The sequence below is a fragment of the Taudactylus pleione genome, unplaced genomic scaffold (genome assembly GCF_031769625.1).
Source record: "Taudactylus pleione unplaced genomic scaffold, aTauple2 ptg001508l, whole genome shotgun sequence".
NCBI classification, from domain to species: Eukaryota; Metazoa; Chordata; class Amphibia; order Anura; family Myobatrachidae; genus Taudactylus; species Taudactylus pleione.
Genome location: NW_028285906.1, coordinates 439,017 through 560,912, shown reverse-complemented (window position 1 = coordinate 560,912; position 121,896 = coordinate 439,017). Strand labels below are relative to the sequence as shown.

Below are 121,896 nucleotides of genomic sequence, written 5' to 3'. Positions count from 1 at the left end.
ATGGAGTAATTTGTGCTACGAGAAAGAGGATTAATCTAAATTAAATAATTATGATATTAGAAAATAAGTCACAATGTAATACTTTGCACAAGTGCATTATGCAGGATGACAGGATGCAAAGTGTGCTGATAATAGTGCAGTCATCAGACTCATTCATCTCAAGGTGAGAACATTGTCATTGTTCACACTTCTGCATGCTAAAATGCAATGCACTGAGCAAACAGGACGCAGGCAGGGGTGCATGTGTATGGCCGGCCACCCCTCTATCCTCAGACACCCTGGTCACTAATAAAGTGAGAAAGTAGGGATAAGAGAGAAAGCATACTCTCCCCCCAAGCTGTCAGTCCCTGTACTGCGGTGATTGTCAGAGACTGGTGTCATCCTGCTGTAGTCTATTATTGTAGAAGGGCCAATGATTGCAACACTGGACGAGATGCAGGCTGGGAGCCAGGAAACAACAGTCTGCACCACCTGTAGGATTATGGCAGATATGTGAATAAACCCTATGGGTGGTAGCTTTCATTCAGCAGTATTTCCAGCCTAAGCGTTGCTGTTGCATTGTACAACTAGATAAGATAGAAAATCCATTAAAATTGTGTCTTTATCTCAAATGTGTTCCTGCTCTCTGTCAATCATTAATGCATAGTTACATAGATTACAAGCTTTAGCAGGGCTGTGACAGTGAATAGAAACCGCAGCGTGATCACCAAACCAGCCTCCTTCCCTATAAGTGATGGTTTCTGAGTACATCTAAGTCTGTAGAGTCAAAGTATAAAGAGTGAGGGCTACCTAGTTTGCCATACTATTTGTTAAGACTTATAAAACTGGAATACTTGTGGGTGTCACAGTTATTAGCATTACTGCCTCACTGGTATATACTACAGGTTGAGTCTCCCATATCCAAAATGTTTGGGACCAGGGTTATTTTGGAATACTTGCATACTTTAATGAAATATCTTGGGAATGGGACCCAAACCTAAGCACAGAATGTATTTATGTGTTATATACAGCTTATACACAGCCTGCAGGTCATTTTATACCATATATTCAGTAATTTTGTGGCTCAAACTAAGGCCCTCATTCAGAGCCACTCGCTAGCGGCAGTACGCTCGTTCCGAGCGATGTTCGCACATCTGCGCATGCGTACGGTTTTTAGTACGCATGCGCTAACCAGTCAGTGTGGGCGAAAATCGTTTGTACGCAATATAGCGAGTGCCTGTTATTTTGAGTGACAGAATGAGGCGTATGTGGGTGGTAACAGGGGAAGGTGCTTGAAAACGGGGAGTGGAGATCAGAACGCTGGCGTGCTTAAAGGTCAAAACGGGCGTTTTATGGGTGTGCATAATTAACATAGCAGCGTCATTGACCACGTCACTTGTTTTTTTTTAACTCAGAACTGCTCGCAAAATAGCGGTTGAAAAAACCAACCACAAGAATAGCGAGCAGTTCATATCCTGTTCGATGTACTCGATTAATCTAATAAATAGCGGACATGACGTATGGTGCGAGCGGCCAGGGGGCGTTTGTAACAAATAAACGAGCGTATGTTTTGCTCGCTCGTTCAGACTTAGAGGTGTGAACAGACTGCAATGTGCGAACGGATCATTTGAATAGCCACCCCTTGTTTTTGAACGAACGAACGCAAATAGCGAACGGCTCTGAATGAGGGCCTAAGTACATACATAAAATTCATTTATGTTTCATTTACACCTTAAATACATAGCCTGAAGGTCATTTTATACAATATTTTTAATAATTTTGTGCCTTAAACAAAGTTTGTGTACATGGAACCATCAGAAAGCAAAGGTTTCACTTTCTCAGTCATGCTAAAAATATTCTGTATTTTGGAATATTTGGATATGGGAGACTCAACCTGTATACATACACAAACAGTGTATGGGAGAAATTTGTATGGGCACTTTGGTTTCCACTCAGTCCAAAAACATACTTGTAGTTTGAGATGGACATCGGAAGCCCACCATGACGGCTGGGTGTCCGCCATCAAACCTTTTGGTGCACTGTACACTAATCATCGCATCAAAAGAATTTTGATGGAAAACAACATTGCGATGGTTCATGCTTTCACACAAAACCATATTTGCACATGGGCAATAGCAACCCACGGCCGTTCCTGATGCTAAACAGCTGAATTCAAGCTGTATTTTAACATTGTATGGCCATCGTTTACACACCATTTGATGGCGGCTACCATCGGAAAGCCATCACGTAATGGTGAAAACACTACCATAAAAAAATGTCCATTCCTACTGGAAGTTTAATTGGTTGCTGGCAACAGGGTATGGAGCCAGCATGGTGAAGTTTAATATGTCGACATGTACAAAATTTAGACATGGTGAAAATATTGACATAGTGATACATGAGAAAGGCATTGTTGGCAATTCATTAGGAATGTCTACATGGTTAACATCAACATAATACTGTATAGTGAACCTTGACAAAAGGCAGCTTATTGTGTGTGGTAGAGAATTTACACTGTAAGATAGAATGGGGCAAGGACTGATGTGAATAATTAAATATTCTCTGTAAATAATGCATATAAATAAAAATATATAGAAAATATTATTATGTCTCTATACATTGAGCTCCAAGCAATCAATACTTTGTAGGTGGGATGCAAATTACCCCTTCAAGTCTTTCGGTAATTTCATCCAATCTCTTCCTGCACTGATCCTGTAGTTTTTCATACTCTGCTTCCATCTTACCGATGGCGCCCTGTAGACATGTGATGGCCTCCGTGGCAGGAATGGCTGCCGCACTGTGCTCCTTCTGGGCAGCAGATTTTTTAAGCTTGCTTTCTTGAAATAGAATTCTGAATGAACCATGTAGATCTCCAGTTCGGGCGCTTTGATATTTAAGATGCTCCAGTTTCTTTTTCACTACTTGCTTAATTTTTGTAATTGTTAAACACAATTCCTTTTCACTGAGATCTCTTTCTAGATCTTGAATCTGTAAAATATAATGCAGAGCAAATGAAGAAACTAAGAATACAGATAACACAACATGACATTTCAAAATAACAATTTTGATAATCCATTACAGATATTTTGGAATGAAAGGCGAGAATTTTATATACTAAAGACAGTTTTATATAAAAGATGATTGGTGTGCTAGCAAATGTAATTCACCATATAGAAGCTTTTGCTACAGCCTGGTGCATGCACATAAGAAATATCAGCTTTCAGGTCATGTGGAATTGTTATATGTACTGGTACACATGTGTAAGGCGCTGTTAGACTCGCTCCAGATGTGTCTCAAGCAAATATAGAATTACAATAAAATGATTATAAAAATTAGAAATAATAATGATAATAATAATGTAAAAATCACACTCTGAAATTGCTGCCGTATACCAGAGTAGTCTCTCTGGGAATAGATATACACAAACAAAAGAATAGCATGTGCGATAATCTGTGAATTTATATAACTGGTATGTATATCATATATGTGCACAAATTTGGAGAGTCGTGTGGATATCCTAATAAATACACAATTTAATAAACTAAACAACAATAAAAATAGTATCTACAGCATGGAAAATACCAATGGTATAGAACTGCTAATTAGCATGTATACATGTAGATATAGGGTATACCGTGTTTTTCTTTCTCAGAGGTACAACTCCCACAATCTGGTTTCAATCGGTATATACGATAATGTTAGTGGAATAAAGGGCCTGATTCAGACCCGGTCGCAAGCGCTGAGCGCTCGCAACCGGGTCGATGGTGGCCCAGAGCGGATGCGCACGATGGAGCCGGCTCCGTCGTGCGCATGTGCGAGACCCGGATAGCTACGGGCAATCCGTCGCTCCGGGTCTTGCACCAAAGGGGGTGTGCTATCGATGTTGAGTGACAGCACGCCCCCTTTGGTGGGCGGGTTGGGGGGGGGAGGCTGCCCAGAGGGAGGCGTTTGGGGGCAGCCCCACTGACGTCACAAGCGATGTCATTGGGAGAGCTTTCAACTCTGTTAGAGCCGAAAGCTCTCTTGGGCTTGCGGCCACGAGACCCTACCACAAGGGTCTCGTCGCAAGCCCGATGGTCGTGATGGTCTTGACCATCGCGACCATCATCCTGGCCGCTCGCATTAGCTGTTGGTGGTAACCCACAGCAATGCGAGCGGCCGGAAGGCCGCTCCTTAAAAAAAAAAAAAAAGACGCCCTGATTCAGAGCGAGCGCTCTGTCAGAGTGTCCGGCACTGAATCAGGGCCAAAGTTCCATACATAAGTACCGGTGCCACTCTTTCATGTGCAGATGGAATATGAGATATGTCCATGGTGGGTTATTAATGTCCTGCAGCCTGTGCAGTCCCTTTGGTCCTTAGTCTCCAATGGCACAATGCATGAAACGGGTTCAGGGAAAATACACCTGTGATCTATGCAGTCTCTGTTATCCCGCAATCCCAGATGGCACAATGTGGTTTAAGTGGTTTCAGCATAAGATTCCGGTATCAGTGTATTTGTTGTGGAAATCCAAAAGGTGAAGTCCGGTATAAACTCCAGTGTGGGGAGACCTCTCAGCTCTCAGCCTGACGCGTTTCTCTGTCCCAGACAGCTTTATCAAAGGCAATGAATATACTGATACCGGAATCTTACGCTGAAACCACTTAAACCACATTGTGCCATCTGGGATTGCGGGATAACAGAGACTGCATAGATCGCAGGTGTATTTTCCCTGAACACGTTTCATGCATTGTGCCATTGGAGACTAAGGACCAAAGGGACTGCACAGGCTGCAGGATATTAATAACCCACCTTGGACATATCTCATATTCCATCTGCACATGAAAGAGTGGTACAGGTAATTATGTATGTAACTTTATTCCAATAACATTATCATATATAATGATTGAAACCAGATTGTGGGAGTTGTACCTCTGAGAAAGAAAAACATGTTATACCCTATATCTACATGTATTTATGCTAATTAGCAGTTCTATACCATTGGTATTTTCCATGCTGTAGATACTTTTATTGTTGTTTATTTTATTAAATTGTGTATTTATTAAGATATCCACACGACTCTCCAAATTTGTGCACATACAAGTTATATAAATTCACAGATTAATACACATGCGTCGTTTCTTCCTATTCTTTTATTGTTATATGTACTGTCATGCAAATCTCAAATAACAGAAAAAAAACAACAAATAAAAATATAAAAATTATGTATGTGCTCCCTGAACCAACCTAAGGTATTGCACATCCTACTGTCCTCCGTACAGGATCCCACCTGTATAACACACCATGGGGTACAGTGATGAAATCTGGCACACAGGTTAACAATTTATAAACATTACATATATAACCTTAGTGGATATCTTGCATCATGACAATATCATAACATGAACAACTACATCCCTGACATCACCTGTAACATTAACAATTACATCCCTGACAACACCTGTAACATTAACAACTATATCCCTGACATCACCTGTAACATGAACAACTACATCCCTGACATCACCTGTAACATTAACAACTATATCCCTGACATCACCTGTAACATTAACAACTATATCCCTGACATCACCTGTAACATTAACAACTATATCCCTGACATCACCTGCAACATTAACAACTATATCCCTGACATCACCTGTAACATTAACAACTATATCCCTGACATCACCTGCAACATTAACAACTATATCCCTGACATCACCTGTAACATTAACAACTATATCCCTGACATCACCTGTAACATTAACAACTATATCCCTGACATCACCTGTAACATGAACAACTACATCCCTGACATCACCTGCAACATTAACATCTATATCCCTGACATCACCTGTAACATTAACAACTACATCCCTGACATCACCTGTAACATTAACAACTATATCCTTGACATCACCTGTAACATTAACAACTACATCCCTGACATCACCTGTAACATTAACAACTATATCCCTGACATCACCTGTAACATTAACAACTATATCTCTGACATCACCTGTAACATTAACAACTATATCCCTGACATCACCTGTAATAACATTAATAACTACATCCCTGACATCACCTGTAACATTAACAACTATATCCCTGACATCACCTGTAACATTAACAACTATATCTCTGACATCACCTGTAACATTAACATCTATATCCCTGACATCACCTGTAACATTAACAACTACATCCCTGACATCACCTGTAACATTAACATCTATATCCCTGACATCACCTGTAACATTAACAACTACATCCCTGACATCACCTGTAACATTAACATCTATATCCCTGACATCACCTGTAACATTAACAGCTATATCCCTGACATCACCTCTAACACTAACAACTATATCCGACATCACCTGTAACATGAACAACTATGTCCCTGACATCACCTGTAACATTAACAATTACATCCCTGACATCACCTGTAACATGAACAACTATGTCCCTGACATCACCTATAACATGAACAACTATGTCCCTGACATCACCTGTACCATGAACAACTATATCCCTGACATCACCTGTAACATTAACAATTACATCCCTGACATCACCTGTAACATTAACAATTACATCCCTGACATCACCTGTAACATGAACAATCCCTGACATCACCTGTAACATGAACAATTACATCCCTGACATCACCTGTAACATTAACAATTACATCCCTGACATCACCTGTAACATTAACAATTACATCCCTGACATCACCTATAACATGAACAACTATGTCCCTGACATCACCTGTACCATGAACAACTATATCCCTGACAACACCTGTAACATTAACAATTACATCCCTGACATCACCTGTAACATGAACATTCCCTGACATCACCTGTAACATGAACAATTACATCCCTGACATCACCTGTAACATTAACAACTATATCCCTGACATCACCTGTAACATTAACAACTATATCCCTGACATCACCTGTAACATTAACAACTATGTCCCTGACATCACCTGTAACATTAACAGACAAATCTCAGGTGCACAACTCCAAATTATTAATAATATATATAAATGCAATAAAATTTTGCAACCAATAGAGGTTTTTAGCATAATCATTCCAGAACCAGACTTTTTCTAGCTGGGGGCTGATGCCGCAGCCAGGGGAGCCCTTTCACCGGGCCCCCCAGCCACAACACCAGCCCTGAATGCTAGTCAGCCCAGGTCGGGGATCCCTGGAGAGCTGGGGACCTCCCCCCAATAAAGGGGTACCCCTCTCCAGGGCACCCCAGGATGATAGTCCGGGGCTATCCCCGCCACCCCTTGTGGCGGGTTGATTGGGTGGTGTGGTGTAAATAAATAATAGCAAACATTGTCTTTACAAGTAGAACTACAGGTCCCAGCAAGCCTGCCCCGCATGCTGGTACTTGGAGAACCACAAGTACCAGCATGCAGGGCATTAAGGGCCCACTAGTACCTGTAGTTCACCTGTAAAAAAATGTTTAAAAAAACACAGGACACACACATCGTGACAGTATAAGTTTATTAAACATTTTTTTACAGGTGAACTACAGGTACTAGTGGGCCCTTAATGCCCTGCATGCTGGTACTTGTGGTTCTCCAAGTACCAGCATCCGGGCTATCAACCTGGGGTGCCCTGGAGAGGGGTACCCCTTTATTGGGGGGGGGGGTCCCCAGCTCTCCAGGGATCCCTGGCCTGGCCTAGGCCTACATATTTTAGGCTCTTTGCACTGGCTCTTAATATTAGTCAGAATATAGTTCAACTTTTTTGTTTCTTATCTTCGAAACTCTAAGAAATGCTACTCATGCAGATTTCTCACCTCTTGTCTCAAACCTCAATAACCATACCCTCCTGCCAAAAGCACCTTTTATAATTCCTAGTCAGGAGCCACTCCTTGTTTTATCACTGACCCTAATCTGCAATGCTTTAAGTGGTCCTTGGAAACTCACTTATTGAGGGAAACTCACTTATTGAGGACGCTAATCAGTGTCCTCAATGAGTGAGTTGACTTTTCAATGAATGCTTGTGCAGCAACTTTGGCTATAGACATCTCCAGATGGCAGAAAAGATGACGGCTTCTGGTGTAACAAATAGTTAGGTCAAGGGTCCCTGGGTACCTAGAGGGAGGGCTCAGCTCTGTATGTGCCCTTTATATATTGCTAGTCATTACTGCTTGCAAATGCCAGGTGTAAGCAGCCATACTCCTTTTTTGTTGTTGATGCATTGCTAAAAAAACTAAAACAAATTTACATTTATGCATTTATAATGTGTTTACAAATGTGTTATATTTTTTTTCTAAAAATGTCTATGACAAAATAGTACATCCTAGCGTCTCATCACTAGACCTGGGATCTTTATGCAAATACATATATCTTTTCCTGTCTATATAGTATTTTGGCTTATTACTATAAATCTTAGGCTTGTTTGATATTAAATATTTTTAGCTGCATATTTCACCAGATATGCTGTAGACTTATGCACATTTTTTGCAGCATCTTACTAGACCTACATAAAAATGCCAACCCTACTCAATGAGGTCATGGGTTCAATTCTCACGATGGCCCTAAGTGTGTGCAGTTTGTATATTCTCCCTGTGCATGCATGATGCTGGGTTTCCTCCTGTTTCCTCCCACACTCCAAAAATATACTGGTAGTTTAATTGGCTCCCATCAAAAACTAACCCTACTGTGTATGTGTGTGCATGTGATAGGGAATATAGAGTGTAAGCTCCACTGGGGCAGGGACTGATGTGAACGGCCAACTATTCTCTGTAAAGCGCTGCGGAATATGTGTGCGCTATATAAATAACTCATAATAATAATAACAATCACGGTTACCTAGGGCTCCCACTGAGAGGAATGTAAGTTTTCCAATTCAGTAACATGTGATGTCCTGAAAAGGACCAAAACATGAAGAAAAAAAACTAACCAAACCAAGCACTGCAGCACCACCAGTTACATGGAAAATGTGTACGGTGTCTTCTGGTATACTGTGTTACTGCATGTTACTAGTGTCATGTCCATCTACATGCACTAAAACACATCTAATATACTTAATATTAATACCACTGTGTATGTAGACAAAAGATGTGTTTTTAATGTACTTATTTATTTTAAATATACATTTGCAAGTTTATTTTATGCATATTCTTTTGTACCCAATTAGTATCTGGTGTGTCTTCTGAAGTAATCATTTTGAACTACGCAGAAGATTTTAACACTGAAATTCTAATGTACTGCATGTATTTTTTTTTGTTAATTGACTTTTAGCTTAAAATCACTAATAATTTACAACTTTTCCATTTAAATCCATATATCGGCTTTGCACTTATACCAATAAACTTGCGGAGCACCAAAATTTTACTGCAATGTTCCCCAACTCCAGTCCTCAGGAACCCCTAACAGTGCATGTTTTACAGATTTCCTAGTTGGTGCACAGGTTTATCCATTACTGGCTGACACATTTTAAAGGATCCACAGGTTGTGCTATTTCAATTGTGATAATGAAGAGATCTGTAAGACATGCACTGTTAGGGGTTCCCAAAGACTGGAGTTGGGAAACACTGTATAACTGCAGTGGTTCTCAACCTCAACCCTTATATGGTGCATACACACTGGGCGATTAAAGTGGACGACTGAACGATAACCATATAGTTATCGTTCAGTCGTCCACTTTATCGTCCATTTTTTACACAAAAACGATGAACGATAACGACGACGCGCGTTCATGCAGGTCGTTCGTCATCATCGTTCACCGGGATAACATGCAGGCCAACCTGACGATGTCGTCAGGTTGCTGCATGTTGGGGAATGGGGGAGAGAGCCCGGCGCTGAACGATATCGTTAATGATATCGTTCAGCGGGTGTGCTCAATGTCATGAACGACATTGAGCACACCCTGCCGGGGACACACTCAGGGAGCATATCGTCTAGTGTGTACGCACCATTAGAGTTCCCAACAGGTCATGCTTTGAGGATTTCTGTCTGTGGTAGTACATGGTATAATTACTGACCCAACAGACAGAATAACTCAGTGGTTCTCAAACTCGGTCCTCAGAAACCCAAACAGTTCACGTTTTCCAGGTCACCCAGCAAGTGCACAGGTGTATTCATTACTCACGGACACATTTTTAAAAGATCCACAGGTGGAGCTAATTATTTCACTTGTGAATCTGTGAAGAGACCTGAAAACATACACCGTTTGGGGTCCTGAGGACAGAGTTTGAGAACCTGTGGATTAACTGATCTGATAAAAACAAAATCCACAAAACATGACCTGTTGTTGGTACTTGAGGATTGCTCAAACTCAGTCCTCAGGATCCCAAACAGTGCATGTTTTCCAGGTCTCTTCATGGACTGCACCTACTTCGCCAGCGATGTGGTTGGTCTCGTGGCTCAATGATGCGATTAGCAATAAATTGTATCATCATGGTAAATCGCTACATCACCCCGTCCATCTTTCAATTATACCTACACTCTGGGCTCTCGCAGAGGAAGAATTAATTGTAGGCAAGTATCCTGTAAACATGTTGGAGCTGGTATAGAGATATGGAATCAGAACCTCAGCTATCACTTTTCTCTGTCCATCAACGTGTGTCTACAAATTATCTTTGAATATTAAGTTAAGAACAGAGAAATTTAAACTTCAAACTCAAACACTTTGGGTTTAAGGATAAAATTGATTAATAGGAGAGATGAAAGTTCATTTTATATGAATTACATATATTCTTCCAAAGTAATGGCATTCACCACATACAATATGCCACAATAGATACCACAGTATAATTATAAAAAATCTTAAATATGTTTATACAATTAAAAATAAAATTTTATAAAATGTTTTTCCTAATATCCATTAACAAGTTCATACCTGCTCATGCCATGCCATTTTCCTGTTTGAAGTTAGCACGTGGAGTTGATCATTCAGGTCACGTAAATTCAAGTTTAGCACCTGGATATCATTAAGATTATTCCTTGGGTGAAAAGCACTTGAGAAATGTGTGTACTTGTTTATATTTAGAGAAGAGATGCTCTGCTCATCTTCAGAAGTAGACTGCAAAACGGTTTCCTATTAATTGATAGCATTAAATTAATGTAAATTATGGCGTGGTAGTAGAATTACAATTGTAATATGTACACAGTTTTACACATAACATGTAAAATTACTCAAGGAACTTGAAGCTATGCACAATTTATGCTATTAAGCTCAATCTTCATGTAATCACCAAACAAGTCTATTCCTTAACGTCATGTCAGAACGTCCCCTGACGGTAGATCTAAAACGCGTTCTATAGAAAAAGGTATCCTACATCTCCTTAGGAACCTTTTCTAATTCAGTTTAAGTCCCATGCTTAGAATAGTTTACTGGGATTGTACCAATGATGTAAAAGTATTTATGGAATAATTCTCAAAAGTGTAATTTCTATTTTAAATGCCATAAGAAAATATTATATATAGTTATTTAATCTAATATGGTACTGAATTAAAGCCCTATCTGTTCTTAAAACAAACCAGCAATAATTGTGTTAGTTACATAGTTCAGTTGTCATTACCGTCCCTCCTCTGGTGATCTCAGCTGCCTCTGAATATGGCGAAAAAAAAGTGTCCTGACTGTTCCCAGCAGTGACATTGGTAGTTGAAAATGTGATTATCCCGTTGATTTTTTTATAGCTACAGTATACATTCTCCAGCACATTATGTTCAACAGCAACCTTCCCTCATTCTTTCTATAGCTGGGAACGGGAGTATGTCCAGGGACGAGCCTGGATATGTCACTCCCAATTGCTGAATTGCTGTGTGTCTAGTATGTAGCAGATACCAAGTGTATGGTATGAGAGGTAGAGGATCAGCAGCGTGTGCCTGTGAGCACACCCACTAAGATGTCAAAGTCAACCTGGTGTAAGTGTTTAGTCCAGGCTATGGCAGAGCTTACACAGCTTGCCACACGTCCAGAGCAGGGGTTAAAGAGGGCCGAAACGGGGCAGAACTGGGTTCTGTCACCTCTAAATGATAGACAGAAAGACACTGTCTGGCGGTGGCCACCTCCCCCTCTTTAGTTTCTGGCTCCACCCTCCTGTCACTCGTTTTGTGGGTCTGCGAGGTGGGGGGGGGGGGGAAGCTGCTGGTGGGAGCGGAGCTGCTGCTAAAGGGACACGGAGGATAAACTGCTGGTGGGAGAGGTGACACAAGGGTAGGAAGCTGCTGCTACAGGGATACGGAAGGGGGGATAAGCTGCTGGAAGCAGAAGAGACACAGGGACAGGGGGCTGCTGCTAGAGGGATACGGGAGGGGGGATAAACTGCTGGAGGGAGAGGTGACACAAGGGTAGGAAGCTGCTGCTACAGGGATATGGGAGGGGGGATAAGCTGCTGGAAGCAGAAGAGACACAGGGACAGGGGGATACGGGAGGGGGGATAAGCTGCTGGTGGGAGAGGAGACACAGGGACAGGGGGCTGCTGCTAGAGGGATACGGGGGGGATAAGCTGCTGGAGGCAGAAGAGACACAGGGACAGGGGGCTGCTGCTACAGGGATACGGGAGGATAAGCTGCTGGTGGGAGAGGAGACACAAGGGCAGGAAACTGCTGCTAGAGGGATACGGGAGGGGGGATAAGCTGCTGGTGGGAGAGGAGATACAAGGGTAGAAAGCTGCTGCTAGAGGGATACGGGAGGGGGGTTAAGCTGCTGGTGGGAGAGGAGATACAAGGGCAGGAAGCTGCTGCTAGAGGGATACGGGAGGGGGGATAAGCTGCTGGAGGCAGAAGAGACACAGGGACAGGGGGCTGCTGCTACAGTGATACGGGGGGGATAAGCTGCTGGAAGCAGAAGAGACACAGGGACAGAGGGCTGCTGCTAGAGGGATACGGGAGGGATAAGCTGATGGAGGCAGATGAGACACAGGGACAGGGGGCTGCTGCTACAGGGATATGGGAGGGGGGATAAGCTGCTGGTGGGAGAGGTGACACAAGGGCAGGAAGCTACTGCTAGAGGGATAAGGGAGGGGGGATAAGCTGCTGGTGGGAGAGGTGACACAAGGGCAGGAAGCTGCTGCTAGAGGGATACGGGAGGGGGGATAAGCTGCTGGTGGGAGAGGAGATACAAGGGCAGGAAGCTGCTGCTAGAGGGATACGGGAGGGGGGATAAGCTGCTGGAGGCAGAAGAGACACAGGGACAGGGGGCTGCTGCTACAGGGATACGGGGGGATAAGCTGCTGGTGGGAGAGGTGACACAAGGGCAGGAAGCTACTGCTAGATGGATACGGGAGGGGGGATAAGCTGCTGGTGGGAGAGGAGACACAGGGACAGGGGGCTGCTGCTAGAGGGATACGGGGGGATAAGCTGCTGGAGGCAGAAGAGACACAGGGACAGGGGGCTGCTGCTACAGGGATACGGGGGGATAAGCTGCTGGTGGGACAGGAGACACAAGGGCAGGAAGCTGCTGCTAGAGGGATACGGGAGGGGGGATAAGCTGCTGGTGGGAGAGGAGACACAAGGGTAGGAAGCTGCTGCTAGAGGGATATGGGAGGGGGGTTAAGCTGCTGGTGGGAGAGGAGATACAAGGGCAGGAAGCTGCTGCTAGAGGGATACGGGAGGGGGGATAAGCTGCTGAAGGCAGAAGAGACACAGGGACAGGGGGCTGCTGCTACAGTGATACGGGGGGGATAAGCTGCTGGAAGCAGAAGAGACACAGGGACAGAGGGCTTCTGCTAGAGGGATACGGGAGGGATAAGCTGCTGGAGGCAGATGAGACACAGGGACAGGGGGCTGCTGCTACAGGGATACGGGAGGGGGGATAAGCTGCTGGTGGGAGAGGTGACACAAGGGCAGGAAGCTACTGCTAGAGGGATAAGGGAGGGGGGATAAGCTGCTGGTGGGAGAGGAGACACAAGGGCAGGAAGCTGCTGCTAGAAGGATACGGGAGGGGGGATAAGCTGCTGGAGGGAGAGGAGACACAAGCTGCTGCTAGAGGGATACGGGGGGATAAGCTGCTGGTGGGAGAGGTGACACAAGGGCAGGAAGCTACTGCTAGATGGATACGGGAGGGGGGATAAGCTGCTGGTGGGAGAGGAGACACAGGGACAGGGGGCTGCTCCTACAGGGATACGGGAGGGATAAGCTGCTGGTGGGAGAGGAGACACAAGGGTAGGAAGCTGCTGCTAGAGGGATACGGGAGGGGATAAGCTGCTGGAAGCAGAAGAGACACAGGGACAGGGGCTGCTGCTACAGGGACACGGGGGATAAGCTGCTGGAAGCAGAAGAGACACAGGGACAGGGGGCTGCTGCTAGAGGGATACGGGAGGGATAAGCTGCTGGAGCAGAAGAGACACAGGGATAGGGGGCTGCTGCTACAGGGATACGGGGGGGATAAGCTGCTGGTGGGAGAGATGACACAAGGACAGGAAGCTGCTGCTAGAGGGATAAGGGAGGGGGGATAAGCTGCTGGTGGGAGAGGAGACACAGGGACAGGGTGCTGCTCCTACAGGGATACGGGAGGGATAAGCTGCTAGTGGGGGAGGAGACACAAGGGCAGGAAGCTGCTGCTAGAGGGATACGGGAGGGGGGATAAGCTGCTGGTGGGAGAGGTGACAAGGGTAGGAAGCTACTGCTAGATGGATACGGGAGGGGGGATAAGCTGCTGGTGGGAGAGGAGACACAGGGACAGGGGGCTGCTGCTAGAGGGATACGGGGGGATAAGCTGCTGGAGGCAGAAGAGACACAGGGACAGGGGGCTGCTGCTACAGGGATACGGGGGGATAAGCTGCTGGTGGGACAGGAGACACAAGGGCAGGAAGCTGCTGCTAGAGGGATACGGGAGGGGGGATAAGCTGCTGGTGGGAGAGAGACACAAGGGTAGGAAGCTGCTGCTAGAGGGATACGGAGGGGGGATAAGCTGCTGGTGGGAGAGGAGACACAAGGTTAGGAAGCTGCTGCTAGAGGGATACGGGAGGGGGGATAAGCTGCTGGTGGGAGAGGAGACACAAGGGTAGGAAGCTGCTGCTAGAGGGATACGGGAGGGGGGATAAGCTGCTGGTGGGAGAGGAGATACAAGGGCAGGAAGCTGCTGCTAGAGGATACGGGAGGGGGGATAAGCTGCTGGAGGCAGAAGAGACACAGGGACAGGGGCTGCTGCTACAGTGATACGGGGGGGATAAGCTGCTGGAAGCAGAAGAGACACAGGGACAGGGGGCTGCTGCTACAGTGATACGGGGGGGATAAGCTGCTGGAAGCAGAAGAGACACAGGGACAGAGGGCTTCTGCTAGAGGGATACGGGAGGGATAAGCTGCTGGAGGCAGATGAGACACAGGGACAGGGGGCTGCTGCTACAGGGATACGGGGGGATAAGCTGCTGGTGGGAGAGGTGACACAAGGGCAGGAAGCTACTGCTAGATGGATACGGGAGGGGGGATAAGCTGCTGGTGGGAGAGGAGACACAGGGACAGGGGGCTGCTGCTACAGGGATACGGGGGGATAAGCTGCTGGTGGGACAGGAGACACAAGGGCAGGAAGCTGCTGCTAGAGGGATACGGGAGGGGGGATAAGCTGCTGGTGGGAGAGGAGACACAAGGGTAGGAAGCTGCTGCTAGAGGGATATGGGAGGGGGGGTTAAGCTGCTGGTGGGAGAGGAGATACAAGGGCAGGAAGCTGCTGCTAGAGGGATACGGGAGGGGGGATAAGCTGCTGGAGGCAGAAGAGACACAGGGACAGGGGGCTGCTGCTACAGTGATACGGGGGGGATAAGCTGCTGGAAGCAGAAGAGACACAGGGACAGAGGGCTTCTGCTAGAGGGATACGGGAGGGATAAGCTGCTGGAGGCAGATGAGACACAGGGACAGGGGGCTGCTGCTACAGGGATACGGGAGGGGGGATAAGCTGCTGGTGGGAGAGGAGACACAAGGGCAGGAACCTGCTGCTAGAAGGATACGGGAGGGGGGATAAGCTGCTGGAGGGAGAGGTGACACAAGGGTAGGAAGCTGCTGCTAGAGGGATACGGGAGGGGGGATAAGCTGCTGGTGGGAGAGGAGACACAAGGGTAGGAAGCTGCTGCTAGAGGGATACGGGGGGATAAGCTGCTGGTGGGAGAGGTGACACAAGGGCAGGAAGCTACTGCTAGATGGATACGGGAGGGGGGATAAGCTGCTGGTGGGAGAGGAGACACAGGGACAGGGGGCTGCTCCTACAGGGATACGGGAGGGATAAGCTGCTGGTGGGAGAGGAGACACAAGGGTAGGAAGCTGCTGCTAGAGGGATACGGGAGGGGGATAAGCTGCTGGAAGCAGAAGAGACACAGGGACAGGGGGCTGCTGCTACAGGGACACGGGGGGATAAGCTGCTGGAAGCAGAAGAGACACAGGGACAGGGGGCTGCTGCTAGAGGGATACGGGAGGGATAAGCTGCTGGAGGCAGAAGAGACACAGGGATAGGGGGCTGCTGCTACAGGGATACGGGGGGGATAAGCTGCTGGTGGGAGAGGTGACACAAGGACAGGAAGCTGCTGCTAGAGGGATAAGGGAGGGGGGGGATAAGCTGCTGGTGGGAGAGGAGACACAGGGACAGGGTGCTGCTCCTACAGGGATACGGGAGGGATAAGCTGCTAGTGGGGGAGGAGACACAAGGGCAGGAAGCTGCTGCTAGAGGGATACGGGAGGGGGGATAAGCTGCTGGTGGGAGAGGTGACAAGGGTAGGAAGCTGCTGCTAGAGGGATACGGGAGGGGGGATAAGCTGCTGGTGGGAGAGGAGACACAAGGTTAGGAAGCTGCTGCTAGAGGGATACGGGAGGGGGGATAAGCTGCTGGTGGGAGAGGAGACACAAGGGTAGGAAGCTGCTGCTAGAGGGATACGGGACGGGGGATAAGCTGCTGGTGGGAGAGGAGATACAAGGGCAGGAAGCTGCTGCTAGAGGGATACGGGAGGGGGGATAAGCTGCTGGAGGCAGAAGAGACACAGGGACAGGGGGCTGCTGCTACAGTGATACGGGGGGGATAAGCTGCTGGAAGCAGAAGAGACACAGGGACAGGGAGCTGCTGCTAGAAGGATACGGGAGGGATAAGCTGCTGGAGGCAGATGAGACACAGGGACAGGGGGCTGCTGCTACAGGGATACGGGGGGATAAGCTGCTGGTGGGAGAGGTGACACAGGGACAGGGGGCTGCTGCTACAGGGATACGGGGGGATAAGCTGCTGGTGGGACAGGAGACACAAGGGCAGGAAGCTGCTGCTAGAGGGATACGGGAGGGGGGATAAGCTGCTGGTGGGAGAGGAGACACAAGGGTAGGAAGCTGCTGCTAGATGGATACGGGAGGGGGGTTAAGCTGCTGGTGGGAGAGGAGACACAAGGGCAGGAAGCTACTGCTAGATGGATACGGGAGGGGGGATAAGCTGCTGGTGGGAGAGGAGACACAGGGACAGGGGGCTGCTGCTAGAGGGATACGGGGGGATAAGCTGCTGGAGGCAGAAGAGACACAGGGACAGGGGGCTGCTGCTACAGGGATACGGGGGGATAAGCTGCTGGTGGGACAGGAGACACAAGGGCAGGAAGCTGCTGCTAGAGGGATACGGGAGGGGGGATAAGCTGCTGATGGGAGAGGAGACACAAGGGTAGGAAGCTGCTGCTAGATGGATACGGGAGGGGGGTTAAGCTGCTGGTGGGAGAGGAGATACAAGGGCAGGAAGCTGCTGCTAGAGGGATACGGGAGGGGGGATAAGCTGCTGGAGGCAGAAGAGACACAGGGACAGGGGGCTGCTGCTACAGTGACACGGGGGGGATAAGCTGCTGGAAGCAGAAGAGACACAGGGACAGAGGGCTTCTGCTAGAGGGATACGGGAGGGATAAGCTGCTGGAGGCAGATGAGACACAGGGACAGGGGGCTGCTGCTACAGGGATACGGGAGGGGGGAAAAGCTGCTGGTGGGAGAGGTGACACAAGGGCAGGAAGCTACTGCTAGAGGGATAAGGGAGGGGGGATAAGCTGCTGGTGGGAGAGGTGACACAAGGGCAGGAAGCTGCTGCTAGAGGGATACGGGAGGGGGGGATAAGCTGCTGGTGGGAGAGGAGACACAAGGGCAGGAAGCTGCTGCTAGAAGGATACGGGAGGGGGGATAAGCTGCTGGTGGGAGAGGAGACCCAAGGGTAGGAAGCTGCTGCTAGAGGGATACGGGAGGGGGGATAAGCTGCTGGTGGGAGAGGAGACACAAGGGTAGGAAGCTGCTGCTAGAGGGATACGGGGGGATAAGCTGCTGGTGGGAGAGGTGACACAAGGGCAGGAAGCTACTGCTAGATGGATACGGGAGGGGGGATAAGCTGCTGGTGGGAGAGGAGACACAGGGACAGGGGGCTGCTCCTACAGGGATACGGGAGGGATAAGCTGCTGGTGGGAGAGGAGACACAAGGGTAGGAAGCTGCTGCTAGAGGGATATGGGAGGGGGATAAGCTGCTGGAAGCAGAAGAGACACAGGGACAGGGGGCTGCTGCTACAGGGACACGGGGGGATAAGCTGCTGGAAGCAGAAGAGACACAGGGACAGGGGGCTGCTGCTAGAGGGATACGGGAGGGATAAGCTGCTGGAGCTGCTGGAGGCAGAAGAGACACAGGGATAGGGGGCTGCTGCTACAGGAGATACGGGGGGGATAAGCTGCTGGTGGGAGAGGTGACACAAGGACAGGAAGCTGCTGCTAGAGGGATAAGGGAGGGGGGATAAGCTGCTGGTGGGAGAGGAGACACAGGGACAGGTGCTGCTCCTACAGGGATACGGGGAGGGATAAGCTGCTAGTGGGTGAGGAGACACAAGGGCAGGAAGCTGCTGCTACAGGGATACGGGAGGGTTAAGCTGCTGGAGGCAGAAGAGACACAGGGACAGGGGGCTGCTGCTACAGGGACACGGGGGGATAAGCTGCTGGAAGCAGAAGAGACACAGGGACAGGGGGCTGCTGCTAGAGGGATACGGGAGGGATAAGCTGCTGGAGGCAGAAGAGACACAGGGACAGGGTGCTGCTCCTACAGGGATACAGGGGGGATAAGCTGCTGGTGGGAGAGGTGACACAAGGGCAGGAAGCTACTGCTAGATGGATACGGGAGGGGGGATAAGCTGCTGGTGGGAGAGGAGACACAGGGACAGGGGGCTGCTGCTAGAGGGATACGGGGGGATAAGCTGCTGGAGGCAGAAGAGACACAGGGACAGGGGGCTGCTGCTACAGGGATACGGGGGGATAAGCTGCTGGTGGGACAGGAGACACAAGGGCAGGAAGCTGCTGCTAGAGGGATACGGGAGGGGGGATAAGCTGCTGGTGGGGAGAGGAGACACAAGGGTAGGAAGCTGCTGCTAGAGGGATACGGGAGGGGGGTTAAGCTGCTGGTGGGAGAGGAGATACAAGGGCAGGAAGCTACTGCTAGAGGGATACGGGAGGGGGGATAAGCTGCTGGTGGGAGAGGAGACACAGGGACAGGGGGCTGCTCCTACAGGGATACGGGAGGGGATAAGCTGCTGGTGGGAGAGGAGACACAAGGGTAGGAAGCTGCTGCTAGAGGGATACGGGAGGGGGATAAGCCTGCTGGAAGCAGAAGAGACACAGGGACAGGGGGCTGCTGCTACAGGGACACGGGGGGATAAGCTGCTGGAAGCAGAAGAGACACAGGGACAGGGGGCTGCTGCTAGAGGGATACGGGAGGGATAAGCTGCTGGAGGCAGAAGAGACACAGGGACAGGGTGCTGCTCCTACAGGGATACGGGGGGGATAAGCTGCTGGTGGGAGAGGTGACACAAGGGCAGGAAGCTACTGCTAGATGGATACGGGAGGGGGGATAAGCTGCTGGTGGGAGAGGAGACACAGGGACAGGGGGCTGCTGCTATAGGGATACGGGGGGATAAGCTGCTGGAGGCAGAAGAGACACAGGGACAGGGGGCTGCTGCTACAGGGATACGGGGGGATAAGCTGCTGGTGGGACAGGAGACACAAGGGCAGGAAGCTGCTGCTAGAGGGATATGGGAGGGGGGATAAGCTGCTGGTGGGAGAGGAGACACAAGGGTAGGAAGCTGCTGCTAGAGGGATACGGGAGGGGGTTAAGCTGCTGGTGGGAGAGGAGATACAAGGGCAGGAAGCTGCTGCTAGAGGGATACGGGAGGGGGGATAAGCTGCTGGAGGCAGAAGAGACACAGGGACAGGGGGCTGCTGCTACAGTGATACGGGGGGGATAAGCTGCTGGAAGCAGAAGAGACACAGGGACAGAGGGCTTCTGCTAGAGGGATACGGGAGGGATAAGCTGCTGGAGGCAGATGAGACACAGGGATAGGGGGCTGCTGCTACAGGGATACGGGAGGGGGGATAAGCTGCTGGTGGGAGAGGTGACACAAGGGCAGGAAGCTACTGCTAGAGGGATAAGGGAGGGGGGATAAGCTGCTGGTGGGAGAGGTGACACAAGGGCAGGAAGCTGCTGCTAGAGGGATACGGGAGGGGGGATAAGCTGCTGGTGGGAGTGGAGACACAAGGGCAGGAAGCTGCTGCTAGGAGGATACGGGAGGGGGGGATAAGCTGCTGGTGGGAGAGGAGACCCAAGGGTAGGAAGCTGCTGCTAGAGGGATACGGGAGGGGGGATAAGCTGCTGGTGGGAGAGGAGACACAAGGGTAGGAAGCTGCTGCTAGAGGGATACGGGGGGATAAGCTGCTGGTGGGAGAAGTGACACAAGGGCAGGAAGCTACTGCTAGATGGATACGGGAGGGGGGATAAGCTGCTGGTGGGAGAGGAGACACAGGGGACAGGGGGCTGCTCCTACAGGGATACGGGAGGGATAAGCTGCTGGTGGGAGAGGAGACACAAGGGTAGGAAGCTGCTGCTAGAGGGATACGGGAGGGGGATAAGCTGCTGGAAGCAGAAGAGACACAGGGCCAGGGGGCTGCTGCTACAGGGACACGGGGGGATAAGCTGCTGGAAGCAGAAGAGACACAGGGACAGGGGGCTGCTGCTAGAGGGATACGGGAGGGATAAGCTGCTGGAGGCAGAAGAGACACAGGGATAGGGGGCTGCTGCTACAGGGATACGGGGGGGATAAGCTGCTGGAGGCAGAAGAGACACAGGGACAGGGGGCTGCTCCTACAGGGATACGGGAGGGGGGATAAGCTGCTGGAGGCAGAAGAGACACAGGGACAGGGGGCTGCTGCTACAGGGATACGGGGGGGATAAGCTGCTGGTGGGAGAGGTGACACAAGGACAGCAAGCTGCTGCTAGAGGGATAAGGGAGGGGGGATAAGCTGCTGGTGGGAGAGGAGACACAGGGACAGGGTGCTGCTCCTACAGGGATACGGGAGGATAAGCTGCTAGTGGGTGAGGAGACACAAGGGCAGGAAGCCTGCTGCTACAGGGATACAGGAGGGTTAAGCTGCTGGAGGCAGAAGAGACACAGGGACAGGGGGCTGCTCCTACAGGGATACGGGAGGGGGGATAAGCTGCTGGAGGCAGAAGAGACACAGGGAAAGGGGGGCTGCTGCTACAGGGATACGGGGGGGATAAGCTGCTGGTGGGAGAGGTGACAAGGGCAGGAAGCTACTGCTAGATGGATACGGGAGGGGGGATAAGCTGCTGGTGGGAGAGGAGACACAGGGACAGGGGGCTGCTGCTAGAGGGATACGGGGGGATAAGCTGCTGGAGGCAGAAGAGACACAGGGACAGGGGGCTGCTGCTACAGGGATACGGGAGGGGGGATAAGCTGCTGGTGGGACAGGAGACACAAGGGCAGGAAGCTGCTGCTAGAGGGATAGGGAGGGGGGATAAGCTGCTGGTGGGAGAGGAGACACAAGGGTAGGAAGCTGCTGCTAGAGGGATACGGGAGGGGGGTTAAGCTGCTGGTGGGAGAGGAGAAACAAGGGCAGGAAGCTACTGCTAGATGGATACGGGAGGGGGGATAAGCTGCTGGTGGGAGAGGAGACACAGGGACAGGGGGCTGCTCCTACAGGGATACGGGATGGATAAGCTGCTGGTGGGAGAGGAGATACAAGGGTAGGAAGCTGCTGCTAGAGGGATATGGGAGGGGGGATAAGCTGCTGGAGGCAGAAGAGACACAGGGACAGGGGGCTGCTGCTACAGTGATACGGGGGGGATAAGCTGCTGGAAGCAGAAGAGACACAGGGACAGAGGGCTTCTGCTAGAGGGATACGGGAGGGATAAGCTGCTGGAGGCAGATGAGACACAGGGACAGGGGGCTGCTGCTACAGGGATACGGGAGGGGGGATAAGCTGCTGGTGGGAGAGGTGACACAAGGGCAGGAAGCTACTGCTAGAGGGATAAGGGAGGGGGGATAAGCTGCTGGTGGGAGAGGTGACACAAGGGCAGAAAGCTGCTGCTAGAGGGATACGGGAGGGGGGATAAGCTGCTGGTGGGAGAGGAGACACAAGGGCAGGAAGCTGCTGCTAGAAGGATACGGGAGGGGGGATAAGCTGCTGGAGGGAGAGGAGACACAAGGGTAGGAAGCTGCTGCTAGAGGGATACGGGAGGGGGGATAAGCTGCTAGTGGGAGAGGAGACACAAGGGTAGGAAGCTGCTGCTAGAGGGATACGGGGGGATAAGCTGCTGGTGGGAGAGGTGACACAAGGGCAGGAAGCTACTGCTAGATGGATACGGGAGGGGGGATAAGCTGCTGGTGGGAGAGGAGACACAGGGACAGGGGGCTGCTCCTACAGGGATACGGGAGGGATAAGCTGCTGGTGGGAGAGGAGACACAAGGGTAGGAAGCTGCTGCTAGAGGGATACGGGAGGGGGATAAGCTGCTGGAAGCAGAAGAGACACAGGGACAGGGGGCTGCTGCTACAGGGACACGGGGGGATAAGCTGCTGGAAGCAGAAGAGACACAGGGACAGGGGGCTGCTGCTAGAGGGATACGGGAGGGATAAGCTGCTGGAGGCAGAAGAGACACAGGGATAGGGGGCTGCTGCTACAGGGATACGGGGGGGGATAAGCTGCTGGTGGGAGAGGTGACACAAGGACAGGAAGCTGCTGCTAGAGGGATAAGGGAGGGGGGATAAGCTGCTGGTGGGAGAGGAGACACAGGGACAGGGTGCTGCTCCTACAGGTATACGGGAGGGATAAGCTGCTAGTGGGTGAGGAGACACAAGGGCAGGAAGCTGCTGCTAGAGGGATACGGGAGGGGGGATAAGCTGCTGGTGGGAGAGGTGACAAGGGTAGAAAGCTGCTGCTAGAGGGATACGGGAGGGGGGATAAGCTGCTGGTGGGAGAGGAGACACAAGGTTAGGAAGCTGCTGCTAGAGGGATACGGGAGGGGGGATAAGCTGCTGGTGGGAGAGGAGACACAAGGGCAGGAAGCTACTGCTAGATGGATACGGGAGGGGGGATAAGCTGCTGGTGGGAGAGGAGACACAGGGACAGGGGGCTGCTGCTAGAGGGATACGGGGGGATAAGCTGCTGGAGGCAGAAGAGACACAGGGACAGGGGGCTGCTGCTACAGGGATACGGGGGGATAAGCTGCTGGTGGGATAGGAGACACAAGGGCAGGAAGCTGCTGCTAGAGGGATACGGGAGGGGGGATAAGCTGCTGGTGGGAGAGGAGACACAAGGGTAGGAAGCTGCTGCTAGATGGATACGGGAGGGGGGTTAAGCTGCTGGTGGGAGAGGAGATACAAGGGCAGGAAGCTGCTGCTAGAGGGATACGGGAGGGGGGATAAGCTGCTGGAGGCAGAAGAGACACAGGGACAGGGGGCTGCTGCTACAGTGATACGGGGGGGATAAGCTGCTGGAAGCAGAAGAGACACAGGGACAGAGGGCTTCTGCTAGAGGGATACGGGAGGGATAAGCTGCTGGAGGCAGATGAGACACAGGGACAGGGGGCTGCTGCTACAGGGATACGGGAGGGGGGATAAGCTGCTGGTGGGAGAGGTGACACAAGGGCAGGAAGCTACTGCTAGAGGGATAAGGGAGGGGGGATAAGCTGCTGGTGGGAGAGGTGACACAAGGGCAGGAAGCTGCTGCTAGAGGGATACGGGAGGGGGGGATAAGCTGCTGGTGGGAGAGGAGACACAAGGGCAGGAAGCTGCTGCTAGAAGGATACGGGAGGGGGGATAAGCTGCTGGTGGGAGAGGAGACCCAAGGGTAGGAAGCTGCTGCTAGAGGGATACGGGAGGGGGGATAAGCTGCTGGTGGGAGAGGAGACACAAGGGTAGGAAGCTGCTGCTAGAGGGATACGGGGGGATAAGCTGCTGGTGGGAGAGGTGACACAAGGGCAGGAAGCTACTGCTAGAGGGATAAGGGAGGGGGGATAAGCTGCTGGTGGGAGAGGTGACACAAGGGCAGAAAGCTGCTGCTAGAGGGATACGGGAGGGGGGATAAGCTGCTGGTGGGAGAGGAGACACAAGGGCAGGAAGCTGCTGCTAGAAGGATACGGGAGGGGGGATAAGCTGCTGGAGGGAGAGGAGACACAAGGGTAGGAAGCTGCTGCTAGAGGGATACGGGAGGGGGGATAAGCTGCTAGTGGGAGAGGAGACACAAGGGTAGGAAGCTGCTGCTAGAGGGATACGGGGGGATAAGCTGCTGGTGGGAGAGGTGACACAAGGGCAGGAAGCTACTGCTAGATGGATACGGGAGGGGGGATAAGCTGCTGGTGGGAGAGGAGACACAGGGACAGGGGGCTGCTCCTACAGGGATACGGGAGGATAAGCTGCTGGTGGGAGAGAGACACAAGGGTAGGAAGCTGCTGCTAGAGGGGATACGGGAGGGGGATAAGCTGCTGGAAGCAGAAGAGACACAGGGACAGGGGGCTGCTGCTACAGGACACGGGGGGATAAGCTGCTGGAAGCAGAAGAGACACAGGGACAGGGGGCTGCTGCTAGAGGGATACGGGAGGATAAGCTGCTGGAGGCAGAAGAGACACAGGGATAGGGGGCTGCTGCTACAGTGGATACGGGGGGGATAAGCTGCTGGTGGGAGAGGTGACACAAGGACAGGAAGCTGCTGCTAGAGGGATAAGGGGAGGGGGGATAAGCTGCTGGTGGGAGAGGAGACACAGGGACAGGGTGCTGCTCCTACAGGTATACGGGAGGGATAAGCTGCTAGTGGGTGAGGAGACACAAGGGCAGGAAGCTGCTGCTAGAGGGATACGGGAGGGGGGATAAGCTGCTGGTGGGAGAGGTGACAAGGGTAGAAAGCTGCTGCTAGAGGGATACGGGAGGGGGGATAAGCTGCTGGTGGGAGAGGAGACACAAGGTTAGGAAGCTGCTGCTAGAGGGATACGGGAGGGGGGATAAGCTGCTGGTGGGAGAGGAGACACAAGGGCAGGAAGCTACTGCTAGATGGATACGGGAGGGGGGATAAGCTGCTGGTGGGAGAGGAGACACAGGGACAGGGGGCTGCTGCTAGAGGGATACGGGGGGATAAGCTGCTGGAGGCAGAAGAGACACAGGGACAGGGGGCTGCTGCTACAGGGATACGGGGGGATAAGCTGCTGGTGGGATAGGAGACACAAGGGCAGGAAGCTGCTGCTAGAGGGATACGGGAGGGGGGATAAGCTGCTGGTGGGAGAGGAGACACAAGGGTAGGAAGCTGCTGCTAGATGGATACGGGAGGGGGGTTAAGCTGCTGGTGGGAGAGGAGATACAAGGGCAGGAAGCTGCTGCTAGAGGGATACGGGAGGGGGGATAAGCTGCTGGAGGCAGAAGAGACACAGGGACAGGGGGCTGCTGCTACAGTGATACGGGGGGGATAAGCTGCTGGAAGCAGAAGAGACACAGGGACAGAGGGCTTCTGCTAGAGGGATACGGGAGGGATAAGCTGCTGGAGGCAGATGAGACACAGGGACAGGGGGCTGCTGCTACAGGGATACGGGAGGGGGGATAAGCTGCTGGTGGGAGAGGTGACACAAGGGCAGGAAGCTACTGCTAGAGGGATAAGGGAGGGGGGATAAGCTGCTGGTGGGAGAGGTGACACAAGGGCAGGAAGCTGCTGCTAGAGGGATACGGGAGGGGGGGATAAGCTGCTGGTGGGAGAGGAGACACAAGGGCAGGAAGCTGCTGCTAGAAGGATACGGGAGGGGGGATAAGCTGCTGGTGGGAGAGGAGACCCAAGGGTAGGAAGCTGCTGCTAGAGGGATACGGGAGGGGGGATAAGCTGCTGGTGGGAGAGGAGACACAAGGGTAGGAAGCTGCTGCTAGAGGGATACGGGGGGATAAGCTGCTGGTGGGAGAGGTGACACAAGGGCAGGAAGCTACTGCTAGATGGATACGGGAGGGGGGATAAGCTGCTGGTGGGAGAGGAGACACAGGGACAGGGGGCTGCTCTTACAGGGATACGGGAGGGATAAGCTGCTGGTGGGAGAGGAGACACAAGGGTAGGAAGCTGCTGCTAGAGGGATACGGGAGGGGGATAAGCTGCTGGAAGCAGAAGAGACACAGGGACAGGGGGCTGCTGCTACAGGGACACGGGGGGATAAGCTGCTGGAAGCAGAAGAGACACAGGGACAGGGGGCTGCTGCTAGAGGGATACGGGAGGGATAAGCTGCTGGAGGCAGAAGAGACACAGGGATAGGGGGCTGCTGCTACAGGGATACGGGGGGGATAAGCTGCTGGTGGGAGAGGTGACACAAGGACAGGAAGCTGCTGCTAGAGGGATAAGGGAGGGGGGATAAGCTGCTGGTGGGAGAGGAGACACAGGGACAGGGTGCTGCTCCTACAGGGATACGGGAGGGATAAGCTGCTAGTGGGTGAGGAGACACAAGGGCAGGAAGCTGCTGCTACAGGGATACGGGAGGGTTAAGCTGCTGGAGGCAGAAGAGACACAGGGACAGGGGGCTGCTCCTACAGGGATACGGGAGGGGGGATAAGCTGCTGGAGGCAGAAGAGACACAGGGACAGGGGGCTGCTGCTACAGGGATACGGGGGGGATAAGCTACTGGTGGGAGAGGAGACACAAGGGCAGGAAGCTGCTGCTAGAGGGATACAGGAGGGGGGTTAAGCTGCTGGTGGGAGAGGTGACACAAGGGTAGGAAGCTGCTGCTAGAGGGATACGGGGGGATAAGCTGCTGGTGGGAGAGGTGACACAAGGGCAGGAAGCTACTGCTAGATGGATACGGGAGGGGGGATAAGCTGCTGGTGGGAGAGGAGACACAGGGACAGGGGGCTGCTCCTACAGGGATACGGGAGGGATAAGCTGCTGGTGGGAGAGGAGACACAAGGGTAGGAAGCTGCTGCTAGAGGGATACGGTAGGGGGATAAGCTGCTGGAAGCAGAAGAGACACAGGGACAGGGGGCTGCTGCTAGAGGGATAGGGGAGGGATAAGCTGCTGGAGGCAGAAGAGACACAGGGACAGGGTGCTGCTCCTACAGGGATACGGGGGGGATAAGCTGCTGGTGGGAGAGGTGACACAAGGGCAGGAAGCTACTGCTAGATGGATACGGGAGGGGGGATAAGCTGCTGGTGGGAGAGGAGACACAGGGACAGGGGGCTGCTGCTAGAGGGATACGGGGGGATAAGCTGCTGGAGGCAGAAGAGACACAGGGACAGGGGGCTGCTGCTACAGGGATACGGGGGGATAAGCTGCTGGTGGGACAGGAGACACAAGGGCAGGAAGCTGCTGCTAGAGGGATACGGGAGGGGGGATAAGCTGCTGGTGGGAGAGGAGACACAAGGGTAGGAAGCTGCTGCTAGAGGGATACGGGAGGGGGGTTAAGCTGCTGGTGGGAGAGGAGATACAAGGGCAGGAAGCTACTGCTAGATGGATACGGGAGGGGGGATAAGCTGCTGGTGGGAGACGAGACACAGGGACAGGGGGCTGCTCCTACAGGGATACGGGAGGGATAAGCTGCTGGTGGGAGAGGAGACACAAGGGTAGGAAGCTGCTGCTAGAGGGATACGGGAGGGGGATAAGCTGCTGGAAGCAGAAGAGACACAGGGACAGGGGGCTGCTGCTACAGGGACACGGGGGGATAAGCTGCTGGAAGCAGAAGAGACACAGGGACAGGGGGCTGCTGCTAGAGAGATACGGGAGGGATAAGCTGCTGGAGGCAGAAGAGACACAGGGACAGGGTGCTGCTCCTACAGGGATACGGGGGGGATAAGCTGCTGGTGGGAGAGGTGACACAAGGGCAGGAAGCTACTGCTAGATGGATACGGGAGGGGGGATAAGCTGCTGGTGGGAGAGGAGACACAGGGACAGGGGGCTGCTGCTAGAGGGATACGGGGGGATAAGCTGCTGGAGGCAGAAGAGACACAGGGACAGGGGGCTGCTGCTACAGGGATACGGGGGGATAAGCTGCTGGTGGGACAGGAGACACAAGGGCAGGAAGCTGCTGCTAGAGGGATATGGGAGGGGGGATAAGCTGCTGGTGGGAGAGGAGACACAAGGGTAGGAAGCTGCTGCTAGAGGGATACGGGAGGGGGGTTAAGCTGCTGGTGGGAGAGGAGATACAAGGGCAGGAAGCTGCTGCTAGAGGGATACGGGAGGGGGGATAAGCTGCTGGAGGCAGAAGAGACACAGGGACAGGGGGCTGCTGCTACAGTGATACGGGGGGGATAAGCTGCTGGAAGCAGAAGAGACACAGGGACAGAGGGCTTCTGCTAGAGGGATACGGGAGGGATAAGCTGCTGGAGGCAGATGAGACACAGGGACAGGGGGCTGCTGCTACAGGGATACGGGAGGGGGGATAAGCTGCTGGTGGGAGAGGTGACACAAGGGCAGGAAGCCACTGCTAGAGGGATAAGGGAGGGGGGATAAGCTGCTGGTGGGAGAGGTGACACAAGGGCAGGAAGCTGCTGCTAGAGGGATACGGGAGGGGGGATAAGCTGCTGGTGGGAGTGGAGACACAAGGGCAGGAAGCTGCTACTAGAAGGATACGGGAGGGGGGATAAGCTGCTGGTGGGAGAGGAGACCCAAGGGTAGGAAGCTGCTGCTAGAGGGATACGGGAGGGGGGATAAGCTGCTGGAGGCAGAAGAGACACAGGGACAGGGGGCTGTTGCTACAGGGATACGGGGGGATAAGCTGCTGGTGGGACAGGAGACACAAGGGCAGGAAGCTGCTGCTAGAGGGATACGGGAGGGGGGATAAGCTGCTGGTGGGAGAGGAGACACAAGGGTAGGAAGCTGCTGCTAGAGGGATACGGGGGGATAAGCTGCTGGTGGGAGAGGTGACACAAGGGCAGGAAGCTACTGCTAGATGGATACGGGAGGGGGGATAAGCTGCTGGTGGGAGAGGAGACACAGGGACAGGGGGCTGCTCCTACAGGGATACGGGAGGGATAAGCTGCTGGTGGGACAGGAGACACAAGGGCAGGAAGCTGCTGCTAGAGGGATACGGGAGGGGGGATAAGCTGCTGGTGGGAGAGGAGACACAAGGGTAGGAAGCTGCTGCTAGAGGGATACGGGATGGATAAGCTGCTGGTGGGAGAGGAGACACAAGGGTAGGAAGCTGCTGCTAGAGGGATACGGGAGGGGGATAAGCTGCTGGAAGCAGAAGAGACACAGGGACAGGGGGCTGCTGCTACAGGGACACGGGGGGATAAGCTGCTGGAAGCAGAAGAGACACAGGGACAGGGGGCTGCTGCTAGAGGGATACGGGAGGGATAAGCTGCTGGAGGCAGAAGAGACACAGGGACAGGGTGCTGCTCCTACAGGGATACGGGGGGGATAAGCTGCTGGTGGGAGAGGTGACACAAGGGCAGGAAGCTACTGCTAGATGGATACGGGAGGGGGGATAAGCTGCTGGTGGGAGAGGAGACACAGGGACAGGGGGCTGCTGCTAGAGGGATACGGGGGGATAAGCTGCTGGAGGCAGAAGAGACACAGGGACAGGGGGCTGCTGCTACAGGGATACGGGGGGATAAGCTGCTGGTGGGACAGGAGACACAAGGGCAGGAAGCTGCTGCTAGAGGGATACGGGAGGGGGGATAAGCTGCTGGTGGGAGAGGAGACACAAGGGTGGGAAGCTGCTGCTAGAGGGATACGGGGGGATAAGCTGCTGGTGGGAGAGGTGACACAAGGGCAGGAAGCTACTGCTAGATGGATACGGGAGGGGGGATAAGCTGCTGGTGGGAGAGGAGACACAGGGACAGGGGGCTGCTCCTACAGGGATACGGGAGGGATAAGCTGCTGGTGGGAGAGGAGACACAAGGGTAGGAAGCTGCTGCTAGAGGGATACGGGAGGGGGATAAGCTGCTGGAAGCAGAGGAGACACAGGGACAGGGGGCTGCTGCTACAGGGACACGGGGGAATAAGCTGCTGGAAGCAGAAGAGACACAGGGACAGGGGGCTGCTGCTAGAGGGATACGGGAGGGATAAGCTGCTGGAGGCAGAAGAGACACAGGGACAGGGTGCTGCTCCTACAGGGATACGGGGGGGATAAGCTGCTGGTGGGAGAGGTGACACAAGGGCAGGAAGCTACTGCTAGATGGATACGGATGGGGGGATAAGCTGCTGGTGGGAGAGGAGACACAGGGACAGGGGGCTGCTGCTAGAGGGATACGGGGGGATAAGCTGCTGGAGGCAGAAGAGACACAGGGACAGGGGGCTGCTGCTACAGGGATACGGGGGGATAAGCTGCTGGTGGGACAGGAGACACAAGGGCAGGAAGCTGCTGCTAGAGGGATACGGGAGGGGGGATAAGCTGCTGGTGGGAGAGGAGACACAAGGGTAGGAAGCTGCTGCTAGAGGGATACGGGAGGGGGGTTAAGCTGCTGGTGGGAGAGGAGATACAAGGGCAGGAAGCTACTGCTAGATGGATACGGGAGGGGGGATAAGCTGCTGGTGGGAGACGAGACACAGGGACAGGGGGCTGCTCCTACAGGGATACGGGAGGGATAAGCTGCTGGTGGGAGAGGAGACACAAGGGTAGGAAGCTGCTGCTAGAGGGATACGGGAGGGGGATAAGCTGCTGGAAGCAGAAGAGACACAGGGACAGGGGGCTGCTGCTACAGGGACACGGGGGGATAAGCTGCTGGAAGCAGAAGAGACACAGGGACAGGGGGCTGCTGCTAGAGGGATACGGGAGGGATAAGCTGCTGGAGGCAGAAGAGACACAGGGACAGGGTGCTGCTCCTACAGGGATACGGGGGGGATAAGCTGCTGGTGGGAGAGGTGACACAAGGGCAGGAAGCTACTGCTAGATGGATACGGAAGGGGGGATAAGCTGCTGGTGGGAGAGGAGACACAGGGACAGGGGGCTGCTGCTAGAGGGATACGGGGGGATAAGCTGCTGGTGGGAGAGGAGACACAAGGGTAGGAAGCTGCTGCTAGAGGGATACGGGAGGGGGGTTAAGCTGCTGGTGGGAGAGGAGATACAAGGGCAGGAAGCTGCTGCTAGAGGGATACGGGAGGGGGGATAAGCTGCTGGAGGCAGAAGAGACACAGGGACAGGGGGCTGCTGCTACAGTGATACGGGGGGATAAGCTGCTGGAAGCAGAAGAGACACAGGGACAGAGGGCTTCTGCTAGAGGGATACGGGAGGGATAAACTGCTGGAGGCAGATGAGACACAGGGACAGGGGGCTGCTGCTACAGGGATACGGGAGGGGGGATAAGCTGCTGGTGGGAGAGGTGACACAAGGGCAGGAAGCTACTGCTAGAGGGATAAGGGAGGGGGGATAAGCTGCTGGTGGGAGAGGTGACACAAGGGCAGGAAGCTGCTGCTAGAGGGATACGGGAGGGGGGATAAGCTGCTGGTGGGAGTGGAGACACAAGGGCAGGAAGCTGCTACTAGAAGGATACGGGAGGGGGGATAAGCTGCTGGTGGGAGAGGAGACCCAAGGGTAGGAAGCTGCTGCTAGAGGGATACGGGAGGGGGGATAAGCTGCTGGAGGCAGAAGAGACACAGGGACAGGGGGCTGTTGCTACAGGGATACGGGGGGATAAGCTGCTGGTGGGACAGGAGACACAAGGGCAGGAAGCTGCTGCTAGAGGGATACGGGAGGGGGGATAAGCTGCTGGTGGGAGAGGAGACACAAGGGTAGGAAGCTGCTGCTAGAGGGATACGGGGGGATAAGCTGCTGGTGGGAGAGGTGACACAAGGGCAGGAAGCTACTGCTAGATGGATACGGGAGGGGGGATAAGCTGCTGGTGGGAGAGGAGACACAGGGACAGGGGGCTGCTCCTACAGGGATACGGGAGGGATAAGCTGCTGGTGGGACAGGAGACACAAGGGCAGGAAGCTGCTGCTAGAGGGATACGGGAGGGGGGATAAGCTGCTGGTGGGAGAGGAGACACAAGGGTAGGAAGCTGCTGCTAGAGGGATACGGGGGGGGGGTTAAGCTGCTGGTGGGAGAGGAGATACAAGGGCAGGAAGCTACTGCTAGATGGATACGGGAGGGGGGATAAGCTGCTGGTGGGAGAGGAGACACAGGGACAGGGGGCTGCTCCTACAGGGATACGGGATGGATAAGCTGCTGGTGGGAGAGGAGACACAAGGGTAGGAAGCTGCTGCTAGAGGGATACGGGAGGGGGATAAGCTGCTGGAAGCAGAAGAGACACAGGGACAGGGGGCTGCTGCTACAGGGACACGGGGGGATAAGCTGCTGGAAGCAGAAGAGACACAGGGACAGGGGGCTGCTGCTAGAGGGATACGGGAGGGATAAGCTGCTGGAGGCAGAAGAGACACAGGGACAGGGTGCTGCTCCTACAGGGATACGGGGGGGATAAGCTGCTGGTGGGAGAGGTGACACAAGGGCAGGAAGCTACTGCTAGATGGATACGGGAGGGGGGATAAGCTGCTGGTGGGAGAGGAGACACAGGGACAGGGGGCTGCTGCTAGAGGGATACGGGGGGATAAGCTGCTGGAGGCAGAAGAGACACAGGGACAGGGGGCTGCTGCTACAGGGATACGGGGGGATAAGCTGCTGGTGGGACAGGAGACACAAGGGCAGGAAGCTGCTGCTAGAGGGATACGGGAGGGGGGATAAGCTGCTGGTGGGAGAGGAGACACAAGGGTAGGAAGCTGCTGCTAGAGGGATACGGGGGGATAAGCTGCTGGTGGGAGAGGTGACACAAGGGCAGGAAGCTACTGCTAGATGGATACGGGAGGGGGGATAAGCTGCTGGTGGGAGAGGAGACACAGGGACAGGGGGCTGCTCCTACAGGGATACGGGAGGGATAAGCTGCTGGTGGGAGAGGAGACACAAGGGTAGGAAGCTGCTGCTAGAGGGATACGGGAGGGGGATAAGCTGCTGGAAGCAGAAGAGACACAGGGACAGGGGGCTGCTGCTACAGGGACACGGGGGGATAAGCTGCTGGAAGCAGAAGAGACACAGGGACAGGGGGCTGCTGCTAGAGGGATACGGGGGGATAAGCTGCTGGAGGCAGAAGAGACACAGGGACAGGGGGCTGCTGCTACAGGGATACGGGGGGGATAAGCTGCTGGTGGGAGAGGTGACACAAGGACAGGAAGCTGCTGCTAGAGGGATAAGGGAGGGGGGATAAGCTGCTGGTGGGAGAGGAGACACAGGGACAGGGTGCTGCTCCTACAGGGATACGGGAGGGATAAGCTGCTAGTGGGTGAGGAGACACAAGGGCAGGAAGCTGCTGCTACAGGGATACGGGAGGGGGGATAAGCTGCTGATGGGAGAAGAGACACAGGGACAGAGGGCTGCTGCTACAGGGATATGGGGGGGGGATAAGCTGCTGGTGGGAGAGGTGACACAAGGGCAGGAAGCTGCTGCTAGAGGGATACGGGAGGGTTAAGCTGCTGGAGGCAGAAGAGACACAGGGACAGGGGGCTGCTCCTACAGGGATACGGGAGGGGGGATAAGCTGCTGGAGGCAGAAGAGACACAGGGACAGGGGGCTGCTGCTACAGGGATAAGGGAGGGGGGATAAGCTACTGGTGGGAGAGGAGACACAAGGGCAGGAAGCTGCTGCTAGAGGGATACAGGAGGGGGGTTAAGCTGCTGGTGGGAGAGGTGACACAAGGGTAGGAAGCTGCTGCTAGAGGGATACGGGAGGGGGGATAAGCTGCTGGTGGGAGAGGTGACACAAGGGCAGGGAGCTGCTGCTAGAGGGGGACGGGAGGAGGGATAAGTTGCTGGAGGCAGAGGTGACAAGGGCAGGAAGCTGCTGCTACAGGCATACGGGAGGGAGGATAAGCTGCTGGTGGGAGAGGGAGGTGACACATGGGCAGGAAGCTGCTGCTAGAGGGACACGGGAGGGTGGATAAGTTGCTGGAGGCAGAGGAGACACAGGGACAGGGGGCTGCTCCTACAGGGATACGAGGGGGGGGGGGTGGCTGCCGGTGGGGAAGCTTATCCCCCTGCCCTACTCCACAACATATATTACTATGTATTATTTGGTTGCACCTCTTGTATGAAGATGAAATATTATTCCTAGCCAGACAGGTGATTACTGTACCACGTCAACTCCTATATGCATACTGAATACTTGCTCAATACACTGTTTGCATAGGGAGGCTCAATTTCTTCAGAGGTCCCTCATTGCAGTGGAACCAGCATATAGGGAAGAAAAAACCTCAAGCGAAGGCAATACATAGGGGTTGTAAAACAAATATGGCGTATCCAAGTGACAGACTTGTGTATGGGGACCCCATAAAAAAAACTCAAAGGCCCGGTAGAAAAATATTTAAGAGTCACAATATCGATATAGAGAATTTTTGTTTTCCTTTTTAAGTGACCTAACATTGTAGTCTCAGATGATGACAGGAGTGCCCCCAGCCACTCACTTTAAAGTTTCCTATAAAGAAGAGTGTGTGTGTGGAAGTGTAAAGAACAGTTTTCACAGTTGCTCTGAGTAGTTCCACCAAGCCGCGGGGAAGGGGGGATAAGGCGGCAGGAAGGCGAGTTCCACAAGCTCTCCAGGACCACTTTAAGCCATGGTCCAAAGGACAGGAACAGTGACCCTCTCCTGCTTTGCCCTTACCGCGGAAGCCTTGGGCAGCATAACTTTCTCTGCTCTCTCAGGATCCTTCAAGTTTTGACCTGCCAAGCAGGCTTGGGATCATTGCCTGGCAAGGTCAGTACAGGGTCTGATTCAGGTATCTTCTTCCTAAGAGAGGATTCTGACAATCACCACTACATTTATATAAAAAGAGTCATCTTTGACGGGTTCTACCGACTCTGGATTAGTCTGGAGAAGGAATGTGAAGTGGTGGAAAGCTCTGACACTGAGAATTTCTTATATTCTAATGAATATTCCAGAAAAACATGGTGTGGACGATTTATCTGGCAGACATTAGATATTAAGGACAACATGAAATGAGACAACAGAGAGGATACTATTCACTATCTTAAGGGATAAAATGTATTGAAGCCACAATTAACACGGTTTACTGTGTGGCCGCTTAGCTTTGCTTGGGTCTATATGGCAGCGGAGAGGTGGTGGTAGAAATTGGCAGAAGATCTGGATTCTGACAAATCAAAATTGTTAACACTTTAAATATCTGGTGGACCCGCCATTGATATGGGGCTCATTGATGCTAGAATTTCAGTCTCAGCACATGGTGCCCTCTGACTTCGGATTTGGTAGTTGGGATGTGATGTATTTCGTAAACTGGAGGACGGGATGCCGGCGATGGAAGCCCGACCTGGGACTAAAGATTGGCGTATAAATCCCGACACCAGTCTATATTCTGATGCCGGAATCTCGACAGCCACCTTCCCTAACGAAGGTACACCGGGGCGTCTTACCATAGGGGGGAGGGTTAGGCACCAAGGTGTGAGGGTTAGGTTTAGGCATTAACAGGGAGGATTAGGATGCGGGGTAAGATACCAAGAATCGGGATGCCGCTGTCTGCATTTTGACAGCAGGCATCTCAACTGCCAGTATTTCATACCCAACCCGTTGAGACAGAGAATCCATACTTTGGAGAGGTACTGTTGGGTAACAAACTGAATAAAATAATTTCCCTGACCATAGGAATAAATAATTTCTGTAACTACATTCATTCCCTACACCGAAGGATCCTGGTTTCGCTCCTGTCATCTCTATGGGAAGGTGAGGAATTAGATCACCAGGAAACATTTCATTGCTCCTTATAGAGGGCTGCAGAGAAATAAACAGGCTTGGGCAACTAACAAGTCCTCCCATAAACAAGTGTGTTGGAAACTCATATGTTTCTCTTTCAATTCCACCACAGATGCCTGGGTGAGAGGCATCATAAGTCATCTCCTGACAATCCTGACCAGGTGCTCTTTCACATGGCCTTTCCCTACAGTGTTTTACCCTAAAAGGTAGCCATTCAGTCCCTAAATTCAGCAGGAGCAGACATTACAGTTCCAGAACAGAAAAGATTGTGTTCTTATTCAAATCTCTTACTGGTCAGGAACTGGACAGTTTCTTTCAAAATATTTTGAACCTGAAATATTCAGGTGCAAGTTGCAGTGATTGAAGTCAGACATAAACACTATGGATAGGACGAGCTGAATGTGTTCATTGATTTCAAGGACGTGTTCTTGCATGTTCTAATTTTGGAGGGACACCAGTGGCTCCTCAGATTAACTTCAGTCTCAGCAGTCTCAAGACTCTAAAGGTGCCTACACACTAGGCGATTTTTTACACAATCTGCCTGATTCCGACGCATTGGAACGACAGTTCGTGTAAAATATGTCCTAATTGTGAGTGTCCACTCACGATCATGATGCGCGTACACGCTGGTCGTACATCGCAACTTTAGAACTTGCCTGCTGCAGGCAAGATCTGAAAATCTCAGTAACGATGTACTGGAATAGTATAGGATGCACGATAGATTGTGGGTCAATTTGGATAGTTTTTAACACCAAATCGTGCCCACGACTGCCGGGAGAGAAATCTGACACGATAGGCACCTTAAGGGATAGATTTTAAAATAGATGAAAATTGATCAACATCGATGTTGTGTTTCTGGTGCTAATTCACACATTTACTAACAGACAATTTTTTATTTTTAAGTACATTAGTAAATGTGTGATTTCGCTCCAGAAACAACATCAATGTTGATCAATTTTACATAGATCAAAACTGATTAAAAAGCCCCCCAAATATAGCCCTAAGGCAGAGGTTCCCAAACTCGGTCCTTAAGGCACCCTAATAGGTCAGGTACTGTGGATAACCATTCTTGGGCACAGGTGACTTAATGAGTACCTCAGTCAATTTGATTTAACTATATGTGCTCAGCCATGGATAGCCTTAAAACCTGGACTGTTAGGGTGCCTTGAGGACAGAGTTTGGGAACCACTGCCATAAGGGTTAGATTACCATTTACACAAAATCCAACCTAGCACAACAGTTGATCTTGCTCGGGTTTCTGTTTGATACAAGTCAACAGGGTGTTTTTTTAGTGCTAAAAAAAAAAAAAAAAAAAGGGGCAAAATTCTCTCTCTACAGGGACTGGTGAAGTCCCTGCTAACTGCAAATCGAAGGGAAGATGGGTTACAGCTTACAGATGGTACAATTTGCATAGTTCAATTTGAGGGTTTTCCAGATCGAGTTATCTTTTTATAACCTAAAATAATATACAACACATTATAGCCAAGTTCAGAAAAATTACGAAGGCACAATAACATTATATTTTGGCTTCAGAGGCACTAGGGTAGATGGGGTAGAATGACCCTGTTATGGGGATAACTGGTAACTGAGCACGTTATGTGCAACAGTTACCATTTCTCCCCCATGTATGAATGTGTTCTTGTGTGCATAATGAAGGGGGCGCTACGTGCCCCCTTCATTATCACCGCTCCTATCATTAAGACAGTGCATCGATATGCAGGTAAATGAATGAACGGTCAGTGGCACTGACCATTCCGAAATTTACATTTAACGATTTTGCCAGCTCAGACTAGTGATGCTTCAGGCTCCTCACTGCTCTGTCCGAGTTGGCTGTATTTTATTTATTTTTTTAACAATAACGTAAAAAAAAAAAAAAAAATGCGGGGTAAAAAAAGTCGGCGCATGCACATTCACCCACAGCTGCCGATCAGTGACAGCTAGAAGAGGGAGAGCTCAATTCGCCGGACAGGTAAATTAGCACTCTCCCACTAATTTGCCTATGGATGAAGCAGGTACAGACCTTTTACCGCACGTTAGCCGTCCCCTTCATAGATCTCCCCCACTGTACTTCCCAAACTTACATAGATGTCAAAAAGAATAATGCTTCTGTAAAAAATATACAGAATTATGGTATAACATACCGTGGCTAATTATTTTTCTTCGAGGTCCATAGCTTCCACAGGATCTACCTTGGGGTATGTAGGTGGATCGCATTTAATGCACCAAGCAGCAAAGCTTTGGAGCTCCCAGCATGCACTGGTCCTCCTCCCTGTATACCCCGCCCCCAGCCACAGGCATTCAGTTTGTAACCAAGCCTAACGGCAAAAGATGGAGAGTGGAGCAAGGAAGAAAAATTGCACAAGAAACACTTAACATATGAAGAGGGAATCTGTGAAAAAAGATCCCAACTGAGGCCAGGTGAGTTAGGATGGGTGCCCTGTGGACCCTATGGACCTCGAAGAAAAAGAATTATCCAAGGTATGTTATACCATAATTATGTATTTCTTCTTTGGGTTCTATAGGGTCCACAGGATCTACCTTGGGAACGTCCTAAAGCAGTTCCCTTAAGGGTGGGGATGCTCCTGCGCAGAGAGGAGAATCTGCCACCCAAAGGAAGCATCCTGGGAGGCAAACGTATCAAAAGCATAGAATTTGATAAACGTATTAACGGAAGACCAAGTGGCTGCCTTGCAAAGCTGTTCAGCCAAGGCGCCATGTCTTAATGCCCACAATGGTCCAACAGACCGAGTGGAATGTGCTGTCACCTTGTTAGGAACAGCCTGTGTATAGATGTGAGAAATAGTCATACGAAGCCAGTGAGACAACATTTGTTTGTTTGCTGGCCAACCTCGTTTGTGAAATCCATATTACACAAAGAGAGACAAACTGATTTCCTGATGGAACTGGATCCATCTACGTAAAAATGAAGTGCTCGAACCACATCCAAGAAAGTTTCATCTGTAGACAGGTCTGAAGACTTTAAGGCCGGGACTACAATTTCCCATTTATATGGAAACGGGAAACAACTTTTGGTGAGATAGCCCGCCTTGGTACGGAGGACCGCTCTATTTTGATGAAAGATCAAATATGGAGAACAACATGATAATGCTGCCAAGTGAGAAACTCTGTGAGCTGAAGAGATGGCGAGAAGAAAAAGTGTCTTCGCAGTCAGCCATCTCAAGTCCACCTTATCCAAGGGTTCAAAGGGATGCGACTGCAGTGCCCTGACAACCAAAGACAAATCCCACGGTGCCACCGGTGTGAGAACTGGAGGTTGCAGCTGCAAAACCCCTTGTAAGAATGTTTTAACATCCGGCAGAGTAGGAATCTTTCGCTGGAACCAAACTGTCATAGCCGAAACTTGGACTCTCAAGGTAGCCAGGCGAAGACCTAAGTCTAATCCAGCCTGAAGAAAACCCAGTATTCTCGATACCTTGAAAACTTTAGGGTCGTATTTTCTGTGGGAACACCAAAGAAAAAAATGAACGCCATATTCTGAGATAGATGTGAGCAGAAGCAGGCTTCCTTGCTCTCAGCATCATCTGAATCACAGAAGCAGAGAAACCCCTGGCCTTTAAGACGGACGACTCAAGAGCCATGCTGTCAAAGCCAGCCGTGGTAAATCCTGGTAAAGACAGGGACCCTGCACTAGCAAATCCTGTCTTAGAGACAGTGGAAGTGGACTGTCTACAGATAGACGTGTCAGATCGGAGAACCAATGCCTCCTGGGCCAGGCAGGGGCTATTAGTATCATCCTGCCTCCCTCCTGCTTGAACTTTCTGATGACTCTTGAGAAGAGGGAGATTGGAGGAAACAGGTATGCCAACCTGAAGTTCCATCTCACCGCCAGAGCATCTACAAAGGCGGCTGAGGGGTCCCTTGTTCTGGACCCGTACCTGGGGACCTTGTGGTTGTGACGTGATGCCATGAGATCTATGTCCGGTAATGCCCACCTGTCCACCAGAAGTTGAAACACCTGCGATTAAAGTGCCCATTCTACGGTGTGTATGTCCTGGCAACTTAGGAAGTCTGCCTCCCAGTTGAGAACACCTGGGATGAATATTGCCGAGATTGCTCTCTGTCCACAGCAGAATCTTTGCCAGTTCCATCATGGCTACCGGACTTCGTGTGCCTCATTGATGATTCATGTAGGCCACTGCTGTCGCATTGTCAGACTGAACCTGGACAGGCCTGCCCTGAAGAAGGTCCTGCGCCAGATTGAGTGCTTTGTACACTGCTCAAAGCTCCAATATATTTATTGGTAGGTGACTTTCCTGGTCCATCCACTTTCCCTGAAGGGTGTGATGACCAGTCACTGCTCCCCATCCTCGCAGACTTGCGTCCGTGGTGAATACCCATTCCGGGATCCATAACGGATGACCCTTCTACAGCCACCAAGCTAGGGAGAGCCAAACCTCTGGTGAGATGCGAGTCATCTGATGCTTTATCCGATGATACTGACCATCCCACTGGGCCAGGATCCACAGCTGTAGGGACCTGAAGTGGAACTGGGCATAAGCCACCATGTCGATTGTGGCTACCATGGAGCCCAGTGCTACAATCTTGTCCTCTGGTAGAAGAATCTCCTGTCCCAGAGAGTACAGCAGCTCCCCAAGTGCACCATCTGCTGAGTTGGAGAAATACTTTTTCGAATTGATTACCCAGCCGTGCTGTCGGCGGATAATGGTTATCCATAGGTGACATTTTAACACCTCCTGAAATTGTGCTAATATCAGGATGTCGTCTAGAAATGGCAGTATCCTGACTCCTTGTTTTCTGAGATGAGCGTTCATGATTGCCATTATCTTTGTAAATACCCAAGGGGCTGTGGCCAGACCAAAGGGTAGAGCCTGAAATTGGTAATGTTGCTGATCTACCGCGAACCTGAGAAAGGCCTTATGGGATCTTGCAATCGGGACATGCAGATATACATCCTGTATGTCCAGTCTCCATCGCCATTATAATTGACCGTAGAGTTTCCATATGGAATTTGGGCACCTTGATGAATCTGTTGAGAGACTTCAGATTCAGGATAGGGCGATGTGACCCATTGGGTTTTTGAATCAAAAATAAATTTAAATAACCACCCCTACCCTGTTGCGTCACAGGAATGGGGACTATGACTCCTGACCTCAGGAGTGCCCCAATAGACTTCCTGTAGGCCGAATCTCTGACCGGGTCTGCAGGAAGGTTTGTAGCACAAATCTCTGAGAGCGATGCCTTAGGAATGTGATGGCATAACCATGAGAGACTAGCTCTCGCACCCAGGCATCTGTAATTGTTTGCTGCCAGGCCTGGAAGAACTGTAAAAGTCGGCCTCCAAACCTGACATGCTCCAGGGGGAGACCCACCCAATCAGGGAGTAGGCTTACCGTCTGGCTTGGAAGCTGGGCGTTTAGTTGACCAAGATTTTTTGGGCTGCGATTTCCTGTGGGACTGACCGTCTGGCTGAGGACTGTTTCTATTTTAGCAATGAACAATCTTCAATAGGAAATTGCAGCTGCGTCTTTGAAACTTACTGGATATTGGGCCTGATTCAGAGATGGATGAAATTGCAGACACACACACTGTGCTGTGCAATTCCGTCCATCTCAAATGCAAATGCAGCAGGAGGTGTCTTTAGGAAACATACACCTCCTTGCTGCATCTGTGTTATCCCAGTACTGCGACAGAGGTTGCAGCCTGGGTTCACCACCAGAACAATTGTGGCCATCGGTAACTATTGTTGCTCCTTTGGCCAGGCTGCGGTAGCTGAAGCTTAGCTTACCGCAGCCTGACCGAGCCCTGGCGGCTTGCTAGGCCAGGAAGTCTGTGTCCATGGATGTAGACCCTGGCCTCAGCACTCCCAGAAAATGGGGGTGACACGCTCCCTTTTTTTCCAGGGAAAGCAGGACGTCCCCGTACAGGGGAAACAGGTCCTGTGCACGCACAGAGAAGAAAACATTGGAGTTGTGCGCTAACAATCTTGTTAGCGTACATCTATGAATCAAGCCCATGGTCATGATGTGATGCTTCTATTTGCACTAACATTAAGCGAGTATTGGTTTATAGTATGCTATGGTGATTACCTAGTCTTTGACTCTGAAGACTTTCTTCTGATAAGGGAGACCCCTCCAACATGACACCTTTCACAGGTGTACAATGCTCAGTTCGTAAACCTTAAACTGGCCATACACGATGCAATATGCACCGTGCGATGCAATGGGGGATCCGACGTCCGACATATCGGGTGGTCCCCCACACACTGTGCGTTCAGATGGCTGACCGCCGAATATGCTGGCTCCCCCCTCCCCCACCCGCATATCGCTGCATGGGAACGCACATCACATTCCCAGATCAACTGAACCTGCAGTAAGATCTGGGGGTGCGATGTATGACCCCACTGGTGCGCGCACTGGCCGATATCATGCCCATACACCGTACGTTATAGCAGCCAAATCGTACCAATACATAGGATCGGCTGCTTCATCGCACCGTGTATGGGCACCTTTAAACTTATCTACTGTAGTTACAGATGTGTCCTTATACATCTTTGGTGTAGTCATGCTAAATAGATTCTCATGGCGCGCCAGGTCCCGTGAGACACTGCTAGTGCTGGGCATCTTTTTTGCAGATTAATCTGATATCAGACACGTCTATATCTGTGGGCAACAGGGTCTCTGAATCTGTATGTGAAGTGCTACAATATAGCGGCCGCAGCTTTTCTCATTCCTGTTGTGCTTCATATACAGACTCAGATGCACACAAATATACAGGTGTCACATCACATGAATCAGCACAGTCTGCTGGTGCGTCCTAGTCATATCACACTGCGACTTAGATGCATTTTTGGCAAAAAAAAGACGCCCCACTCTAGAAGAGTTTCACGGGACGTGGCAGCTCAGTCTCGCCAGGCAAGTCGTGCTGCGTGGCGTATTGAGGCTAGATGTATGAGGATAAATCTGTATTTTCAATTCAAATTATTTGAAGTTTAAAGACCCCCTTCTTCTGCAAGAATTCTGCCCAGGTATCTAAAACAGAAAAATAATTGAGAAGTTTGAGAACAAAGCATTTTCTAGTGGTTTGAAGTGTTTATATCTATACACTTTGGCAAACACAAAGCCTGAATGCTTACCATCCATTGCCAGTAAACAGATTCTAGATGCTTCCATTCCAAGTAGGCTTCTAAATAAGAATTCTCAGAGTCCATGGATTGCAGTAACTAGAGTGACAGAAAGATAATAGAAGGCAGATCTCAATAAATATATCTCTTTTTAAATGTAAAACTATTAGACATCACAATTTATTTAGAAGAACAAGTACTGGTACTTGCAATTGCACGCACCCTCTGGGGTAATTTGATACCAAGATATCTCTCCTTAATCCTCTCTCTTTATAGTCATATAAATTTTCTTTCTTATTATTTTTCCACTTTTCTCTTTCTTGATAGTGTTTATTACAAAATTCTTAGAAGAATTTTGGTATTTCCACCTTAACCTCACAAGAAAATGATATGACTCCAAGGGGACATAGACCCAATATATTCCCAGCTTTTGAACTTGATGAAACCCTTGGATCTGGATCTAGCAGAAATGCTTGGAAATGAAGTAGACATCAGCTGGTGTAAATCTCCAAATTTAAGGGATCGATTGGTCCATAGCCATTACAGACGAACTGCTGCATTAACCCGGTTTCATCCTGTAAACCTGTTCAGACTCTGCAACTGGGGGGTGATGAGGGGCTTACCTGAATGTCCCCCCTACCAATTGTTGCTGCATCTCAGACATGGGAGGGGGTGAGATGTGGGGACATTATCACGCCAGGGATATTTACAAGCCAGGATTTAGTGGCGATTACATTAAACATGCTCTTTCTCCAGTTTCCTGACACCCACAGACCCTCATTGGAAAGAGGAGAGTCCTCTCTTTCAAATGCTGTGATCACTGAGAAGTTGTCTGCTGATTATGTGGATTCCAAATTCTGGAAAAACTGTTTTCTGAATATCAGATGAGCAGTTTTTATTGTTTTATGATGTATGCAGATTACATATTGCCCTAGTTTTAGACTAAATACATTTGTGTGACAATATTATACTATTTGGTCAATTTATGGTCATTACTTTTATCTCTGGATATCTGATGATACATCTGAAAATTGTGAGGACATTCAGATGCACATAAAGGATTCACAGAGAAGATTAATTTCATTCACTTTTTGGTACAATACAAATTCTTATGCGCATAATTTCATGGTCTGCTAAATGAAGACAACGGGAAGATGCCCATCTTGTCAATCTTCAGATCTTTATTAACCAGATGTATAGCTGGCTTATTTGAACATAGGCTGCCAGCCAAAATCCATAGGAAGGGTTTTAAGCTTCACTCAGAAGATTTATTCACACGAGCATCTCTGGACAAAGTGCTTATTAGGATAGAAAGGGTCTGCTGCAGAGTAGGATGTACACACACTCGCGGAGCATATCTTATGTTAGCATACTTTGCATGATCCGGAAACAATTGTACGCGGCGATGCAGAGGTCTATGCATTTTAGTCACACCGCCACTAGCAACTGAAGGGACGTAACTGGGCTGTAATGGGTCGTTCTCACAAAGGCAATATTCATTGAGGGTGTGCTGACATACACACACATATATACACTCAGTGGAAATATTATTAGGCACACTTTTTTGTGATAGGTTAGGATGCCCTTTGACAACACAACAACCTGAATTATTCGTGTCATGGATTTAATTGCTGTAAATATACCTTAAGATATTTTGGTCCATAAACTAATCTAGTGTCCATGCTAAAATGATTTGGCAGGGTGCAGTCCTTTTAAACGATGTTCACATATGCCCTGCCCGTTTTGCAAGTACTGAGATGCGTCCTACTACAGCACCTCCACAAACCACGCCGGTGCCACCACACAGAGACAGAGAGTCACCATGGAACAGAAAATAGTCAGACCCCACCATAATCCAGCCCAACTGGGAAGTGCGCACCACTCAAAGAGGGAGGACTCCGACTCCCGCTCAATGTCACTGGCAGCCACACAGTCTGTGCCAGCCAGCCACTTACCCAGAAGCCACTCAGTTTGTGCCAGCCTGCCACCCACAGAAGCCAGTCTGTGCCAGCCTGCACTGTGATTATGTGACGTCACTGTCCCAGTGAGTATTGTACATTTCCCCTGTGTCTACTACATCTCACCCATCTTTCTTGTTCTAATCTGACACAGAGTTCTGTCACAGTCTCTACCTGTCCCACGTGATAGAAGAAATTACTGTCTCTGAATTGTCCACTTTCAGAGCTGTAAGTGTACAATTCTGGCTTTGTACCACGCACTGTCAAGCTTCATGTCCGGTGAGAAATATGAGGTTCTGGAAACATTTACAAGACATCTGGCTGCAGAACAGGGGATATAAAACCACCATTATTTAGCATAATAATTTACTTGTGTCCCTGGTATAATCTAAGGCAGAGGTTCCCAAAAGCGGTCCTCGAGGCACCCCAACAGTTCCGGTTTTAGAGATATCCATGGATGAGCACAGGTGGTTAAATCAAATTGGTTGAGGTACTAATCGAGTCATCTGTGGTCAAGTAGAGATGTTCTTAAAACCTGGACTGTTAGGATGCCTTGAGGACAGAGTTTGGGAACCTCTGGTCTAAGCCTATTTTCTCTGTTCAAAGTGTTCCTTTCTACTATTTACTGTATGTACTGTACCATGACATCATGTAAGCTCAGAGTGAGCATAATAGCACATAAAAAGGTAATGCTTTGAAATGCTTCTTATTTGTAAAACCAAGTGGACCACTTTTAATTAAAAGTACATTTTCCAAGAAATCGATTGTGATCATACGCCACAATTGCTGACACATGAATGCCTTCACAATGCAAATCTGACATGAGGCCAAGAACTTTTAAGTATGGAGAGGGGACAGAGTGGAGGCACGTCGTCACAATTCCTTATTCTACACAAGAGAGGTTTAGGGGGACATGTAACAAGCCTTCTAAAGAGTGGACAAGTGCAGAAGTTGACAATAGCAGCTTCTACCTATCATTCTATATATAACTGCTGTAGCACTTTGTAGCTGATTGGTTGCTATGAGCAACTCCTCCACTTGTCCTCTTCTCTATTCTGGCTTTATAAGTCTCCCCCTTTGCCCCTTTATGGCCAGACCAATTGTCCTGCTTTTGCAATACAATGGTACACATAGACAATGTAATAAAAAGTAACCCATGAAATAAAGATAGTCCCATTCACTCTCGAGATGAATTAAAAACAATAAATAGGGCTGAACAGGGTAGTATAAAAGCAAATGAAAGGGATGGTCCTAAAGTGTTAGTAGGCTAATCTGTACATATTATCATCTGTGTCTATGAAACCACAAGCCTGACATTCAGAGTTTGCACAGCTCAAAGTGATAACAGACAGTTATGCACCACTGAAAGTAGTTTATTAAAAAGAATGGTACTGTACTATTAGGGGGTGAATCAATTGTTTTTTGTGCGCCAAAACGCAATTGGTGCCCAACAAAGCAATTCAATTGTTGCACAGTTTGGGCACATGTGCGTATAGCAGCTAACCCAGTCTGAAGTCCTGTTTTGGGCATCTAAACAGCTGACTTATCGCACATTTCTGTCTGTCACCTCAGGAGTATCTATCTGAATCTATATGGCATTATCCAAACCTATCTGGGCAGCATGCTTAGTGTAATGGTTAGCCTCACAGCACTGAGGGCCTCATTCAGAGGTGGTCGTAGGATGCAAGCGGTCGCTCAGAAACAGGATGGCCGCTTGCATCTTGAACGGCCGCCTCCATGTCGGTCGTTAGGCTGTGGGTTAACACCCACAGCTCTAACGACCGCTAAGGGAGATGGTCGCGATGGTCAAGACCATCGCGACCATCGTGGCTTACGACGAGACCCTAGGGTAGGGTCTTGTCAACTTTAAGCCCCAGGTAGCTTCCTGCTGTGTTTCAGCAGGAAGCTCCCCACTGACATCACTGGTGATGTCAGTGGGGCCGCCCCCAAACGGCTAGCGTTCCGGCGGGAACGCCTCCGTTTGGGTAGGCACGCCCCCTGCCCACCCAGCAAACGGAGCGAGCTGTCAATCAACATCGACAGCTCGCTCCGTCTGCTTCGAGCCCGCTAACGACGGAGTCTCCGTCGTGCGCATGCCCTGTGGACCAACACTGAGTCGGTTGCGAGCGCTCAGCGCTTGCGACCGACTCTGAATAAGGTCCTGAGGTCTTGGGTTAGAGTCCCCCCAAGACTAACTGTGTGGAGTTTATATATTCTCCCTGTGCTTGCATGGGTTCTCTCTGGGTACTCCAGTTTCCTCCCACAATCCAAAAATAAACTGGTAGGTTAAATGGCTCCTGACAAAAATTAACCCTAGTGTATATGTGTGTGTACATATGGTAGGGAATATACACCCATCAGCCATTGTGTGGGTCCCCCTCGTGCCGCCAAAACAGCTTTGACCCATCGAGGTGAGGCCTCCATGGCACTGACTTATTTTTCCAGGACATCCCACAGATGCTCAATCGGGTTGAGAACTTGGGAATTTGGAGGCCTATTCAATACCTTACACTCTTTGTCCCTCAAACCATTCCTGAACACTTTTTGCAATGTGGCATTATTCTGCTAAAATAGGCCACTAGTATCAGGGACTACCAATACCATGAAGGGATATACTTGGTCTGCAACAATGTTTAGATAGGTGGTACGTGTCAAAGTAACATCCACATGAATGGCAGGACCAAAGGCTATCTAGCAGAACATTGCCCAAGCATCACACTGCCTCTGCAGCTCCATATACAGCAAGCTGTGATGCACTGTGTGTTCTGACACCTTTCTATCTTAGCCAACATTTACTTTTTCAGCAATTTGTGCTACAGTAGCTCTGCTGTGGGATCGGACGAGATGGGCTAGCCTTAGTTCCCCATGCGCATCATTGAGCCTTGGGCACCTATGACCCTGCCGCCAGTTCACCAGTTACTTCCTTGGACAACTTTTGGTAGGTACTAGCCGCTGCATCAGACCTGCCGTTTTTGCTCTGACCCAGTCATCTACCAATCACAATTTGGCCCTTGTCAAAGTCGCTCAGATCCTTACACCTGCCCATTTTTCCTGTTTCTGACACATAATAAACTTCAAGAACTGACTGCTGACTTACTGCCTAATACAGTATATGCAACTCGATGACAGCTGCCATTGTAATGATAACATCAATGTCATTCACTTCCAGTCAGTGGTTTTAATGTTATGGCTGTAGATTGTAAGCTCTGATGTATATGGCCAAATATTCTCTGTAAAGAGCTGTAGAATATGTACGTGCTATATAAATAACTTAATAAATACATTTATCCCCACATCAATCCATTCTAAATGCTGTGGGAACACTGATCTACCACATCAGTTACACTATTCTCTCAAAGTACTCTCACCTACAGAGCCCTCAACACCACCCCATCTCCTCTCAGAATAGGCTCCCTCCACCCTCATAGATCTGCCTCTGACTTAGGGCTCAGTGCCTCTCCAATATCCATTCATAAATCCACTTTTGTTGTTTTCTCATTCTAAAGGCGCCCATCCACATAGCGATATTTGCAAGCGATTGCACGATAACGACATCGTTATCGTGCAATCGGTTGCAAATCGCGCATGCTTCGTGCACAATTATTTCGGAAATGACCAGCGATACGCGCGCCCGCTGGTCGTTTCCGACATCTATCATCGTGCAAACAACCTGGTCAAAGTGACGATAACGTCAGGTTGAGCATGTTTGCAGATGATTGATGACCCTGCTCTGAACGACTGCTTGTTCAGTGCAGGCTCATCACAGACTGACAAACGACTTCACGATTACAATGTCATAATCGTGCAGTCATTTTCAGCTCGTCTAGTGGATAGGCAGCATAACTTCTCCTGGTTAAAATTCATCATAATTATCTATTCAGCAAAAGCATATAATATACTTTATATATTGTCATATATGATTCATCATGATTACCTATTCAGCAAAGTAAATTAGAATATACTTTATATATTAAAATTTATCAAGATCACCTATATGTAACACTAATAAAAACATTATTATGGAGATTGAAGTTCGTAATGAGTCTCCTGAATAAGAGATTAAGGGGCCTATTCATTAATACATAACTATCCTTGGAGATAATGAAGTTTAGAACTCACATGGAGTTCTACCTAATTACCGGAGGAATTCATAATTCCTCCTCTCCATAACTATCTATTCCGAAAAGCTGTCATTTTTGCGATGACAGCTTTTCTGAAAATAGATACTTTTCCCTGCCTGCTCTAACTTACCGCAGCTGTAATCAGTGCTGCACATGCAACGTTACATTCACAAAAGCGGCACATGCGCAGCACTGCTTACAGCTGCGGTAATTGAATATAAAATTCTATGTGCCCGCAACCCTCCCAAACTACCCGGCCAGGCTGTCCCTGACCTCCCGCCCAGCCTCAGCGGCTACAAGGGAACAGGACGGCCAGGCAGAGGGGGCTGCAGATTGTTTTTTTTAAACTTTATTATGTTTTCCCCGCCGCAATGCTGCTGCCGGGCAGCGTCTCCCCTCTGCTCCACGGTAGCACTTGAAAGTGCTTCTTTATTTTAACTGTTCATAGTAAATAAACAGTTAATTGAAGAAGTACTTACAAGTGCCATCGCGGAACAGAAGGGAGACGCTGCCCGGCTACAGCAGCACTGTGGCGGGGAGAACACACAGCCGGAGCCTGAAAAGGGACCAGGAGCGATGGAGGGAGCCGCAGGAGGACCTGCCCAGCTGACAGCAGGTAAGTATATCACGCTGTACGCCACCTGACAGTGGCGTACAGTAACACCATCAAATTCCGAAAATACATACATTTTCGGAATTTGATGAATAGCCTAATTTCTACATCCCCATACTAATGTACTAATGTATGGGGAGTATGGAAATGAAGGCATGCGGACTTCACCAGGAGATATCAGTGATATCTCCTGTGTTAATGAATACTAAAAACGGTAATTAAGGAAAAATTTCCTTAAAACCGTTATTTTAGTGTTGATGGATAGGCCCCTGACAACTGTAATAAACTTAATCTAGGTACAAATTACCTGGAAAGCATAAGGTGACGTTGGTTTTGTTTTATTTATTAGTTATATAAAAAGATAACGTATTGGCTTAATTATAAATTAAATATTAATAGGTTATTGCTTTATACATTCAGGTGCATAAATATTGGGACATTGACAGAATTTTCATATTTTGGCCTCTATTCACCACCATAATGGCTTTGAATTGACACAAACAAGATGTGCTTTAACTGCAGACTTTCAGATTTAATTTGAGGGTAATTACATCCAAATCAGGTGAACGGTGTAGGAATTACAACGGTTTCTATATGTGCCTCCCACTTTTTAAAGGGCCAAAAGTAATGGGACAAACTTAACAATCCTAAATCTAACTTTCACTTTTTAATACTTTGTTGCAAATCCTTTGCAGGCAATTACAGCCTGAAGTCTGGAACGCATAGACATCACCAGACGCTGGGTTTCATCCCTGGTGATGCTCTGCCAGGCCTCTACTGCAAATGTCTTCAGTTCCTGCTTGTTCTTGGGGCATTTTCCCTTCAGTTTTGTCTTCATCAAGTGAAATGCATGCTCAATCGGATTCAGGTCAGGGGATTGACTTGGCCATTGCATAACATTCCACTTTTTAGCCTTAAAAACGCTTTGGTTGCTATTGCAGTATGCTTCGGGTCATTGTTCATCTGCACTGTGAAGCGCCGTCCAATGAGTTCTGAAGCATTTGACTGAATATGAGCATATAATATTGCCCGAAACACTTCAGAATTCATTCTGCTGATTTTGTCAGCAGTTACATCATCAATAAATACAAGGGAACAAGTTCCATTGGCAGCCATACATGCCCACGCAATGACACTACCATCACCATGCTTCACTGATGAGGTGGTATTTTCTGGATCATGAGCAGTTCCTTTCCTTCTCCATACTCTTCTCATCACTCTGGTACAAGTTGATCTTTGTCTCATCTATCCATAGGATGTTGTTCCAGAACTGTAATGGCTTTTTTAGATGTTGTTTGGCAAACTCTAATCTGGTCTTCCTGTTTTTGTGGCTCACCAATGGTTTACATCTACATCTTGTGGTGAACCCTCTATATTCACTCTTGTGAAGTCTTCTCTTGTTTGTTGACTTTGACACATATACACCTAACTCCTGGAGAGTGTTCTTGATTTGGCCAACTGTTGTGAAAGGGTTTTTCTTCACCTGGGAAATAATTCTTCTGTCATCCATCACAGTTGTTTTCCGTGGTCTTCCGGGTCTTTTGGTGTTGCTGAGCTCTCCGGTGCGTTCTTTCTTTTTAAGAATGTTCCAAACAGTTGATTTGGCCACACCTAATGTTTTTGGAAACTCTCTGATGGGTTTGTTTTGATTTTTCAGCCTAAGGATGGCTTGCTTCACTGATAGTGACAGCTCTTTGGATCTCATATTGAGAGTCGACAGCAACTGATTCCAAATGCAAATGTCACACCTAGAATCAACTCCAGACCTTTTACCTGCTTAATTGATAATGAAATAACGAGGGAATAGCCCACACCTGTCCAAGAAATAGCTTTTGAGTTGATAGTCCCATTCAGGAACTGAAGACATTTGTAGTAGAGGCCTGGCAGAGCATCACCAGGGATGAAACCCAGTGTCTGGTGATGTCTATGCATTCCAGACTTCAGGCTGTAATTGCCTGCAAAGGATTTGCAACAAAGTATTAAAAAGTGAAAGTTAGATTTAGGATTGTTTAGTTTGTCCCATTATTTTTGGCCCTTTAAAAAGTGGGAGGCACATATAGAAACCGTTGTAATTCCTACACCGTTCGCCTGATTTGGATGTAATTATTACCCTCAAATTAAATCTGAAAGTCTGCAGTTAAAGCACATCTTGTTTGTGTCAATTCAAAGCCATTATGGTGGTGAATAGAGGCCAAAATATGAAAATTCTGTCAATGTCCCAATATTTATGCACCTGAGTGTAGATATAAATGTTTTTACATTTGAAACATATTTGTGCAGGATTGCCCTAATACAGTAGTTTACTAAGTGAATGACCGGGTATGCTCCAATTAGAATATAATGAGAACCTGTTAATACAGAAGGGTGTGGTATAAAAGATAGACAGTGTCTACAAAGACACTGAATAGGTCGACATCAGATGATAGACGGACAATAGGTCGACAGAGTGAAAATTCGACTGACAAATGGTCGACAGTGGAAAAGGTTGACAGGTACAAAAGGTCACATGGACAAATGGTCGACAGTGAAAAAGGTCAACACAAAAATGGTCAACTTTTTTTTTAAATTTAAGCCTAATCATCACCCTAACCCTCCCCTTGGTGCCTAACCCTAACTCTCCCCCTATTGCCTAACCGTCCCCTCCAGCAGACTGACCCTCCGCCAACTTCCTAACCTTAAAAATGGTGAAAAAACCTGTCTACTATTGTTGTTCCGACCTATTGACCTATTGCCTGAACATATGGTGTCGACCTACTGAGAGTCTATCTAGACACTATTGATCTTTTTTGATGTGAGGAGAGTAGAGGGGTAAGTAAGGACAGTACTAAAGACCATTCTTTAGAAAGACTGGAGCAATTCCTAATGCAAATAGTCATTTTTACAACCGCAAAACTCTCTCCAGTGGATGTATTATGGACAGAATGGTTAAGAGCAGTGCTCAAAGTGGGAATACTGAAGTGGGGGTATGGAAATTTTAGTTGAAACCCCCAAGATTTGGGGATTTTGACAATGAGATACAGCCTCTGCACCTCACACTACCTGCTGCCCTCTACTACACACCCTGTACCTCACACTGCCAGCTTCCCTCCACCTCACTCTACCTACTTCCCTCACCCACTGCCTGTACCTCGCAATACCTCTTCCCCCACCCACCCCTGCAGCTCACACTACCCACTTCCCCCACCCACCCCCTGCACCTCACACTACCCACTTCCTTCACCCACCCCCTGTACCTCACACTACCCACTTCCCTCACCTACCCCCTGCACCTCACACTACCCACTTCCCTCACCCACCTCTTGTACCTCACACTACCCACTTCCCTCACCTACCCCCTGCACCTCACCCACCCCCTATGCCTCACACTGCCTCTTCCCTCACCCACCCCCTGCTCCCCACACTACCTGCTTCCCTCCAACTCACACTACCTACTTCCCTTACCCATCCCCTCTGCATCACACTACTTCCTTCCCTCTCTCACCCCATGTACCTCTTTTTCCATGTCTGGCTTCTCCAGCTCCCTGGCTCCGCGAGCGGCTCGGCAACCTCCCTCCAGGCTTCAGACTTGGTTCCGGCTGTGAACCAATCAGAGCACGGACTGGCAACCAATCAGATACAGCCGCGTGGCTGCTTCTGATTGGCTAGCGGACGACACCGAATTTTAAAGACCACCCCACCACCAATGAGGATTCCTTTAGACTGGTGGCCACCGGTCTGTGATTGGTTCACGACCGGCGCCGGGTTTGTAGTGTAATTCTGTCCTGGCAACGGGACCCAGCCTCACCCGGTGCTTGTTCAAGCCAGTGCTGCTCAGAGATGTGTCCCCAGTGGTACACATCTCCACTTAATGCTGCTGCTGCTCCCAGCGCCGTCTGCACTGTATACTGGCTCTCTTCAAGCCCTGATGTATGGTGAGCTGATTTAGAGACAGCGGCGGCTGTGGTTGATTAGACCAGTCACCAGCGAGCACCGCTAGCGCTACTGAAAAGAAGGATGTCCAAAACATCCTTCATTTTTTAGTTTCATTGACTCAGTGCCGCCCTCCAGTTGTCGGCGCACTAATGGTGGCACAGGCCCTGATCCTGGATCCGCTGCGTGCAATAGGTGGGTGAGGGTCCTGAGGTAGGTTCTGTCCCCGGGCTCCTCGTACAGCTGCTTGCCTGATGATAGCTCAGACTGCTAGGGAGCTGCAAATACGGGAGCCTGGGGCTTCCAAAATGAATTTGAGAGAGAATAACCCTATTCAATATCTCAGTACCGCTTTAAAAATGCAGTTACTGAGGCAAGCCCGTCCACCACTCACAACACCCATCCGTGCTGTACTTTCACTCGGGAGGAGGGCTGCCTTATAGAGGGACCGCGGAGCCTCCCCAGTCACTCTGGCTTCTGCAGATGTGTGAAGTCAGAGAGAAGGCGGTGCCGCGTCTGCAGCTGCTCTGGGAGGAGGGAGGGACAATGCTGCTGCGGCGGTGCAGCTTCCGCCACCGCCTACCAGATAGACAAGGCAGCAGTCCACTGACTGCAGGGTTCAGACTGTGCTCTAAGACCGCCCTTCCTGCTGAACTCTGCAGCATTAACACAGCCAGCCGCACAAACACTCACTGCGGCTGACTTGTAAAAAAACAGTTTAATGCTTGAAGTGCCGGTATGCCATACCGTTGCATACCGACACACTTCGAGCACTGGTTAAGAGTGATATTGCTGGAGGCGTGCCTGGACGGGCAAGGAGTAGGAGCTTATCAGTGCCTGCTGCCATGTCCTGACTGGACCCTGGACTTTATATTCTGCAGCACTGATCCTGCATTGTGTGCTGCAGACTGCTGCCCGCCATCTTGGAGGCCCTCTACTGGTGTCACTTTGTCATCTCTGCAGCTGCTTTGGACGCCATTCCCTAGCGCTGGGATGGGAGGCGCAGATCTCCTGCTGTGGTTATTTTTCTTCTCTGGTCTGGGGGTTCTGCTTGGCTCCTTCAGCTGCCTTTGAAGCGGTGACTGCTTCTGCTTGAGCACTGTGCGTTACCCTGTGGATTTTTACTGCTATCCTCTGGACTGTTTCTCAGTTGCTGATACTAACCTATTATTATGGTCTGCTTCTGCTATGACTGTGTCCTCTGTCCATATTATGGAAATATTCCTGCAAGCCATTATTGCCTCGGAAAAGAGGTTGGCAGCTCAGGTGTGGGAGCTGCATGCTGACATCTCTCTTTAAGGTCAACCTTTGTCGCAGGGGCGGGTTGAAACTGCTGAGGTTGAGAGTTCTGTTTCTATCCAAATGGACTTTAGCGCTCCTATTTTTTACCGGCTGATCCCTTTGGAGTCAGAGGGTGCCGTGTCCGGAAGATTCTGGGCCCTTGAAAGAGGTTTTGTTGCAAGCTCATTTTTTTCTCAGCTTACTGTTGACTGGCCCTCCGTATCTTTTTTTTTTCTATAAGAGCATTTATTAAAAAAAAAAATTCTGTTATGCAGATCCTGATGTTCCTCTTCTCCTTAATATGAAAGTCGGTGCGTTTGGGTTTGATGGGTGGGGGTTGGCGGTTTGCCATAGTTTCTGTGTGGGAACCTGAGGGACCTAGGCATTGGTTATTTCACAGATCCCGGAGTGGGTAGATCCTCCTTGATTGATTCATGTGCATTTGCTATACTATATTTTTTATTGGTTTAAGTGCATTTGACTTATTGCCAGTATTTGTTTTGGTTTAGTCTGTTTTGTTACATCTCCTTGTTCTCAAAAGTTTTATGTGCACCGATTATCTTCATCAACTTTATGTTGATATATCCTGTAGTTGGGGTTTTCCTCTGCCAATGTTCTTTAGGATTTATTTTTTTTTGTTTGCCCTTAGCTTTTTTGGGTTTTATGTTTGATTAGGCTAGCAGCTTATTATTTTTGTAAGTCTCTTTGTAGTTTCTTAGATCCTGGGCTGGACGCACCATGGCCTTAAGGTTCATGGGAATAGTTGCCCCCAAGTTTTTATAGTTATAGTGTTGTTTGGAGAAGGGGAGAGTTGCTTGGGGATCCAGATATGCCGTGAGTTAAGGGTATGATCATATAGGGTGGGGAGATAAGGGGGTGGGAGTTTTTCACTATATTCTGTAGCTCATGTTTTGGAGACAATGTCTAGTAGTGTATATCCTCCTAGTTTATTTTTTTTAATTTTCTTATTAGTTTAGCAGATGTCTGCATCATCTAGATAAATTGATATTTGGGCGGCTCGAGCTGGTGTTGGATGTTGGGATATAGCCATGATACTCCGATTCACTCCTAGAACAGAGTTCATAGTCATTATATTGATACTAGCTAGTCTTGTGGCTTTGGTTCCTCGCTTCACTATTACTACACTGTAAGGGTCTTTTGTATTTGTCGATTTTATGTATTCTGTAAAATAATGTGTGGTTGTCCTGGACCTGATACCGATGAGTAGTTCGCTCTGTATTATACTATGTAATGTTCTCCTTATATTCGATTATTCTGTATGTATCTAACTTCTAATTGTTAATCTCTGGATTATTATGTATTGGTTATGTTTCCTTGTTATACAGTTCTCTCTGCGGGTGACAATGTCAAATTTTCAAAACTAAACACAATTTAAAAAAAAATAAAAAATAAAAAGTGTGACATTGCTTGGATGTAGATACGGGAGACTTATCTCCCAGAGGACCAGATCATTGTCAAGAGCCCAGAGCTACATAAAAATGTCAGGATTAGTATATTCCTAATTAGCTTCATTTAATGAAGCACCGTTTTGTTATCTGCAGAGAGGGTTTATTAGATTAAAAAGATTTCTAAGAGATTAGTGATCTGATGAGGATATCAATCTTAAAAGTATAGTCTCCCAGCAGTTGTGGTATCATATGGCAAAAGAACCTACAGTAAGAATGCATGGAACAAGCATAAGGCTACTGTTTGACCTGGACAGATGGAGCCACTTTGAATGTGGAGTGTTTTCATCTGCCGTCATTGTCTTACAGCCACACAGCTATATGGCTAATGTTTGCTCTGTATACAGAACAGAAGGCATCCTGCAAGCTACTTTGGGAAAATTATATTACCCTTATCGAATGTCGTAACTCTATTTAACTAGAATTATAAGGTTATTTTTAAAATTACCTTTCTAGATCTGGCGGAGCTCCTCTGCATGAGGTTATTATTACTGTTTTGTTTGAGACTGCTGCAATTTTATTTGGGATGTTTTAATAAACGTGTTTTAATTTGTTAATATGCCACTCTCTTGTCTGATTATTTCAAACTTAATTTACCAAATTTACATTGTGTGCAAGATCTAACGCTGATCTTGTATCTATCTGTGTGTGTGCATTTCTAACATAAAAGGAATTGGAACAGACCCCCATCAGCGATTAGCGGCTTTAATTAGACACAGTTCTTTTAACTAATAATATAAAACATGTATTATATTAGAGAAATCATCCATATTATATAGTAAGTTTATAAATCCTTCATCCACATTGTAGCGCTAAATTAATTTGTTTTGGGTTTCTTGCTTCTGCCCCAATCTCACGCTCGCTCTTCTGGTCTCAGCACTGCTCTGTCCTCTCTAGATTGTAATATCTCAGGAGCAGGGCCCTCCCTAGCCTTTTCTTTTATCACTGCATTTATTTTGTATATATATGCTTCTGTTATATGCATGCTTTGTTTTCAACACTGTTTGGCGCTGCAGAGCTCGGTGGCACCTAACAAGTTAAAAACAACAGTACGTAATAATAAAACTAGCATATTCCACCAATCTAGTTAAAAGGGGATGTATTCCTATATTCTCCTATATTTACCACCCTTCAACATATCTGCTATTCCACGTGCAATGGCGAGTTCAGTTGTTCTTCATGCAGCTTTTGTTTTAATTACCTTACTGAAGCTTTTAGGCCGACTAACTAGCTCTGTTTCCATAACAGACAAATGGCTGGTGGTTCGGTCAATGTGACAACCTTGAGTATAGGAATGAATCTGAAGAATACAATAATACACAAATTAGTTAAGAATGATTAAAACTTACCGTGCAACTAGACAAAGCAAACAAATAATAAAGTCTGTGAGGTCTATTTACTAAGCAGTGTGAGGAGACAAAGTGAAAAGTGATAAGGTACCAGCCAATCAGCTCCTAACTGTCATTTTGCAAACACAGCCTGTGACATGGCAGTTAGGAGACACAGTGAAAATAGATAAGGTACCAGCCAATCAGCTCCTAACACTTAGTAAATGTACCCCTTATTACTAATACATTTAATATTTAAGTAAAGCCACATACCAACACCTTTTCGGGACAATGGCACCATCCATAATGCAAATCGTAACGCAGAAGCCTCAATTTACAGCATAATTAACACAAGACCTCCGACTTATTTGGATAATGAATTCAGCCCCATACATGGCTTAAAACATTCAAATCAAAAGAAGATCACATATGCTGGTTAATCAAGTTTGTGAGCCACTTGATGGAGATAGATTGCAAAGACTTAAAGACATTAGAGCACCCAGAACCACGTTAGGATCTCGAAGTGTTACAGAAGACTTTGATGAGAGAGGACTAGTTCACATTACTGCTTGAAAGAAAGTGAATAATGAGGTCATCAGATGTCAGCCTGGTGGCCAGATAAACACCAAGCGCAGACACCAGCGGAACATTCACGGAACTGAAAACAAGACACTTGTCTAAGCCATCCTGATGAAAACCCAGACTCTGTGGAATAGCAGCATAAGCAGAAACATCTAAATTAGGTTTGCACAGGAAAATGATCCATGTTAAGTCTCTAAATTAAGTTGATGCTTGCCCATATGTTCCCGTTGTTAATAATGTGGCATAACCCGGTGCACTAGAAACACCATGCGTTCCAGTAATAATCCTCAAAGAGGGAGCCCTGGAGAAGCAGGGACTGGAGTATCATCTAACCACGTTTTGAATATATAGAGCATAAACATCATCAGAGTTAAATGACCTGATTTTCTCTACTTTGTTAGATGACCATCCAAGATAAAACAGGGCTACCCAAGGACTAACAGGCAGAAGGACAACGTCCAAGTCCACACTCATCTCTGATCCGGGTCTCTCCAGCCCTCCATATAGTAGCATAAAAATAATTTTAAGTGACAAAAGTTGTCATTGTTGAGGTTACCACCCAGGAATTAATTGTCTAGGCCAGTGTTTCCCAAACTCATTCCTCAGGGAGCACTAACAGTGCATGTTTTCCAGGTCTTCTCATAGAATCACAAGTGAAATAATAGGCTCCACTTGTGGATCTTTTAAAATGTGTCAGCCAGTAATGACACCTGTGCACCAACTAAGATAAATGGAAACCATGCACTGTTAGTGCTCCCTGAGGAATGAGTATGGGAAACCCTGATCTGGGCTGTGCATGAGGCGAAGCCTTGGATTCTTTCTGATGAGAAATAAAACCCACAGACAAAGCCCCTTATAATCCACAGACAAATGCTTGTCACACAGACATGATTATGAGACTTGCTGCTTGTTTTTCCTTCAAAAGGTTCTGATAAATACTGAGAAGGAAAATAATCACTAACTACAGATAAAAACTTAAAGAATAAAGCACCATTAAGAATATCTTACCAATAACAGATGCTCTTTGCCTATTTGGAGGGGGGGGGGGGGGGAGAGTTTAGGCTCCATTATCGTCAGCTGTGTAATAAATACTTCTCGGTGACACTGAATGTTGCAGGCACAACTTTAGATTTGCTATGCTATAACAAGAGATATGGTAAGAACTTACCTTTGTTATCTCTGTTTCTACGAAGTCCATAGGGTCCACAGGGTTGACCTTGGGGTATAGCTGGATCTGGATCCATGGGCACCACGCAGTTAAAGCTTTGCTGCTCCCAGGATGCACTTGGGTCCGTCCTCCTCTATACCCCGCCCCGGCCACAGGCACCTCAGTTAATAAGCAGCTAAGGCCGGAGGAGGAGACTAAACAGAGAGAAGGAAGACTGGAACACACAAGAAACCATACTCACAGAAATGGGAGATGGAAAACCGGTGACCAGCCACACAGCCCATTTGAAGCCAGGTGCGTCAGGGCGGGCGCCCTGTGGACCCTATGGACTTCGTAGAAACAGAGATAACAAAGGTAAGTTCTTACCATATCTCTTATTTTCTACTTCAGGGTCCATAGGAGGTCCACAGGGTTGACCTTGGGGATGTCCCAAAGCAGTTCAACTAAGGGCGGGGACGCTCCTGTGCTGAAAGGAGTACCCGGCGCCCGAAGGATGCATCCTGAGAGGCGAAGGTGTCAAACGCATAGAACCTCAAAAACGTTTGAATTGAAGACCAAGTGGCCGCCTTACACAGCTGAACAGCGGAGGCGCCACGTCTAGCAGCCCAAGAGGGACCCACAGAACGAGTGGAATGAGCCTTAACAGAGGCTGGCACAGGTAGACCCTCCTGTGCATAAGCCTCACAAATAACGGAACAAAGCCAACGGGCTAACGTTTGCTTGTTGGCAGGCCAACCCCTCTTGTGAAAACCGAAGAGGACAAACAAAGAATCCGACTTCCTAACCGAAGAAGTCCGATCCACATAGATTCTAAGTGCCCGGACTACATCTAAGGAAGCCTCACCAGCTGAAAGATCAGGCAACTGAAAAGCTGGCACAATAAGTTCCTGATTAATGTGGAACTTCGAGACCACTTTGGGCAAAAACTCAGGACGAGTGCGGAGCACCGCTCTGTCCTGATGAAAAATCAGAAAAGGAGGGCGACAGGAAAGCGCCCCCAACTCTGACACCCTCCTGGCAGAAGCAATTGCTAGGAGAAAAACGGTCTTGAACGTCAGCCACTTGAGGTCCACCGCCTCAAGAGGCTCAAAAAGATGACCCTGCAAGACCCGTAGCACCACCGCCAAGTCCCAAGGAGCCACAGGAGGCACGAAGGGAGGCTGTATCCTGAGAACACCCTGGAAAAAGGTGTGAACATCCGGTAGTGTAGCAATCCGTCGCTGAAACCACACGGACAATGCAGACACATGAACCTTCAGAGAGGCCAGGCGTAAGCCGAGGTCCAAACCTGATTGAAGGAACTCCAAGATTCTGGAAACCCGGAACACCTGAGGATCATAGTTTCTGGATTCACACCACTGAAAGTAAGTGCGCCACACCCTGTGGTAAATCCGTGCGGAGGCAGGCTTGCGTGCCCTAAGCATGGTACCAATGACTGAACTGGAGAAACCCCTAGACCTCAAGACGGCTGTCTCAAGAGCCACGCCGTCAAAGACAGCCGACCCAGATCCGGGTAAAGGCAGGGCCCTTGAGACAACAGGTCCCGACGCTGAGAAAGAAGGTACGGAGCGTCGATGGAGAGACACCTCAGATCGGAGTACCAAGGACGTCTGGGCCACGCCGGAGCAACCAGCACGAGCGTGCCACCGTCCTGCTTGAATTTCCGCCGAACCCGAGGAAGTAAGGATATCTGAGGAAACAGATATGCCAGGTGAAACGTCCATTTCACCGACAGCGCGTCTACCAGACTGGCGCCTGCGTCTCTTGTCCTTGACCCGTAAACGGGCAACTTGTGATTGTGACGGGAGGCCATCAAGTCCAGCTCCTGCAGCCCCCACCTGTCCACGAGTAGCTGAAACATGAAGCGACCATTCCCCGGGATGCACGTCGTGACGGCTGAGGAAGTCCGCCTCCCAATTGAGGACTCCGGGAATGAAGACTGCCGAGATCGCTGGAATGTGACACTCCGCCCAAGCAAGGATGCGAGACACCTCCGACATTGCTGCCCGACTTCGAGTTACTCCTTGGTGGTTGATATACGCCACCGTGGTGGCGTTGTCGGACTGCACCTGAACCGGCCGTCCGTAAAGAGCGGGACCGGACGACTGCAGGGCCCGATAAACCGCCCGCAGTTCCAGAATGTTGATGGGAAGAGCTTCTTCCGCAGACCAACGACCCTGAAGTGACAACGAGCCGGTCACTGCCCCCCAACCCCGAAGACTGGCATCCGTCGTGAGCAGGACCCAGTCCAGGATCCAAAAGGGACGCCCCTCGACCAGATGAGCTGTCTGAAGCCACCAAGCCAAAGACTGCCGAACCTCCGGGGACAACACCAGCAACTGAGAGCGGATCCGGTGAGGTAACCCGTTCCATTCCGATAGAATCAGCCCCTGCAGAGGCCGGGAATGGAACTGGGCAAATTTCACCATGTCGAATGTTGACACCATGGAGCCCAAAACCCTCATAGCCGAATGGACCGACAGGCGGCAACTGCTCAGGCAACTGTGTATCCTCAGCTGCAGGGAGGAGACCTTCTCCGGGGTCAGGAAGATCCTTTGCTGCCGAGAATCTAGCAGGGCTCCCAAATGAACCATCCGCTGAGATGGAATCAGGGAGGACTTTTTCCAATTTATCAGCCACCCGTGCGCTTGCAGGCAAGCGACCGTCAAGTGGAGATGATGAAGCAGTACCTCCGGGGAACTCGCCAGCAACGGGAGGTCGTCCAGATACGGTAGTAGCCGTACATTCTGGTTCTGAAGATGTGCGGCCATGACCGCCATAATCTTCGTGAACACCCTCGGTGCCGTGGATAGACCAAAGGGTAGCGCCCGGAACTGGTAATGGTGTTGAAGGATAGCGAATCTCAGATACCGCTGGTGCGAAGGTGCTATCGGAACATGGAGGTAGGCGTCCTGGATATCCAGGGACACCATGTAATCCCTCGGTTCCATCGCCAGAATGATGGAATGTAACGTTTCCATCCTGAACTTGGGAACTCTGAGGAATTTGTTCAGAGACTTCAAGTTGAGGATAGGGCGATGAGAACCATTGAGTTTCCGCACCAGAAACAGAGAATAGAACCCTGTCCCTCGTTGTAATTGAGGAACGGGAACAATGACCCCTGCTGTCAGCAAGGACTCTATAGCTTCCTGAATCTGTAAAGACTTCGTCGTATCCTGAGAAGGACTCGTGCAGAAAAACTGGTGGGGCGGTCTGTGCCGAAAAGACAGGGCGTACCCCTGGGAGACCACTTCTCGAACCCAGGCATCCGTGGTGGTATTGTGCCAGCACTGGGCAAATAGAAGAAGTCGGCCTCCCACTCTGGGGTCCCCCAGAGGGAGGCCCGTCCCATCAGGCAGAAGGTTTATCTTCCTGCTTGGAAGAAGGGCGCCTGGCACTCCAGGGCTGCTTCTTGGGCTTAGAAGCGGCCTTGGTCGTCGACTGCCTCGGGAAGGACTGACCTTTTGCCTTGCCCTGAACCCGAAAGGACCGAAAAGCAGAGCTCCGTACCTTGGTAGGAGCAGAAGCCGAAGGGAGGAAGGCTGATTTAGACTTAGCCAGAGTGTCCACAATTTTGTCCAAGTCTGGACCAAAAAGCAACTCCCCATTAAAAGGTAATGCCTCCAGTCCCTTTTTGGAGTCAGCGTCAGCTCTCCAAGACCTCAGCCACAAGGACCGACGCGCCAACACAGCTGCAGCCGACACCCGAGAGGTTAGCAGGCTTGCGTCTAACGATGCTTCCCCAATGTAGGAAGCCGCATCCCTCATTTGACCTATCAACGCTCTCTGGATCTCCGGAGCATCTTCCGGAAAGGTATCCTCCAAAGCATTGGCCCAGCTCTCGATGGCCTTAGCCACCCAAGTGATGGCCATGGACGGACGGGCCACCGCCGAGAGAGAGTAAATAGACTTCAAACAAGTCTCCACCTTCCTGTCCGTGGGATCCTTCAGGGAGATCGACGGCAAAGGCAGCGTAGCGCTTTTAATTAAGCGGGTAACGTGGGAATCCACCGCTGGAGGAGTTTCCCACTTCCTGCAATGAGCCTCCGGAAACGGATAGTTCGAAGCCAACCGCTTCTGCGGTTGGAACCTCTTGCTGGGCAACTGCCAGGCCCCTGCCATATGATCCGTCAATTGATCGGACAGGGGAAAAACTGTCGAAGCTACCTTGGCCTTTTTAAAATTTGGGTATTTTGACCTGGGGGCGGGCACATCCTCCTCAATGTGAAGGATGGCCCGCACCGCCCTAACCAATGCCGGTACATTAATGGAAGACTTAGCCTCCATCTCCTGGGCCCCGGCATCCGAGTCAGAGTCTTCATGGATCTCCCCGTCATCCGAAGACACGTCCGTGTCCGTGAACTGAGCCGCCAGTGAAGCCGGAACGGAACGCTTGGACGCCCGTGGGGGCAAATCACTGTGCAACATATGTTGAAAAGCCGATGACGAAGCCGCCAGACTCTGAACAGAGCTGGAGAGGACGTCCACCCAAGGCGGGGGTACTGCCTGAGGATACCCCTGAAAAGGTACCATCGACTGCTGCGGCACCGTGGGGGTTTGCACGTATACCGGCAAACCCGCATAAGGACCCACAGTCTGAGACCCGGGAGGAGACTGCATCAGACGAGTCACACCCGGGGAACGGGGCATGGTAGGCTGGGGCAACGCCCTAGAAGGGGCCGCAGTCGGGACCGCAAGTCGGTCTGCGATTAACGCCAGCACTTGCGTAAACATTGCCCACGGAGGATCCTGCGCCACCGGGGGTTTAGAGGGTCCAGGTACCAACTGGCACCGCCGCACAGACCGTCCTCAGACAATTCTGCCCCGTCAACCCCTGCCGAACAGTGTCGGCAGGAAAACAACACAGGAGCCTCGGAGCACTCATTCCCCTCATCAGACATGACACAAACTTTTTTGCAAAAAAAGTGTCTCACCGAAACGAGGTAAGGCGTATAACACCCACGCACTCCCAAGTATGCAACCCAAACAGCCCACAATATGGTACTGAGGAGCACACCGCAGTATGTGACGGACCTCACAAATACGTAGATTTATATAAGTGAGGTACACAGAAAGAACACCCATCCCCCACGCACCTGCGGGCCGTAGGAGAAGGAAAGGGATAGGTAAAAAGCTGACAGTAAGTAGAAAATAAGCACAGACAGCAGCACTAGCAAAAGTCACATACCATGCAGAGAAGTTATACTCACTGCACCTTCCGCTACAATCAACCTCCCAGATTCAGTGTCTGGGAGGGCTATAGCGCTGCGAACACTGTCCTTTGCAGGGGGAGAGGTACGCAGGGGGACTGGTCCACTGGAAGCCTGCCTGGGAGCTCTGCTATGCTGCCTGAGGAAGATGGCCGCCGGAGAGCTCTGAGGAGGAGTGGCCGAGTGAGAACAGCCCAGCGACGCCAGCACACATGAGAGAAGGCGCGCTGGGCTGAGGGGAGGAGCGCTGAAGCAGGGAAGGCTGCCTCCCCTGCTAGTACTAAACCCCCGGGGAAGCCGGTTCCCCGCCGGTACTTACACCCCGGGGGCCAGCGGACACGCGGGGTATGCCTGAAGAGGGGGAGCCCGCCGCCGCTACTAGCGCCGCCGGTCTGTCCCCAGAGACCGGCGGCATGAAGACTGCATTTTCCCCGCGTGCAGCGCTGACAGCGCTGCACGCGGCTTACCTGGCCCCTTCAGTCCGGCAGCAGTCCTTGGGTGGTCCCGGAGCCACGCTAGCACTGACTCCGGGGTCCCGCTGCGATCCCCGGATCAGTACCGGCGTCGCAGCGCCAGCGGGGCTGTTGGAGCGGCAGCATAGACGTCCAGATGGACAGTCTGATGCTGCCGCTCTGAAGACAGTAAAAATAAAATAATAAAATCTTTTTTTTTTTTTTAAATAAAGAATAAAGCTTAGGGGCTGCTTATGCAGCCCCACTGCGCAGGGTGACCCGACTCCGGCCGGGCACCAACTAAAACTGAGGTGCCTGTGGCCGGGGCGGGGTATAGAGGAGGACGGACCCAAGTGCATCCTGGGAGCAGCAAAGCTTTAACTGCGTGGTGCCCATGGATCCAGATATACCCCAAGGTCTACCCTGTGGACCCCCTATGGACCCTGAAGTAGAAAATCAGTTTTACATTCCATGCTACAATGTGAGAGACCCGGAAGTGATATTAAGGGCCTGATTCAGAGGTGGGTGCTAATGCCGCTGTAGCGCCAGTAATAGTCTTAGCCTTCCCCTTGTGTGCAAGTGTGCCCTGGAATGTGTAAGGCCTGAGGCACCTGCTTTCAATGTGAGTGGACAGTGTGACGCCAGTGGTTCCAAACACTCCATCTTTAGCTCAGCATTGACTCTTGCACCAGCCTATGGCAGTCATAGGGTCTCCTTCTAAAAAATTCCACTGAACATGGCTTCTGTAGCTGCAGCTCTGAGTCTGAGAATGCAGCCATGTTGAATGACACGCCTGAGATGGCCTTTTTTTGCGTCCACTTCAGAGCACCTCCCAGGAACTCCCGTGGTTTTTGCTTCGCTATTCTGAATGCCAATGCTCCCATACACACAAAAAAGTATGATGCAGTACACTCAGAGTAACACATGCGCCGTAGGGGTTTACAGGACATTTTGCGCATGCGCAATAGCAAATAATCTCTCAACTGCATATAACCCCCTTTGCCATGTTGTCAGCACAGATTGTGAGAAAGAGCTAAGAGAAAGGGATCAAGCGAGAGAGATCCTAAGAGACAGCAGCAGTCAGATGGAGAAAACTGTAAAAAGAGTCACAAGCATCTCTGCAGAGAGCCCAGGACTGTGAGAGCACACTGAAGAGAAAACAATACAGACTAGGTGACTGGGAACAGAGAGGAGAATGTGCCTCCATTTTGGATCCCCTGAGAGGAGAGTTGGCAGACACACTTTGGAGACATGCGAGATAAGTAGCCTGTGTGGCAACCATTTACAGTGTTCTATTTCCTGATTCAGCAAGGATCGCTATTCTGCTAGAACACACGCACCGCAGTTGCTAATATCAGCGGTGAAATGCAAATGTGTACAATTGCATTGCGATCACAGCCTAACATAAGGACGCACACCTCTGTATACTTGGGCAATATAGCAAAACAATCGGTAACATCGGACCCATATGCACAGTTAAAGCAGGTCAGACCTCACTCAGGAATTGCTAACTTCAGTACATGCTATGAGGCCACAGTTTGCTTATGGTATAGCAGTGGTTAATGTAAGCACGCCCCTGCAACGGCGTTGCAATGCACTGGCACGGCTGCGTTTGCCCGGCCACCCCCCCGTCACCACCCACAAATGACACTTCCTGTTAATCAATGTGCTCTGGGTCTGCATATCCTCTGCAAACGCAGTTCCCATCGCTATTGCTAGTTTGTGATGCATATGCATGCGCAATGCGAATAAATCAACTGATTGTGTGCGTCTTTGCTACTGCAATCCTTGCTGAATCAGGCCCTGAGATTGCTGTTAGAGCAAAGACTAGGGAAACATTGGGGACCAGCCCTGAAGAAATATTGCATTCTATGTATGTGTTTAGTACTAAATACAGAGTCATTAGCAAACTAAAGAGTGGGTGATTTCATTGCCAATCAATTTGTGGAACAACAATTCCCAGCCTTGTTGGAAGTGACAAGAGATCCAGTTGTGGGGACTTTCAGAAAGTTATTTTTTCATGACTTACCAGTGTTTGACATTCACATGGAAATCCTTAAAGTACATCTTTCTCCAAGCAATACCAAGCAGAAGAAACAGTATGAGCTCCAGCCAACCAGTGCACTATAGATAGTGGGCAAAGGATTGTCTAAGGCTGAGTGTGGTGTGTGTGGAAGCCATTTGTGATGCTGCCATTACTCGGCCAGTGACTGCAAATGCCTGTGAGTTATGATTACTGCTTTATATGTCGTTTGGAGGGTTTTTTTTGTACAATTTCTCTCTCTATGCCCATTCTGTATATATTTTCTTTTATTGATCTTACCAAGTTAATTTTGATATAAAACACATAAGCAGTAGCTATCCAAAACCCTGTAATAAAATGTGACAGGGTGGCTTCATTCCTTGTTGTTTGCGATCTGAGTAAATGCTCGGCAGGGGGCTCCCCGAATCTTCCCCTGGTGTACCTGAACACTCCCCAAGATTCGGGTGGAGGTACGGAAACTAAGAGAACCACAAGGTGAGAAACATTACAAGTGGAAAATCTTTACATACACACCATTACCCAGAAGACCTAAGTGTGCGCAGGCACCATGTCTAGCAAATGTGTGCACTTTCTATGGAAGGGAATGGACCAGACTTCACACCCCAGGTGTTTGCAACTAACTCTCCCAGGTACACACCCCTGTGCCTGCTTGCACTCCCAGATGTGTGGTGCAGGTACTGTATCTTCCATATTAGCGTGGAACAGGTAAGCTGTTGACACAAACAATAAACCACAACTGCCTACATTCACATACACTATTGCCTTAGCTGACAGAGAGGAAAAAGACACCAAGGAAAATAGGAGCCACACTAACAACCTTCTACAGGTGTTTCCTGGACCTGTCTTCTCCCAGCTGACTAGGGAGTTAACCCATTCATTACAGCTAGGAAGGAACATTTCTGATATTTTGCAATATGCCTATTTTCCCACCAAAGAGGGATTGCATAGTAGTGCAATGATTAGCATGCTGCCTCACAGCACGGAAGACATTAGTTTGATTTCCACCAAAGCCACAGGTGTGAAGAGTTTGTATGTTATCCCTGTGTTTGTGTTTATGGTTTCATACTAAAGATGACAAGTACATTGGTTTAAGCTATTTATATCATACAGCATCACACTATGATAGTGGTTTCCAAACTGTGTGGCACCCTGGGGTGCCTCAGGACACTTGTAGGGGTGCCTCAGGTTGGTGGTCTAACACTAAATCAAATTATTTATGGTCAATGTAATGTAAATATGTGGACAAACAGAAGGGGAAACCTGTCACCACCACATAACTGACCCTAAGGATGACAGATAAGAGCAATTTACTTCACTTTACTACATTTCTTTCTGAAATTCTCAATAACAAACTTTTGGCTTAGGGGTGCCATGAAAACAATTCTGATGCACTAGGGGCCGTGATTCCAAAAAGTTTGGGAACCACTGCACTATGAGATTGTGTGTTTTTTATGTCTTTTCATTCATATATCTGAACTACATTGGAGCACAATTACACACTACCTAAGGGAAGTTTTTTCCTTAGTCTCATTTCTGTTATCAACTTGAGATAGTATTGCACTATGAAGCCCAATGACGCACTACAAAAGGGAAGTACACTCCTTATCCCCACATCTTACTGTAGACCTTTCCACACCCATCACCCCTACTAGAGCTCTTTTTGAATATACCACTATTCTTGTTATTGACTACGTTTCAGTTCCTAGTGGTCTAAAGTAAGGTGGGTAGCTGGTCCCCTTTTCCTGAAGCACCAACAGCATATAACTACCTCTCCCATTGTATAACAAAGCCAAATGCACTACTTGTACCGTACCTTATATAGAATAGCACATTCTTCCAGGTGACCGGCGTATAACTACCTCTCCCATTGTATAACAAAGCCAAATGCACTACTTGTACCGTACCTTATATAGAATAGCACATTCTTCCAGGTGACCAGCGTATAACGTTCTCCTGCAGAGCTGCAGTTTTCCATTCAACCACTGAAGATATCGGATATCTAAATTGCGTTTACTGGATGGCAAAGTATCTTTAACTTCTTTGAAGGCTTTATCATAAGTACACTAAAAGGCAGGAAAAGAAGAATGCAACTTATGTTAAAGATGGTTTGAACATCCGCACAGGAAAGAAAGTTTGTACTTGTTGCATCCTTTCAAAAGGAGTATTTTTCAACACATACTGTATAGGGCCTCATTCAGAGTTGGGAGCAAAGTAAAAAAAGAGCAACTTTACACCTTTGTAGAACCATGCTGCACTGCAGGTAGGGCAGATTTAAAATGTGCAGAAAGTTTTAAAATTGGGAGAGGTGTGTCTTAGCGCTAATCTAAATTGCAGTGTAAAAATACAGCTGTCCAGCATTTGTGGGCTACATGCAAAAGCAGCCAGTATTTACCCTGCATGCAAAAGTAACAAAATGTATTTACGCCCCTTGCATTGCAGCATGGCTACTTGCATTTTTTTTTGCTTTGTTCCCAACTCAGAATCAGCGCCATAATATTGTTTTTTTTAAATCCTTGGTGGTATAAAGCAGAATATACATCATATACAGTATATATGTAGCAAACAGCACCAAGAAAAAAAAAATATTCTTATATGAAGCACTATTCAATTTTATTTTGGCTTATTACAGCGGTTTATGAAGTGGTATAAATGACACATTTAAGGGTGAATAAAACCTGTTATTTATAGATTATTATTATACACTCATTTGTGTAATAATTATAGAGAGCTTAAATAGAAGTATTTCTCCATGTTACAGCTGCTTTCAGTATTTCCATAGATTATAGAGGATTTATCCCTAAACTATGTTAAATTAGTGAGGATTGAAATTAATACATAATACTTCTAAATCAAAAATTATATATCTGTTTATTAAAGATTTCTAAATCGTAAATCATGAAACAGCTGTTTTCACAGAATTATGGCATAATTAAATATCTGGCCTATTTATAATTGCTATTATTATTATTATTATTATTATTGCCAGTTATTTATATAGCGCACACATATTCCGCAGCGCTTTACAGAGAATAGTTAGCCATTCACATCAGTCCCTGCCCCAGTGGAGCTTACAATCTATATTTCCTATCACACACATACACACTAGGGTTAATTTTTGTTGGGAGCCAATTAACCTACCAGTATATTTTTGGAAAGTGGGAGGAAACCGGAGTACCCGGAGGAAACCCACGCAAGCACAGGGAGAATATACAAACTCCACACAGTGCTATTCACTAATGTATCACCATCCTCACTGTTCTCTAAGGGGACAGCAAAATGAGGCAGTTTAACAAAGCTTTCTCCATTAGCTAATTTTTTTTATTTAAAGATGGCGTTTGCGTATACTGCCTATGGGGATGGCCCAGCTGGAGAGGGAATGTCTAAAGGTGCCCATACACGGGACGATTTTTAACACGATTTTGGCATTTTCTACAGGTTGGACAGACCAATCGTTTGAAAATAGTTGTATTTTGAGTCTTCTGCGACCCTGATGCGCGTCCTCGCAGTCATCTAGTTGGATCGCAGATCAGATGTTTTTTTTAGAGAGATCTCAACCAATCGTGTACGATGTGACACACTTCTATGCATCTTATCCTATGATCGTAACAATCAATTGTACAACATTTCACCACATCGTATGAAGAATTTCAAGGGAAATCGTACAACTCATCTTACCAAATTTGAATCTCACCTTGTATGGGGGCCTTAATACTGCCAAATGCAGTCTAACAGCATGCACAATAGGTAGGCTGGGAGAGATCGGAGGTATGGTGCTATCGTTGTCACTATATATCATTGCAGAAACAGCCTCTGGTTGTTCATCTAATATCGCTTTGAATAGTGGCGCTAATAAATAACAGGTAACTAATAAGTAGGCCCCTATTTTCACTTGCACATGAACATTTTTCAATTTTAGAATTTGTTGAATTAGATACAGATGTGTTCTCATACATCTAGCCTCAATACGCAATGTGGTGCAAAACACCTGGCGCAAGAGAGCCGCGCCTAGCGGCGTAGCAACTTTCTTTACATTTGCATCTTATTCACACAGCAGACGTAGCAAAACACCACCCTTTCTGTACCAGGTATGCCGGGCTGCAACTTTAACTGCACATTAAATAGTTTTAAATATGTACAACGTGGCACATGAAGCACAACGGAACTTAGTATGAATATTTTTTTACGGCTGCTCATATACAGATTCAGGCGGCTCATTCGCACAGTGTGACATATCAGATTAATCAGTGCAGTCTCGTAAAGAGGTTCTGTTGCATCGCATTGTCACTAAGACACATATTCCAGCAAAAAAGGCGCTCAGCTCAGAGTCACACGACACCTGGTGGCCGAGAAGGGCTGTTTGGCGTGACTGAGGCAATAATTAGGGCCAGTTTAAGGTCCACATGGGCCTGGGGCTGAAAATGTTCAAGGGCCTAGACTAAAGAAGGGTAGGAGCTGTGACCAGTGCTGTGTGGGTGTGGCCAGCCACGTGGGTGTGTGCACCCCTTTTACTATCAGCCTGTCTTCCTAAATACATGAAAACAGAAAAATTGCATAATATTTTGTGGAAAAACTAGAAATACAATTATAATACTTATGATTTATAGCCAACTATGATTTATAGTGTATGAGGACTCATCTGTATATACTATTTCAATCAAAGTGAAATATATATATGTTATAACTAGAATTCTCTTTTTTTATGCCCCAATTTTGAATGTTTTGCTCCTGTGATTGTCTAGCTTCACAATCTCCCTTTCAGGTGACTATAGAGTCCCAGGTCATCATAAAATACCTCTATGATATAGATGGAGTGGAGGTTCCCAGTATATTGGCATTAAACTGTTAGCTGCAATTATTAAGTGTGTAATGAAGAGGTGTTTATGTAGTTGTGCACCACCATTAGGTTATCTATAGTATGGGCCAAGTAAAAATTCTAGTAGTCTTTTTTACACATTATTTAGAATTTGGATTTCACACGATTTGTTTATGTCTCGAAAAGCTTTATAGGAGCAGAGTGAGACAGGAAATGTATGTCAGCACCCCTACATAACCCTGACATTCAGCTCCCACACAGGAACAGACCTTTCAGGGCAGATTCACAGCTTAGCTTGGATTTTGGAACAATACAGCCACAGTCAGCCGTTTCCACAGATTTGGAAATTCCCTGTGTGTTCCTCCCAAATCAGCGCTATAACAATGTGAGCACATTCTAATTACCTGAAGCCTATAGCAGCCAGATTATGAAATGACTATTTTCTAGTACAATTTATAGAACAGAAACGGTCTGAATATTATTACAGTTTATATGGAAGATGTCATACATTGGAGGAGCAGAGCACATTACAAATACAGAGGAACAAGAGGTAAAGTACTAGACATTGAGAAATAAAACGTCAGAGGCAATCTATAAAGCAAGTGCTGTACTTCAAATTAACCGTTTCCTCCTACAGGTCCACTTTCTGCAAGCAATCGAATGCTGGGTACACACTGGTCGACATATCGACCATTTAATTGAATGTGTGCGCGACGGCCAGTGTGCACAGATATCTGTGAACAACGTAATTCAGGCATATCGCGTCGGCTATGCAGCACAGTCATTGCAGGTATATCTGCACATCGTGCTGTGTGTACGGGAGGTCAAATGAACAGTGTATGAACAACCATCATCTGCAGATATATCTTTCAGGTGTGTACCCAGCTTTATTACCGCCAAGTCTCCCAATCCCCATCTCTTCGCTACCTTCAACACTCTCCTTTGACCCTGACGTCGTTCCCCTCTTGTCTTTGCCACCCAAATCCAAAAATAATGCTATCCTCCAGGACATTTCCTCCCAGCAGACTCCTCACTAGTACCTAAATGTCTCCACCTGTATGTCCACCCTGTCCGTGTTCTCCCCAGTTACTGGGGATGTAGACTCTCACCCTTTGCTCATCCTCTCATCCCTCCACCTGCCCCCATTCCCATTTCTTCAACTGTTTCCTTATCTGGTCAGGTCCTCTCCTCCATCAAGAATGCCCTTGTATCTCCCCTGCTCAAGCGTTACTTTCCTGGCATCCCACTCTCTCATAGATACACTTCAATCCAGTTTTTGTTCCCACCAAAGAAACTTAAAATGACCTCCTCGCCGCTAATGGTCATTACTCTATACTCATCTACCTTGATTTGTCTGATGCCTTTGATACTGACCACACGGGAGGGAATTCAATTAGCCGTGATAATTTAACGAATGTTAAGTTTTCACACCCTTTGCAGGTTTTTACCGCTTATTGCGGCTATGTGCATCCGCATTTTTCACGCAATAATATTACAAAAGTCGCGATACGGCATTTGCGCGATCATTCTTCATGTATTTTGCTTTGATAAGTATAGGTATAATGGTGAAGTCTGCCTGTACCCCAAAAAAGCCAAACGGATATAGGATAACACTAAAAAAGTGTATCAGTGGCCATAATAAAAGTATTTGAAGTTCTTAAAATGTGTGAAATGGTTGCTATATGAATGCTTCTAAAACAGTGAAATAATGAATGAGAGCAAGTGTTTTTTGGCAAAATAAATGTTATTTTTAAATTGGGGTGCATTAAAATGCCTATAAGTATATTTGTGACATTTAAAGACACTTAAAAAAAAAAAAAAACACTTGCAATTTTAACACCTGTCCCACTCATAGCACCCTCATATACCTGTCCCACACATACCACCCTCATATACCTGTCCCACACATACCACCCTCATATACCTGTCCCACTCATAGCACCCTCATATACCTGTCCCACACATAGCACCCCCATATACCTGTCCCACATCATATAGCACCCTCATATACCTGTCCCACATCATATAGCACCCCCATATACCTGTCCCACATCATATAGCACCCTCATATACCTGTCCCACTCATAGCACCCTCATATACCTGTCCCACACATAGCACCCCCATATACCTGTCCCACATCATATAGCACCCCCATATACCTGTCCCACATCATATAGCACCCTCATATACCTGTCCCACTCATAGCACCCTCATATACCTGTCCCACACATAGCACCCCCATATACCTGTCCCACATATTATAGCACCCCATATACCTGTCCCACATCATATAGCACCCCCATGTACCTGTCCCACATCATATAGCACCCTCATATACCTGTCCCACATAATATAGCACCTCATTAACCTGCCCCACTCATAGCACCCCCATATACCTGTCCCACATCATATAGCACCCCCATATACCTGTCCCACATCATATAGCACCCCCATATACCTGTCCCACATCATATAGCACTCCCATATACCTGTCCCACATCATATAGCACCCTCATATACCTGTCCCACATCATAATAGCACCCTCATATACCTGTCCCACTCATAGCACCCCCATATACCTGTCCCACATCATATAGCATCCCCATATACCTGTCCCACTCATAGCACCCTCATACCTGTCCCACATCATATAGCACCCCCATATACCTGTCCCACATCATATAGCACCCCCATATATCTGCCCCACATCATATAGCACCCCCATATACCGTCCCACATCATATAGAACCCCCAAATACCTGTCCCACATCATATAGCACCTCATATACCTGTCCCACATCATAATAGCTCCCTCATATACCTCTCCCACATCATAATAGCACCCCCATATACCTGTCCCACATCATATAGCACCCTCATATACCTGTCCCACATCATAATAGCTCCCTCATATACCTGTCCCACATCATAATAGCACCCCCATATACCTGTCCCACATCATATAGCACCTCATATACCTGTCCCACATCATAATAGCTCCCTCATATACCTGTCCCACATCATAATAGCTCCCTCATATACCTGTCCCACATCATAATAGCATCCTCATATACCTGTCCCACATCATAATAGCTCCCTCATATACCTGTCCCACATCATAATAGCTCCCTCATATACCTGTCCCACATCATATAGCACCCCCATATACCTGTCCCACATCATATAGCACCTCATATACCTGTCCCACATCATAATAGCATCCTCATATACCTGTCCCACATCATTATAGCATCCTCATATACCTGTCCCATTCATATAGCACCCTCATATACCTGTCCCGCATCATATAGTACCCACATATACCTGTCCCACATCATATAGCTCCCTCATATACCTGTCCCACATAATATAGCACCCTCATATACCTGTCCAACTCATAGCACCCTCATATACCTGTCCCACATCATATAGTACCCCCATATACCTGCCCCACATCATATAGCACCCCCATATACCTGCCCCACATCATATAGCACCCTCATATACCTGTCCCACTCATAGCACCCTCATACCTGCCCCACATCATATAGCACCCCCATATACCTGCCCCACATCATATAGCACCCCCATATACCTGTCCCACATCATATAGCACCTCATATACCTGGCCCACATCATAATAGCTCCCTCATATACCTGTCCCCCATCATAATAGCACCCCCATATACCTGTCCCACATCATATAGCACCTCATATACCTGTCCCACATAATATAGCACCCTCATATACCCAGAGCCGTAACTAGACTTTTTGGTGCCCTGTGCCAGAGAGAACATTGGTGCCCCTCCGTCCCCATTTTTTTTAAATAGGGACATAAGATAGTGCACCTGAAAAAGGGCCATGGCTTCATGGGGAAGGGCCAGGGAAGAGATAGGGGAGGCCAGGAGATGCTGGGGATAAAAGAAGAGGAAGCTACAAGTGAGAATGATAATAAACAGGAAAAGTGATATAGGCCCAAACAGCGCCCCCTGCCCTGCGGTGCCCTGTGCCATGACACTGGTCCCACCACCCTAGTTACGGCCCTGCATATACCTGTCCCACATCATATAGCACCCTCATATACCTGTCCCACATCATATAGCACCCTCATATACCTGTCCCACATCATATAGCACCCTCATATACCTGTCCCACATCAATTAACCCATATTCCTGCACTTTGTACTTTTTCTTCCCAAAAATTACATGTCATTATTGGCCAAATTAAACTAATTAAAAATATATTTTTGCCTAAGGAGGGTGTCCCAGTGGTTCTGAACCATAGGGGTTTTGCACAACTTTTCACTTACTAAAAGGAGGTGGTACAAACTATTTGAGGCAAATGGTATGTAGAATTCGCACCCGTAAAAAGTTGAGGCTAATAGGATTGCAAGACAAGTACAAGTTTGCACGATATGCTGTTTATTTGCAGCTAGTTGAATTCCGCCTTTGTCTTCCTTCAAACAAACACCCTATTTCAGTCTACGTTGCTCTGCCCTCTCTTGGTTGACCATCTACCTCTCTAACTGCTCCTTCTCTGTCTCTTCCTCAGATTCCACCTCCCAATTTATCCTTCTACTTGTCGATATTCCCCGAGAGTCTGTTCCTTTCTCTTCTGCCTTTGCACGTCCTCTCTTGGACAGCTCATTGGCTTCTCAGCCTCCAATAGCACTTTATATGCTGATAAAACACAAATTTACTTATCTTCCCCTGAACTATCTCCCTATCCCTATGTCGAGTGTTTCTGCAATCTCCTCCTGGAAGTCCTAGCACTTTCTCAAACTCATTATGTCCAAAATAATAAACACCCACCACCCAGGACCCCATCACCTTCCTTCCTTTATCTATTGACAGCACCATCCTCAACTCTGCCCTTTCCTTACCTTAAATAGGGGTGAATTTGTCTATGTACTATTATTAGAATTTACAATAAAATAGCTTTTTAAGCAAGTTACACTGAGTCAGTGTTCGTGCTGCACATATTGGGCCCCTTATTCACATCCACTCAGCTCACTGGGATGCAGGGAGGAGATGGACCAGCAGACATCGTTACTGGGTAAGTAACGTAACCTTACCTAGACTGCATGATAGTGTCCTAAAGTACCCTGATACGGCGTTCCTTATTCCCGAGGTGGTCTCAGCTGTGACGGAGGTGGCACCTACAACATCTTGATTTACACAAAATCTATATTTTGCTCATACAAAACTCTGCCTAAAGTTATTGCCGATCTGGTACAGATTTATAGACTCACATTATTGACTCTTTATTTATACAAGACTTACCTTATCCTTTTGGTTGATCCAGCTTATCCTCATACGTCTGTTTAAACATATAAGACTTCATCTGGGCAGCACAGACGGTGTAATGGGTAGCATTACTGCCTCACAGAACTGAGGTCGTGGCTTCGATTCCCACTACGGCCCTAACTGTGCGGAGTTTGTATATTCTCCCTGTGCTTGCGTGGGTTTCCTCCGGGTGCTCCGGTTTCCTCCCACACTCTCAGAATATACTGGTAGGTTAATTGGCTCTTACCAAAAATTAACCCTAGGTTGTATGTGTGCGCGTGTACATGTGGTAGGGAATATAGATTGTAAGCTCCGTCATAAGGAGTGTACCCAGCTTTAGACTGTAAGCCTCCACAGGCAGGACCCACTGCCTTCATTCCCCTTTTCTCTCATCTTAGCACTATCCCTGACACCTGTGCACCTTTATTCCCTTGTCCATCCCACACCAGCGACTCCGAGCATTACTTACTTACTAACTTGCCCCCACACCCTCCACCATACGTTTGGTTGTATTCTTGTGTTAATAGTTAACCTATGCCTTAATGTATAATTCTATTGGTAATTCCAGTACAGAGCTGTACACATCTTGGGGAGCCATATAAGTTGCATAAAAAGTTATATATTTTACAAGCCAAAAACGAGCCTGTTATATTTAAAATTGGCCAACATATACCAACATTTTGCCGAAGTGCAGTTCACCCACACACAGTGTATTCAAATGTATACTATTGGGAATAACAAGTCACACAATAATCTAACATGGGACTTTGTGTTCCTCAATCACCAAGATGGAGAAGCCCTTTACATTAGAGACAGAGAAATGAATTGTAAATGTACCATTGCCCCTTGGAAAAGCCAAACTCCCATTTTTCTTCCTGTAAGACTTCTTCCTCCCGGATTAACATTTTTGTAGCTCAGATCACATATATACACACTTATTACAGCATGGGATCATTTATATGAAGTAGGACATTATACATGAATAATGTTATCCAGTGGAGGAAAACAGCTAGTTGTAAAAATAGAATTGTAGCAGTATAATTATGTCAAACCATTTATGTACAGCGCGTACATTTTGTTATACTGCCCATGTACAAATGAACATCTGAGAAAAACAACCTTCTATTCACCCACTCTCCTCACACAGCATGAACAAGTATCAGCCTTTGTTGGTTTCTATAAGAATTATTCATAGTCAAGATTAAATCAGAAAGATCGCGGTCATTCTTTTTTTTTTTAAAAATAGACAAATTTGGTGACATTTATTTAGATCTATAAACACACACTATATATATACACATACACACACACACAGTATAATATATATATATATATATATATATATATACACACATACATACATACACACACACACAGTATAATATATATATATATATATATATATATATATATACACATATATATATATATACATATATACACACACACACAGGCATACATACACACACATACACAGTATAATATATATATATATATACATATATACACACACACACACACACACACACACACACAGTATCGTCTGTGTTTAAGAGGGTAGGTGATGCTGCTGGTGCTCCCAATTCTGTTCCAAAATGAAAGAAAACCAACAATTCTTTATAAGCTTTTTTTTTTTTTTAAGCTTTGTGGCGAGGAATTGCTCCCTTTCCGTATTAGGTCTGTAAAGTAAAGTATGTTTTCTTGAAAGATTTAATTCAATTGAATATACTGTATGGGAAATCGGAGGTTAACATATGAAAAATAGAGCATGGATCAATGAATTATCTATATAAGCGATAAAGCATGTCTGTCTGTCCTTTATGCATGGCCAGAGTTTTGGACCTAGCTCCACAAAACTTGGCATAGTGGTGTAGTTTGACCAGGATTAGGTTTTTGCCCAAGTTTGATCATTGTCAGGGTGACACAATCCTTAAAAATTGGGACACTCTTAAATTACACAGTTTGCGGGGCTAGCTCCAGTGGAAATAGGCAGTCTGCCACAAACCTGTGAGAAAGCTACAAAAGTATGCTTTTAACCTCAGTTGTGGGCAAACTTGATGACTCATGCAAGTTCATATTAAATCTATAGCCTCTGTGTTTTCATACAAGGGTATAACCAGAACTTTGTGGGCAACATAGCAAGATCTGAAAAGGCCCCCCCAGAGGTAAAAAAAACAAAACAAAAAAAACCCCACATACATTTGCCCCCACACAGAGCACATTCAGGTTATGCCACACAGTAGTAACCCTTATACACATTATTCCACGCAGTAGTAGTGCCCCTTACATTATACCACACAGTAATGCCCTTTACAGATTATGCCACATAGTAGTAGTGCCCCATATAACACATTAATCCACATAATAGCAGTGCCCCTTACACATTATGCCTCCCTAAGCAACTCACCTCCCCATACCCCTCCAGCAGCCAGCAGGTGTGGAGTTGGGGCTGGGCCTAATTAGAGCTGGCGCTCCGGCAGGCAGCGGCAGACATGGACAGACAATGGCGGCACAATTTGAATCTGGTGCTGGTTTCAAGCCAATCAGGACTGATTGGCTGCCGGTCCGCGAGCTCAGACTGCCTTGCGACTGGCAGCACTGTCTCTCCATAACTGCCTGTCAGTGCGCCAGCTGTAGTCAGCTGGTGGGCCGGCACCAAATCAACACCGCTGCCTCCTGAGCCCCACTTGGCGACCCTTACTGGCCCGGACAGGGTGCAGGGGGAGTGGTGGACCAAGGAGACAGCTCGGGCACCATAGCAGCCCTTGCACCCATGGTAGTTACGCCACTGTTTGCTTGTATGTAGGCAAACAGTGGGGTCTTTTTTAAGGTTCAATGAAATGGGGTTATAGGCGAGGACAATGTAAACAAATAAAGATTGCAGGTGTACATCAGGTCCAGTCTTCAACCCGGGCAACGTCGGGTATCCCAGTTAGTTGTACATATAGAAGTGTAACACACGGATATTGCATTCCAATATAGAAAAGTAAGCAAACCCCATTTTTTTAAAAGAAAAAGATTCAAAATGTTCCAGGTATCTATGCTTTTTTGAAGAGATTTTATTTGAGGACACATTTCATTTACAAAGCATTGTACTTTCATGCATATTTCCTTCATTTACAGGTGTCAGCTGCACTGGCTTAGAACTCTTCAAGTCCAACAGCTGCATAGCACTCCTGCGGACACACAGTAAAAGCATGCTAGCATCTATGACCACAGAATCCACCACCAAATAGAAGCACATCACAACCTTGCGCCAGGGAAACACCTCTAATTGCTACCAAAGTAAGACTGGAGCTCCTAACCCCTCCGTCTTGTCAGTATAAACCACCAACAACTTGCCACAAGCATAGATAATCTTTAAGTAATCTATAAGAGTATTTAAAAGTACATAAAATGATTAAAGATTTGCCGGATAAGGATTGGAATCAGCTGGAAAAAGGACAACTAATTTTAAGAGATTAAACAAAATGTTTCACTTTTAAGAGATGGAGAACACTAATTGGGTCTCTATTCCCAGAGAGGATTAAGCACTCGCTTGTTTATCAGCAAAAAACACTATACCATTAGAGGACGGAGGAGAGAAAGATGGAAAAATCTTTTAAAAGATTAAATGTTTTCGTAAGTACAACAATTAAATCAAGTATAGCTATGGCTTCTGTCTCCAGAGCAATCAGAATGTGGACAGACAATACGGGTGCTCTAGAGAAAGTAAGTAGACAAAACTTTCTGGAAGATTTGGAGATTACAAAAAAAGAAAAAAGTGATTTCTTTTGTCAAGTAACATGGATACAATTATTCTTGCAAATAAAAGGTATATTATCTGCAGTGGTAGCTAGGAGGGCACTACTTCTGCATTCATAGGGGCAGATTCTGAGTTGCGTTCAAGGGATGCAAATACACTTATTTTGTTTGCATGCAGGCTAAATACTGGCTGCTTTTACATGTACAGATGTATCCTCTTATACTGTGGCTTCAGTCGCGCGTAATAACGCTTTCGGCACGCCAGGTCCTGCGCGACTTGACCACATGTAGCTTATTTTCTGCTCAAAATGTGAGTCTTATTCACATAAATAAAACAACTGGAAGCGACAAAACTGCATTGCTAGAGTATACCGAGTACACTGGGGTGTGCGACAGTCGTACATCTGTGTGAGACGTAGTCCGTGACTTTGTACGTGTGTAATACCAATTTCACTGCATCTGCGTCACCACTCAGGCAAAATTTTAAGAAAAGTAAAGTCTGCTACTCGTCATCGGCGTAAAGACGGTCAGTGTATGAGGACACATCTCTGCTTTATGTTTACAAAGCAATTTAGATGTGACATCACAGTGATCGCGCTGAGCGGAAAAAAATGTGGGTCCCAGGGACCCCTCACTTTAAAAAATTGGGGTCCTACTCCACATTTTCTGGGTCCCATCACAAGTTTTGCTTTTAAAACTACCCATATGCTATGAGATCACCCCACATACATTAAACACATAGGTAACTATGGGAATTCAGGAACCAAACACCAGGCAATATTGTTGTCCATGCTAATGGAATAATCTGCAGCAGTCATTATAAAGCAAAGAAACTAGGGACAGTGAGCTTCCAAAATATAAGTACATTTTTAAGCATACAAAACATTTTCACAGACAGAATGACTTAAATTCATACAGCATAGCCTTCAAATCCATGCCAGTAGCCAAGGTTTTCTACATATATTACTTTTAAAGAAACCTTTACATCCCTCACAGGTGAGAACCCCATAATTTGAGGTATCTCTTCCGCATCCCCTTAATGTCATCATTGGGATCTCCCCAGACCCCGGGCCGCTGAGAGGTGGGGGCAGCAGATACTCTTTACCTGGGCCCGCCAAGGACCACGATCCTGCAGCCTCTCTCCCCAGTGGAACACACCACACTGAGAATGTAATAAAAGGGTAAGTGAATTGCTGTGGGAACAGAGACTGATCATCAGGGTGAGTGCAAAATGCATGAAGTAAGTGTGACTAATAATATGTTTTATGTGTGTAGCATGCGTCAGTGGTATCTGTGCCATAACTATGTGTGTGGCGGGCTGTATGATTGGGGGCTACTGCCCCTACGATGTGTCGTGTGTGTGGGGATCCTACATGTCCTGTGGGGTATTAGATGGCTCTGGGAGAAGAGGACACTGTGTAACCTAAATTAAGAGTAGGCGAGGCCCCGGGGGGGGGGGGGGGGGTTGCAGTTACCTGCTGAAGCCCATTTCTGCTCCCCAGTGCTCCGCCTGGAGTACGGCCAATGGAAGCAGAGTGCTGTAGCCCCTACTAACATGTGACACCTGACTGGTCTGTATCACAAAGGTCTCATCGGCGTCCTGAGTGCGGCCGACAGGAGTGGAGAGCAAAGGGCGGAGAGCCGCGGCCCCTAATGTGACACCCGGGATTAGTGTATCACCGAGGTCTCAGGCGGCGTTCTGAGAGCGGCCATCGGGAGTGGAGAGGACGGAGAGCCAGGGCCACTCCTACCTTGTCATACCCGAGAGGAGGGAAGCATGGAGGTATCAGGTGGGGAGACGCTGCCGCCGGGCTGATTGGTTAGGGAGATGCTGACAGCACGTCCTCCAGGACCCGGACACTTTTAAAATCTGAGTCCCTCTCTGCCTGTAGCGTATTTTGCGAACACTGACATCATACACAATTGCTGAAGTCTCGCCGAATAGCCCCCTCTCAGCGTGCCAGGTTCTGTGCGTCTCAGCCAAGCCCTTTCGGCTCAAAATGTGCATCTTATTCGCATAAATAACACAACTGGGAGAGACAGAGCTACAGTGCTAGTTTGCACTGATCAATTTGATGTGAGAGAATTGCATTATCATCTGTGTGTGACTGAGCCTGAGTCTGTATACAAAGTGCAGCAGCCGTGGCTTTTTCTGTCACCAAGGTCCGGTGTGCTTTTTCTGAGACTTCGTACCGGTTTAAAACGCATTCCTGCGCGTTTAGAAGTAGCAGCCCATCGTCTACAATACAATACACCTCTCAGAGCAGCTCAATAGCGCCTGGCAGCTCGTGCCGTATGGTGAATAGTCGCTAGGTGTGCCAGGACACTTCTGCAGGACATGCAGCTCTGAAATCTAAAGCTTAGAGAAATGGAGTGTATACACAGTACTGTACACTAATATTATGTATGGCTATAGAAGTCGCCTTCTATTTTTTATCTCATGGATTAGTATATGTTGGAAAAGAATAACTGGTAGCAGCTCACTAATCAGAGAGATGTAGGCTCTCTGCACATCAAATTAGCTCAAGGCAAAAATGGAAGATAAGTGGCGTTGTGGTATTCTGTATAAATAAACCAATCACTCCGTGAGAAAGCAGATATAATACGCCAATATTCTGTGTGCGACTGCGGGTGTATTTGCGCAATGCTACGTTATAGTGTCACAGCTGCTGACACTACAACGTAGCATTTTGCATGCACATGTACCCACAGTCGCACACAGAATATACGCATGCCACATTTTAATCAGAAGAAGTGGCGTGTGCGTCCTTTTCACATCACTGTGAGAATAAGACACATTTGAAGGGAAAAAGTCGCACCAAACGACGCGCGGCACCACAGAGTGAGGACACAGCATGGCGCGACTAGAAGGGCTGTTAAACGCGCAAGGAGGCTAGATGTACAGTGCATCCGGAAAGTATTCACAGCGCTTCACTTTTTCCACATTTTGTTATGTTACAGCATTATTCCAAAATGGAATAAATTCAGTTTTGTCCTCAAAATTCTACACACAATATCCCATAATGACAACGTGTAAAGTTTTGAGATTTTTGCAAATTAAAAAAAAAAAAAAAAACACAACTAAGAATCGCATGTACATAAGTATTCACACCCTTTGCTCAATACTTTGTTGATGCACCTTTGGCAGCAATTACAGCCTCATGTCTTTTTGAATATGATGCCACAAGCTTAGCACACCTATCTTTGGGCAGTTTCGCCCATTCCTCTTTGCAGTACCTCTCAAGCTCCATCAGGTTGGATCGGAAGTGTAGGTGCGCAGCCATTTTCAGATCTCTCCAGAGATGTTCAATTGGATTCAAGTCTGGGCTCTGGCTGGGCCACTCAAGGACATTCACAGAGTTGTCCTGAAGCCACTCCTTTGATATCTTGGCTGTGTGCTTAGGGTCGTTGTTCTGCTGAAAGATGAACAGTCGCCCCAGTCTGAGGTCAAGAGCGCTCTGGAGCAGGTTTTCATCCAGGATGTCTCTGTACATTGCTGCATTCATCTTTCCCTCTATCCTGACTAGTCGCCCAGTTCCTCCTGCTGAAAAACATCCCCACAGCAAAATGCTGCCACCACCATGTTTCACTGTAGGGATGGTATTGATCTGGTGATGAGCTTTGCCTGGATTCCTCCAAACATAACGTCTGGCATTCACGGCAAAGAGTTCAATCTTTGTCTCATCAGACCAGAGAATTTTGTTTCTCATGGTCTGAGAGTCCTTCAGGTTCATTTTGGCAAACTCCAGACAGGCTGCCATGTGCTTTTTACGAAGGAGTCGCTTCCGTCTGGCCACCCTACCATACAGGCCTGATTGGTGGATTGCTGCAGAGATGGTTGTCCTTCTGGAAGGTTCTCCTTTCTCCACAGAGGAATGCTGTAGCTCTGACAGAGTGACCATCGGGTTCCTGGTCACCTCCCTGATTAGGGCCCTTCTCCCACGATCGCTCAGTTAAGACGGCTGGTCAACTCTAGGAAGAGTCCTGGTGGTTCCGAATTTCTTCCATTTACGGATGATGGAGGCCACTGTGCTCATTGGGACCTTCAAAGCAGCAGATATTTTTCTGTACCCTTCCCCAGATTTGTGCTTCAAGACAATCCTGTCTCGGAGGTCTATAGAGAATTCCTTGGACTTCATGCTTGGTTTGTGCTCTGACATGCATTGTCAAGTGTGGGACCTTATATAGACAGGTGTATGCCTTTCAAAATCATGTCCAATCAACTGAATTTACCACAGGTGGACTCCAATTAAGCTGTAGGAACATCTCAAGGATGATCAGTGGAAACAGGATGCACCTGAGCTCAATTTTGAGCTTCATGGCAAAGGCTGTGAATGCTTATGTACATGTGCTTTCTTAATTAATTTTTTTTTATTCAATTTGCAAAAATCTCAAAAAAACTGTTTAAACGTCATTATGCGGTATTGTGTGTAGAATTTTGCGAACAAAAATGAATTTATCCCATTTTAGGATAAGGCTGTAAAATTACAAATATGTGGAAAAAGTGAAACGCTGTGAATACTTTCCGGATTCACTGTATGTGGACACTTTTGTAGCCTTCATAAACAGACAAGGAAGACCCAAAAGCAGGCAAATAATGATAGAGATCCCTCCCTGCCAAAAGCAAACAATTCCAGTAGACATACTGTACATACAGTTTATTTCCTAAGCTACCTACACACTATACAATTATCGGGGCGATTTGCGAATAATCGGGTGATCGTCCTCATTTATTGTATACAATGTTTCACCGATAAAATGGTTAGAAAACATCCACTAACGCATTCCTTCCAATATCACCTCTGTTGGTCAAGACCGAAAATCACAATTTCCATATTTCCTATGTTTTTTCCTGATTAACTCATCACCCTTGTGGGCGGACAGATGCAAATTCACCAGGTATTTAATTTAAATTGTATAGTGTGTAGTAGATATCGTGACCATGATTTTGCCAGAAAAGAAAACAAAAATTGTCCCAATTATCAGTATGATCATCATAAAAAAAAATTGCATAGTGCGTACCTAGCTTTAGTCATACAAGGGAAGACATCCCTACTCTAAGAGATGAACATGCACATACACAGATTATATAGACTATATCTAAAAAGAGAGATTACTTTCTGATGTCAGACCTCCTGCATGATTTCTGACACTCGCTGCATTTCATAAACACTGGTGTGCGAACGGATCATCAATTCTCATATTTCCCAGCAACCTGTACTGTAGTTCATTATAATTAATTGTATGAATTTAACCCCTTTGTAGCTGAGGCTTCTCTCCCCACTGTGCAGATTGTAGTTTTCGGTTTTTCAGGCTGGTCACAATCCAACATCAATATCAGCAATTTGTTTATGAAATACGCAAACAAATTAAACCTTATTTTGAGAAGACTTTTGAATTTCACAAAATACCATTTATTTGCTTATACTTCCCATCACGGGAAAGAGAATCTACCTAAACTGTTTTATTCATTTTTTAATTGCAAGAAAGTAAACTAAAAGCAAACGTGTGTGGAATATTTTTTCATTCATGTTTTGGCTTCAGTCTAATATTTTAAAACAACAATAAGCACTTTTCTGTACATTGTTTTTTATAGTAAAATCTAAGATTGAAAATGATAATGCATATCTCAATAAGAATGCCTCTGAGTCTATTGAAGACAGGATGGGGGAGATCTGGGCATTATAACCCCTTTATGTCTGGCTTATTGTCTGGTGTTCATGAAGGCAATTCAAAGGAAGGTGCAAGTATGGGGGAGATCAAGCACTTTTAGCACAACTCATGCCCTGCCTCTTCTAGTGTTCCTGTAGTGTAGGGTGTTATTGTCGTGTGATCAAATGAGGGGAAACAGAGTGTCCAGGTACCAGGATGGGGGAGATAAAGCACATTTAATTCACTATTAAGTGATAAGTAAGTGCAATGCGCTTGTGGTGTAAAGCAGCTCAATGTTGTATGTAATTATAAGAATAGGAAAGAGCGCTATGTGAATCAGTTAAGCATAATAAACATATAAAACGTAACATTGATGTTTATAGTCTTATGTGACTAATTAGGAGGAAGGTCAGAGCCCGGTCCGGGTGGTGGTCCGCCTGTGCCCGTGCTAACTGTCCCTACCTTACCGCCGATCTTCTTTGGAATTGCCTCCGTCAGGGGTTTCCTTCTGCTTCTTTGGCGTGGACTTATTGAGGGCAGTCGGCTGTGCCGCGGCGCAAGTTAATGACATCAGGCGCCCGGCGCCGGATGTTGTACTCGGGCGCTGTCGGAATTCACTTGGCTGCTTCCTCCTTAACTTCTACGCGTTTCAGACCATCTAGGTCCTTAAGAAAGGTCCTTAAGAAAGGACCTAGATGGTCTGAAACGTGTAGAAGTTAAGGAGGAAGCAGCCAAGTGAATTCCGACAGCGCCCGAGTACAACATCCGGCGCCGGGCGCCTGACGTCATTAACTTGCGCTGCGGCACAGCCAACTGCCCACAACAAGTCCCCGCCAAAGAAGCAGAAGGAAACCCCTGACGGAGGCAATTCCAAAGAAGATCGGCGGTAAGGTAGGGACAGTTAGCACGGGCACAGGCGGACCACCACCCGGACCGGGCTCTGACCTTCCTCCTAATTAGTCACATAAGACTATAAACATCAATGTTACGTTTTATATGTTTATTATGCTTAACTGATTCACATAGCGCTCTTTCCTATTCTTACATTTAATTCACTACCCCATCCCCCAGCATATATTTTTCTGTTGTAAAGGGATGAGCACCAGCATAATGATGACATGATTGCCTACTGGCAGTAACTACAGGTTGAAGAACTGAAAGTAGAATTTTGACTGCTTTGTACTCCTTCAGCTCTGAAGACAAGTGGCACTCATCCTGCGTACTTCTGGGCTATATGCGGATTCCCAGTCGTCCTTAACACTGAAGGGTTAAAGTTGTTCATATCACCAACGGAGCCAAACATTTACAGATATTTGAAAAGTACATACCATGCAAATTGTAACATGATCGCCCACTTTCACGCTGTTCTTTTCCAACACTATTTCAAGTATCTTCACTCTGCATAAGAGCCAAGAGAAGGCCAGAAGTATTTCCCTGCTGCCCTCTTCACCACTATGGGGGAGAGCATAGAAAGCCGATCTGCCGTAGCCTTGGGTCTGCAGCACACACTTTACATACTGAACTTTATTAGCTGTAAAACAAACACAGTGCCCTTAGCATCACATCTACATATTTGTAAACATTATTTATTTCCCACATTTCATATTTAGTAATGTTTGTGGTCCTGAAACTTAATTTCTGTTCATTTTTTTTTTTTCTCTGCCTTTTAGAAGCACAAATCAGACAACTCTGTTTCCCCCAGCACCATTCCATGTATAAAATACTGACTTTTGGAAACTATACTGCAATTCAATTCAGCACAATGCTGAATAGCTCCGGGAGTGAGCTCCCGGAGATATTCAATTCAGCACGCTGTTAGGTCGGAGAATGCTGGTTCTCACGACTTAACCTTGGTGTTTAGTTGTGAGAGCCTGCATTCTCCGACTAAAGTGCCAGCCGCGATGCTGTTAAGGCCGCACTAAAACAGCAAACAGCGGCACGGACAGCACTTTTGTCAGATTTCTCCTCGCACCGCAGGGAGGGTGCGAGAAGAAATCCTTTAGTCAGACCAAACATCGCACTGAACTGAATAGCTCCATGGAGCTCCCTCCTGGGACTATTCATCATCGCTTTGAATTGAATCACAGCCAATAGATGACATACAATTCATTCTGAGGTTTGTTATGTGTGACTACGCACATTGCAGATAACTACAATAGGGTGCAAGCAAAAGTGTGCAAGGTTTTCTTGCTGTGTGGTATTGGTGTACGAGGATCCAACTGGACCTTGCTGCTAATCGAATCTCCCACTATGACTCATCCACCTCTGGATTGCATCAATAATGAAACAAAATGTTCTGCATGCAGATAGTACCAAAGATAGATCTAGTTTATACCGTGTTTCCCCAATAATAAGACACTGTTATATATTTTTTTTTTGGTCAAAAAAACACCATAGGGCTTATTTTCGGGGTAGGTCTTATTTTAATTAACATTGACAGCAGTGCCCCTTATGCAGGCCCCCTTTTAGAAGTGCCCCTTATGCAGGCCCCCCCCCCCCCCGTAGCAGTGTCCCTTACGCAGCCTCCCTTGTACGGTAGCAGTTCCGCTTATGCAGGCCCCCCTGTAGCAGTGTCCTTTATGCAGCCTCCCTTATTGCATTGCAAGCCCCCCTGTAATTGATCCCCCACCCACCAGTACAGTACGGTACTTACCTGACTCGACGCCGTCCGGGATGTCCCTCTCACTTGCGCGCTGACTGGATCTAACATGATCCAGCAGGTGTGGCCGCATAGGATCCTCAGCGTGCGGGTGACGTCATGACGTCATCCGCGCACTGCATGACTGGGAACGCTGGCCTATGAAGTGTTGCCAGCTCAAAATGGGATTTTGGTAGGTCTTATTTTCGGGGTAGGGCTTATTTTGGACCGGGTTACAAAAGTATGGGTAGGGCTTATTTTCGGGGTAGGTCTTATTATCAGGGAAACACGGTAGTGAAAAAAGCAGCCGCATAGAAACTCTTATGCATACACACTAGACGATGTGCTCACAATGCAATATCGTAAGCAATTTCCCTTGAACTCTCCCCTGCAGCTCCCAGGCTCTCCAGGACACAATATAGTGTTAAAACAAGGTGACCAATCTGACTAAAGATCTTGCACAAAATCTATCTATTGCACTAAATCGTGTATGACTTTGGCAGATCTTACCTGCAACAGGCAAGATCTGAAGATGCGATGTACGACCAACAGGTACGCACACATCATAATCGTGAGTGGACACTTATGATTTGGACATATTTTACCCAATTTGTCGTTCCCATGCGTCGAAATTGGGCAAATCGTGTAAAATCGTCTAGTGTGTAGGCACCTTTAGGAGATTCAATTAAAAGTGAGGTTCAGTCGCAAACTTGCACGATGTGTGGCTTCGCGAATTGCAGGTAATTACAGGTGGGAATACCTCGCTAGGTTTTTCTCGCATCTATGTAATGTGAGTAAACCAAGCAAGCTTATCCTACTAGTGAACTCCGGTTGAACTTCCAACTGAATTTCATAACAATCATGTAATAAGCTTCAACGGAATTACTTCTTTCAATTTTATTATGCACTGTATGTTATGTCCTCTTAAAAGCACTTGATTTTATTATATAGAATATCCTTAACATTAGCTTTTTTATTTTCATCTTTACTATAGTACTTTTTGAGACATCTTTGTTTTTTTCTCCTCTACAGAGTATTTCTATTGGAGTGTGTGGCCTGTGTATTCCCTCTGTGCCTTTTACCTTTCTTCTCTATTGCTATACATCTTTAGTTGTGGATAATGTTGATGTCCAGGAATGTCAGTGTTGTCATCATAACATGGCATGTGATGAGCAAGTATAGGAAAAAAACAGAAGTGTTTGGAGACTGTAAATATATCTGCCCCCATGTCCCCAGTTATACAACACTTATCCAATTAGGTGCGAATTGCAAGTTTGTTTCTTGAAACTCAGAGACTTCGCACTAATGCGCGCTCCTGAGAACTCGCGGTACTCACAGCGGGGGTGCGAATTGACTGCCAAATGAGATGTGAGAAGTGCATAAAAAAGTGGGAAGACCATCCTGGACCCCCAAGATTGATTTCGTTACTAGGACCATATAGAAGGCTGGTTTTTAAATGTTGTCAAATGGCTGATTTGTGCTTTTTTTAGAAAAAAAAATAAAAATTCAAAAAAATTATAAAAAGCAAACTTTTTTTGTTTTATCTCAAATAAATTAAACGAAAATGCAAAAAAAAAAAAAGTAGGAAAATAGGCGATTTTGGGGTACTTTAAGGGTACCTTGAAAAATTGTAAAAACAAAAACACACAAAATTTTTTTTTTCCCCAATTAAAAAAATATTGTAATTACATTTTGGGGGCCTAAACTAACGAAAAAGTAGATTTTGGGGTAATTTGAGGAACTTTTTTACCCCCCAAAATTACATGTAATTATTGGACTAATTAAGCTAATTGGAGACTTCCAAATGCCTACTTAGTAATTAGGGGGGTTGTCCAAAGGGTTCAGCACAGTGTCCCGTCATTTTAACCTTAAAATAAAGATTTATCGCTTCCATCTCTCACCCTTAGGGAGTTGCGAATGGAAAAATGCTAATTCAGTCTCACTGGTTCATTGAGATTGCAAATTCGCTGTGCGAATTAGAAGGGAAAATAGCAACTCGCAATCCGCACCAAATTGGATTGACCCCTTAGATATCAAAGTATTGTCAGATTTTAGCCTCAACCAGCAATAACTTCTCTCCATGGCAGAATTGTTGAGAATTTGCCAGCAATATTCTTTTCTATGTATAGCCACTCGGCCTTGCAAGATGGCCTCCTTCTGTCTGCTGACAGAAAAGGATATTTCAATGAGGACATTGTACTTTGCTCCTTTCAATGGGCAGGCTGCCACACCTCAGCATCAGGGACAACTGTACAAGCAACTTTACCTCTGCTCAATGCATTTTGGATCACTTATCAAATTAATCTATGCAGTCGTGTGAGGCGGTTTGTTGCATTTGTTTGCGACCAAGACACATTTTTGGGAGAAAAAGACGGGACCTGCGTGCAGAGAAGATCTGTTTGGTGCGACTGCAGTAATAGTATATATGAGGACACATCTGTACTACAGTAGAAACCGTACAGCTACTGTTTTAATTTTCTACTGTTCCTTTATTTTTGGGGCAAAAGACGCTCGGAGCAAGCCTACTTGCACATGACCTGGCGGCTATCTCGCGCCGTATGGTGTATTGAGGATAGGTGTATGAAGACATCTATAATTACAAACAAATTATAATTCATGGGGTAAAACATACCAGTTATATTCTTATCAGGAGCTGAAGTTGATAAATGTTCTTCGCCTGGATAGATTTGCTTTAAAAAGCAGTACAGTAGTTTCCAAAAGTCGAGGGTCTAAGAAAGAAAAATATTATATACATATATAAATGTCCTAGAATAGACGACACTCACCAATGTGATACATCAAGACACACAGATATCAGCAAAAGCAACAGCTCTTGGAGCCATTTTAAGACAGTAACATATTCCTAGAAAGAAAAAAGTTCCGCTTTTTCAGCAGGACAATGATCCCAAGCATGAGGCCAAAGCAATTCTGACGTAGCTGAACAAACAGGAGAATTCTATATAATGACCAAGTCAGTGTCTAGGTCTCAATCCAGCTGAGAATCTGTGACACTATTTGAAAATTGCAGTCCGTAAATGTCATCCAGCCATCCTTAACAACCTGGGGCAAATATTCAATTAATGGGCAAAAAGTCTCTACCAAATCTGGCAGAAATTTACCCCATGCTGTTAATGCAGTAAAAGGTGGTGCCACCAATTATTAGCCTGCAGGGGTTGAATATTTATGCAAGCAACATTTCAGGTTTTTGTTTTTTTGTAAATAAAAATCTGCAAATAATGAATTAAGAGTTTGAACATTTACTTGAAAAGCCTTCTGTTTCGCAATATAAATACTGTCTGGAACAATCTGTGCAAGTGTCATTTATAATACAGATATGTGTTGATTGGTGTTTTTGGGGTGTTGAATACTTCTGAGATAGATAGACAGATGGCAATTCAATTAAATGTGAGGTGAATAGCACTGGGAACTTGGGGCCTGATTCAGACCCGCTCGCAAGCGCTGAGCGCTCGCAAGTGAGTCGATGTTGGCCAAGTGCGCATGCGCACGACGGAGGCGGCTCCGTCGTGTGCATGCGCGAGACCCGAATAACGACGGCCAAGCCGTCACTATGGGTCTTGCACCAAAGGGGGCGTGCTGTCGATGGTGAGTGCCGGGGGCGTGGCTGCCCAGACGGAGGCGTTCCCATAGGAACGCCTACCTTCTGGGGCCGGCCCCACTGACATCACTAGTGATGTCAGTGGGAGCGCTTTTGCTCTGATAGAACCAAAATCACTCCAGGGCTTGCGGCAACGAGACCCTACCGCAAGGGTCTCGTCGCAAGCCCGACTGTCGCGATGGTCTTGACCATCGCGTCCATCATTTTGGCAGCTCGCTATAGCTGTGGGTGGTCACCCACAGCTATGCGAGCGGCCAGGAGGTCGCTCTTAAATTCAGAGGGACGGCCCTGATTCAGAGCGAGAGCTCTGTCAGAGCGTCCGGCTCTGAATCAGGGCCTTGGTCCCAGAGCTTTTCAATTCACTGTGCTGTTTAGTCAGACTATAACAACTTAAATTAGAGAATGAGTGAGAACCGGCATTTTCCGACTAAAGTGCTGGCCACGAGACCGTTAGTGTAGCGCTAAGCCGCCAAAGAGCCTCGTGGCTGGCACTTTAGTCAGATTTCTGCTCGCAGAGAAATCCTTTAGTCGGGCTAACAGCATGCTGAATTGAATAGCTCCAGGAACTCCTTCCCGGCGCTATCAAGAGCGCGCTTAATTGAGTCGCCCCCAAAGATAGATTACCTGCCTAACCAGCTTTTCTTTCAGACAAGCAATGATATTTTTCCAATACCAACACATGGACATTGGCAGTAGACAGCAGTACTGGGAAGTGGTGGATGAACTGTGGAAGATTACACTAATAGACCTGAGATATGTAACCTATTGGGACAAACTTTTACTGGTCATAAAACTTAATCATTTATATTAAGACATTAGACATACATAGGAGTGCAACCCAGTGGTTTCAGCCCATTTTACAAATTCTGAAACTACCCTGTGTCACAATGTTGGGCACCAATAGTCAAGTGATGGAGAGTGTACCCAGGGTTAACCGGGAAGGTCTCACACACAAATCGGCACTTACCAGGCTACTGTCAGCTAATTACCATGTACTGTAAAAGTATGGACACATTTTGCAGCAGCAAGGCAAATATAAAGAATACTTAACCCATAGCGGGTTATAGGGTCTGTGGCTAAGGGCGACATGAGAAGGATCTGCAATTCTCTGAGGTAGCCCTCTTGATGAATATGAGGAAGCAGTGACAATCCATTTGGAAAAAAAAGGGGTTTTCATCGTTTCATAAATTGACTCCTCAGTCACAGGCGAGCAATTTATGGAACTGCTCCCATATGAGCAAGCTATACGCTCTTTACCCAAGTTCTTCCTGCCACAGAGCCTCCAGAGGCTATTTAGCCTGCACAGAACTAGTGGTTTCCACAACCTTGTATAAGAGCATCGGTATTTACTAACACTGTAACTTGTGCTCTGTCATCTGTTTTTTATGTTGGGAGTGTTTAATAACACAGCCTCACTATTATTAAAGTAATGGGCAGTACAACAGCCTGCCCTGAGCCTTCCCCACTCGCAGCATGCAGTGTCTCACGGGTGGTAAAAGTTAAGGTGACCAATCACTGCCGGGTGAATAGACACTGTGCGCATGCTCGTGGCATCTATTCACCATTAGGAGAGAGCTTGGGGGAGAGCCAGCACCTCCGTAAGTGCTGGGCATGCCCCCAAGTTTGACATATTGAAGGCCTAGCGGGAACACTATATTATATTACAGATGGGGTAAGGGACAGCACGGTATTAGAAAGGCACTGTTACAGGTGTTTAACCCCTGTAATACAGAGTATAGATTATTATCATCTTTTATTCATATGGTGCCACATGAGTTATGTAGCACTGAACAAAATTACTTCCTTTACAGATCAGCTGCACCTCTAGGAAGCTATCGGCAGTGACATGACACAGCTTATTGCTACTGTGGAACAGGCTGTATCCTTCTTGAAGGGTCCTTTCCTGTGTGGCTGTAGCTCTTTCTCACGCCCTATGCAGTTTTAATACAAAACAGTGAAATCATATGGTGTACATAGTAATAAATACACTTGGGCATAAAAACATTGGGAAAACCCAAATACCGGGATCGCGGCATGAATTACCTTTATTTGAACATTCCTTTTCCATCTCCCCCTGTAACCTGGCTCTGGGGACTATGGGAAGCTGTAGTTATTATAATAGATACATTAAGATACCCAGTATGGCACAGACTCCATCTGGCAACATTTAAGAACTGTCAAGGCATACAACTTGAAGACATCCATAACAGGTAATACATCCTCAGTATTCAGGAGAGGATACCAGCGGGCTAAACTTTTATTTCTTTGATGCCCAACACCCTCCTCTTGCGCAGAGTATTCAATTTGTACTGTACGGTGCTTTACAAAACATTATGCTGCAATATCCAGATTGCAGGCCAGGGAGGTGCAGCTCTAGGAGAGTTGACTCTGCACCTACTACATCAATGTAAAAGTGTATATCAGTGTTACCTTTTCTATTAGTGGATGTAATAGTGGAGACTGACAAACTCTAGTGCAACCATTGATTTGCAAAAGAAAAAAAAGGTTACCATACTGTACAAATGAAATCTTTACATCATATAAATCTTTATTCTAATGGCCCCCATACACGGTGCGATTCAAACACACAATAAACACCTATTTTCATACGATTGGTCTGTCAAACCCGTCGAAACTGTCCATATCGGGTAAAAAATCGTTCCGTGTATGGGCACCCTAAGATAGCTGCCAACTGTTTCTAATTTCCAAGGACAGTCCCAGGTTGTAAAGTTTTGTCCCTGGATATTTCAATATTGATCAGCTGCACAGCACAGATCCTGATATGTTATATACTGAATGTGGTTTCCACTATCCATTCTTATACTCTGCGATTTATTATTTAATATAAATTTGCAGTTAGAAGACACAGCCATCGGATCAACTACGTGACCATGGGACATCTGGGTAACCCTCAGGTTATGCAGAATGTCTGGGAAAATCACACTGCCGGGGACAGTGAAGCCAACGCCGCTGTTTTCTGGAATGCTCCATGTCGCCGCCCCCAAACGCCTGCAGCATGTCAGTCATGCTGTGACATTTGGGGCACTGCGAGCAACATCACAGCCTCAGACCTGCACATGTGCAGTGCGGCTTGGGTTTAAGTACATCTCTGAATGAGGTCCACAGTGCAGAATCTCTGGTACACCCCTCCCAATAAATATTAAAGCACTTGCAAGGATTTAAATAGTATAATTTGCCCAAAGGATATCATTTTTCGGATGATTTGCTCAATAATAGGTTATATGATGTGGGACATGCATGGTGAGGTGTTGTACTGGTGAGAAGGGTATTTTGAATGTGTATTGTACCTGCTAAAAAAGTGTTTTTTCCAACTTTTTACAAACGTTAAAGACATTTTTCTGTACCCCAAAATACTGGAAAGACTCATTTGCTGGCTGTCATTGTTTCACCATTAATAAAAGTGCAGAAAATCAGCCATTTGACACCTTTTAAGAGCCTCCAGTATTTTCCATATAGCTCCTAACAGCCTTCTGTACGGTCCTACTATCTCATTGCCACTTTTTTGGGGTCCAGGATGATTTCATAAACTTTCCTGTACTTCACCCAGGTTGTTTTTGTAGAACAATTACATGACCTCGCCGCTAGTCCATCAAATCACCACTTTAATGTGAATCTTGCATTTCACAGGTATACACAAGTTCACTTTCCCAAACTCGCATCTAATTGAATTGACCCCTTAGAGTACCACCATGAAGCAGACTTGTGCCCTAATGTTTTTTAATGTATAAAATAAAAAGACAACACATCTTAAGCTTACAGATATAGGGGCTGATTCTTGGTTGGATGGAGCTCTGTGTATTTATGGAGAGACACGCAAGCTGGACCTCACTGGACAAGTAAGATATATTACATACTGGGTGGTATATCTGTAATACCCCTTTTCCACTGCCGCAAAAACCCAGGTTATTGCTGTGTCAACCCGGGTTGAAGCTCAGTAAAAAAGGCTCCTAGGAAAAAATCCAGGGTCGATTGACTCAGCATTTCTTCCCGGGTCTCAAGCAGAGTTTTACATGGGAAAAACCCGGGTCACGCTCAGTGTAAACAGATAACCCAGGCCATCCGACCCGTGTCGGCACCACAGTGGGAACGGGATAAATCCTGAATCTTACCCGGCTTGGAACAGTGTTCCAAATCCTGAGTCAGACCCGGGAATTTGATGGAAAAGGGTTATAAGTATCACAGTGATACTAAACAAAACATGCCGCAGGTATTTGGTATCATTATCATTGGTCACATAACTAAATCCCGTGAATAAAAAAAAAAATAAGAGATATGGTAAGAACTTACCCTTGTTATCTCTATTTCTGCGAAGTCCATAGGGTTCCACAGGATACCTTGGGGTATTGGTGATGACGTCAGGCATCAGTCACCACAGAGTTAATTTTCAGCCTCCCAGAATGCACTGGGGTCCCTCTCCTATACCCCGCCCCCAGCCATGGCAAGCAGTTTCGTAACAAGCCATAGGAGAAGAACAAAGAGAGAAGAAAGTCTGGAACACACAAGCATCACATTCTCACCAGGAGACGGAAAAACCGGTGACCAGATCAAAGCCCATCTGCAGTACAGGTGCGACAGGGCGGGAGTCCTGTGGAACCCTATGGACTTCGTAGAAATAGAGATAACAAGGGTAAGTTCTTACCATATCTCTTATTTTCTACCACAGATTCCATAGGGTATCCACAGGATACCTTGGGGATGTCCCAAAGCAGTATCCTTTAAGGGTAGGGACGCTCCTGTGCTTGAAGGAGAATCCGCCGCCCGAAGGAAGCATCCTGAAAGGCGAAGGTATCAAACGCATAATACCTCACAAAAAGGTATGGACAGAAGACCAGGTGGCTGCATTGCAAAGCTGAACTGCAGAGGCACCACGGCGAGCTGCCCACGAAGGACCTAAGACCGAGTAGAATGAGCTTTAAGAGAGGATGGTACAGAAAAGCCCTCATGAATGTAAGCCTCAGAAATGGCCATACGAATCCATCCTGCCAAAGTTTGCTTAGTGGCAGGCCAACCCTTCTTATGGAAACCATAGAGGACAAAGAGAGTCCGATTTAAAAAAATGAACTGGTACGGTCAACATAAATCCGTAAAGCCCGTACCACATCCAAGGAGGCTTCACCAGCAGAGAGGTCTGGGAAATTAAAGGCCGGTACTATGATTTCCTCATTGATGTGGAAACTAGACACCACCTTAGGTAGGAACCCAGGGCGAGTGTGAAGCACTGCCCTGTCCCTATGGAAAATCAGAAAGGGAGGGCGATATGAGAGAGCCCCCAAATCGGACACCCTTCTGGCCGAAGCAATCCACTGAGCCCAGTACTTCAAATGGCAGTCCTTGGAGAGCCCTCAGGACCACAGCCAAGTCCCAAGGAGCCACAGGTGGAACAAAGAGAGGCTGTATGCGAAGTACACCTTACATAAAGGTGTGGACATCAGGAAGTGTAGCAATCCTATGCTGAAACCACACTGAGGGCAGAAACCTGCACCTTCAGGAAAGCAAGGCGAAGACCGTGATCTAAGCTCGCCTGTAGGAAAGCCAAAACCCTGGATAACCTAAAAACCTAAGGATCATAGCCTCTACGGCGACACCATTCAAAGAAAGTATGCCACACTCGGTGGTAAATTCTTGCAAAAGCCAGCTTCTGTGCTCTAAGCATGGTATTAAGAGCTGGAAAAACGCCTGGACCTCAAGAGGGCAGTCTCAACAGCCACGCCGTCAAAGACAGACGACCCAGGTCCAGGTGACGGCAAGGACCCCCAAACAACAGTTCCAGACGTAGAGGCAACAGCATCGGAGCGTCTATGCATAGACTCCGGAGATCTGAGTACCAGTGCCGTCTGGGCCACGCTGGAGCTATCAGCAGGAGCGTGCCGCCTTCTTACTTGAATTTGCAAATCACTCGTGGAAGAAGGGAGAACGAAGGGAAGAGGTATGCAAACTGGAAGGTCCACCGGATCGACAGAGCGTCTACCAGAAGTGCCTCTGTGTCTCTTGTTCTTGAGTCGTACACAGGAAGATTATTTTGTGTCGGGAGGCCATGAGGTCTATCCCTGGAAGGCCCCACTTGTTCACCAGTAGCTGAAACACCTCCTGGTGAAGAGACCACTCTCCTGGATGCACGTCTTGACGGCTGAGAGTCTGCTCCCAAGTTGAGGACTCCTGGTATAAAACACTGCCGAGATGGCAAGAAGATTGCCTTCCGCCCACGCCAGACTGCGGGACACCTCTGTCAGGGCCGCCTGACTGCGGGTTCCTCCTTGGCGGTTTATGTAAGCCACCGTGGTTCACCTGCACAGGTTTTCCGTGGAGACATGTCTTGCTTGTTGGAGAGCTTTGAATACTGCCCTTAGTTCCAAGATGTTTATTGGAAGCACAGATTCTGCTGGCGTCCACCTTCCCTGGAAGAAGAGTGGACCAGTCACTGCTCCCCAACCTCTGAGACTGGCGTCCATCATCAGAAGGACCCAGTCCGCAATCCAAAAGGGGCGATCCCTGTTCAGGTGAGTAGTCTGCAGCCACCAGGCTAGAGACAGACGTACCTCCGGAGAAAGCACCATTGTCTGTGTCTTTATCCGTTGGGGCAACCCATTCCATCTGGAGAGGATCAAATTCTGCAGAGGTCTGGAGTGAAACTGGGCAAACTCCACCATGTCGAACATCGACACCATGGATCCCAGTAACCTCATCGCCGAGTGAATAGACACCCGGCGACTCTGCAGGCAACTGCGTACTTTTGCCTGCAATGCAGAGATCTTTTCCTCCGTCACAAAGATCCTCTGATATTGGGGGTCCAACAGGGCTCCTAGATGGAACATCCTCTGTGATGGAACCAGAGAATACTTCTTCCAGTTTATCAGCCAGACGTGCGCCTGCAACACAGAGACTGTCAGATGCAGATGGTGCTGAAGGATCTCTGAAGATCTTGCCAACAACAGGAGGTCGTCCAGATAGGGCAACAAGCGGACCCCCTGCATCCGCAGGTGGGCTGCCATAACTTTGGTAAACACTCGAGGCGCCGTGACCAGACCAAAGGGCAGTGCCTGAAATTGGAAGTGTTGGTCGACTACTGCAAACCTGAGGAAACTCTGGTGTGCTGAGACAATGGGGATATGCAGGTAGGCATCCTGAATATCTTGCAACACCATGAAATCCCCAGGCTCCATCGCCAAAATGATGGAACGCAGGGTCAGCATCCTGAACCGAGGAACCCTCAAGAATTTGATGAGTGATTTGAGGTTGATCTTGTAAGACCCATAGGGCTTCTGCACCAGAAAGAGATTGGAGTAATACCCCGATCCTCTCTGGGACAACGGGACCAGCACTATAACTCCAGCCTGTAGCATAGAGAGGATCACCTTCCGGAATTCCCGGGCCTTGTCTTGATCCGACTGAAGGCCCGTGGTGAAAAATCTGCTAGGAGGCCTCCGTCGGATGGAGAGGGCGTACCCCTGAGAGACCACTTCTCTTACCCAAGTGTCCACGGTTGTGAGACACCAGCAGTGGGCGAACTGAAGAAGCCAGCCTCCCATTTTGGGGTCCCCCAAGGGGAGGCCCGTCCCGTCAGGCTGAAGGCTTATCATCCGACTTGGGAGTAGGACGTCTTGTACTCCAAGCCTGATTCTTTGGCTTGGCAGATTTCTTGGCCCCTGCCTGCCTAGGAAAGGACTGCACTTTGGACTTACCCTGGGCCCAATAGGGCAGAAAGGACGATGTACCAGACCCTGATGGGACTGTAGCCGATGGCAGACGCGCAGACTTAGCTGCTGCCAGAGTGGCCACAATTTTGTGCAGATCAGGGCCAAACAAGACCTGTCCATTAAAGTGCAAGCATTCCAATCCCTTTTTGGAATCTGCATCCACTTTCCAAGAGCGCAACCATAGGGTGCGGTGAGTCGCCACTGCTGCTGAGGAGATTCTGGAAATGAGGAGCCCTATATCCAAGGCTGCCTCATTAATGTACGTGGTTGAGTCTCTGGGTATTACCCACTAACTTAACCTGCTCAGATGACGAGTCAGTGTCTAGAGACGTCTCCAAGCTATCAGCCCAGTGCTCCATGGCTCTGTCCACCCAGCACACGGCCATAACCGGCCTGGATGCCACCCCCTCCCCGCAAAGGAATAAATGGATTTCAGGCATATTTCAACCTTGCGATCCGTAGCATCCTTTAAAGGAGGTAATGGAGGGCATGGGCAATGTAGCACTCCTCACAAGGCGTGTGACATGAGAATCCACCTGTGGAGGGGTTTCCCATTTGGAAAAATAATTGTCTGCAAAGGGATATGCAAAGGCAAAGCGTTTTTGAGGTTACCACCACTTACCTGGGTTTTTCCACGCCTCCTCTAAATGATCCACTAACTGGCCCGATAGAGGAAATACAGTGGCATCACGTTTAATACCCTTAAAGGCGGCATATTTGGATTTGGCCACGGGGTGGATCGTCATCCTCAATAACCAAGGCCGCATGGACTGCCCGTATAATGGTATATATAATTTAGACTTAGACTCCGCCTCCTTACTATGGGGGGGCTCCTGGTCTGAAAAGTCACAAATCTCACAGTTATCAGATGTCATGTCATCCTCATCATACTGAGCCGTCTGAGACACTAAAGGCCGCTTAGCAGGCCGCAATGATGACTCCCCCTGCAAAACGTCCGTCAGGTGCTGTACCGTATTGGACAGCGAAATCACCCACACAGGCTCCTACGAGACCATGGGGGTGAAAGCGGGAGACACTGGGGTACCATCAGCTGCCTGGGGAACCCCTGCATGGGTGATGACACTACCGACTGCTGTGATAACCCCATTTGGGGAAACGCATGGGGCGTGGCCAGCTGGCCCACAAGGGTTGTAAGTGCCTTAGCAAAAACAAGCCCAGGGCGGTTCCTGTACAGGCGCATTGACAGAAATCGGGCATGACATTAGATAACACGCGCTACATAAACCTTCCGTGTTTCCGTCACCCTCCGCTACTGGTACATTACATGTGGTACACTTTAGCTGGAGAGGAAAATCACGTTCACTCTCAGACTTTATGAGTGTAACGGAGTGTACGTGACTCCCCTCACAGACAAATAAGTTTTACTGTGAGGCAATAAGCACCCTGCAACCCGCACCGCAAGGGCTTTAGCAGAAGAAGAACAGGGATAGTAAAATGGCTGACAGTCGGAAGTGAAGTACAGGCAGACAGCGCTAGCATTGTCACATACAATGTAGAAATAAATCCCTGCACTATCAGCACTGTGATCAACTACTCAGACACAGAACCGGGTAGGAAACAGTGTTGCATACTCTGACCTTATTAGGAGGGGAGGTATGCGGGGGGACCCGGACCACTATGCCACCTGTATCAGCGTCCAGCAGCATTCGACACTTCCATGGAGAAAATGGCCGCCAAGGATGATGGTATGTTTACAGGACTTATCCAGTTTTATGTTCTGAATTTTTTGGTTTATTATTTATTCATGTTTTAAACTATTTCATCATTTGAGTGTTGAAATAAATACGGTAATAATTTTTCCCTCTATCCGGTTTCAATTTTTTTTTACTATTCTGCTATGTTCAATTTATCCTATAAATTTGGGTAATTCTATTTACATCTCGCTGTCATTAGCGCTGGTAAAGTTTTTACACAACCATTGTGAATTTTTGACTGCTTAATGCTGACACGGTTGTAAACATTAGTTAGATCATTTTAACCGTGTCAGTAGTGTAACTTTAAACATGATTCTTCATGACCATATTTAAAGCTATAATGGAGACATGGTAAAATGTTTTAACAATCAGTATATTGAACTGTTGAGAAAACATGTATTCCCCCGGGGTTAGGCGTTCCCATCACAGCTGATACTTTGTGCATGGACAACTTTAAACAAATAAAGTTGCAGGTGCATCCAGTAGAATGTAATAGAATATCTACATAACATTCCCACACAGCCCACCCACAGCCACAGCCAGAGCGATGTGGTCTCAGTTACACCAAACTACGATGCGGTGGTTAACGGCAGTAAATCATAGACTGGAGCACCTACTGCCTCTGGCCGGTTGAACTTGGACTTTCGAAAAATCTCAGGATCCCAGAACGACCCGGAGACAGAAAGCACCCGGCACAGTGCACTTAGCACTTCCCTGGCGCTGCCCGCCCGCTGCTTCATGGCGTCCCGGACACAGAGCAAAACTCTCCTGCAGTTTGAATAAGGCCGCCGCTGTCACGGGTTGCCAGGCAACAGGACAGCGGAAACACTGCGAAGGAACAAGGGATAGTCACGTGATTTCTCGTAACATGTCGGCGGCCATATTTGTCTCTGGCAAATTAACCGAATACCCACTGTAAGCCAGGATATTACTTAGAAACAGCATAGCTTTTAATAATCATCCGTGACGCCTTAGTTATTTTTTTTTTTAGTTTGTCTCATGCTAGAAATACATATTTCTGTAATTTGTGTACTAGATGTAAAGCAGCCTTGGAACTTACAGTAAGATATCTGGGGCTACAGTCAGGTGCATAAATATTGGGACATTGACAGAATTTTCATATTTTGGCCTCTATTCACCACCACAATGGCTTTGAAATGAAACAAACAAGATGTGCTTTAACTGCAGACTTTCAGATTTCATTTGATGGTAATTATTTCCAAATCAGGTGAACGGTGTAGGAATTACAACGGTTTCTATATGTGCCTCCCACTTTTTAAGGGGCCAAAAGTAATGGGACTATCAACTCAAAAGCTATTTCATGGACAAGTGTGGGCTATTCGCTCGTTATTTCATTATCAATTAAGCAGGTAAAAAGTCTGGAGTTGATTCTAGGTGTGACATTTGCATTTGGAATCAGTTGCTGTCGACTCTCAATATGAGATCCAATGAGCTGTCACTATCAGTGAAGCAAGCCATCATTAGGCTGAAAAATCAAAACAAACCCATCAGAGAGATAGCAAAAACATTAGGTGTGGCCAAATCAACTGTTTGGAACATTCTTAAAAATAAAGAATGCACCAGAGAGCTCAGCAACACCAAAAGACCCGGAAGACCACGGAAAACAACTGTGGTGGATGACAGAAGAATTATTTCCCTGGTGAAGAAAAACCCCTTCACAACAGTTGGCCAAATCAAGAACACTCTCCAGGAGGTAGGAGTATATGTGTCAAAGTCAACAATCAAGAGAAGACTTCACAAGAGTGAATATAGAGGGTTCACCACAAGATGTAAACCATTGGTGAGCCTCAAAAACAGGAAGACCAGATTACAGTTTGCTAAACAACATCTAAAGAAGCCATTACAGTTCTGGAACAACATCCTATGGACAGATGAGACAAACATCAACTTGTACTAGAGTGATGGGAAGAGAAGAGTATGGAGAAGGAAAGGAACTGTTCCAAAACATACCACCTCATCAGTGAAGCATGGTGGTGGTAGTGTCATGGCGTGGGCATGTATGGCTGCCAATGGAACTGGTTCCTTTGTATTTATTGATGATGTGACCTCTGACAAAAGCAGCAGAATGAATTCTGAAGTGTTTCGGGCAATATTATATGCTCATATTCAGTCAAATGCTTCAGAACTCTTCGGACGACGCTTCTCAGTGCAGATGAACAATGACCCGAAGCATACTGCAAAAGCAACCAAAGAGTTTTTTAAGGCTAAAAAGTGGAATGTTATGCAATGGCCAAGTCAATCCCCTGACCTGAATCCGATTGAGCATGCATTTCACTTGATGAAGACAAAACTGAAGGGAAAATGCCCCAAGAACAAGCAGGAACTGAAGACATTTGCAGTAGAGGCCTGGCAGAGCATCACCAGGGATGAAACCCAGTGTCTGGTGATGTCTATGCGTTCCAGACTTCAGGCTGTAATTGCCTGCAAAGGATTTGCAACAAAGTATTAAAAAGTGAAAGTTAGATTTAGGATTGTTTAGTTTGTCCCATTACTTTTGGCCCCTTAAAAAGTGGGAGGCACATATAGAAACATTGTAATTCCTACACCGTTCATCTGATCTGGATGTAATTACCCTCAAATTAAATCTGAAAGTCTGCAGTTAAAGCACATCGTTTGTTTCATTTCAAAGCCATTGTGGTGGTGAATAGAGGCCAAAATATGAAAATTCTGTCAATGTCCCAATATTTATGCACCTGACTGTATATGAAAGTATTTTTTGCTATATAATGTATTGGCTCCCTGGTTACATGTGTATACAGGTTGAGTCTCGCATATCAAAATATTCCGAAATACGGAATATTTTTAGCTTGACTGAGAAAGTGAAACCTTTGCTTGCAGATGGTTAAATGTACACAAACTTTGTTTAAAGCACAAAATTATTAAAATATAGTATAAAATAACCTTCAGGCTGTGTGTATAAGGTGTATATGAAACTAAATGAATTTCATGTATGTACACAAACTTTTTTTGATACACAAAATTATTAAAAAATATTGTATAAAATGACCTGCAGGCTGTGTATAAGGTGTATATAACACATAAATGCAGTCTGTGTTTAGATTTGGGCCCTATTCACAAGATATTTGTTTATGGTATACAAGTATTCCAAACAACAGAATATTCCGATATCCAAAATACCCCTGGTCCCAAGCATTTTGGATATGGGAGACTCAACCTGTATATTGGTTGTGTTTTGTCATATTGGTTTTGTGTTGGTGTAACACATTTGAAGGGTCAGTTTTCATCCATTGCACACAGTATTTATTTGCCATACTGTACACACTTTATTATTGTATTTGTCATCATATTATTATTATTATCATTTATTTATATGGCGCAACAACTGTTCCGCAGCGCTTTACAAAGTACATAAACAAATAGGTGACCTATGACTTACAGTACAATACCATACCTCCCAACATTTAAAGTTGTGTAGGAGGGACAGGGCACGTGGCCCGAAAGGGGGCATGGCTTAAGGAAAAAGGGGCGGAATGTATGGAAAATGGGACAGAGCCTCGCGGCTTCCCTCGTTTTCGTCACTTTGGGGGCGTGCCAAGCACTATGCAGAGCAGCGGTTTGTGCTCTCCCAACTCCCTCCCCCCCACCGCGGGACACTGCGGCCCACGGGCGGGACAGCCCCAGAAAAACGGGACTGTCCTGCTGGAAGCGGGACAGTTGGGAGGTATGCAATACAATACAGGACAAGGACATGGATAATATCATACTTGCCTACTTTTGAAAATGACTTTGAGGGAGATTGTAGATGGCTGCAGAATGCGATGCGCCTTTGTGGGGGCGTGGTCTGCTCCACCCAAAGGGCGTGTCTAACTCCACCTATGGGCGTATATATTCCTATAAGCTGACACCCTAGCTCCCCCACTGACATTAATACATCTCTACCCTGCCATATTGACATTAATAGATTCCCCCCCAGATGCACACATTCATTTATATGAATAGATTCACACACATCACATGAATAGATTCATACACACACACACACACACACACACACACACACACACACACACACACACACACACACACACACACACACACACACACACACACACACACACACACAGTCTCATACACATCCCATGAATAGATTCATACACACAGTCACACAGACAGTCTCAGCACATCCCATGAATAGATTCACACACACACACAGTCTCTCACACACAGACACCCAGTCAGTCACACACATCATATGAAGATTTCACCTCCCCACACACACACACACACACAATTACATCACATTACTACACACACACATACATCACATTAGTACACACACACACATACATCACATTACTACACAAATACATCACATTACTACACACACACATCACATTACTACACATACATCACATTACTACACCCACACATACATCACATTACTGCACACACATACATCACATTACTACACACACATACATCACATTACTACACACACACACATCACATTACTACACCCACACATACTGTACTACACACACACACATCACATTGCTACACATACATCACATTACTACACCCACACATACATCACATTACTACACACACATACATCACATTACTACACATACATACATCACATTACTACACATACATACATACATCACATTACTACACCCACACATACTGTACTACACATACATCACATTACTACACCCACACATACATCACATTACTACACACACATACATCACATTACTACACCCACACATACTGTACTACACATACATCACATTACTACACACACACACATCACATTGCTACACATACATCACATTACTACACCCACACATACTGTACTACACATACATCACATTACTACACCCACACATACATCACACTACACACACATACATCACATTACTACACACACACACATCACATTACTACACCCACACATACTGTACTACACATACATCACATTACTACACACACACACATCACATTGCTACACATACATCACATTACTACACATACATCACATTACTACACATACATACATCACATTACTACACATACATCACATTACTACACCCACACATACTGTACTACACATACATCACATTACTACACACACACACATACATCACATTACTACACACACACATACATCACATTACTACACACACATATACATCACATTACTACACACACATACATCACATTACTACACACACACACATCACATTACTACACACACACACATACATCACATTACTACACACACACATACATCACATTACTACACCCACACATACTGTACTACACATACATCACATTACTACACACACATCACTACACATACATACATCACATTACTACACACACACACATACATCACATTACTACACACACATACATCACATTACTACACACAAATCACATTGCTACACATACATCACATTACTACACCCACACATACTGTACTACACATACATCACATTACTACACCCACACATACTGTACTACACATACATCACATTACTACACACACATACATCACATTACTACACACACATACATCACATTACTACACATAGATCACATTACTACACCCACACATACTGTACTACACATACATCACATTACTACATACACACATACATCATATTACTACACACACATACATCACATTACTACACACACATCACATTGCTACACATACATCACATTACTACACCCACACATACTGTACTACACATACATCACATTACTACACACACACACACATACAATTACACAGTAATAGATCGCCCTCCCTCCCCCATGGCACTGACATGAGTTATACATGTGGCAGGAGCTGCAGGGAGCTCTAACACTCACAGTCTCAGGCAGCTCCTCTGTCTCTGTCTTCAGTGTCCTCCGGCGTCGGCTCCTCCCCCCTCTGTCATCACAGGCTGGCCAGGGAATGCTGGGAGCAGCAGTCTGTGAGCAGGGGAAGGCGTGCCCAGGAGACCTCACAGCAGCCACACTCCTGCCTCCCTGCACCCAGTGAGTGCGCCCCTGCGTCTTAAGCTCGGGCCCCGCCCCCTTTACCTCCGGACTCGCGCATGCGCAGTCCGGATTTTTAGACAGGGCAGAGGGAATGCGGGGGATTCAACCTACTTTACGGGGTAGCGGGAGCTCCCACCTGTATTCGGGAGACTCCCGCGAAAATCGGGAGGGTAGGCAACTCTGGATAATATACATTGCTACATTAGCGACCATAACACCCTAATAAGCTACAAAGCACAGCATCCAAGTGTTAGGTTCCCTAGCGGGGAGTAAGAAATAGATGAAAGTAGAGAAGGAGAAACACAAGAGGGTAGAGGGGCCTGCTCGTAAAAGCTTACATTCACTTTTATCCTAGCATAGCTGGCAGCTGTTTCTAATTTCCAAGGACAGTCCATGTTTTAAAGATTAGTCACTGGAAATAGCTGTCCCTTATATTCAATGTTGCCCATTTTAGGGGTGAGCGGGTTCGGATTTCCCCGAGCCCCCCCGATCCGAGGCCGATCCGAGTCAGGCTCGACTTTTCCCACCTGACTCGGATCTGAAATCGAGGCAAAACGTCATCATCCCGCCTTCCGGGTCTCGCGGGTTTTGGATCCTATATAAGGTACCCGCGTCGGCGCCATTTTCTCACTCAGCTGTGGACAGTGAAGAGGGAGGGTGGGAGTTAGGGCTGGCTGGGCTGTGTAGTGTAGTGCAGTGTAGTGCTGTGCTGTGCTGCGCTGCTGTTGTCCATAGGGGCTGTGTCCACTACTTCAAAGTCCATAGGGGCTGGCTGGACTGTGTTGTGCAGTCAGTTGTCCATAGGGGCTGTGTCCACTCCAAAGTCCTGTGCAGTGTCCCAATCCTAAAGGGGTGCTGTAGTGTTGTCCAGGGGGTGCTCTGTCCGTCAGGGGTGCTCCCCCCAAGTGCAAAAAAAATATTTTTTTTTTCTGTGTTTGTGAATTGTGTGCACTGTGGCTGCACGTGCATCAACAAAGGAGCAGCGCCAAGCGTGCGCCTGTGTCCCATAAGTAAAAGGCTGGCTGGCTTATCCGTTAAAGGGTGCTGTAACCCCCAAAGGGCACTCCAAACAAAATAAAAAAATATATGTTTTTGTGTTTGTGAATTGTGTGCGCAGTAGCCGCACGTGCATCAACAAAGTAATGCCAAGCGTGCGCCTGTGACCCATAAATAAAGGTCCGGCTGGATTGACCGCTAAAGGGTGCTGTAACCCCCAAAGGGCACTCCAAACAAAATAAAAAAATATATTTTTTTGTGTTTGTGAATTGTGTGCGCAGTAGCTGCACGTGCATCAACAAAGTAGTGCCAAGCGTCCGCCTGTGTCCCATAAATAAAGGGCCAGCTGGATTGACCACTAAAGGGTGCTGTAACCCCCAAAGGGCACTCTAAACAAAATAAAAATATATATTTTTTTGTGTTTGTGAATTGTGTGCGCAGTAGCAGCACGTGCATCAACAAAGTAGTGCCAACCGTGCGCCTGTGTCCCATAAATAAAGGGCTGGCTGGATTGACCACTAAAGGGTGCTGTAACCCCCAAAGGGCACTCCAAACAAAATAAAAATATATATTTTTTTGTGTTTGTGAATTGTGTGCGCAGTAGCCGCACGTGCATCAACAAAGTAGTGCCAAGCGTGTGCCTGTGTCCCATAAATAAAGGGCCAGCTGGATTGACCGCTAAAGGGTGCTGTAACCCCCAAACGGCACTCCAAACAAAATAAATAAATATTTTCTGTGTTTGTGAATTGTATGGGCTGTAGTTGCACGTGCATCAACAAAGGAGCAGAGCCACGCGTGCGCCTGTGTCCCATAAGTAAAGGGCCGGCTGGCTCATTTCTTAAAGGGTGGTGTAACCCACAAAGTGCACTAGTCTCCAACAAAAATAAAAAATAATTTTCTGTGTTTGTGTGCGCCTTAGCCGCACGTATATATCAATATTACATAAATGGAGGACCAAACTTTCTCCGATAAAAATAAAATAGGGAAAGATCAAGAACCACTTCCTCCTAGTGCTGAAGCTGTTGCCACTAGTCATGACATAGACGGTAACATGCCATCAACGTCGTCTGCCAAGACCGATGCCCAATGCAATAGTAGAGGGCACATACAATCCCAAATGACAAAGTTCAGGAAAATGACCTTGAAAAAAACATTTAAATCATTTGAAGAGAAACGTAAACTTGCCAATATGCCATTTACGACACGGAGTGGCAAGGAATGGCTAAGGTCTTTCCCTATGTTCATGACTAGTGGTTCAGCTTCACATGACGATGGAAGCCCTCCTCCCACTAAAAAATTCAAACGAGTTAAGCTGGCAAAAGCACAGCGAAGAACTGTGCGTTACAAGAAGATATCGCAAATCCCCAAGGAGAGTTCAAGTGTGGTGGTGGTTGCAATGCCTGACCTTCCCAGCACTGGACGGGAAGAGGTGGCTCTTTCCACCATTTGCACGCCCCCTGCAAGTGCTGAAAGGAGCACCCACAGTCCACTTGCTGATATGCAAATTGAAGATGTCACTGTTGAAGTACAACAGGATGAGGATACTGGTGTAGCTGGCGCTGAGGAGGAAGTTGGCGAGGAGGATTCTGATGGTGATGTGGTTTGTTTAAATCAGGCTCCGGGGGAGACAGTTGTTGTCCGTGGGATGAAAAAGCCCATCACGGTCATGCCTGGGCAGAAGACCAAACATTCCACCTCTTTGGTCTGGCAATATTTCTATCCAAATCCGGACAAAAACTGTCTTGCCATATGTACCATATGTAAAGGTGAAATAAGAAGGGGTAGGGACGTTAACCACCTAGGAACATCCTCCCTTATACGGCACCTGCAGCGCGTTCATAAAAAGTCACTGTCAAGTTCAGAAACTTTGGCTAAGACCGTAAGCAGTCCAGGGACATCTAAATCCCGTTGTCCTGTTGTATCCAAGCGCCTGCAAACCACACCGTCAACTCCCTCCTCGTCAATTTCCTCCTTAGTCAAGATCGGAAGTAGTCCTGCAGGCCATGTCACTGGCATGACTGACTCTCCTATCCGGGATTCCTCCGGAGGATCCTGCATTGCTACGCCTCCTGCTGCCGCTGCTGCTGTTGCTGCTACTGGGAGTCGTTCATCATCCCAGAGAGGAAGTAGGAACACCACTACTTTTACTAAACAATTGACCCTCCAACAGTCCTTAGCGAGGAGGATGAAGTACGACAGCAGTCATCCTGAAGCAAAACGTATAACTGAGGCCTTGACTGCTATGTTGGTGTTAGACGTGCATCCGGTATCCGCCATTAGTGCAGTGGGATTTAGACAATTGATGGAGGCAGTGTGTCCCCGGTTCCAAATCCCGTCTAGATTCCACTTCACTAGGCAGCCGATACCGAGACTGTACAGAAACGTCAGAAAAAGTGTCCTCAGTGTCCTGAAAAATGCCGTTGTACCCAATGTCCACTTAACCACAGACATGTGGACAAGTGGAACAGGGCAGACTAAGGACTATATGACTGTGATAACCCACTGGGTAGATGTATCACCTTACGCAGCAACAGCAGCAGCGTCACCAGTAGCAGCATCTCAGAAACGCCAGCTCATTCCAAGGCAGGCTACGCTGTGTATCACCGGTTTCAGTAGGAGGCACACCGCCGACAACCTCTTAGAGAAACTGAGGTAAATCATCGCCCAGTGGCTTACCCCACTTAGACTCTCCTGGGGATTTGTGATATCTGACAATGCCACCAATATTGTGCGGGCATTACATCTGGGCAAATTCCAGCACGTCCCATGTTTTGCTCACACAATAAAGTTGGTGGTGCAGAATTTTCTGAAAAGTGACAGGGGTGTGCAGGAGACGCTTTGGGTGGCCCGAAAAATTTCTGGCCACTTTCGCCATTCAGCGACTGCGTGCCGAAGACTGGAGCGCCAGCAAACACTCTTGAACCTGCCCCACCATCACCTGAAGCAAGAGGTTGTGACGCGGTGGAACTCAACTCTCTATATGCTTCAGAGGATGGAGGAGCAGCAAAAGGCCATTCAAGCCTATACATCCACCTATGACATAGGCAAAGGAGGGGGTATGCACCTAACTCAAGTGCAGTGGAGAATGATTTCCGTGTTGTGCAAGGTTCTCCAGCCCTTCGAACTTGCCACACGTGAAGTCAGTTCAGACACTGCCAGCTTGAGTCAGTTCATTCCCCTCATCAGGCTTTTGCAGAAGCAGCTGGAGAAAGTGAAGGAGGAGCTAAGACAGAGCGATTCCGCTCGGCATGTGGGACTTGTGGATGAAGCCCTTCATTCGCTTTGCCAGGATTCCAGGGTGGTCAATCTGTTGAAATCAGACCACTACATTTTGGCCACCGTGCTCGATCCTAGGTTTAAAGCCTATGTGGTGTCTCTCTTTCCGGCCGACACAAGCCTGCAGAGGTGCAAAGACCTGCTGGTGAAAACAATGTCAGCTGAAGCGGAACGTGACACGTCAACAGCTCCTTCTTCATTTTCTCCCGCAATTGGGGCTGCCAGGAAAAAACTTAGGTATCCAAAGCAACCCGCTGGCGGTGATACAGGGCAGGCAGGACCAAGTTTGGACATCTGGTCCGGACTGAAGGACCTGGCAACAATATCTGACATGTCTACTGTCACTGCATATGATACTGTCACCATTGACAGAATGGTGTAGGATTACATCGGTGACAGCATCCAAGTAGGCATGTCAGACAGTCCGTACCTGTGCTGGCAGGAAAAAGAGGCAATTTGGAGGCCCCTGTACAAACTGGCTCTATTTTACCTGAGTTGCCCCCCCTCCAGTGTGTACTCCGAAAGAGTGTTTAGTGCAGCCGGGAACCTTGTCAGCGAAAGGCGTAGGAGGTTGCTTCCACAAAATGTGGAGAAGATGATGTTCATAAAAATGAATTATCAACTCTTCCAGGGAGACCAGCCTCCAGAACGTACAGAGAGACCTGTGGTGGTGGATTCCAGCGGGGACGAGTTAATACTCTGTGAGGATGAGGATGTACACAACACTGAAGAGGGTGAGGAATCGGTGGATGAGGACGACATCTTGCCTCCGTAGAGCCAGTTTGTGCAGGGACAGATTAATTGCCAGCTTGTTTTGTGGGGGCCCAAACGAACCAATCATTTCAGCCACAGTCATGTGGCAGACCCTGGCGCTGAAATGATTGGTTTGTTAAAGTGTGCATGTCCTGTTTATACAACATAAGGGTGGGTGGGAGGGCCCAAGGACAATTCCATCCTGCACCTCTTTTTTTCTTTGCATTTGCATTATGTACAGTTTGGGGCCTAGTTTTTCAAACTGCCATCCTGTCTGCCACTGCAGTGCCACTCCTAGATGGGCCACGTGTTTGTGCCGCCCACTCGTATCGCTTAGCATAGTCATCCAGCTACCTCGGTGCAACCTTTTGGACATAAAAACACTATTGTGAGGTGTGATGTGTTCAGAATAGACTGGAAATGAGTGGAAATTAAGGTTATTGAGGTTAATAATAGCATAGGAGCAGAAAAACCCACAAATTCTGTGATTTTAGCTGTTTTTATGCTTTTAAAAAAAAAAATACAGATCCAAAACACAAAACCCAGAACCCAAAACACGGAAGGGTGGTTTTGGCAAAACCAATCCAGATCCAAAACACGAAGAAAGATCCAGATCCAAAACCAAAACACAAAACACGAAAAGTTGCCGATGCACACCAATAGCCCATTTACACATTACAGTTCCTGATATTTTGGATACTGAATAAATTTTTTCACTTACCATTCTTATGCTTTTTGTATTATCATTTAATATTAATATTACTTTTTTTTTCATGTGCATTGCACTAAAGTGTGGGGTGGCATTCTAGCCTGACCAATTTGGCCTAAAATGGTTGGTTAAAAATGGATCTTCACCCTCTGCAAATATACACTATACAGTTCTTGTGTCCTATTTGGAGAAAGGGGCTATAGGGTGATTCTCTGTGTTATGCACAGGACATTTACATACATTTAAGTATGTGAACTGTTTCTTTACCACAATTACTATATTGTTTCTGGTGGTCTTAAATACTTTGTTGGTAGAAAATATATACCAGAAAAAATTCACTACAGTAAACAGTTCCTTCTGAAATTTTTAAAAACTCTGGCCCTGATTCAGAGCCGGACGCTCTGACAGAGCGCTTGCTCTGAATCAGGGCCGGCCCTCTTACTTTTTTGAGCGGCCTCCTGGCCGCTCACATAGCTGTGGGTGACCACCAACAGCTATAGCGAGCGGCCAAAATGATGGTCGCGATGGTCAAGACCATCGCGACCATCGGGCTTGCGACGAGACCCTTGCGGTAGGGTCTCGCTGCCGCAAGCCCTGGAGTGCTTTTGGCTCTATCAGAGCCAAAAGCACTCCCACTGACATCACTAGTGATGTCAGTGGGGCCGGCCCCAGACGGTAGGCGTTCCCATGGGAACGCCTCCGTCTGGGCAGCCACGCCCCTGGCACGCCCACCAAAGGGGGCGTGCTGTCAATCACCATCGACAGCACACCCCCTTTGGTGTGAGACCCATAACGACGGCTTGGCCATCGTTATTCGGGTCTCGCGCATGCGCACGACGGAGCTGCCTCCGTCGTGCGCATGCGCACTTTGGCAACATCGACCCGCTTGCGAGCGCTCAGCGCTCGCGAGCGGGTCTGAATCAGGCCCTCTGTGTGATGCACAGGACTCAATATAAAGGGGGGAATTAAATTAGCCGCAAAATATATCCTGTAGCTAAATGATCGCCCCGCGTTGGGAGCGGCTATTCAATTAACTAGCCTTTTCCCTGTATGGTAAACGGTGGGTTAATGTGCGCCGCTAACCCATTGATTCTGCGTCAAATGCGGAAGCAATGGGTTTCCCCGCACATTAAAATTAGGCTGCAGGGAAAAATTCTGCCTCTGGTGAACACGCTTGGGTTCCTGTAGCTAATTTAATTGGGCCGCGCAATCAATAAGCTATGAGGTAAACCCCAGTGCTAATTGAATTTTCCCCAAAGAAGTATTATTATTACTCAAAAGTGTCTTTTATAAATTTTTTGTCAACTTTGAATTGTCACGTGAGGTGGGTGAAAATGATGCAACAGTTATGAATATCATATGTAGGTGGGAACATGATGTGAGAAGTTGACATATGTAAAACAACATGTATAAGTACAGGCATTGCCTGCTCCACTCAATTATCTGCTGGAGCTTCCCGCACTGGCGACTGCTGATGTAGAGCGATGTAAAGCGTCCTCCATCCTGCTCCAGCGCACCACCTGCAATCAAGGCCTAAAGCAGTACACAGTTCTGCACCCAGTGGCATAACTAACATATTTGGCACCCAGGGTGGGTCTTTCATTTGGCACCATCCATCAGTATGCTTCAGTCCTCCCCAATATGCCCCTTCCCCCTCCCCAGTGTCCTCTCCTCCGGTAGCCAGCTCCGACTCTTGAATTCACCTGGATCTGTTCTGCATGTACAGTGCAGATCAGTTCCCAAGTCCTCTCATCAGTGTGACGGACATGATATGTCAAGTGACGCTGATGAGGGGACTCGGAAGCTGCTCTGTGCTCTAGGCACTGTACATGTAGAAAACAACACTCAGTTACTCCCATAGTGCTGAGCAGCTGCGGCGTCAACATCATGACGTAACGCCGCGGTCCCTCAGCTCTGTGGGAGTGATTCCCAGTTTCGCACTACTGTATCCACTCCCGGAGTCTGGACTGAGAAAGGCTGAGTCTGTCTGTGAGTGACACAGATTCGACTTCACAGTTCAGCGGGCACGGCGGCTGCTATTAACATCAGTAACAGCTAGGCTGCACCCACACTGCTGCAGAACTGTGGCACCCACTCCCAAAGTGGTACCTGGTGCGGACCATCCCCATTAGTACACCACTCCCTGTACCTTCTACCAGGAACTCAGGAAACCAGGGGAGGGCTTAACTAATACAGCAGCCAACATGTCTACAAATCTGGTGAATCCTCCATCTAGGCCCTACATCAGCATGACCCCATGTAGGCCTAAACACCATCCTCACCTCAGCATACTGGACCTCATTCAGAGTCAGTCGTTGCGGCAGCACGGTCGTACGCCACCGATGTTCGCTAAACTGCACATGCGTAAAGTTCGCAATGCGCGTGCGCAAACTAGCTGCTACCATCAGAAATATCTCTCTCCTTGAACACAGCCAGGTCGGTAGTTTGAGTGACAGAATGAGGCGTTTGTGGGTGGTAACAGGGGAAGGTGCTTGAAAACGGGGGAGTGGAGATCCGAACGCAAGCGGGCCTAATTATGCGAACGGCATTTAATGGGAGTGCATAATTAACAAAGTAGTGTCATAGCACACGTGACATGGGTGGTTTGTACACTGACTTGATCGTAGTGCTTAAGAGAGGGTATGGTCAACCTTAAGCACTACGACCAGTTCCGATGGTTCCCGATGCTCGCGATTAATCCTTATATCCCAGGAGATGACGTGTGTGGTGAACGAGAAGGGGGCGTGATTTAGTCTTACTGCCGATTCTTACCCTCGGTCGTTCAGCTAACGATCTCATCTTAGGACCGCAACTTGTGATCGCTTAATTTGCATATCCGGCCCCTTTCCCCTATGACCGTGCGGCCGCAACGACCGACTCTGAATGAGGTCCACAGTCTTGTAGATCTCTACAACATAGTGGTTCCCACTATGCCTATACTCTAATAATCATGCACCCTATGGGCCTGATTCAGAACCACATGCAATGCTGATGTTCATATAGTTGAGTAATCCCAGATGATCTATCATCCAAGCACTAACTATGCCTGACGCTAACCATGCCTGACACTGCATAGCCTCCAAGATTAAATAAAGGATGTCCAGTGTACATAGGTTGTAGGTGATGTAATATTCCCACTTCTAACTGCCAAAGCATTAAGGGGTAAATTTACTAAAGTGAGAGTTTTTAGAAGTGAGTTTTAGAAGAGATGTTGCCCATAGCAACCAATCATATTCTACTTAATATTTAACTAGCACATTCTAGAAGATAATAGCTAGAATATGACTGGTTGCTATGGGCAACATCTTTTCTAGAACTCACTTCTAAAAACTCTCATGTAACCCCCCTTCAGTGTGCGGAGTGGTACATAGGTGCATTTGTAGTGATACACCTCCTATTGCCTCAGGCTAGCTCTCCAGGGTGTGGGCAATACCTGAGAAGGGGGTCCCTGCCCATGCAGGCTTTATAACAGTACCCTTTATATAGAGCCCCCAGCAGTGGTCCCTCGATGCAGTGCCCCCAGTGGTAGTCCCCTCCCCCCTATGTAGTACCCCTAGTAGTAGTCCCCTCCCCCCTATGCAATGCCCCTAGTAGTAGTCCCCTCTCCTTGTAGTGCCCCTAGTAGTAGTCCCCCCCAGTAGTAGTACCCCCCTTGTAGTGCCCCCAGTAGTAGTAGTCCCGCCCTTGTAGTGCCCCCAGTAGTAGTAGTCCCGCCCTTGTAGTGCCCTCAGTAGTAGTAGTCCCCCCTTATAATGCCCCCAGTAGTAGTAGTCCCCCCCTTATAGTGCCCCCAGTAGTAGTAGTCCCCCCCCTTGTAGTGCCCCCAGTAGTAGTAGTCCCCCCCTTGTAGTGCCCCCAGTAGTAGTAGTCCCCCCCCTTGTAGCGCCCCCAGTAGTAGTAGTCCCCCCCTTTGTAGTGCCCCCAGTAGTGGTCTCCTCCTTATAGTGCCAGACAATTATGCAGTAGACACACATAATATAAATAAAAAAAAACACTTACCTGACACCCGCTCCTGCTCCCGCCACCGAGATCAGCTCCTCCATCCGCCGCTTTGCATTATGGGAGTGACGCGTCATGGGAGTCACTCCCATTACCCACTGCGGGAGCCGGAAGATGTCCGGCTCTGGCAGTGGGAGCAGCAGCCGATGAGAGTCTGTCTGACTCTCATCAGCTGCTAAAGCAAACACACAGCTGCCGGCTCCGGCGGCTGTGTGTTTGTGCTGTGTAGCGCTGACCGAACTCCGTCCGGTCAGCGCTACACACGCGGTGCAGTCTGTGTCACAGTGACACAGACTGCCCGCGGCCCGCATGATGCTGTGGCCTGGGGGGCACATGGCACCCTGCCCCCCGGCCCAGCCCGCCACTGGATACTTGGCATGTCAGATGGTTTAGGACAATCTTATGGATATGGTTACATACATTACATCACACTCTTCTTCACCAGCACAGTCTTTAAGCACAGTCACAATTGATGCTTTGCATTTTACACACACAGGTCTACCTGGCCCTACGCTGGCTGGTGCCTGTAGTTCTCCACTTCACATGTGCAGGTCCACCTAGCCCTTCGCTGGCTGGTGCCTGTAGTTCTCCACTTCATACGTGCAGGTCCACCTAGCCCTTTGCTGGCTGGTGCCTGTAGTTCTCCACTTTATACATGCAGGTCCACCTAGCCCTTCGCTGGCTGGTGCCTGTAGTTCCACAGCTTCACACACATCTCACATAATTCCTTTTGCACTCTGCCTCTCATTTGTCTCTTCTAAGACAATATACACTTTTTATTATAACCTCCTACTTATGTAGGACTTAACACATAGGCTTTCTTCTTTATTATTCTTTAATCCTCACTTTAAATCTCACACTATTGTGATGCCATGGGACGGTTCTGTTGGGTTGGCCTGGGGGGTCCCGTGCTCTGTATTTGTTCCATAGGAGTGTTAGGGACCTGCCTGATAGAGGTCACCTGGACCTGGTGGGCAGGCCCATAATTATGGCCATTATTATGCTAAGAACCTCTTGGATGCAATTTAGCAGTATAATTATTAGGTTCAGCATAGATAGAGTGTGCACTTGCATCTGTTTCTTTTTCTGCTTGCAGCACTACAAGTCTCAGCAAGTAGCACCTCACATTGTGCTTAGGGTGTGCAATCTAGGGCCCCTCCCCCTATGTATAATATACAGAGTGTCTAATACCCAGTCTGCCTCTCTCTGCTCCCCTTCTCTTTAACATGGGACAGCAATATACGGAATTGCGGCCGGCGGTTCGATTCCCGGCAGCCCGACATCAGCAGAGATCCCGGCAGCGGAAGCCCGACAGCGCTGGAAATCCCGATCGTGGATAGGTAAGTATTGTCTAACCTAACCCTCCTTAGGGTTGCCTAACCCTAACCTCCCCCCAAGTGCCTAACCTTAATCCCCCCTGTAAGTGCCTAACCCTAACCACCCCCTTCCCCGCTGCCTAAACCTAAGTCCCCCGGAGGGGTGCCTAACCCTGTCCCCCCCGGGGTGCCTAACCCTAACCCTCCCTGCCCCCAGCATAACCCTAACCCTCCCGAGGGGGTGCTTAACCCTAAGTCCCCCCCAGGAGCCCTAAACCTAACCATTCCCCCCACGGCTGTCCGCCCACGGCGCCCAGCATCACTACGATCGGGATGCCGGGCGCCGGTCTCCCGGCGTCGGGGAAATTCCGGGCATTTACATCTAGGCGCCCGGCATTTCACCCTTGCCGGGATATGACAGTCGGGAAGCCAGCTGCCGGTATTTAGGCAGTCGGCTTTCCGATTGCATACCCAATATACAGACCTTTCTATTGCAGCTATCACACTCTCAGCTGCCGCCCATCCCTATCCTACAGGAATGGCTCCTATAGCCACACTGCTACCACAGTGACCCCCCTTTAATGGCTGCTGGGGGGCTTTTATGCATAAGGGACTCCTCTCGTACCTTAACAGTAAAAGCTCCTGGGAAATTCCTCTTCCCCATCACTTCAACACATATACTTGCGTCCCTTACCCCTCTCATGGGTGCTGAACATTTCACTGGGTGGCTCAAACTGCAGGCTTCCAGCTCTTTCTCTGTGGTCTCTCACAGACTTTATCTCAGTGGTCTCACTCCAGACCTATTTCTCCTTTGGCGTTAGATGGGCATCGTGGCAGTCACCACGGCCCTGCCAGGGGAGCACGAGGGCTACATTTCTGCTTCCAGCTCTGACTCTTCCCAAAGATGTCTGCTCTCTCCCAAATTCTTCTTCTCAATCCCCTTTGTTCTTAATCCCCCCTCCTTTCTCTTATCTGACTGCTACACACCCAGTCTTCCCATCCCTGTGTTTCTATCTCTCCAGCCCCTCCTTTAACTGAAAACTGATCCCCAGGGTCTCAGGAATGCAATATCTACAACAGGAAGCAAGCTTTAACACTGAGAGGGGTGTATTTACAAATACCATCCCTTAGAGCAGGGGTCCTCAAACTATGGCCCGCGGGCCACATGCAGCCCGCTGAGGACATTTATATGGCCCGCCGGTTGTTTATGCCGTCGCTGCCTGTCTGTCATTTTTTTTTACATGAGAAGGACGGTCATTGGTGGAAGAGGGAGAGGGGGCGGCGGCCGCCGCCGATTGGCTGGCCGGCTGAAGCGCTGGATCATGAGAATTGTTGGCTGCAGTCTAGCTTCAGGCGGTGAGAGGAACCGAACAGCGCAGCCGGACTACAACTCTCATCTCCCAGGATTCAGAGGAAGCCAGGGCATTTGGGAGGGCCGCCTGAGCGGTGACTTGTGGGCAGGGAAGGTCAGAAGTGGGAGCGCGAAGAGCGGGAGAGAGAGTGCGGGAAACGGAGGCATCACAGCGCAGAGGCAGCTTGGAGGAAGTTGGGAGCATTATTACCTCAGTGTGAGCCTGAGGTAAAAGCGGAGTTTCACCAATCAGACTGCAATGATGGGCACTGCAGTCTGTATGTCTCTGTGTGGGCAAAGTTATTGCTGGTATATTGTTTTTGTAGCGCTGTATATATATATTGTTATTTTACTAATAGCAATTTGGAATCCCTAGGAAACAATGATGTCAAGAAAAAGAAAAATTGACTCGGAGTGTAGGATATTCAATTTGATATTTCTATGCATCTCTCCCCTCTGAGACATATCCTCATCTCAGGAACCATGCACTCAAAATGGCAACCATCTTTGGCAGCACTTATGTCTGTGAACAGACTTTTTCTAGAATGAAACATTTGAAATCTCCAACCAGATCAAGACTAACGGATGCACACTTGCATCACTTGTTACGACTAGCAGTGACAAATATGGAACCAGACATTGACCATCTCATTAGCCAAAAGCAGGCCCATAGTTCCCGTTGAAATACTGGTAAATTTGTTGATTTAACTTTACTTCATTTTAAATATTGTATTTGTTCCCGTTTTGTTTCTTCACTTCAAAATAAGATATATGCAGTGTGCATAGGAATTTGTTCATAGTTTTTGTTTTTACTATAGTCCGGCCCTCCAACGGTCTGAGGGACAGTGAACTGGCCCCCTGTTTAAAAAGTTTGAGGACCCCTGCCTTAGAGGGTGTTACGCTCACTTTAGTAAATTTAGCCCTAAGGGTTATATTTACTAAAGTGTGGGTTTTTAGAAGTGGAGTTGTTGCCCATAGCAACCAATTAGATTGCTAGCTATTATCTTCTAGAAGGTGCTAGATAATGTCAGGAACACCGATATCAGGTCCCGACGTAGAACCCAGCCAGCAGAATTACTTACCTCTGCTCTCCGCTTCGTGGGCCTGGGCAGCCACTTGATTTCTTCATGTCAATGCTCCAG

General features: G+C 47.6%; 1 protein-coding gene across 1 annotated transcript; it reads right to left on the bottom strand.

Moving 5' to 3' along the window:
- Positions 1-2,273: 2,273 nt before the first annotated feature.
- Positions 2,274-103,155, bottom strand: LOC148442444 (tubulin epsilon and delta complex protein 1-like). Its single transcript, XM_088463931.1, has 8 exons — positions 102,936-103,155; positions 91,905-92,001; positions 87,963-88,165; positions 69,042-69,200; positions 57,555-57,653; positions 43,018-43,104; positions 10,837-11,034; positions 2,274-2,967 (listed from the first exon to the last, which is right to left on the bottom strand). The coding sequence occupies exons 1-8, from the start codon at positions 103,056-103,058 to the stop codon at positions 2,614-2,616; spliced, it is 1,320 nt and encodes a 439-aa protein (XP_088320057.1). The 5' UTR covers positions 103,059-103,155; the 3' UTR covers positions 2,274-2,613.
- Between the last annotated feature and the right edge of the window lie 18,741 nt (positions 103,156-121,896).

Coding starts and splice junctions, on each gene's coding strand:
- LOC148442444 (XM_088463931.1), bottom strand. CDS start 103,058: ATGAAGCAGCGGGCGGGCAGCGCCAGGGAAGTGCTAAGTGCACTGTGC. Junction 69,201..87,962: donor ATCATGTTACAATTTGCATG/GTATGTACTTTT, acceptor CCTGCCTTTTAG/TGTACTTATGATAAAGCCTT. Junction 2,968..10,836: donor AAATGGCATGGCATGAGCAG/GTATGAACTTGT, acceptor TATATTTTACAG/ATTCAAGATCTAGAAAGAGA.